A 144,179-nucleotide genomic window follows, 5' to 3' on the forward strand; every position below is an offset into this window, starting at 1 on the left:
ACAGCTAACAAAAAACCCATCAGAAGGTGAAATCTAATAGATCTCGCAGTTACTAAACGCTAGTTCACAGCCGATTCTAACTATATACTGGATAAACTATTTTTCCTTCCGTCATGCGGTTTGGATGGGGTTCGTGTACATACGTAGCTAAATCATAAGTCTTGTGGTCATGCAGTTGTTTCGACGTTTTTCATTGTTTTTCTTATATCGATGAAATCGCCTGTTTTTCTTCGGACTCTATGTTTGGTGATTCTCCATTGGTGTAACCCCCTTTTTATTTTTCTGTATTTCATTTTGTTTCTCATCCCTATCAATCAGTTTACAATACAGTTTACAGCTGATAGCTTTCCGATTATTTGCTGCGCTGAAAGAAAACGAATCTGAAGACCATAATTTTATTCCTTCTCTCTGGTTAAACATTTTCTCATTTGAATATTCCGGTTGATTGGATTTTCAAATAGTTTCAAAAAGACTTCTATTAAATTACTGTTTATTTTGCTTCTTGTTTTTTTTTATCCCCATTTAGTAATACAAGATATAGTTGGAAATGTTTGCAGTATACGACACGTAGAAGATAGCCATGATATCCTTACCATGGAGATGGTTTTACTTTCATATATAATTTCTTGGTTTGATCATAATCACTCTGTACTTGAGACTATTTTTAAAAACCGAAGTCAGTTCCAATACAATATAATATATTTTTTGTATGATATCATAGTTTAGAAGGAAACGAGCAAATAAACTCATCATAGATACCAGGACTAACTTTAGTATATACGCCAGACGCGCGCCTGGTCCACAAAAGAGTTAGACCCCTCAGTGACGCTCGAATTCAAAAAAGTGAAAAAGGCCAAACAAAGTGCGAAGCTGAAGAGCAATGAGAACCAAAATTCCCGGCAAAAGTTATGCCAAACACAGCTAAGGCAAACTATGCCTAAGGCAGAAAAGCCTTAGTATTTCAAAAAATCCAAAAATCTGTAAACAGTAAACTTATAAATATAGCCATATCAATGACAATTCGCAAAGCAATTAGTTTTTGTTTTGTTTTAGTATCCCTAATTTTGAATTAATTTGATACTGTTTCTGAATCTTAATGTATTTGAGTTTAAAAAAAGTGCCAAATATGTTATAACCATTAAGTAAAATGGTCTTGATTGTGTGATCAAATACTATAATAGTATTGTGGATTCTTTTATGAAAAAAAAAATCTGTCAAGATTTTAATCTAAATAGTGATTGAAGAAGGTACGATATAGTGTATCCAATACTAGGATATCAAGTTTGAGCCATAGACGCTTTGCAGAAAAAGATAACAGAATCAGCATTAGCGGAATGTTAACCATTTTATAACACAGATTATGACATTTCGTCTTCTGACATTGTCATTGTTTCCGTTTTATATTCTAGATTTTCCATTCAATTGAGGTGATTTTCAAAAGTATTTATTGTTTTAAAATTTTAAGCATTATCAAATTATCTTCATATATGAGTACTTAATAATTCAATTGAAATGAAATATACTCTGGACTAATGCCGCTAAGCTTACGTTAGAAACGTCTCGGACCCAATTCGCTCTTTAATTAGGCCGAATTAAAAAAGGGGCGAGTTTATTCATTCTTATTTTTGTACAACTTAGTTTCGAATATAATTGTTAAAAGATCAGACCATAGCATATACAATTGTTTTAAATGTTGTTATGAATTTAATTTTATGTTTTGACCTCAATATTCTAATCTAAACTGAAAATCCTTTATTTTGTGATCAAAATTCGAAACTATTCGAATAGTGAAAATAGAAAAATTGAAAGTGGTGGTGAAACAAAAATATCAATCAAGTATGGTTCTGCGTTTGTAATTAATTTTGTGTTGACATAACGATTACTTAGTTGTCTCTCTTCTAGGGAAAAAATCTTGTTCAGCAAAGTTCCCCAAAAACTATTTAGTGTTTTTTCTATACAGAACTTCAGAAGAAAATGTAAATCCTGCACGTTTTTTTATGCTGATAATTTAACTTATAGTTAGTTAATGGCCTTAAACACATGTCCCAGTAATTTTTACAGCCCAATCTTATCCCTTTCATCCCTCCAGAACTACTGAACTAAAAAGAAAGGGTTATATGTATGACTTTCTTTTTTAAAACATCTAAATGAGGCAGGTAATAATAATATGAGGCAGGCATTACCTGTAAATGGGGACGAAGTCTGTATGAATTATTTTTTTGTAACTTAAATATTTGTAAAAAAAAAGAAACAGAAATACTGTAATGTTTCGGATTTTGATTCTGTTACTATGGATTTTTTGTTGTGACGTTATTTGAGTTATGACGTCATATGCAATGTAAACAAAGAAACGCTGTCATCAGGTAACGGTTTTGATATCAAGGAATTATTGAAATTGGTATTGCATTCCTTCCTATTTGTACTAGACTGATAAATGTATATTTTGCTCAAAGATTCATACAAACGAGACCGGAAAAAGGAAGTATATTGTAGATTTCTGCGCAGGTCCCGTATTTCAAAACAAGACAAAAAAAATTGACAATTTGAGTTCATTTTTACAATGAAAAATTTGGGAAATTTTCCCGAATTTTTTTTTTATTGAATTTTCTACTGTTATTGGGGACTTCGTCCCCATATAACCTGTGGAAAGGGGGGAAGTCAGTTTAAATTATTTTTAATTCAGACAAATCATAACTTCAAAATCAGAAAGGGAAATACTGTAATGGTTGTCTTGTTAGGGATTTAGTTTATGACATCATTTTCAATCATTTTGTCAATTTAAACAAAGAAACGGTATCATCAGGTAACATTTTTTTATGTCAAAGAAATAATAAAAATGTAATTGTTATTGTGCTCCTTCAACTATTTTACTAGACTGATAAATATGTACTTTACCATGTTTAAATACTCAAAGTCCAATGAAAATTGAGACTGATAGATAGAAAGAGATTTCTTTGCAAATGTTGGAAAATAAAAAATTCTGAATATGAAACGTTAATAATTTTGAGTGCACAAGTACATTGATTTTTAGCTCACCTGGCCCTTGGCCAAGTGAGCTTTTCTCATCACTTGGCGTCTGTCGTCCGTCGTCGTTAACTTTTACAAAAATCTTCTCCTCTGAAACTACTGGGCGAAATCAAACCACACTTGGCCACAATCATCATTAGGGTATCTAGTTTAAAAAATGTGTGGCGTGACCCGGTCAACCAACCAAGATGGCCGCCACGGCTAAAAGTAGAACATAGGGGTAAAATGCAGTTTTTGGCTTATAACTCAAAAACCAAAGCATTTAGAGCAAATTTGACATGGGGTAAAAATGTTTATCAGGTCAAGATCTATCTGCCCTGAAATTTTCAGATGAATCGGTCAATCGGTTATTGGGTTGCTGCCCCTGAATTGGTAAATTTGAAGAAATTTTGCTGTTTTTGGTTATTATCTTGAATATTATTAAAGTTAGAGATAAACTGTAAACAGCAATAATGTTCAGCAAAGTAAGATCTACAAATAAGTCAACATGACCAAAATTGTCAGTTGACCCCTTTAGGAGTTATTGCCCTTTATAGTCAATTTTTAACCATTTTTCGTAAATTAAAGTAATCTTTTACAAAAATCTTCTCCTCTGAAACTACTGGGCCAAATTAATCCAAACTTGGCCACAATCATCTTTGGGGTATCTAGTTTAAAAAATGTGTGGCGTGACCTGGTCAACCAACCAAGATGGCTGCCACCGCTAAAAATAGAACATAGGGGTAAAATGCAGTTTTTTGCTTATAACTATGAAACCAAAGCATCTAGAGCAAATCTGACAAGAAGTTAAATTGTTAATCAAGTCAATATCTATCTGCCCTGAATTTTTCAGATGAATAGACCACTTTCGAGTTCATCCGTCACTGGCAAAAACTCATCAATTATACACGCCTTTATGACGTCATTTACCAGATCGAGGGGCTCGCCTGTATCCCTGCACTATTTACGTTCATCAAGCGTCTTAGTGATCATCTTTGTGCAGGATAAACTAGAAATAATGGTTGCTCTGTAGGTACTTACTGACATTTCCCTAATGACAGCAGTGTTGATTGTCAGTTTTGAGAATTCAATTTGCCGAATAATTCGTACAATATAGAATTATAGTTTTCCAACCACTCGCTCAACATTGGAAGGAAGTGACGACGCCCCTAAACGCACAAATGACGATGATAAAGGCGCGTATAATTGACGAGTTTTTTCCGGTGACGGATGAACTCGAAAGTGGTCTATTGGACAACTGGTTGTTCGGTTGCTGCCCTCCAATTGGTAATTTTTAAAGAAATTTTGCCGTTTTTGGTTATCTTGAATACTATTATAGATAGCGATAAACTGTAAACAGCAAAAATGTTCAGCAAAGTAAGATCTACAAATAAGTCAACATGACCCAAATCGTCAATTGACCCCGTAAGGAGTTATTGCCCTTTATAGTCAATTTTTAACAATTTTCATTAATTTGGTAAATTTATGTAAATTTTTACCAAATATAGTTCTCTGTTACTAATGTGCAAAGTTCATGATAGATATAATTGTAAGAAGCAAAATCGTTCAGTAAAGTAAGAACTTCAAACACATCACCATCACCAAAATACAATTTTGTCATGAATCCATTTGTGTCCTTTGTTAGCTCACCTGGCCCGAAGGGCCAAGTGAGCTTTTCCCATCACTTTGCGTCCGTCGTCGTCCGGCGTCCGTCGTCCGTCGTCGTTAACTTTTACAAAAATCTTCTCCTCTGAAACTACTGGGCCAAATTGAACCAAACTTGGCCACAATCATCATTGGGGTATCTAGTTTAAAAAATGTGTGGCGTGACCCGGTCAACCAACCAAGATGGCCGCCACAGCTAAAAATAGAACATAGGGGTAAAATGCAGTTTTCGGCTTATAACTCAAAAACCAAAGCATTTAGAGGAAATCTGACATGGGGTAAAAATGTTTATCAGGTCAAGATCTATCTGCCCTGAAATTTTCAGACGAATCAGACAATTCGTTGTTGGGTTGCTGCCCCTGAATTTGTAATTTTGAGAAAATTTTGCTGTTTTTGGTTATTATCTTGAATATTATTATAGATAGAGATAAACTGTAAACAGCAATTATGTTCAGCGAAGTAAGATTTACAAATAAGTCAACATGACCGAAATGGTCAGTTGACCCCTTTAGGAGTTATTGCCCTTTATAGTCAATTTTTAACCATTTTTCGTAAATCTTAGTTATCTTTTACAAAAATCTTCTCCTCTGAAACTACTTGGCCAAATTAATCCAATCTTGGCCACAATCATCTTTGGGGTATCTAGTTTAAAAAATGTGTGGCGTGACCCGGTCAACCAACCAAGATGGCCGCCACGGCTAAAAATAGAACATAGGGGTAAAATGCAATTTTTGGCTTATAACTCAAAAACCAAAGCATTTAGTGGAAATCTTACATGGGGTAAAAATGTTTATCAGGTCAAGATCTATCTGCCCTGAAATTTTCAGACGAATCGGACAACCCGTTGTTGGGTTGCTGCCCCTGAATTAGTAATTTTGAGGAAATTTTGCTGTTTTTGGTTATTATCTTGAATATTATTATAGATAGAGATAAACTGTAAACAGCAATTATGTTCAGCAAAGTAAGATTTACAAATAAGTCAACATGAACGAAATGGTCAGTTGACCCCTTTAGGAGTTATTGCCCTTTATAGTCAATTTTTAACCATTTTTCGTAAATCTTAGTTATCTTTTACAAAAATCTTCTCCCCTGAAACTACTTGGCCAAATGAATCCAAACTTGGCCACAATCATCTTTTTGGGTATCTAGTTTAAAAAATGTGTGGCGTGACCCGGTCAACCAACCAATATGGCTGCCAAGGCTAAAAATAGAATATGGGGGTAAAATGCAGTTTTTGGCTTATAACTCAAAAAACAAAGCAATTAGAGCAAATCTGAAAATGGTCAATTGACCCACTAAGGAGTAATTGTCCTTTATAGTCAATTTTTAACAATTTTCATAAAATTTGTAAATTTTTATTAACATTTTCCACTGAAACTACTGGGCCAAGTTCATTATAGATAGAGATAATTGTAAGCAGCAAGACTGTTTAGTAAAGTAAGATTTACAAACACATCACCATCACCAAAACACAATTTTGTCATGAATCCATCTGCTTCCTTTGTTTAATATTCACATAGACCAAGGTGAGCGACACAGGCTCTTTAGAGCCTCTAGTTTAATATGCACATAGACCAAGGTGAGCGACACAGGCTCTTTAGAGCCTCTAGTTTTACTGTAATTTGGGACTTCATCTCCATATTATGTATATTTTATATGCAGCTGTTTTTATGTTTAAATGGTGCTTTCCTTAAAGTTTATAGTGACAACCTGTCAAAATGGGGAATAATTCCCCAAAATATTATACAATCCCTTAAGTGTTAGTATTTATTTTATCAATTTAACTTTCAAACTTAAAATGGCACCTTTGTACAACGAATACTGTACCATTGTCAAAATATGAAATGATAAATGTTGACTGAAACACTCACAGTTAAGTCAGACAACCAGGAGAAAATTAAGCTCACACTATGTTACAGTCAGTGCAATTTTGGGAAACTTTGAACTGTATTCTCAATTCTCAATTTTATGTATTATGTTTTCTTTTAATGACAAAATCATTGGAAAACAGTTAATTTTACCCCCTAATTATGCTGATTGTAAACTTGATTTACTTCAGTTCCTTAAGTTGCTTCTACATGCAGGATATGACAAAGTGCCAGAATGTCTAACCACATAGTAAATAACCTGTTGAAAAAATATAAACTCTGGAGACAAAAGTTGATTTTATAAAAGAAGTCTATGGTTTTATTGGCTTATGAATGTAAAATTTATGATTTGATGCAGGTTTGTGTAATATCAAACAATAATTCTTTTTAATGTATTTCAGAATGGCAGATTTAGACTGGGGTGCATCTGTAGATGAACAAGAACAGAAATTAACAGCTAAGGTAAACAGATCTAGATTTTTCTGATCTCAAACATGCAAGAGGTGCTATTGATACTAAGAAAAAACATTTTATTTTAGGTCGAAATTTTAATGGGAGGTGAATTGTACTGACAGTGTGCCATGAGCTTCAAATGTCAAGTTTTCCTTTTTTAAACAGTCATATGTACTGATATACATGTATAAGTTATAGATGTAAAATTGTAATTGAAACAAATAAATCCTAACTGGCACTGCAGTCATGACAGTAAATTGATTTATAAATACTGTAAACATAAAGTTGTTGGTTAGATAATTTTGTCAATCTCTATGTCATTAAAAGGTGGTGCATTTCATATTATTATAAAAATACCAGCAGTTAAGAAAAAAAGGTAAATTTTAGGAAGAATCATTTATGTTACATTGTATGATCATGTGTTTGTTCTAGTTGTGAAAGAGTTACTTTATGATACATGTACATGAAACAATATGCATGGAAGGTATGCAAGGTAACAAATTGATTCTTAACCTTTCTACATGTATACATGATAAAGATAGCCATAATAAATGTTTTTATGATTTGCCAACAATAGAAGACTTGAAATGTGTTTTTCTGGTCTCTGTGTCTGTTTGACCACCTCTAATGTATCAGGTTAAATATATATAGATACATATTCTTGTTTTATTATATATTTTTATGTGACAGTGAGTTTGTATTTTTTCTATCATTTAATATATATTTAATATTAAATACTCAACAGTATATTTGAAATCATGAAAGTTTTGCATATTTAATTTTATTTCAATGGATGATCATGAACTATATTTTTAACATTGTTTAAAGAGTAGTGAAGCAAAAAGCTGGGCTGATCAGGTAGAAGAATTTGACATCAACCAGCAGGTATTCTAGCTGTTTACTGTTGTGCTGTGCGCTACACTTCTATAACTTGTGAACCAGTGCATTAGTGTAAATTCACATCACTTTTTTAAAAGATCTTGAAAATCAGTATGAAACTGCCATGAGAAACTATTTATTTCCTATCCATGCTGTCTGAAACCTTTCAGCATGAACTTTGAAATTCTTCAGTTTATTCTCAATAAAAACATTAAAAAGGATATGTTTGATAACCTTCTGAATGAGTAGATTCCTTAATATAAAAAATTCTGCACCAACTTTAGCTTTTTCAGTATATTCTTTGCATATTATATGCAGGCTTCTTATAGTGATGATATATACACATACATATATATAATAATATAATATACTTTGCTTTTATAAATCTTCAAAGCGAATCATGTTTCCTGGAAAGGTCTTTTTTTTTGTAAAACCTTGAATTTGAGACAATCAAAGATCATGCTTTAATTTTGTTGAAACTTAACTTGACATTTGATTAAATGTTAGAATAAGTTTTTATAAACATGATAAAACCTTTAAATTAAGCCAATAAAAAGTCAAATTTAACTTTTATAAAACCTTCAACTTTAGACGATCAAAGGTCAAAGTCAACTTTTATACAGCCTTGAACTTAAGACAAAGGTCAAAATTATTTTTTTCATAAAAATTTCAGGTTATCAAATTTAAAAATCAACTGATTCTCCAACATTGAGATATTTCACTTCCACAATTTGTTTGTTAATATTTTAAACAAAGAAATGTTAGGTTTCTGTAGACAATATTTTTCTTATAATATGGAGCTTTTAGACTTTACCAATAAACTATTTTCATATTACTGACATTTGATGGTATATAAATCATGTAAATTTTCAACATATGACCCACTCTATAATAGGACATTGATTCTGGTTATAAGACAAGCTTACATTCTGTGCAGTTTTGGCAAAATGTTAACTGTTTTCCAATGATTTTATTGTGTTCAGAAACAAACAAAAAATAATTGTCTCTCCAAATTGCACTGGTCATTCTGGTTGTAAGCTTTGTTTTGCTTTTAAGATGCTATTATTTGATCAAGAACTACACAAAAATATTGAAAAATGGTAGATACTTTGGAGCCAAAAGTCAGTAATATGAAAAAAGGTCTATTACAATTTAATATTGTAGATTTGTAAACACATGGTGTGGTTAAAAGCTTGTTTTGTAATCGGACAACCATTTTAATCTTCACATGGTAGTGTAACTGCACTGCTTTGGATTAAACACTTTTTTATCATCTTAAAACTGTAAACATTAGATTGTGAAGTGTTGTGTTTTCTTCCACTTAACCATTTGGTGTTGTTAATTGCCAGTATCCATGTCAAGGATTAATAAGTAAAGAAAATAAAGAGAAAACTATTATCTTTGTTGAAATATACTACAAATACTGCAAATTCATAATTATTTTTAGGATATCAATTATCACGTTTTTTTTGTTGGTGATAGTAATGTGTATTTATGTGAGTAAGTTATAACTAAATTACAGATTGAACTATTAATAATTAGGAGATGTGTGCATGTTAAATTATAAAGAAATCAAATCTTGGACATAGTCATATTCTGTTCCAACATAGTTTACATACATGTAGTAAAGAATATGCAGTTAAAGTAGTTTGTCACTTGTTTTAAAATTTTAGTCAAAATATGTATGATCCAAGTCAGGAGCCTCTGGCCTTTGTTAGTCTTGTATTATTTTAATTTTAGTTTATTGTGTACAATTTGGAAATAAATATGGCGTTCATTATCACTAGTATACATTTGTGTAGGGGCCAGCTGAAGGATGCCTCTGGATGAAGGAATTTCTCGTTACATTGAAGACCTGTTGGTGACCTTCTGCTGTTGTTTTTTCTATGGTCAGGTTGTTGTCTCTTTGTTACATTCCCCATTTCCATTCTCAATTTTATCATATAGCAGGTTATTTTCGGGTTGTAAAATTTCACAATTTTCATATTATAAGGTGTATATGGTATAGGAAATAGTTATGGTGGTTATTATTTTGTCGATTTTGTTCTATCCGCGAAAAAAAACCTATTCAGTATATGAATTGTAAATGACATTGAATCAGTCGACAGTGAAGGTTAGAACTGACAGATTTACGTTTATCCTGTGTTTTTCTGATTATTTTTATCTTCTTTCTGTTTATGTGTTTATTGTATATTACAATATATGTTAATTTTTGTGACAGATTTGCATTACAATTAAGTCTTTGTATTTGTATTTATAGCTACAGTACAACTTGAACAGCAATTCATAAACAATATGAATTTAGGGCATATGTTTTCCACTCCATATAAATCATTTTTTGTAAAATAAGGAGATGTGGTATGATTGTTAATTAAACAACTATCAACCAGATCTATATCAAGTGTTTTGGATGTAAATTACACTATCATTAGCAGTACAGCCTTTATCTTAGAGCAAAACCCGTACCTTATAACTCACTTATAAATATACAAATGATCAGATATATATATCTATATTACAAAATGTGAAACAAATCAAATGGGGGGAAAAACTCTGTCTGCAAGGTAAATGTACTGATTTCAACGGGTTTGGAATAAACTGCCTTGACAGCATTAAAGAAATATATATATATAGCATCAAAACAGAAAAGGTCTTGAACAAAACTGGTAAAATCATTTATTAATAAGTAGGAAATAAGGGGGAATGTTTGCCTGCATATGTTCAACTGTAAGTCCTTAGTTGCAGTACATTTGTGTCTTTTATAAAACACTGGCCTAGTGGTAGTTATCAAAGTAAACATATTTAGCGTGCACAACCATTGTTTTGGAATAGAACTCTATTGCTGTGTAACTTTATATACATAGAGGGGGGCCTCAGTGGCTGACTGGTCTAATTGGTGCTCTCTTGGGCACAGGACGTTTGCGCTTTTTTACCTGTAAAACGATAGGACATTTGCGCTTTTAGTTTAGAATCACCTGTATTACATAGACTGGACATTTGTGCTTTTTACCTACATTCGACTACCTGTAATCTTAATGAGAAGTTATAATCACATTAATACATTTAACTTATATTTGTCATTAGTTAGTTCACATTTACACAGTCTTGAACATGGAGTTTAAAGTTATAGAGACTAATAAAGGAAAAAAATGTATATGTCTTAATGGATTTTTATATAGTTTTAACCATAAAAAACAGCGCTATATGCGGTACTATTCATATTTAAAAATGGGAACTATATTCCCCTTATATTTATTCTGTTGACTGGGATTTCTGATGAAAAATATCAATAAAAATTGCAAAAGCGCAAATGTCCATTTTTCAAAAGCGCAAATGTCCTATGTTTTGAAGCGCAAGTGTCCACAAAAAATAGCGCAAATGTCCTATGAAAAAGCGCAAGCGTCCCGTGCCGGCTCACTTACAGTAGATAAATTATTTATAATTGAGTCTAATTTTTGTTGAATTTGCTTGTTCAACATATTCAAATGAACCACTAATTTGAATGAGAAGCAAAAGTCAAATTTCTTTAAGGTTGAAGACAAAACCACGAAATCAAATATCGTGGAAAATTAAAATTGTCTTCAATCAACACAATAATTAAATAAATGAATCGACAGTAAACCTGTCAACACAGAGGTGAGTGAAACACTGTGGCTAACTGGGTTTGCTTCCAATCTTAATATTATTTTTATGCCCCACCTACGATAGTAGAGGGGCATAATGTTTTCTGGTCTGTGCGTCGATCGTTCATCTGTCTGTCTGTTCGTTCGTCCCTCTGTTCCACTTCAGATTAAAGTTTTTGGTCAAGGTAGTTTTTGATGAAGTTGAAGTCAAATCAACTTGAAACTTGGTATACATGTACCCTATGATATGATCTTTCTAATTTGAATGCCAAATTATAGTTTTGACCCCAACTTCATGGTTATGCTGAACATAGAAAATGATAGTGCGAAGTTCAGGTTAAAGTTTTTGGTCAAGGTAGTTTTTGATGAAGTTGAAGTCCAATCAACTTGAAACTTAGTATACATGTTCCCTTTGATAGGATCATTCTAATTTTAATGCCAAATTAGAGAATTTATTCCAATTTCACAGTCCACTAAACATATAAAATGATAGTGCGAGTGAGGCATCCATGTACTGTGGACACATTCTTGTTTATTAATCAAATACTAAGTTGTGCTTGAAATATTAAATGGTCATTGAATTGTATGTAAATTGAAATTTATATTGAATTTAAATAACAAATAATTTTCTTACAGTTTTAGCCTGTTATCTATGTTCTGCATGAAGTGTTATTTCTTGTATAACACTGAATGGAAACTTTCACTAAAAGATGATGGTTACCTAAAGAGAAATTGATATCAATAGTTATTATCTAAGTTTAATAATCACCAAATGCTTGATTATTATGATGGTGATAAATAAATATCAATTTTCATTATATAATCGCAATAATCACCAAATGCTTGATTATTATGATGGTGATAAATAAATATCTTGATATCAGATTCTCCCTTGTTTTGAAACACAAGTTTTTATAAGTGTTGGAAAAACAATGATAGATTAATTAATTTACTGTATACTATAGGTTGACAATCTGAAAATAACCAAACCAACCAATGCAGAGACAGTAAACGGTGCAGGGTCAGCGGCTAGTGGAGAACCAAAATCTACTCCTGACCCTGGAGGCGCTGCAGAAGGTGGCCCAGAAGATGACGGTAAGTGATATCCTAAAAAATATTGATAATTAAAAGAAGTTTTGAAAAAATTATCAATAAACACTACATCTGTTCACTTATATTTTTTTTCTGTACCATATTAATTTCAAAACCCATTCACATTCACATACATTTCGCACTGTATGTGACCTGTAACATGTTGAAATTACATTTATGAATTATAAGCATGATAAGGCAACTATATTGGATGTGACTGTTATAGATTAGGCTTACCTTGTCACACACAATCAATACAGACAAATGATGATGGGTCTCATTTGAGACTAAGCGTGGCACGGGATTGGCCAATTCTTAAGGCATCGGCCTAACCGGATAAGAGACAGACACACTTACTTTAGGAAGTGTGTCCTACTTCTAGATAATGTAGTACTGGTGTTTGAAAACTAATAATAGAAAGATGCTTTTGAAATTTTGAGCTCTTCTATTTTAATAGTATACAGCTTGAATAAAAATGTACTGAATTTTCATCGATAAATCAAATAATTCAACTTCATTTGAAAGATGAACAAACACTACTTCGGGGATCTGCGCTACGCAGAAAGTAAAATCAATACACACACGAGACCGAGCAGTTTCTAAGTAATGATTTTATTGGTATTCTTCAGACATGCATCAGATCCATATATATGTGTGCCTCCAATCGGGAGTACTACAATCCCGGTTTCAAAGGTTTCCTACCTTCCTCCGGTTGAAGAGAAAATTAATAGTGGTTTAAAATATTTCATGAATGAACATTTTTCGTTGCTTACTACGATTTTTTACAAATTTCTATTCATTAGGTAAAAGCCCGAGAGTATCAGAAGTATCTGGTATCTCATCTGATCTCGGCCCACAACAAACTCGGACTATAATAAACTCGTCCTTTTACATATTCGGCATTAGAAATCGGACTATAACAAAAATCGTAATTATACTAATTGCTATTTTAAAAGACTCCTAAACAAAGTTCTTGCTCAGTTCTTAATATTTTTATACGACCGCAAATTTTGAAAAAAATTTCGTCGTATATTGCTATCACGTTGGAGTCGTCGTCGTCGTCGTCGTCGTCGTCGTCGTCCGAATACTTTTAGTTTTCGCACTCTAACTTTAGTAAAAGTGAATAGAAATCTATGAAATTTTAACACAAGGTTTATGACCATAAAAGGAAGGCTGGTATTGATTTTGGGAGTTTTGGTCCCAACATTTTAGGAATTAGGGGCCAAAAAGGGCCCAAATAAGCAATTTCTTGGTTTTCGCACTATAACTTTAGTTTAAGTTAATAGAAATCTATGAAATTTTGACACAAGGTTTATGACCACAAAAGAAAGGTTGGGATTGATTTTGGGAGTTTTGGTTTCAACAGTTTAGGAATTAGGGGCCAAAAAAGGGCCCAAATAAGCATTATTCTTGGTTTTCGCACAATAACTTTAGTTAAAGTAAATAGAAATCAATGAAATTTTAACACAAGGTTTATGACCACAAAAGGAAGGTTGGTATTGATTTTGGGAGTTTTGGTCCCAACAGTTTAGGAATTAGGGGCCAAAAAGGGACCCAAATAAGCATTTTTCTTGGTTTTCGCACCATAGCGTTAGTATAAGTAAATAGAAATCTATGAAATTTAAACACAAGGTTTATGACTATAAAAGGAAGGTTGGTATTGATTTGGGAGTTTTGGTCCCAACAGTTAAGGAAAAAGGGGCCCAAAGGGTCCAAAATTAAACTTTGTTTGATTTCATCAAAATTGAATAATTGGGGTTCTTTAATATGCCGAATCTAACTGTGTATGTAGATTCTTAATTTTTGGTCCCGTTTTCAAATTGGTCTACATTAAGGTCCAAAGGGTCCAAAATTAAACTTAGTTTGATTTTAACAAAAATTGAAACCTTGGGGTTCTTTGATATGCTGAATCTAAAAATGTACTTAGATTTTTGATTATTGGCCCAGTTTTCAAGTTGGCCCAAATTGAGGTCCAAAATTAAACATTGTTTGATTTCATCAAAAATTGAATAATTGGGGTTCTTTGATATGACAAATCTAACTGTGTATGTAGATTCTTAATTTTTGGTCCAGTTTTAAAATTGGTCTAAATTAAAGTGCAAAGGGTCCAAAATTAAACAAAGTTTGATTTTAACAAAAATTAATTTCTTGGGCCTCTTTGATATGCTGAATCTAAACATGTACTTAGATTTTTGATTATGGGCCCAGTTTTCAAGTTGGTCCAAATCAGGATCTAAAATTATTATATTAAGTATTGTGCAATAGCAAGTCTTTTCAATTGCACAGTATTGTGCAATGGCAAGAAATATCTAATTTCACAATATTGTGAAATAGCAAATTTTTTTTTAATTAAGAGTTATCTTTCTTTGTCCAGTATAGTAAGCAAGAAATATCTGCATGAATTTTTTTTAATTGGAGTTATCTTTCTTTGTCCAGAATCAACTTAAATCTTTGTTATATACAATATACAATGTATAATTATTCACTTTTTACTACCAACTGATAAATTTAAATAATCTTTACCATTCAGTGATAACAAGCAGTTTTTTTACATCTTAATATTTTATGATGTATTTAAATGAGTAGTAATTGTTGCAAACTCCATTAGAATATTTTAATTGAAATTAGTTTTGGAATAAGGGAAAGGGGGATGTGAATAAAAAATTGGGTTCAATTTTTCTCATTTGAAATTTCATAAATAAAAAGAAAATTTCTTCAAACATTTTTTTGAGAGGATTAATATTCAAAAGCATAGTGAATTGCTCTAAGAGAAAACAAAAATTTTAAGTTCATTTGAATACATTCATTCTGTGTCATAAACCTATGCTGTGTCAACTATTTAATCACAATCCAAATTTAGAGCAGAATCCAGCTTGAATGTTGTGTCCATACTTGCCCCAACCGTTCAGGGTTCAACCTCTGCGGTCGTATAAAGCTACGCCCTGCGGAGCATCTGGTTCTTCTTGGGGTCTATTTAGTTGTATTTTGAGGGGCCAACAGAAGGGAGGAATTTACTATAGAACCCTAAGGGATTTTTTTTTAATTTTCAATAACAATAATAAATTATAAACTTGAAGAAAACAGTAAGTGACAGACACACATGGTTTTCAGTAATGATCACAGGACCATAAAACAAATCAAATTAATTAAATTTAGGTTGAGTCCATGGTGTCACCCCACCTAACTCCTCATGTTTGAATACTTAAAAACAGTCAGATCCCCACTCCTAAACATTATATGTTCTTATACGTTACAATAAAACAAATCAAATGAAATAAAAGGCTCACCCCCTAGTTTTTTGAGAACTTATTAACAGTTGAGATCTCCACCCATATACCATATATATTATTGTATGGGACAATGAAATAAATCAAATGAAATATAGAGGAACTCCAGCAGAGGGGTCAGTCACCCCACCCCTTTCTTTTGAGATCTTCACCCATAAACCATATATATTTTTTTATGTGGGAACAAAACAAATCAAATGAAATAAAGTGGGTGTCCCTTTGGGTCAGCCCCACCCCCTCATGTCTGAGAACTTGTAAACGGTCGAGATCCCTACCCCTAAACCATATATATTTGTGTATAGGGCAACAAAACAAATTCAATGAATTAAAGTGGGAGTCCCTTTGGTTCAGCCCCACCCCCTGTTGTTTGACAACTTGGAAATGGTCAAGATCCCCACCCCTTAACCATATATATTCTTGTACTGAACAATAAAACAAATCAAATTCAAAAGAAGGCGAGTCCCTAGGGGTCACTCCCATCCCCTTGTTGTTTGAGAACTTGTAAACGGCTGATACCGTATAGCGGGTTATTTTCGCGGGGTGTAAATTTTCGCTTATTTTCGCGGAAAGAACAAAATCGCCAAAATAAATTCCGCCAATTTAAAAGTGAACATGCAAAGGTAATGTTAAAAATGTTGAATCCGCCAAAATAATAACCGCCAAAATTTTTCGTATACCTTATTCAATGAAAATCGTGAAATTTTACACCCGCGAAAATAACCCGCTATACGGTATCCCCACCCACAACCATATATATTTTTGTATGAGAAAATAAAATAAATCAAAATGAAATATAGAAGAAGTCCACAGGGGTGACCCCACCAACTTCTTTTTGAAAACTTATACGGTCGGGATGATAACCCCTAAACCATATATATTCTTTTATGGGGCAACACAACAAAACCAATGAAATATAGTGGGAGTACCTCTGAGTCATCCCCAACCCCTCATGTTTGAGAACTTGTAAAGGTTGAGATCCCCAACCCTTAATCATAAATATTCTTGTATTGGACAATAAAACGAATAAAGTGAAATATAAGGAAGTCCCTCGGTGTAACCCCACCCCATCCTGTTTTGAGAACTTGTAAACATTCAAGATTTTCGAAAACTTGAAAACTGATGAAATCCCCACACTGAAACAACATATATTCTTGTACGGAATAATAAAGCAAATCAGATGAAATAAAAGGCCAGTCCCCTAGGGCCACTCTTACCCTACCTCCTGCCTGTTTGAGAACTTGTAAACTGTCTAGATCCCCACCCCAAAATCATGAATATCACTTTATACTGCAATCAGCTAGTTTACTGTACAGATAAAGCTATACGTATAAACATTAACTTTATACGTCAATGACCCCAACTGACCTATAAGCCCCGCCTCCTTATTGTATTTCATCAACAACATCACGTCACGACCATGACAACGCAAAGTAAAAATGGTCAAACTTTTTTCAATTTAAACTTTTATGTCTTTAAATTGGTTATTTATATATCATGTTTATCAAATGTTATTAATTAAGTTCATTTTCCCTTTCTAATTCCTTAATATGCCAATGTCTTACCACCTGGACTACGCTCATAGGGAAATATCCCAAAATGGTACCTCAAGAGGGAAATTCCAAACACTTTTTTTAACAATTTTTGTTACATGATTTTTCATTTTTCATTTTTTTTTTCGATTTCAGTATAAAAACAATATACGTATAGTGTCTTGAAATGTGAAATTTATTTGTATTGGGCACGAAACGGGAAAATGCTCGGTAGAACCTCGCATTTTCCCGTTTCTAAGCCTCATACAAATAAATTTCATATTTCAAGACACTATACGTATATTGTCTAATTACTAGACCAGACCAATTTGTATTGGACTTTGCTTAATGTCAGGCGACCTTGGGAATGACTAATTTTGAGAGCTTTGTTTGAGATACTTCATAGCAGCATCCTGTTACAACTATTTCTTGATAAAGTTTTTTCTTTTTTAAGTAGGAAAAAAAAGTTAACCATGCAATCTACACACAATCTATTTGAAATATTACAATCTACCTTTGCAAACTTTCCACAGGTGCTATCCAGCACTTTGATTTGAACAGGTGACAGTAAATGTCGAATAATTAAGCGTGAAACATGAAAGTCAAATAATTAAGCGTGAATACAAGAAAAAGAAGTCTAGCGCAACACGGGAAATTCCATGTGCTATTATGGCAATGAGAAGCGGGATATGGGATACCTCCATGACGGATGACCTAAAAAGACACAAAATATGATAATAATTTGCACTATAATTTTCACATGCACAAAGATAGGTTTCCTGACTTGGAACAGACAAATTTACATCAACTTACAGGGCTCACGCTACCAGGCGACTTGGGCGAAGAAGTTGCTTTCCCGACCGTCACTTCGCTCTCTCCAACCCCCAAAAGTGAAGACAAGTCGCCCTGTTGTTTACGATACTTGCTTTCAGTCGCTTCCGTCATCGGACATTTTCAATTTTTACCAAGTTGATGAAACATCAACTTTTTATTGATAATTAAAGAAATTTAGACATAATCGATTCATTATCTTATGAAAAGAGGATGAAGCATTGATTTTGCAATATGTAGCAAGTTATTTAATAAAAATACAACTTTTTATCACTTCGTGCACTTCCGAAAGTTCGGGTGCTTGTCCCTCAAAAACGTACATCAACCTAACTTTCGGCTGCTTCATTTAAACGTGATAACAGTTGCCTCCAGTAAATTTTCAATCCATTTATTGCATTAAAAATGTCATAATCCTTTCCAAATAACTTGTCAAACATCGTTTATTTTTGTAAATTTTCTTGCAATTGTCCACCATTGACCGATTTCTAAACTACGGATCAGAAACGGACCAGCTATGACAGAAATCCGTATTTTACAAAAATTACTACGGATGCACGGATGGAACAGCTTACAGAAGAATATTGATCCCAAAAGGGAAAATTGCGCATTCCACACGCATTAAAAGATTTTGGTTACATCTAAATAAACTCATCATTGATTGGTGTATATCATTCCCTATAATTTAAATAGATTGTTGTAAGCTATTGTAAAGTTGCTTAACTTAGACTATAACACTAATGTCAATATATTATGGCCGGCTTACCTTTATATATATATCTTTTGATGAGAAACACTGAATTTCATACACAAGCTAGTTTTTAATTAAATTGTAATTGTTATTTTATAATTTCTTTACCTTTTTAGAAAATTTTTTTTTTTTTAGTGCTTGATATTTAGTTGGTAGTTTCTCACAAGGCCCTTAGTAAAATTTAAACAACTTTTAATTTGAAAAATGGAATTTAGAGTTAAATTATAAGAAATGTCTGTAATATTTTTTCTCTTTTCTACATAGGGAATACTAAAGAAGATGAATCATTGCTGAGGAAATTGATCCACTCAAAGTTGATATCTTCAAAAGCAAATTTAGAAGTTTTGCAGAAAGATCCTAATTCTCCATTGTATTCTGTAAAAACATTTGAAGCTTTAAATTTGTAAGTACATTAGATTAGAAAATTAAGGAGATGTGGAATAATTGCCAATGAGTCAACTATCTTTCAAAGTTCAAATAAAGAGGATATAAGGCCAGGACTTTTTTAATTTGTTGTTTAACGGATCCACGGACCCGATTTTGCCGATTTGCAGAATAAAAATAAAATTGACTTTTCATACTCCCAAACAAAAACAAATCTCTAAAAAAATTAAACACCAACGGAATTGATAACACTTTCTGTTGTGGAAACTAAATCCTCCAATTAACGTATCTATAAATAGACAAATCAATCATAATTTACCTTGAATTGTCGTTTGCGCAAATAAATTTGCAGAACGAAACCTGCTTAAAACCCATTACACATTAAGTTTGTTTCTCATATTTGTCATCATTCCGTATGATAGAAAAATGGAAAAATGCCTTCAACAATGAAATAAAAACCATACCATATACTAGTAGTCAGCTATAAACATGATAAAAGGCCTTTACATGAAAAGTACGAAACAATTCAATTGAGAAAACTAACGGCCTAATTTATATAAAAAAACTATAAACCAAAAACAAATATGACAGTCATGAACTACAGGCTCCTAACTTGGGAGGTTTTTTTTCATCAACAAAAGAAAAAATATTTTTTAAGGATATCTGATTCATGGTTTTACACAAGTCTGCATTAACCCTATATTGACATTGTTCTGTGTTGAACTTTATATTTGAGACTCACATCATGACATGAGCCCTCAAAGTCCACAGAAAATTTGTATCACTTGAAAAACAACTAATTCACAATATTGTAATTAAGATTTTAAAGTTTATATCACTAAAACCTTTTTTTTTATCTGTTTTTAGGAAAAAAGAATTATTAGAAGGTGTTTACAAGATGGGATTCACAGCTCCTTCAAAGATCCAAGAAACAGCATTGCCAACTCTCTTAGCAGACCCGTAAGTTTTGATGACCTATCATCTAACTATAGATTTTACAGTAAAAAGTATTTTTGTTTTCCCCTGGCTCAAAAATATCTTGACCAATTAGTACCATTTAGCCATTCCATCAGTCCTCCTTCTGTTTGAAACCAATGGATTTAATGGTCATATCTTGTTTGATATAATTCATGGTTGTTTCTACAATTCAAGAAATAATAGGAAATCAATAGAATTGATGAATTCCGCACGATAACTTTACTTTTAATACATGTCTTGACAATCTAGATAAAAAAATAGTCACCATAAAATTATTACTGTAGATTCATTTATTTTCGTGGGTAGCAATTTTCGTGGATTGCTGAAAACTTTCATATTAGTGGATATTTGATTTCGTGGTTTTGCCAATCTCTTTTTACAAAGCCTATTGAAAATAAGTTATTTGTTGCACATTTGAATTCGTGGTTCACCTGTATCCACGTGGGAAAACTATGAAAGTTGGTATGCAACGATTGAATAATGAATCCACAGTATGTTATGAGAAGATGTGATATGATTGCCAAGGAGATACATTTCCGATGTAGTCCAAAAACTGAGTTTTTAAGAACTATAAGGTCACTGTACAGCCTTCAATAATGAGAGGGAAAAAACACATGCCTCCCTGCAAGTAATAAAATGCCCAGTGATAACAAATCGTGAACAATCCAAGATGAAAAATAACAGTCTATACATCAACCACTGAATTACAGACTTCTGCTTAAGTTAGATATGCACATACAGAATGTGGCTGGATAGAACCTCTTTTTGGGCTGCCAATCTCCTGCATACCATCACATTTTAGACATGCACATACAGAACGAGGCTGGATAGAAAATCTTTTTGGGCTGCCAATCTCCTGCATACCATCACATTATAGACATGCACATACAGAATGTGGCTGGATAGAACATCTTTTTGGGCTGCCAATCTCCTGCATACCATCACATTATAGATATGCACATACAGAATGTGGCTGGATAGAACATCTTTTGGGGCTGCCAATCTCCTGCATACCATCACATTATATCATTACAAATTCAAGCAGCTCATAAGCAGATTAAGATAGAAATGTTTGACCATTGAAAAACAACTTCAATGGCAAGCCAAATGAACGACCTCAAAGGAATAATAGTATAGCCTCTCAATGTAAGGAATGTAAGTATGTTTTGGTGATTTCTACCTTTGTGGAGGGAAGTGGATTTTAACAGGATGAGACATTTTTACAGTTTATTTATATTTGCTGATCAATATTCAGTATCCCAAAATGTTTTGATTTTTTAGACCAGTAAATATGATAGCACAGAGTCAGAGTGGAACAGGGAAAACAGCAGCTTTTGTCTTAACAATGTTAAGTAGAGTTGATATCAGCAAAGATTATCCTCAGGTTTGTATTGGCCATTATTTATTTTTATAAGATCTCATTAAGTTAGGTGTAGGTTTGAATTAAAATAGTAAATTAATATGAAAGTGTGGGTCACAGAAATATTAATCCATACTTCAGGTTGTACAAAATTTTAGAGTTAACATTGAAAAAACACTTGTATGCAGAGAAAGAAAACTTCACAATTTTTTTAAATGGACTATGAAGTTAAGGTAATAGAAAATGCTTTCAAAAAATAAAATGAAAACTTTGGGTCACTGTAATCACTTCCTTGCGACATAATGAAATATGTGATTTTTTTCTTTCATGAAATCCTTAAAAAAATATTTTATTTGCCCGAGTTATCTCCACCTATATGGCAAAGTAAAATAAAAATGGCAACCACATCAGAAAAATGAAATAATGTTAGAATTTCGATTTTTCATTTTAGTGTCTCTGTTTAGCCCCAACATATGAATTAGCTTTACAGATCGGACAAAATGTTGAACAGATGGGACAGAAAATGACAGGACTAAGAATTAGTTACGCTGTCAGAGGAGAAAGAGGTATTTCAGTTGTTCTGTCTAGTAGTGAACCAATAATCAAGTACATCAAGTATATTTATAATGCCAGTGATATTGTTAGCTTTTTTCAAAACTACCTCTACCCTTTTTTATTGGGAAAATATGCGTCATTTTCATTAAATTGGAAAATTTACGATAAACCATGAATTTGACTGAAACTTCAATTTACAGACCCATTTTCAAGAGTCAATTCTGCTTTAAAATAAAACCCCATTTTGTCAGTGATGATACATGAATAGACCCTCAAATGTGCACATATAGTCCTTGTAGGCAAGAAAATTGTTTCAATGAGTGTTTTTCAGTTAATATTCATGCACAATTACTACTGAGACTGCACTGTTTGGGAAAAAAATTGTCTTTTTGGGAATAATTTTAAGCCATTTTTTAGCTCACCTGGCCCGAAGGGCCAAGTGAGCTTATGCCATCACTTGGTGTCCGTCTTCTGTCGTCGTCGTCGTCGTCTGTCGTCTTTGTTTTCGTAAACTATTTCAAGAATCTTCTTCTCTGAAACTACTAGGTCAAATACTTCCAAACTTTAACTGAATGTTCCTTAGGGTATCTAGTTTATAAATTGTATCCGAAGTTTTGATCTATCAACAAACATGGTCGCCATTGCTAAAAATAGAACATAGGGGTCAAATGCAGTTTTTGGCTTATATCTCAAAAACGAAAGCATTTAGAGCAATCTGACATGGGGTTAAAATGTTCATTAGGTCAAGATCTATCAGCCCTGATATTTTCAGATGAATCAAACAACCCATTGTTGGGTTGCTGCCACTAAATTGGTAATTTTAAGGAAATTTTGCAGTTTTTGGTCATTATCTTGAATATTATTATAGATAAAGATAAACTGTAAACAGCAAAAATGATCAGAAAAGTAAGATCTACAAATAAGTTAATATGACCAAAATTGTCAATTGACACCTTAAGGGGTTATTGTCCTTTAATGACGATTTTTCACAATTTGTTCGTCAATTTTGCTAACTTTAAAAAATCTTCTCCTCTAAAACTACTCAACCAAATTCAACCAAACTTCAACTGAATGATCAGTATAAAATAAAGTTTGTATTTTATTTTCTATTTCGTCAAAAAACATGGCCATCATGGCTTAAAATAGAACACAGGGTAAAATGCAGTTTTTGGCTTATATCTCAAAAACTCCAGCATTTAGAGCAAATAAGACAAGAAGTTAAAGTATTTATTAGGTCAAGGTCTACCTGTCCTGAAATTTTCAGCCGAATTGGGTAACTGGTTTTTCAGGTATAATGCCCCTAATTGATGATTTTAAAGAAATTTTGCAGTTTTTGGTTATTATCTTGAATATTATTATAGATACAGATAAACTGTTCATAGCAAAAATGTTAAGCAAAGTAAGATCTACAAATAAGTCAATTTGACCAAAATTGTCAATTGACCCCTTAAGGAGTTATTGCCCTTTAAAGACTTTTTTCACAATTTGTTCATCATGTTGACTTACTTTAAAAATATCTTCTCCTTTGAAACTTCTGTATCAATTTCAGCCAAACTTAGGCTAAATGAGTTTCAGAGTATCTAGTATAAATTTTATATTTTATTTCCTTGTATGTCAAGAAACATAGCTCCTATGGCTAAAATAGGACATAGGAGAAAATGATTTTTTTTTTTTGCTTTTAAAGAAAATAGGACGATTCAAAGAACATTTAAATAAACTGAAAAGCCAAAATAATCATTGATGAGAGATTTAACCAAAAAAATTAAGGTGAGCGATTCAGGCTCTTGAGAGCCTCTTGTTTTTCAAATTGTGACTTTTCTTCAGGGGAAAAAGCCTTTATTCTTCACTAATTAATGGCAAACAATATCACTGAATGCAAAATTGATTATTTATAGTGAAAAAGAATATACTAACCAGATCTCTCCTCTTATTCATCTATCACTTAAATATATGTACATTGATAAGATACCTTATCATATACTTATAGAAAAGATTACGATTCAATAACATTTAAATTAAAGGCTATTAAAGGATTACTGGAATTATTGACCAGATTCCTTAAAATTTCCTTCAGATAGGCTGATAAAAGAACCTTTATGGTCTGCTTCCAGAATGTTATCACGTGCCTTTCTGTAATTTCCATGACACTTCTGCATTTCCAGAAATTTTTGAAAAATAACAAAGTGCAGAAAATCTCAAGTGATCAAAGACTTTTCAAAAACTGTTTGAAGAACCAAATTGAATTGAAAGACATAAATGAGATGCCAAAAATTGTCCATTACAATTTAAAGGAAAAACTATGCACGTGTTAGGGGGCAACCGTCGGAGGAAAGATGACAATTTTTTTTAAAACTAAGAACATGATAATTGTTTTAACAAGATAAAAATAAATGCTTGTTATTTCAATAAAAAGAAATGCTTGTTATATCAATAAAAAGAAATGCTTGTTATATCAATAAAAAAAAATAAAGTTAAGTTTGTATTTGGTTGTCCGTAAATTATTATGTAAAAGTTAAAAGAAAAACAAGATTTTAATAGTTGTTGTCTGTGTTTCTTCTACTGCAATATATGATAAAAAGATCATTACATGTCATTTTTTTTTATCAGACCCTCTATCGGCCCTTAATTATATCAGCTCTAGAGCCTACAGCTGATAAAGGGTCATATAATAATCTTTACTTGGGTCAATATCCCTATACAGCTCTAAGGCTGATATCATGATTGAGGGCTGATAAAGGGTCTGATATGAAAAATGACATGTAATAATCTATACTTGGGTCAATATCCCTAATGCGCCTCAAAATGGGGAACTCAAAAGTTGTGTGTAAAACAAAAAATCTCTGTGTAGTGATAAGTTTCTATGATAAACAAGTGACTGAGCTTAACCATTTGTGTTGATTGAGAAAGTAAGGGAACATACAATAAATGTGTAAAAACTATGGAGCTATTGAATGTGTTCAAAGTATGTGTTAAAAAAGTGTTTTTTTTTAACAATGAGGAGAGGAGCCCATCACAAAAGGATTCTCAGGGTTTGGTAATTTAAGGAAAAAATAAATCTCACTTTGTACCTCAAAACTTAACCACAAATGTAAAAATGTCTCAGCGTCGAAACGAGCCATCATACATATCTAAGTTAATGATATGGACTGAGCAACAGAAGAAAATGTTACCATTACAGTCTATGGAGAAACAATTTTGAACATTAACCCACTAAACTTGACCTAACTAAATTGGCAGAATATAGCATTATGTAGAAGATGATCAAATATAGCTTTCTTTAGATTTATTATTATATGTGGGAAACAAATTTTCATTGTTTTTCTTTGTGTACAGTTAAACCAATTACCATGAATTTAAATGTTCAATGAATAATTTTTTTGGAGGTTTGTATGCCTTATTTGGACAACCTCAAAATTAAATATACATGAAATACAATGTTTCCTTTATCCATGATAATTGTTGTCTATCAAAATAAATAAATTCTCAGTTTTTGATTGCCATTTGTTATTTTACAGTTTCCAGAGGACAGCAAAAAGATGACCACATCATTATAGGGACACCTGGCACGGTGTGTGATTGGGCAATTAAACATAAATGTTTTGACCCGAAATTATTAAAAGTATTTGTACTGGATGAAGCAGACGTCATGATAGCAACACAAGGTCATCAAGATCAGTCTGTTAGGTTACAAAGGTAAGTAAAGTAGATCAGTCAATACCAATCCATTACATTTTAGAGGTCAAATTATTTCTGTGTGAAATTTTATATGTTATCAGGATTTAAAATGCTCCGTCACAATTTTTTTCTATCAAATTCTTAAAGTTTGTTTATTTTGATAGTACAATATTGTGATAATTTTCTGATGCTATAAGGATAAAAAATGAACACTTTATCATACTAGCATATCAATGCCGGAAATCTGACTTTCATCAATCAAAAATATTTTATTAAAGAAAATTAAAAGATCAAAAGTTGTACAGTTTAGGCTATTAAAGATTAAATGGGTATAATCCTGCATGCAATTATAGTTCTGTGACTGCCATTAAAGTATTCTCAGGTTTGGCATTATTCAAAATTTTCTCTAGATCATATCATATCAGTAGTCAAACCTAACGAATGGGATCTTTTCATGTCTTGATTTGTACAATGGTTGTTTTATTTCGTTGGACACTTAAATTCGTGGATAAAGTCATCCACGAAAACCACGAAAATTGGTACCCGACAAATAAAAGTACTTTCACAGGAAATGTTTTAATTACATTGTAATGTTAAAGGAATATTAAGTTTCTCAATGATCAAAATTAGTGTTTGTCAAACTGCTATATAACCAGTGTATTTTTCTGATAAAATGGTTGTTTTTTTGGAAATTTTTACATTTTTGTCAAAGGGTCAAAGTAAATCATTTGTCAAAACTTTATGAAAATTAAAAGAGCCAAATAAATTTCAGTGAATGTGTTCGGTACCACCTTAAGTAAAATGCATTTTAGAATACAAAAATATTTTTATGCCAGAATTGTTTTTGAACAGTTTATTCACAGAGAGAGCTTCACTAAATTTTCCAAGTGTCAGTGAAGAAGATCCTGCTATTTGGCATATTGTAAAGAACTATACAATTTTTAACAATATGTAAAATAATTCTTTGTTTCAGAATGTTAAACAAACAGTCGTGTCAGATGTTGTTATTCTCCGCTACATACGATGATCAAGTGATGGACTTTGCCCAGGCTGTGATACCCAGGAGTCCAATCGTAATAAAATTACGACGAGAAGAAGAAAGCTTAGACAATATTAAACAATTTTATATAGAATGCACGGATGTGGAAGCTAAATTCCATGCACTCAGTAATATATATGGAACAATATCAATTGGACAGTCTATGATATTTTGTGCAGTAAGTTCTACACTTCAGCTCACAGGGATTTTGTGATAAATGTATTTACACTTTTGGTATTTTGTCACCAAAATATCTGAGATCTGCGTTCTGGTGTGAACATTAATTGTGACATCTCATTTTTATGCCCTATTCATGGGCATTTTGTTTTCTGGTCTGTGCGTCTGTCCATCCCTTTGTTTGTTTGTCCATTCCTTCGTTCGTTCGTTGGCCTGTCTGTCCCGCTTCAGAATAAAGTTTTTGTTTGAGGTAGTTTTTGGTAAAGTTGAAGTCCAATCAACTCGAAACTTAGTACACATGTTCCGTATGATTCTAATTTTAATGATTTATTGAAAATAGTAAATGATGGTGCATCTGTGCACTATGGACACATTCTTGTTTGAAATTGTGTTGTCAAATTTTACAGAAACTTTGTTGATTTTATGTAATGGCGAAGAAATTTGCATACAAGTGTAAATATGTTTTTTTCAACCCGTCAATGTTGGGATTGGGCAAATTTCTAGGTGAACTGCTGGGCCCACCCTTTGTAGCCAGCATGTTATTTTCTTTTCTGTCAAAACACCTAGGTGGTCCAATGGTCCTAAGAAGTTCATGTACATTATTTCTAGCTTATCAGCTGTAAGGTGTGCTTTCAAAAATATGCCAAATGACAGGTAGTTTTGACTCGATCTTACTTGAAGAGAATTGTTAGTTTTCTTGCTGAAGCTTATATAGATATAGGAAGATGTGGCGTGAGTGCCAATGAGACAACTCTCCATTCAAATAACAATTTAAAAAGTAAACCATTATAGATTAAAGTACGGCCTTCAACACGGAGCGTTGGCTTATGTTTTTTTTCTGGGACTCAGCTTTCTCTGCCAATCAAATACTCAAGCTTAAGTCTTTAATTTCTTCCACAAAAAGTATAAGCATATCTCTGAAATTGTCTATATAATTGCTGTTAATGAAACTTTTAATTATCTTCATACAAAGAAGGTATATAATTCTGAGTGAAGAATATGAAGAAAAATAATTTGTCAGATAACTTTAAGGGGAGATAATTAAACAAACATCTTGATAAAAAATTTAAATAGGGAATATCATTATATACCAGTATGTATGAGCCTTGTAATTTTAGATTGATTTATTTGAACATAAGGTTAATTGGACTTAAAAAATACAGACCTTGGTTTATGTCCACTGCAAGTTGGCCTGTTGTACTGTTTCTATTGTGCTCTAGTAGCTATACGGCTAAATGAATATATAGATTGCCTAACAATGTAATTTTAACACACTATTTAGTATGTAAATACTGTGGATTCATTTATTTTCGTGGGTATCAATTTTCGTGGAATGCTGAAAACTTACATATTCGTGGATATTTGATTTCGTGGTTTTGCCAATCTCGGTATACAAGGCCTATTGAAAATATGTTATTCGTTGAGCATTTGAATTCGTGGTTCACCTGTTCCCACGAAACCCACGAAAATTGGTATCCAACGAATATTAATGAATCCACAGTATAAGAATGTTTAAAATATTTACAAAATGATGAAAATTAACGCAATATTTTGCTACACTAACTATATGAATATATATATATATATATATTCATTTATATGGCTCTGTACAGTCTTCACCAATGAGCAAAACTTACTTCCCTGTTATTTTCAGACAAGAAAAACAGCTGCCTGGTTAGCAGAAATGATGACAAAAGATGGCCATGTTGTAGGTTTACTGACGGGAGAGTTAACAATAGAACAAAGAGCCGCCATTATTAACAGATTTAAAGAAGGCAAAGAAAAAGTCCTGATAACAACTAATGTGACAGCAAGAGGTATGTGTTCTGAGGGCTGTTCCAGACCTACCTACCATGAACTGAAAAGTCTCCCGAAATTCTAATAATGTGAAAATCAAGACTAGCATAAAAAATATACCAATATTAGAGACAATGGCATCAATTTTCATCAGAGCTTTTAGCTTTTGGGATTTTATATGACTGCAAACATTTTTGGTCGTATATTGCTATATTTTGGTCTAATCAAGACTTGCATCAAAAATATACCAATATTAGAGACAATGGCATCAATTTTCCTCAGAGCTTACAGCTTTTGGGTTTTTATACGACAGCAAAACTTTTGGTCGCATACATGTGAATCTCCCGACGGGCGTACAATGATCCCGTTTTCAGGGGTGTCCTCCCATCCTCCCGTTTTGAAGAAAAAACTCCTGTGTATGAAAGAATGAAAAATTCAGACGCCATATTTGATAATTTCTTACTACTGTACAGGTGTAATTGACACCTGTGTTATATTTTACCTGTAAATCAAAGGAGATGTATAATTATATGGCTTCACTTGACAGCTTGGGTGTCAAACATACTGGTAATCAAGGATGTTTACCTCTGGCTCACTGCCGTATTTTGGAAATACTTGAATTACATTTTTAGCTCACCTGGTGTAGCCATGTGAGCTTATGCCATCACTTGGCGTCCATCGTCTTCCGTCTTCTGTTGTCGTCTGTCGTCGTAAACTATTTCAAGAATCTTCTCCTCTGAAACTACTAGGCCAAATACTTCCAAACTTTAACTGAATGTTCCTTAGGGTATCTAGTTTATAAATTGTATCTGAAGTTTTGATCCATCAACAAACATGGTCGCCATTGCTAAAAAGAGAACATAGGGGTCAAATGCAGTTTTTGGCTTATATCGCAAAAACGAAAGCATTTAGAGCAAATCTGACATGGGTTAAAAATGTTCATTAGGTGAAGATCTATCAGCCCTGAAATTTTCAGATGAATCAAACAATCCATTGTTGGGTTGCTGCCACTTAATTGGTAATTTTAAGGAAATTTTGCAGTTTTTGGTCATTATCTTGAATATTATAATAGATAAAGATAAACTGTAAACAGCAAAAATTATCAGAAAAGTAAGATCTACAAATAAGTTAATATGACCAAAATTGTCAATTGACCCCTTAAGGGGTTATTGTCCTTTAATGCCAATTTTTCACAATTTGTTCATCATATTTGCTAACTTTAAATAATCTTCTCCTCTAAAACTACTCAACCATATTCAACCAAACTTCAACTGAATGATCAGTAGGGTGTATAAAATAAAGTTTGTGTTTTATTTTCTATTTCGTCAAAAAACATGGCCATCATGGCTAAAAATAGAACACAGGGTAAAATGCAGTTTTTGGCTTATATCTCAAAAACTCCAGCATTTAGAGCAAATAAGACAAGAAGTTAAAGTATTTATTAGGTCAAGGTCAAGGTCTACCTGTCCTGAAACTTTCAGCCGATTTGGGTAACTGGTTTTTCAGGTATAATGCCCCTTGTTGATGATTTTAAAGAAATTTTGCAGTTTTTGGTTATTATCTTGAATATTATTATAGATACAGATAAACTGTTAATAGCAAAAATGTTAAGCAAAGTAAGATCTACAAATAAGTCAATTTGACCAATTTTAGGTTGTATAAAATAAAGTTTGTGTTTTATTTTCTGTTTCGTCAAAAAACATGGCCATCATGGCTAAAAATAGAACACAGGTTAAAATGCAGTTTTTATACGACCGCAAAATTTGAAAAAAAATTTGTCGTATATTCCTATCACGTTGGCGTCGTCGTCGTCGTCATCGTCCAAATACTTTTAGTTTTTGCACTCTAACTTTAGTAAAAGTGAATAGAAATCTATGAAATTTTAACACAAGGTTTATGAGCACAAAAGGAATGTTGGGATTGATTTTGGGAGTTGTTTAGGTCCCAACAGTTTAGGAATAAGGGGCCAAAAAGGGACCCAAATAAGCATTTTTCTTGGTTTTCCCACCATAACTTTAGTATAAGTAAATAGAAATCTCTGAAATTTAAACACAAGGTTTATCACCATAAAAGGAAGGTTGGTATTGATTTTGGAAGTTTTGGTCCCAACAGTTTAGGAATAAGGGACCCAAAGGGTCCAAAATGAAACTTTGTTTGATTTCATCAAAAATTGAATAATTGGGGTTCTTTGATATGTCGAATCTAACTGTGTATGTAGATTCTTAATTTTTGGTCCCGTTTTCAAATTGGTCTACATTAAGGTCCAAAGGGTCCAAAATTAGTTTTGATTTTGACAAAAATTGAATCGGTTGGGTACTTTGATATGCTGAATCTAAAAATGTACTTAGATTTTTGATTATTGGCCCAGTTTTTAAGTTGGTCCAAATCAGGATCCAAAATTATTATATTAAGTATTGTGCAATAGCAAGAAATTTTCAATTGCACAGTTATAAATTCAGCAATAGCAAGAAATCTTCAATTGCACAGTATTGTGCAATAGCAAGAAATCTTCAATTGCACAGTATTGTGCAAAAGCAAATCTTTTCAATTGCACAGTATTGCACAATTGCAAGAAATATCTAATTGCACAATATTGTGCAATAGCAAGAAATTCCAATTGGATTTCAATTGGAGTTATCTTTCTTTGTCCAGAATAGTAGTTGAATCAACTTAAATCATTGTTTTATACAATATACATTGTATATTCACTTTTACTTCCAACTGATAGATTAAAACAATCTTTACCATTCAGTCATTGCCAGTGATAACAAGCACTTTTTTTACATTTTAATATTTTATGATGTATTTAAATGAGTAGTTATTGTTGCAAACTTCATTAGAAATTTGAATTGAGATCAGTTTTGAAATAAGGGAAAGGGGGATTTGAAAAAAAATTGGGGGGGGTCAATTTTTTTCATTTCAGATTTCATAAATAAAAAGAAAATTTTTTCAAACATTTTTTGAGAGGATTAATATTCAACAGAATAGTGAATTGCTCAAAGGCAAATTATTTTTTTTAAGTTCATTAGACCACATTCATTCTGTGTCAGAAACCTATGCTGTGTCAACTATTTAATCACAATCCAAATTTAGAGCTGAATCCAGCTTGAATATTGTGTCCATACTTGCCCCAACTGTTCAGGGTTCAACCTCTGCGGTCGTATAAAGCTGCGCCCTGCAGAGCATCTGGTTGATTATGTCCCAGTTTTCAAGTTGGTCCAAATCGGGCTCCAAAATTAAACTTTGTTTGATTTCAACAAATTCTTCAATACGGTGAAATTAACCATGTATTTAGATTTTTCTACGACCGCAAATTTTGAAAAAATTTTCGTCGTATATTGCTATCACGTTGGCGTCGTCGTCTGCGTCGTCGTTGTCGTCGTCGTCGTCGTCCGAATACATTTAGTTTTCGCACTCTAATTTTAGTAAAAGTGAATAGAAATCTATGAAATTTTAACACAAGGTTTATGACCATAAAATGAAGGCTGGTATTGATTTTGGGAGTTTTGGTTTTAACAGTTTAGGAATTAGGGGCCAAAAAAGGGCCCAAATAAGCATTATTCTGGGTTTTCGCACTATAACTTTAGTTTAAGTAAATAGAAATCAATGAAATTTTAACATAATGTTTATGACCACAAAAGGAAGATTGGTATCGATTTTGGGAGTTTAGGTCCCAACAGTTAAGGAATTAGGGGCCAAAAAGGGACCCAAATAAGCATTTTTCTTGGTTTTCGCACCATAACGTTAGTATAAGTAAATAAAAATCTATGAAATTTAAACACAAGGTTAATGACCATAAAAGGAAAGTTAGTATTGATTTTGGGAGTTTTGGTCCCAACAGTTTAGGAAAAAGGGGCCCAAATCGAGGTCCAAAATTAAACTTTGTTTGATTTCATCAAAATTGAATAATTGGGGTTCTTTGATATGCCGAATCTAACTGTGTATGTAGATTCTTAACTTTTGGTCCCGATTTCAAATTGGTCTACATTAAGGTCCAAAGGGTCCAAAATTAAACTAAGTTTGATTTTAACAAATTGAAACCTTGGGGTTCTTTGATATGCTGAATCTAAAAATGAACTTAGATTTTTTATTATTGGCCCAGTTTTCAAGTTGGCCCAAATCAGGGTCCAGAATTAAACTTTTTGATTTCATCAAAAATTGAATAAATGGGGTTCTTTGATATGCCAAATCTAACTGTGTATGTAGATTCTTCATTTTTGGTCCCGTTTTCAAATTGGCCTACATTAAGGTCCAAAGAGTCCAAAATTAAACTAAGTTTGATTTTAACAAAAATTAAATTCTTGGGCCTCTTTGATATGCTGAATCTAAACATGTACTTAGATTTTTGATTATGGGCCCAGTTTTCAAGTTGGTCCAAATCAGGATCTAAAATTATTATATTAAGTATTGTGGAATAGCAAGTCTTCTCAATTGCACAGTATTGTGCAATAGCAAGAAATATCTAATTTCACAATATTGTGAAATATCATTTTTTTTTTTAATTAGAGTTATCTTTCTTTGTCCAAAATAGTAAGCAAGAAATATCTTATTGCAAGAATTTTTTTTAATTGGAGTTATCTTTCTTTGTCCGGAATCAACTTAAATCTTTGTTATATACAATATACAATGTATATTCACTTTTTACTACCAACTGATAAATTTAAATAATCTTTACCATTCAGTGATAACAAGCAGTTTTTTTACATTTTATTTACAGTTTATTTTATGATGTATTTAAATGAGTAGTTATTGTTGCAAACTCCAGTTTTATAGAATATTTTAATTGAGATTAGTTTTGGAATAAGGGAAAGGGGGATGTGATTAAAAAATTGGGTTCAATTTTTTATACGACCGCAAATTTTGAAAAAATTTTCGTCGTATATTGCTATCACGTTGGCGTCGTCGTCGTCGTCGTCCGAATACTTTTAGTTTTCGCACTCTAACTTTAGTAAAAGTGAATAGAAATCTATGAAATTTTAACACAAGGTTTATGACCATAAAATGAAGGCTGGTATTGATTTTGGAAGTTTTGGTCCCAACATTTTAGGAATTAGGGGCCAAAAAGGGCCCAAATAAGCATATTCTTGGTTTTCGCACTATAACTTTAGTTTAAGTTAATAGAAATCTATGAAATTTTGACACAAGGTTTATGACCACAAAAGAAAGGTTGGGATTGATTTTGGGAGTTTTGGTTTCAACAGTTTAGGAATTAGGGGCCAAAAAAGGGCCCAAATAAGCATTATTCTTGGTTTTCGCAAAATAACTTTATTTAAAGTAAATAGAAATCAATGAAATTTAAACACAATGTTTATGACCACAAAAGGAAGGTTGGTATTGATTTTGGGAGTTTCGGTCCCCACAGTTTAGGAATTAGGGGCCAAAAAGGGACCCAAATAAGCATTTTTCTTGGTTTTCGCACCATAGCGTTAGTATAAGTAAATAGAAATCTATGAAATTTAAACACAAGGTTTATGACTTTAAAAGGAAGGTTGGTATTGATTTTGGGAGTTTTGATCCCAACAGTTAAGGAAAAAGGGGCCCAAAGGGTCCAAAATTAAACTTTGTTTGATTTCATCAAAATTGAATAATTGGGATTCTTTAATATGCCGAATCTAACTGTGTATGTAGATTCTTAATTTTTGGTCCCGTTTTCAAATTGGTCTACATTAAGGTCCAAAGGGTCCAAAATTAAACTTAGTTTGATTTTAACAAAAATTGAAACCTTGGGGTTCTTTGATATGCTGAATCTAAAAATGTACTTAGATTTTTGATTATTGGCCCAGTTTTCAAGTTGGCCCAAATCGAGGTCCAAAATTAAACATTGTTTGATTTCATCAAAAATTGAATAATTGGGGTTCTTTGATATGCCAAATCTAACTGTGTATGTAGATTCTTAATTTTTGGTCCAGTTTTAAAATTGGTCTAAATTAAAATGCAAAGGGTCCAAAATTAAACTAAGTTTGATTTTAACAAAAATTAAATTCTTGGGCCTCTTTGATATGCTGAATCTAAACATGTACTTAGATTTTTGATTATGGGCCCAGTTTTCAAGTTGGTCCAAATCAGGATCTAAAATTATTATATTAAGTATTGTGCAATAGCAAGTCTTTTCAATTGCACAGTATTGTGCAATGGCAAGAAATATCTAATTTCACAATATTGTGAAATAGCAATTTTTTTTTTAATTAAGAGTTATCTTTCTTTGTCCAGTATAGTAAGCAAGAAATATCTGCAAGAATTTTTTTTAATTGGAGTTATCTTTCTTTGTCCAGAATCAACTTAAATCTTTGTTATATACAATATACAATGTATATTCACTTTTTCTACCAACTGATAAATTTAAATAATCTTTACCATTCAGTGATAACAAGCAGTTTTTTTACATCTTAATATTTTATGATGTATTTAAATGAGTAGTAATTGTTGCAAACTTCATTAGAATATTGTAATTGATATTAGTTTTGGAATAAGGGAAAGGGGGATGTGAATAAAAAATTGGGTTCAATTTTTCTCATTTGAAATTTCAAAAAAAAAAATTTCTTCAAACATTTTTTTGAGAGGATTAATATTCAACAGCAGTGAATTGCTCTAAGAGAAAACAAAAATTTTAAGTTCATTTGAATACATTCATTCTGTGTCAGAAACCTATGCTGTGTCAACTATTTAATCACAATCCAAATTTAGAGCGGAATCCAGCTTGAATGTTGTGTCCATACTTGCCCCAACCGTTCAGGGTTCAACCTCTGCGGTCGTATAAAGCTACGCCCTGCGGAGCATCTGGTCTCATTTGAAATTTCATAAATAAAAAGAAAATTTCTTCAAACATTATTTTGAGAGGATTAATATTGAACAGCATAGTGAATTGCTCTAAGAGAAAACAAAAATTTTAAGTTCATTAGAACACATTCATTCTGTGTCAACTATTTAATCACAATCCAAATTAAGAGCTGAATCCAGCTTGAATGTTGTGTCCATACTTGCCCCAACCGTTCAGGGTTCAACCTCTGCGGTCGTATAAAGCTACGCCCTGCGAAGCATCTGGTTAATATTTGGCCCTGGTTATCAAATTGGTCCACATTGAGGTCTAAAGGGTCTAAAATTGAACATTATTTGATTATCATCAAAAATTTTATTCTTGGGGTTCTATGATATGCTGAATCTAACCATGTATTTAGATTTTGGATATTGGACCATATTTAGGTAAATGTCCAATTTAAAAATTAATTTATTTCTTCAAACCTTTTTTTTTGAGAGGATTATTATTCATCGGCAAAGTGAATAGCTCAAAAGAAAAAAAAACCAATATGTAAGTTTATTAGACCACATTCATTCTGTGTCAGAAACTTATGTTGTATCAACTATTTAATCACAATCCAAAAAAAAAGATGTGGTATGATTGCCAAAGAGACTACTCTCCACAAGAGACAAAATTAACACAGAAATTAATTAAAAATAAATTACTGTACCGCCTTCAACAATGACTGACCCATTTTGAAATATTTATTTGAAATAAAGAAACCAAAAGATAATTTGAATACATGAATTAAAATTGATTATTATTTTTCAGGCATTGATGTAGAACAGGTTACAGTCGTAGTGAACTTTGACCCTCCTTTGACACAAGATTTCCAACCTGATTACGAGACATATCTTCACAGAATTGGTAGAACAGGGCGATTTGGTAAAAGTGGACTAGCTATAAATATGGTGGATGGACGTCGATCTCTGAGTACCCTCAAATCAATAGAAAAACATTTTGGTATGTTTATATACAATTATTCTAACTTTTAAACGGAAATTATACCCAAAAAAGAATATGTTTTGGACAGTTTTTAAGAGTGATTCTTTTCAAACAAGCAGAAATATTGCGAATTCTATAAAGTCAAACCCTTTTTTACAAAGTTATATCTTCAAGGTTTCGTTATTCTGGTAAGGTCTCCGAACTTCTTTGTATATCAAATTTCCAAGAAGGGTTTATTTTTCGAGATGGAATGATAACAAATATTAGCTGATTGATGGGTTTCTTAGGTTCTAGTCATTCTGTGTGCATTGCAATTCCACACTCGTGATAAATTAGAGCAAAGTTTCATTGAAAGAATGAGTTTCACTGTTCAGCACAATACAAGACCTTTTTAGGCATTTAATAGAACAGAATTTATTAACACCAAGATATCAAATATCCAAGAAATTGGAATTATCTTCAGCCAATTAATATTGTTACCTAATAAAATTGAGAATGGAAATGGGGAATGTGTCAAAGAGACAACAACCCAACCATATAAAAAACAACAGCAGAAGGTCACCAACAGGTCTTCAATGTAGTGAGAAATTCACGCACCCAGAGGCATCTTTCAGCTGGCCCCTAAACAAATATATACTAGTTCAGTGATAATGAACTCCATACTAATTTCCAAATTGTACACAAGAAACTAATATTAAAAAAATACAAGACTAACAAAGGGCTCCAAAAATGCGGCAGGGTTAAACATGTTTATGAGATCTCTACCCTCCCCCTATACCTCTAGCCAATGTAGAAAAATAACTGCATAACAATACGCACATTTAAAATTCAATTCAAGAGATAAACAAAATGACAACAATACATAAATAACAACAGACTACTAGCAGTTAACTGACATGCCAGCTCCAGACTTCAATTAAACTGATTAAAAGATTATGATTTCAATATATGAATATCCAGCACAATCCTTCCCGTTAGGGATTTAGTATCATACTATCATAACATATATGAGAAGAACATAACCCTTGTCATGCCAACAACTGGTTTTTAAATAACCCTATAAGTGAATCAATATTAACGCCAAAATAAGCAATCTTTAATGACCGTACAACAGTATTGTAACTATATCCCTTCTTGAATCAATAGTATTGTGGGTGAATTGTATAGACAGTCATAGTGAAATGTTTGTTTTTCAGGTCGTAAGATAACGAAGTTGGATGCAGATGATATGGATGAAATAGAGAAGATTGCTGTATGAGCAAATGACAGACATCAAATGAACAATGTGAACTGGCATTACTGGACTGTCCATTGACATACTATTGTAAACTATTGTTAAAATTTGAATCACAAAGAAAGTGCTTGACAGCTGCCATACTTAACATACCAAATATACTACAACATTTATAGTAATTAAAAAGTACATAGCTTCTCATTCTGCAGATATCTCATTAAAAATGTAGGTTTTTTTTTAAGCAGAAAAAAAATTGTGATTTTATTTTGACTTTTTGCTATATTAAAGTATTGTATAAATATTTTTTTCAATGTTTTGTACTTTATCTTTTATCATAAATTTATTTCATTATACATTTAATAGTAACATAGTCTTGATCAAAATAAAAAGAAAAAAGAAAAAAGTATCAGTTTTCCACCTTTTTAGTCTCATTTTAAAAGAAGAGGCCCCTTAGGCAAATGATAAAAAACATAATGGACATCAAGATTTCGTTCTCATGTATATTACTGTACATATCAATTACCCCTTAAATCTCGCACAACTTATCAATATTAAGTGTATTGTTACATCTATAATTTTAAGTAGTTTGGTTAATTATATTGATTTGACTCTTGGCAGATAAAATTTTGTTTTATGGGGAAAATGTGGATTTAGATAATTAAAAGGACAAAATGAGTTTGTGTTTTCGACATGAAATACATGATTTTGTTTGTATTTGTGAGAAAATGTATAAAAACCTACAGAATTGAGGTTTCATGGTACAGCAAACTTTTTTTCAAACGAAAAATTATTTCTGGCTCTTTCATCCAAAATTTACCCAAAAAAATGTTTGAATTCTTGTTCTTTTTCACAAATTCTCTATCACTTGTAAATAAGTATTTTCATATTTTACATATAATACTTTCATTATGTAAATAATTTTAATGAGGAGTTTCCTTATACAACACTTTTATATATGTAAATAATGATTTCCATATTTTAATATTCATTTGATAGATATTTGTTAAATTTGACACTAGACTTTGAATTTTAATCTCTTTTCCTTAATGAATTGTAAAGTTTGTTCTTTGTTTAATAATTATTTAAAATAAAAAAAGATATTAATGTGCAATCTGTTTTTGTTCGTTTTTTCTCTTGTACAATAATTCTACCATATTAAAGTGTTGGGTAGCAAAAGTCTATGTCACTATTAGGTGTTTTATACTGAGTTTATTAGTAAATAATAATCTCTTGTAAAGGTGTTTTATACTGAGTTTATTAGTTCTTAATGAAATAAGATTAAATGATTGTTTTACTTTTGTTGATACAGGGATACATTGCTATGTCACATGTTGGTGTTGACTAAAAGAGTGTCACTGCTATGTCACATGGTAGTGTTGACTATAAGAGTGTCACTGCTACGTCACATGTTGGTGTTGAGTATAAGAGTGTCGTTGCTATGTCACATGTTGGTGTTGCCTATAAGAGTGTCACTGCTACGTCACATGTTGGTGTTGACTATACGAGTGTCATTGTTACGTCACATGTTGGTGTTGACTATCAAAGTGTCATTGCTATGTCAAAAGTTGTTCAATAGACATGTTAAATGAATGAGTAAATTTGACTGAGTAAGAATTGTTTACTATATATTCAATTATTAATGTTAATACTGTTATTAAACATATAAAACTGAAACTAGGTTACACATAATTAACATCTAGACTTTTGATTCTTTTGATCATACTTTTTATCCTGTTTACAAAACTTTAGATTTTCGAAAAACTAAGGAGTTTCTTATCCCAGGCATAGATTACCTTAGCCGTATTTGGCACAACTTTTTGGAATTTTGGATCCCCAATGCTCTTCAATTTTGTACTTGTTTGGCTTTATAAATATTTTGATCTGAGCGTCACTTATGAGTCTTATGTAGACGAAACGTGCGTCTGGCGTATTAAATTATAATCCTGGTACTTTTGATAACTATTATAGGAAACATTCCATAGCAATGACAAATCTTTCACATTGACATTTAAATTTTGCATTACTTTGTGTATGTTTTATTTTCTTTTATTTATTGAGGGTAAAAATATGATGAGGCCAATTTATAAATACTGTGAAATCATTTAAAAATGAAAGGCAAATGCTTGGTAATGTCATCGAAAATGGGAAATCATGAGTTAAGATACTCATTAAAATACAATATTCAAATTCAATATTTTAATTGGAGCAATTAAAGTTATCCCTAGTATACAGGTATACATTCTCCACATTTAGAAAAAAAAATGTTATAAAGTGTTAAGATTTTGAAGTTACTGTGAATTCATTTTATTTTGGGTAGATTTAGAAAATATTGTTGATATTGGATTTTAAGGTTTTGCCAAAGTCTGTAAATAGATTGTACTCTGTTGAACATTTAAATAGTAAACCTATACTCACAAAAAAAACCGAATTTCCACGAATAGTAATGAATCAACAGTACTAGGTACTCAGAAGCTTATTTTGTATTTATAACTAAAACTACTGTACATTTTGCAAGTACTTGTACCTTGTTCTAGCTTGTCAATAATAATTGTATTTAAATATATTTTACATTGTAAGTTATCTCCCATTCTTGTAAAATTTATGTTTCATTGTGAATTTATTGATGATGAAGAGAAATGAATCACTTTTATAAATTTATGTTCTTACAATTTTATGCCTTTGTTTGTATGGTTAAACTGTGAATTGCCCTTGTAAATCTCAAGTATCTATAGAAATATAATTATACCCCCGCTTGAAAATAGTTGGTGCAGTATACTGTTTTACCTCTGTCTGTCAGTCAATCCATCTATTGTACTGTCCATCCTTCCCAGGAATATTTTTCGTGCATCTTTCTCAGGAACTACATCATAGGAATTTCTGAAATTTGGTTTAGGGGTTTATATTTATAAGCCAGCTATACTGTATGATGGGTTTTCAAATTCATCTCTCAACAACTTGTACTTTCTGTTTACACTATTAAAATTATCCAGTTGCGGCGGTGGTATCATCGTTGAGATCAGACGAGCTTGCTGTTTTACTTGTTTGTGCTATGTTTCATATGTCAGTTTGTAAGTCAAACAAATATTCCTGTTAATTTGGTATTGCTGAACAAATGACTTTATGCAGATCTACAGTGATAAGGCTTTTAATGTGTGAGCATTTTTTAGACCGGTCAGACCAGTAATTTCTATTTTGAATATTTCAAAATGTAAACTGAACAGTTACACATTTCACCAGTACTAGGTACTACTGAATGAATACTTTTGGTATTTGTTAAAAACAATTCAGGTGTGCTGATACTTTGAATTTTTCAATATGTTGAAAAAAATCTTTGTCATACAATTCTCCAATTTGATTAAAGAGAATGCATTCATGTTTGATCAGCAGTTTGAAAGTGATGAGTTGTAATCAGTGAGTGCTTTTTAGATCATTCAAACAGGGAATTTCCTTATAACGTTCCAAGTGATATAACTTTGATACCAATTTGTCAACAAACAAGACTGCTTTTTTTCACACAAAATGATAAAATTGAATATAAAAAAGAAGATATGGTTTGATTGCCAATAAGACAACTCTCCACAAGACTTCAAAATGACACAGAAATTAACAATTATAGGTCACCGTACGGCCTTCAACACTGAGCAAAGCCCATACTGCATAGTCAGCTATAAAAGGCCCCGAAATCACAATGTAAAGTAATTCAAACAAGAAAACTAACGGCCTAATTCATGAAAAACAAATGTGTAACACATTAACATAGGACAACCACTTAATTACAGGCTCCCAACTTGGGACAGACACATACATACAGAATGAAGGCTTATTAGTTTGAAAATGAACTTGGGAATTTAAAAATAGAGAAATGAAGAGACCTGTTATTTGTCAGAAACTATTAACAAGAGTGCACATACTGAAATGTCTTGCCTTCTTTACTAATCATTAATATTATGTTGATAGTCCTAAATATAAAGCTTATTACAACTGTCACATAAACTTAATCAAGAAAAATAAACATTAATAATTGAACCATGAAAATGAGGTCAAGGTCAGATGAACCATGCCAGGCAGGCATGTACAGCTAACAATTCTTCCATACAACAAATATAGTGCACCTGTTGCTTATAATTTAATAAAAACAGACCAAAAAACAAAAACTTAACTATAACCACTGAACCATGAAAATGAGGTCAAGGTCAGATGACACTTGCCAGTTGGACATGTATACCTTACAGTCCTTCCATACACTGAATATACTAGACCTGTTGCTTATTGTATCTGAGATATGGACTTGACCACCAAAACTTAACCTTGTTCACTGATCCATGAAATGCGGTCAAGGTCAAGTGAAAACTGTCTGACGGGCATGAGGACCTTGCAATGTACGCACATACCAAATAAAGTTATCCTATTACTTATAATAAGTTATAATAAGAGAGAATTTAACATTACAAAAAAAAAAAAATTTCAAGTAGCTCACTGAACCATGAAAATGAGGTCAAGGACATTGGACATGTGACTGATTGAAACTTAATTTCCCTATCCAAGACATTACCCCTACTCCAAGCCCAAACATTTTTGTAGAGCATGCGACTTAAGATGCAGAAAGCTTGACATAGAGAGAGTGATCTGGCAGTGGCGGCTTCAACTTACTTCTTTTAGCTTTATATTTTAGAAAGTAGAAGACCTGGATGCTTCATACTTTGTACATAGATGCCTTATATTATGAAGTGTTTTTTTTACCTCATTTCATGGTTCAGTAACTACTTGAAAAACAAGCTCAAGACTTCTTGTAATGTTAATTTCTCTCTTATTATGAAAAACAGAATAACTGTATTATGGTATGTGTTTACCTTGCAAGGTACCCATGCCTGTTAGACAGTTTTCATTAGACCTAGACCTCATTTCATGGACCAATGAACAAAAAGGTTAAATTTTGGTGGTCATGTCCATATTTCAGATACTATAAGCAATATGTCTAGTATATTTGGTGTATGGAAGGATTGTAAGGTGTACATGTCCAAAAAGCAGGTGTCATCTGATCTTGACCTTGTTTTCATGGTTCAGTGGTTATAGTTAAGTTTTTGTGTTTTGGTCTGTTTTTCTAATACTTTATGCAATAGGTCTACTATATTTGGTGTATGAAATGATTGTAAGGTATTCATGTCTAGCTGACAGGTGTCATCTGACCTTGACCTTATTTTCATGGTCCAGTGGTCAAAGTTAAGTTTTTAAGATTTGCTCTTTTTTTCTAAAACTTTAGGCAATAGGTCAACTATATTTGATGTATTGAAATGTTTTATGATGTACATGTTGACAACTGCAGTTTTTTTTTTAATCTTAACCTCATTTTCACAGTTCATTGCTTAATGTTTAGTTTGTGTTTTGGTCTGTTTTTCTTGAACTATAGGTCAACTATATTTGTTGTATGGAAGGATTATAAGCTGTACATGTCGGTCTGGCAGATATCATCTAACCTTGACCTCATTTTGGTGGTTCATTGGTCAATGTTATGTTTTCATGGTTAAGTTTGTTTCTTAGATACTTTTAAGCAATAGATCAACTATATTAAAATGCATGATGCCATCAATTGATTGTAAAGTGTACATGTCTGACCTACATGGTTCATCTGACTTCCTTATTTTCATGGTTCATTGGTCAATGTTTAGTTTACTTAGCTATGTCTGTTTCTTAGAAACTATAAGTAGTTGATTACTATATTAAGTGTATTGAATGATTGTAAGATGTACCTGTATTGAATGATTGTAAGATGTACCTGTATTTCCTGTTAGGTTTATCTAACCTTGACAGCATTTTCTTGGATCATGTTAAGTTTATGTGACAGTTGTAACAAAGCTTTATATTTAGAACTATCAACAGAATGTCAATGGTTAGTAAAGAAGCAAAACATTTCAGCATGTGTACTCTTGTTTGCTCACACTTGTCATTCAGTAAATATCAAGTTAGAAAAGCAGGAAAAGCAGTTAATATTGACTTTGGATTGAACCAAGGATCTCTCGTTCACAATTGGAGCACACAACCACAAGACAACTTTTTTTTAACTCTCTTCACCTTAAAGGTTAAGCCATAATTTTGACGTCAATGTGTTTTGTGTACCGTTGATAATCTTTTAGTCATTTTGTTTGTACAGATGTTTTATTTTTTTGTTATTTGCCATAGAGTTGTCAGTTTGTAATCCTCTTGAGTTGAATAACCATTTGGTATCTTCCACTTTCTTCAAAATACTTTTCAGGCAACTATAAATAGAACTGATTTATCTTTTCAGTTTATTTCAAGCTTTTCAGGCAACTATAAATAGAACTGATTTATCTTTTCAGTTTATTTAAAGCTTTGTGATCTATCAAAATTAACTAGTGAATCACTTCAATAACAAAAATATGGCACGACTAACAATCAATGTAGAAACAACCATTAGACTTTAAGGAGACTTAATATTTATCGAAAATCTAATGCCCATTATCGAACACGTTCACATAAAAATGGAATATTTATAGCTTTAAGTTACTTAAAAATTGAGATTTTCTCCACCCTAGAAGTCATATCACTTTATATTATAATGCCACTTTTTAATGAGGGGGGATAGGAGGGGTCCTGATTCCGAAATCCCGGGTTTAAAAACACGATATCCCGAAATCCAGGACATAAAAACACTATATCCAAAGGTCCCGAAATTCGAAAAAAGAATTCCGGGACCCCGAAAGGGTCAATCCCGAAATCCCGAGCTTAAACACACAATCCTGGAGTCCCGATAATGGTCCTTAATCCCCCCTCTTTAATTTAGAAGGTAAACCTTGGAAAAGAAATTATTTTTTTATACTTGTATATGGAAGAGGGACGAAAGATACCAAAGAGACAGTCAAACTATTTCAAAATTTTATCAGTTAAATTAAAAAACATAGTCCAAGAAATTTTTATTTTCAGTGACTGTACATTTAACTTTTTGTTGGGTTGAAAATCTTGCATGGTGAAAAGTTTCCTTTCTTCCTTAAAAGGTCAAATGGTTATTACTTTAGATTGCTGTTAATTATATAGAGTATCACATACCACATATACAAACAATTTGACCTTTGTTTATACACACATACAATTTGACCTTTGTGTATAAACACATACAATTTGACCTTTGAGTATACACATATACAAACAATTTGACATTTGTGTTATGAAAATAATGCTATAAATTTACAAATGATAATTATACACATAATTTGATAAATATGCAGTAACATACTATAAATGGGAGATCCTGTATTCCAGTTTTAATAAGGGACAAAACTGGCTTCACAATTTCTTTTGGAATGAATGTTAACATATTTTTTATCTGGAAACAATATATATTATTTTTCAAAAATTCTAAAGCTGCTATTAATTTAGTTTTAAGGCAGGAACCATTTGATTTTCTGGGGGGGGGGGGGGGGGGGGGGGGGGGGCTATGGTTTTTTTCTGTACAAACTTTTTTTTTCGCCTTTGGCGAAGAACAATCCATTTTTTTAGCGACAAATCGAAAACAATTTTTTTCTTTCAATTTTAGCATTATATATAGTGGCAGCTGAGGGTGAAACAAACACTTTTTTTTCTCAGGGTCCAACACAAATTATTTTTTTCACCAAAAATGGAAACAAATTTTTTTTTCCAAAAAAAACAATAGCCCCCCCCCCCCCCCCCCCCAGAAAATCAAATGGTTGCTGCCTAACCTCATTACCTTTAATAATAGTGTTTTTTTTTCTACTGGAAGAGCTTAAGAGCTAACAACAACTGTTTATTAGTGTATATTAACTCAAAATCTGGGATGACAACTTCAAATTTCGTCAAATAAAATTTACATAGTTCTACAAACGTTTTAAACATAAAAAAAAACAATGCTATTAATAACTGACTAGTCAGCAAATAAAATTATGACAGAAATCATCAAAGGAATGTCCGATAAGGGCCTATTTTTGCCTCAAAGGAGTAAGTTCGGTTAGGGCCATATTTGGTCCCAATTATAAAGTCCATAGTAATAAATGTTTAAAGTTGCCATAAAGACATAAGAGAAAGTTGAACAGAACTGTTTTTGTCAAAGTTTAATTCTAACAGGTTGATGTTTACATCCCCAAAAGGTCAACATAAGGGATTTTGGTGAAATTTGACAAAATCACCTGAATTTTAACCAAATAAAGGACCAGGAAACATAGAGCGCAGGCATCGACAAGCTTAATATTCAAACAAGACATGTGAAATGTCTTCACAAACTTTATTTTAAAAGACCTTTTTTGTCGACGTATGCGCTCTACACATTTTTTAAACTAGATACCCCAAAGAGGATTGTGGTCAAGTTTGGATCAATTTGGCCCAGTTGTTTCAGAGGAGAAGATTTTTGTAAAAGATTGTTAAGATTTACGAAAAATGGTTTAAAACTGACTGTAAAGGGCAATAACTACTGACTTATTTGTAAATCTTACTTTGCTGAACATTATTGCTGTTTACAGTTTATCTCTATCTATAATAATATTCAAGATAATAACCAAAAACAGCAAAATTTCCCAAAAATTACAAATTCAGGGGCAGCAACCCCAACAACGGGTTGTCCGATTCATCTGAAAATTTCAGGGCAGATAGATCTTGACCTGATAAACAATATTACCCTATGTCAGATTGCTCTAAATGCTTTGGTTTTAAAGTTATAAGCCAAAAACTGCATTTTACCCCTATGTTCTATTTTTAGCCATGGCGGCCATCTTGGTTGGTTGGCCGGGTCACGTCACACATTTTTTAAACTAGATACCCCAATGATGATTGTGGCCAAGTTTGGTTTAATTTGGCCCAGTAATTTCAGAGGAGAAGATTTTTGTAAAAGTTAACGACGACAGACGCCAAGTGATGAGAAAAGCTCACTTGGCCTTTTAGGCCAGGTGAGCTAAAAAGGGGGCCATTTTAGGACCTTATCTAATATCCTCCTTTCAGGTTCATCTAACGAAACATTTTGGACACTTTTTAAACACTGATGTGTCTATTTCAATTGATTCAATTAGTTAATGTGAAAGATTTTAATTGATTTAGTCATTAAAAAGGCTCCGATTCAAGCTTAGTATGAAAAATCTATCAAATATGCCAAAAAGTGTCACTTTTCAGATGGTTTTTGTCAAAAACGAAAGTGGACGCAACTGTGTTCATCCTCAACCTTTATATATGTTATTCATTATCAGCAAATACAACTTATATTTCAATATTATGAATGAACACAAATGCAGCCACTTTCATTTAAGATGGAAACTGTCTAAAAATTAACTAAAATGCTAAAATTGTGAAGATATCCGTAATTTAGCATGACTTAATGATGCTAGTACCCGATATATGTGCATTGTTTTGTCAAAAACAGCCCATATTTATGTAGCAGAAGCATTCTACTTTTAAATTTCCAGTAAATAGATAAAAGATTACATTATCACAATTTTGTAAAACAGCTATATTTTTGGGCAAAAAAGGGGTCTTACTGATTACTGAACCTTCTCCTTCATTTCTTAAATTGTTTTTTTTTTGTCGAAAATCCAAAAATTTAGTTAACTGGTACACAGGAGTCTCCTTTGAAAATTACTTTAACAATGCACAAGTAAAAATGAATAATGGCAAAAAAGAACCTTAAAAATAAATCATACAAAAGTAAATCGACAACAATATCACAGATAAACATATAATCACATTTCATTGTATCACATAATCATATAAAAATATATGATGATGACAGATGACTGTTAAATGTATAAAAAAATACTGCCGACATGAATAAGTTTACAGTATATTGACTACAAGATGTTGTTTTCAGATCTTGTTCTGCTCTTTCTTTGACCTCTATCCCACAACTTCTTTTAGCTGAAGGTCAGAAGCTCTAATTAAGGGTGCTATAAACAGTTTCGTATAAAAAACTAGGGGTTATTCCCTGACTAAAAATAACCATGGAGGGAAACCCCTGTTTATTAACTCAATTGGTGCAAAAGTATCATGTTTTTTGTGTTTGATTGTAAAAAATAGTTAATTAGCTTTCAATTAAAACAGGTTGAATGATAGAAATATTTTTAAAAATTAAATTAACTTTACATGCTTTGAGGGGAGACAACTTTGTAAACATCCTGTTTTTTTGGCAGTGAAAATTGAAAACTTATTTGCAGCCACTGTAGCTCTTTTCGGAGCAGGAAACCGTACCCTGAAACAAGATTTTTTTGAAAGGCCAGGTAAAAACCTACAAATTTCATACAGTTTTGATTATGAAAAATGTGCATGGATCATGTCTTCATGTCTGTGCACATGACCTGGTTTCAAGTTTTTTCTGTCAAAATTAGAGCTTTTTTCCCCCATGTTCATTGGATGGAATGTTTTTAATATATTAAAAGTACACATTATTTTTATTTCATTATAAACTAGAGAACATTCTGATTCCAGTGATATCAAGTTTTATACAAGTATCTTTATTAATCAGTCCACCACTAAGGGTCACTTATGCATGGTCCCTAAAAATGTGACGTCATAGAAAAAAACTGTTGATTGCACCCATAGGCCTCCAAGTATGCTGAAAGTGGTTTTAAACACCAGCAATAAATCAATCACAACTCATTTAAGGTGGTACCTAACACTACAGGGAGATAACTCTGTAAAATCAGTAGAACTTTAATGACGTTGTGTTCATAAGGGAATATTAAGCTTCTCAATGATCAAAATAAGTGTTTGTCAAACTGCTAAATAACCAGTGTAATTTTTCTGATAAAACTCTTGGTTCAATTTTTTTGAAATTTTTATATTTTTGTCAAAGGGTCAAAGTAAATACTTTTTACCAGGCAAAACTTGTGGTTCTCTTCAAGCTTTCAGCTTCCTCCACCAATTAAAATGTGTTTAATTTTTATTGGTGGAGGAAGCTGAACAAAAGTAGATGTGGGGTATAGGTCAATTTATTAGACAGCAACCCATGACAAAAAAAAAGACACAAAAGACATATAATAGTCAAGATATAGTCTTAAACAATAGACAGTTGTCTACAAAAATAAATATGGCAAGCATTGAATCACCAAAAGTCTTAGTTAAAAGACTTTTATGATGGGGTATTACATGAGATTTTTTTAAATGTTTAATCTTTTACACAATTTATAAACAATATGTACCAAAAAGTATTTGTCAAAGTGTTAAATAAATCGAAAAAAAATATACAAAATTCTAATTTTACAAGTAGTAAAACAAAAAACACAATATACTGTCACAGTGTGTATAAATTTCCCCCCAAAAAAGAAAAAAATATATATAAGCATGATAAGTGCCAATGTCTATACATGCTGTGTCTTTGGTAAAGCAAGATACTATTGTCAAATGCAAATAAATTTAAAAAAAAACCCAGTCTGTTGAAACTGAAAGAGTGTAAACAAACTCAAATGTTTAGCCTGTGTTATTGATCCTGATAATTGTTAATATTAAAAGTCTTTAAAATCTAAGTTTTACAAAAGATATCACAATAACTTAATACTATCAAATTATGTCCATGAAAACAAGGTCAATGTCTGAACAACCATGAAAGATGGATTTGTACACCTTACAATCATTCTATATACAACACATTCTTGACCTATTGCTTTTAAAATATCAGAAACAGACCTAATCATGACAACTTAACATTTATCAATGAATTATGAATCATGAAAATTTTGTCAATGTCTTGCATTCTTTGAGTACAGCATTTTCAAATATACTCAAAAATAGTTTCAAAATCATGTAAGGGTTCAATTGAAAAGCAACTAAACAGCTTTAAATATTTCAAATTTTTAACTGATCATAATAACAGATTATTTTCATTTATAATATATACTTTATCAAAGATAGTTCTTTATATGGATAAAGTGAAATTCTCATTCACTTTAAAATTTCTGCATTATATCAAAAATTATTGAAATTATATTTACGTATTATTGAAGAATTCTAACATGATCATAGACGTGTATTTTTGACAACATAGGCATTCTCTTTATTGAACATGTTATTTAAAATTTTTGCATTTTCTTATAGTTTATATAAATAATTATTTTGACATCATAGGGTAGAACTGTTATCTAATGCCAATAAAATTGATGAATTCAAGATTTCATGAACAATCCTTAATAAGATGTAATTTACTAACTGTTACAAAATCAAAATATTTTAACAGGCAATAAACAAAAAAATGAGATTCAAAATCCTTATAAACAACTAAATTTTGACCCCCATTTAAATATTTTGTTCTAAAAATAACTCAAGTCTTATCTTTCCACCAATAAAAGTAAAGTTCTATCTTGCAACCCTGCTTCACCAATGAGCTGGGACAAGTCCGTAAAAACAGCTCTTGGTGCATTACAAGATAAAGTATACTGTGACAAATCTGAACATAGAACATTTTCAGCGTATTGTTTCACTGACTCTAACTTTTCAGTGATGCGGAAATGCCGCTGGACCCGTTTACCATCTGGAAGTTTAACAGCCAATAACAGTCTTTCTTCATTATCTCCCGGTTCGTCTGACAATCTATGAGGTCTGAAATGTTGAAATTCTTGGTCTTCGTTAGCACCTGAATCCTCCTGATCTGTTGTATTCTGCAAATTATCCGGCCCACTGTTTAATATGTCTTTTGCTGACGAAAATGGCTGTTGAGTAAATGATCCTGAGCCTTTACTAGCAGCTGATCCTGATCTCTGCTGCTCGTGTAAATGCAATTGTTTTGTTTGTTCAGCAAGTTCATCAGCTCTTTCCTGATTGGACATTGTTTCATTAGCTCCTATTGCAGGAAGTGGTTTGTATCGTAAGAAGGAAGAATGAGGTCGTACCATTGTTGAGTCTAAAAGAGAAAAGCATAATAGTTATGAAAACATATATCAAGCCAAAGCTCACAATACAAATCATACCTCTTGCAAAGTCCATGATTTGATAAAGGAAAACCCTAAAATCATTTACTGAATTAGTGGAAGAAATAAAATGGGAGATGCAAAGGTATATGTAATTATGACTTTGTGAAAGTTTGACAAATATTCAAAACAACCTGGGACTCTGTTCAAATACTGTAAATTATAAGCAGTCTGAAAATTTATTTTTTCAAAATTTATAGTTCATATTCAAGTTTAAATCTGAAGCTTCTTTTTTTAATGTAATTTGGTTGTAAAGGAGTAGAATCAAGTATACTTTGTCATGTTTGTATAAAGTTATGAAAATGCTTCCACTCTATAAAACAAATATGTGTAGACCATATCAACAGTGATTCGAGTGAAATAAAAACAATTTTTTTTTAGTTTGTATTCTGTATGTTGTAATTGTTATGGAAAACAATGATACATGTCTTTTATTTGGATATTAAATAAGGTTTTTAAATATAAAAGAACAATTGTTGTCTGCAAATGAAAATTGAAAGGAATCGTAAAAATCATCCATCTTGATGTCAAACAGTACAAGTGTAATAGGGGATCTAATTGGGGGGTTCCGATCCCGAGTCCAGCTTACTGTTTTGTCAGATTCCTGTATCCCGCTTTAAAACACTCTGTACGTTAGCAATTCTCATTTTTTTGTCATTTCCTGGGTCCCGCAAGACCTCATTTCACGCCACAATAATCTGACTTTCACGTGTCATGCTTACAAAAATTTGGCAATCCCACGTCACGCTTAGACCCCAATGAGTTCCACAGTGTAATATTGTCAACAGATAACCAGTGCAATTTATTGATTATAATTCCAGAGATTTCAAACTTATGTCTTCTTTATATGTTACTGTAAATTCAGAAATTATTGCGAGGTTTTTATTATTGCGAATAATGCAACTGAGTTGTAAACGCAATCTCGCATTTTGTAATATTTTAACTGAATTAAGCATAACTTTTTTCAAAATCGTAAAAATTAAAATCGCATTCAAGTGTAAAATGACAAAATTGCAATAATAAATGCACGCAATAATTTCTGAATTTACAGTATACATGTATTCATCTTACCAGCAGCCTGGCTATAAGCATCATCATTTACATATTGCTCTTCCTGCCGTTTTCTACCACTTTGTGGTCTCTTTCTTGCAGACTTTGGTCGTGATGACCGTGGTCTAGAAGATGGGGGTCTAGGAGTTTGAGGCTCTTCATGAACAGGCATGACATCTGACTGATATGTATCTGAATTATCCACATTCTGATAATGTCCATATTTATATCTATTTTTACCACTTAAAATTGGGGCATACCCATCTGGTGGATTTTCTGAGGATACCCCATAATCACCATATGATTGGCTATCCTGATGTTGAGTATCAGTGTACTGATATTGTTCATTTCCTGTATAAGACAGGGGATTCTCATATCTTTTGTCGTATGAATTGCCATCAAAGTCAAAAACTTGTTCCTCATTAGGATAATCAGGCTGTTGTTGTTGTTGTCGTCTAGGTGATCGATGACTGTGGTAAGGACTTCCCAGGGGGCTTTTCTGAATTCCAGGATCTCCTTGATAAGGTGGACTACTTAATGGACTCCTTTGATTTGTTTGTGTTTGGTATGGACTTCCAAGAGGACTTCTCTGTAATATAAGTTTTGTATCTTATGTTAAATCAAGTCATTTCTTTAATTGAACATTGATTTAAATATTAAACCAAAAGTTTAGACTCTTTAAGACTTATAATAAATTTTTTGATGTAGTTGCAGATTTTATCAAACAGATTTATAAATAAGACAATTTAGTTCTTGAAAGTCTGGTTTTCATATGATGCTAAACAAGAATGTGTCCTAAGTACACAAATGCCCCACTGGAACTATCATTTTCCATGTTCCATGAAACGAGAAATTGGGTCAAAACTCTAATTTGGCTTTTAAATTAAAAAGGTCATATCATAAGCATCAAGTGAACTAAGTTTCAAGACAATTGGACTTCAGCTTCATCAAAAACTACCTTGACCAAAAACTTTAACCTGAAATTCCCACTTTCATTTTCTATGTTCAGTGGACCGTGAAATTGGGGTCAAAAGTCTAATTTGGCATTAAAATGAGAAAGATCATATCATAAGCAACAAGTGTACTAAGTTTCAAGTTGATTCAGGACTTCAGCTTCATCAAAAACTACCTTGACCAAAAACTTTAACATGCGGAGGAACAAACGAACGGATCCACAAACCAGAAAACATAATGCCCCTCTTCTATCGTAGGTGGGGCATAAAAAAAAAAAAGAGAATGCGTCCATGGGACACAGATTCCATATCATAAGTATGTTTTACTGTATTTTTATTATAATACCTGGTTTCCATGCGACACAGATTTCATATTATAAGTAGGTTTTACTGTATTTTTATTATAATACCTGGTTAACAGTTTCTCTAGATAATAATCTAAATGCAGAGGGTGACTGAGCAGACAAATATCCCTCAGCTGGTGATACAGACATTTGTGATGGTGACATCTTTTGCGAGGGACTGTTTCCAATTGGAGAGTTATTACCTCCCCCTGGCGAAGAATTTTCTGAATCACTACTCTCAGAGACAACTCTTGGTTCTTGTCTTGAAAATTCATCATAGTCATGTCTATAAAACAAAGTTTATGTAGGAAATAAAAATATCATTGGATAAGAAAAAAATTCTATTCAAATTCTGAACAAGTTTTAAAAAAAAAAGTCTTTATCATGATGTTATTTTAGCAACTTTGGGTTCATTAATTTTCATGGGTACAGTTTAATTTTGATGTAATGAGAAAAATATAGTATTTTGATTTTAAATGATTTCTGATTTCATGGTTTTACCATTTCAATTCTTCATACAAATGTACATACATATATACATAATTTAAATTTTAGGTTCACTTTAACCCTCGAAATCCACAAAATTGGCCATGGTATCCCATAAATAATTATGAATCCCCAGTAGTCTAATTTATAAATAGTGTAAAAACAATCTTTTCAATAAATATATATGTGAGTATATTTGAGGCTAGCCAAGCGTCGTTCAAAATACATAAAATTCAACTCTCAAGAGAGCAAAAATATCCTACTTGGTACATTTGGAAATTTCACATTTCACAGGGCTTCCTCAGTAATGAATCGGTACTTTATTATTTCTAGGTCTTATATTTTTACTAGATTAATACTCCATTTTATACAGGTTTCAATTTGTGACTGATTCAAACCTAGTCAATAGAAATTTACAAAATAGTTACTATGCATACCTGGAACTTGGTAAATAATTAAAATATTTGTGTGATCTTGGATACATGTATATAAAAGGATTTGAATCATCCTTGCATTGTAAAAACCATATTGAAAGTTTCTTTTGAATAATATATAACTTATATCTAAAATTTAAAGATCAAGATAAAATTGAGAACGGAATGGGGAATGTTTCAAAGAGACAATAACCCGACCATAGAGCAGGCAACAGCTGAACGCCACCAATGGATCTTCAAGAGCATATTTGGCCTGTTGGTCAGATCAGAGGTACCTGGTTTTGAACTACCTAGTACTGTACAAAACATCAGGGAACCAGTGTGGTCTAATATGCAATATTCAAGTTTTTTAAAACCACAAGATTTTCATACCTATCAAATGTATCAGGTCTAAATCCAACTCTTGAAGTAGGTCTTCCAGTTTTTGTTTCATCAAAAATTTCTTCTCTGCCTCCACGAGATTGCGGTCGAATTCGTCTATAGCCTCGTCCAGTTCTTGGACGTTCCATTGTTCTTTCCATTAGGACAGGACTGTGGTTTTGTCTATACATTTCTGAAATTAAAAATCTATGTTAAAAAGAAAACATTTGTTGTTGGCTAGCTCAACACATTTTACATAATATGTATCATCTGGATCCCTGTTTAAACAAAAGTCATGGATAACAGTATAGAATATGCAGGACAAAATTTTTTTTTTGCTGGCTTGATTTATAGCTGCCACAGAAAAGTCACTCCCCACAAGGGGGAATTCTATTGGATCTGGACTCTCCAAATGCGATTCTTACTGGCATTTGGCGGGTTGGCGAGCAGAGGTTTTAAACCCTGTTGCTGTTGTGCTTTTCATAATTACCTAGTCAGACTTTAAATTTCAAAATCATGCATGTCCAGTTTGTAGAGTCTGTATTAGTTATAATTCTGTTACTTTGGTAAATTGTTTATATCTATTGTTGTAAGATCCCTTTTGATTTTTATAAATTTTAGATTTTACATTCCCGAGTTAAGATTTTATTCATTAAGCATTTTTAAGTTATTGCTCAAAAACTGGAAAACCCCCGGCCCCTTAATGAAATGAATAAAACTACACAAATTGGAAACAAGTAGTCTAAAATAAATAAAATTCAATAGGGAGCTCAAGTCAATAGAATTAAACAATTAACCAAAGTTTCTTGCAAATTGGCCAAATTGTTTTCGAGGTACAAGTATCAACCGAAAACTGGAAAATGACCCCTTTTTTAATGAATAAAACTCCAAAACATGGAAATGGTAAATCCGAAATTTATCAAAAATGAAAGGGATCTTACAAGTCAGGTCAATAAATATAAACTAATCACCAGTATCATGCATATTGGTTTTAGAGTTTTTGAGTTAATATTATAGACTAGAAGAATAGCTCTGGTAGCATGGATGGAGGCGGTTACAAATGTATATACTTACATGTACACATTAAAACACATCTGCTTCCATTTCTACATTTTTATATATCAATCAAAGATGTTGTTTCAAACAAAAATAAAATTACTGACAAAAGGGGAACAACTCTCTCTTACACACAGAAACATACTCTGACCACACTATAAGTTATATGGTTCGCTATCGACCCCCTACGGATCCATAGAGGGTTAGAAAAATCCATAGGGGATTCAGCCTCCGGCCTCACCCCATATAAATTTTATTTACCCTCTATGGATCTGTAGGGGTCAGTAGTTAACTGTATAACGAATTTATCAGACACTGAACTTTTTCTGCAGTGTTTTGTTGAAAAATAAAAAATTAAACACATCAACATAAACATGATTAATAGATGAGGTTGCCATTAATGCGTCATGAACCCCATATGAAACTTACTAACACCATACAGTCTCATAGGGGGTCACCACGTGACGGCGTTTAACCAATCACAACGTGATAATTCATCTGTGGTCCGATAAATACTGATATGTAACATTAATGTCCGACATGTTGACAGTATACCTACATACTACCCGAAACAGGGGTATAAAAAGGACTTTTGACAATATTATTAATATTATTATGAACCTGCATAAGATTAAGAAATTACTAGGAATCGATGAAGAAAACATTAATAGAGACAATCGTAATGAGATATTGTGCCATCTGGAAAATTATTTAACGAAGTCTGGTAGATTCAAAAAGGTAAACGGACAGAAAGTCACAGGACATAAAGTTACAAATTTGATAGGACGAAAAGTCACAGGACAAAAAGTCACAATTATTTTTTTGACAATTGTTTGAATATATAAGAGAAAGATCTTGAAATATTTTCTTTTTATTACATCTATTTATTTTTCAGTGTATGACATTGAACATAAGCTTTGTTAAATGAAAAGTTATCAAATTTTAATCATGCAAAGGGGACATTTCTTGGCACCATGAAGCCATTTAAGTACAAAGTCACTTTGACATTTTGTTTTCAGAACAATTATTTGTTCATCATTGATATTTATTGAATAAATTTTTATTACAAAGTTGCTTTATATATAAGAGTTCAAGAAAAAACCAAAACTTTGTTTTTAAAACTATTTTTTCTTGTTTAAAGAAAAATACTCTAAAAACTGAATTAAGACTTTTTATCCTGTGACTTTTTGACCGTGACTTTTTGTCCGAGACTTTTTGTCCTGTGACTTTCTGTCCTACATTCTTCAAAAACACTATACAGCAAAAAACACTATAAATCTAAATCAAAATTAAGTCAAAATTTTTAAAGCAGCAGCCACCATTTCAATTAAGTACATGAGTGAACATTACATATGTGAAGAAACTACAAAAGAGGAAATGTACACAAGTATAAATTTACAGTGTCATTTGGGACACTTATCCTACCGTAGTCTAAGATCGTTCATCTTGTCAGTTCGTTAGGTATTTGTGTTTGAACTTAACACACGGGGAAACTCCGCATTGATGTCACTACGGTACTTCTGGCGTAGAAAAACAGTGCAAAATACGTTTTTTCTGCACTTTTGAATAAAAAAACATTTCTAAAGGTAAGTTTTCATTGTTGTTCTCAATTATTGCCAAAAAATGCCAATTTTCTAATGCCCGTTTCAATCCCAACTTCCGAATATTTAAAAACATTCTAGAACTTCAAAAAATCCCATTTCCGGCCTCCATTGCTTTGAGTACATTCCATTCAGCGTCATCAATCTTGTGGCAGGCAATATAGGTCAAGCAAAACGTATTTTTAGGAATTTAGAAATGACATGCTCCTTACCTCTTTCTCGATTTTCCCGCGAAAAAAGCTCAACCAAAATGAAAGGAAAACTATATGAAAAAACGATGCCCATGCCATAATTTTGAACAGGCATATAGAGTTGGTTAATAAGAAACCATTTACATTTATTTTTCATAGAATTTTCTTTTTATTCATTATATAAAGATCGATATTCTGACCATCATGACTGTATGTAAATATTCATACAAAATTCCCTTGATGTCAAAAGGGATGGCAAAAAAAGAGTTTTCCTGTTGAATAAAACCCAGAACTATTGCAAACTATTTTGAAGCAATATCCCAGAAAGAAATAACGTAATTGCTGTAGACTGAAAAATCCCCTAATTGACAGTAGAGCAATTTGATTGGATATAACGAACTGACATCACGTGATTTTGACGCCATTGAAATTTTAATGTAAACAAACAAGGTCAGAAGGTTCCGTATGGGACATCATTGTACATTTAGTTACTGACAAACAATTACGAGTTATCAAGCTTGCCAATGCATGGTTATAAAAAATTAAAGCTAAGTCTACAGAAAAAAAAAGCCTTAGTATAACGACTTATCATTTCATCTGGATACTAAAGACTAAAGAATTTTATCAAATAATTATGAGTCCTGAGTGATGCCCTGACGAACAAAAATCTAACCAAAAGCTTCAAATAGGCCATGTTAATATTTTAAACATATTATCTTAAAACATTGTCAGTCCATATGTTTCCTCTGCATCTAACATGTCCTAAATTGCCTTGAACTTGACGTAATAACAAGGTCAGTTTATGAAAAATGCAATGTAAAAGGTTGTGATAAGGTTCTAAGCACCGTCAACATTTCTGTATTCCACTGTAGAGTAAGACGGAAGATTGTCAGAGTACTGGACGTCTGCATGGTCATGATTTGCGCTGTACCTCCCTCCATGACGACTAGCAGGACGACAAGAATCCGCCATGTTGTTTACATCATTCGTTAACAAATATTTTCGACCTCATTGGTCAAAAATAAAAATGACAAAAATATTGAATAACTATATTACTATTTCTTATACATAAATCGTTAAAAATTTATCGTACAAATTATTTTATAAAATGACATAAAAAATCATTTGTATTTACTGCGATTCTTAAAGATGTCTGCGCCCATAGAAGTCAATATTCCAAGTTTTTAGTAAAGTTCTACAGATTGCTATCCGTTGATTCAGAAATTCTTATCGATATGATTGGTGATTTGGCCAAGGGGCAAGAAAAATCCAACATTGTTCTGATCGAAGGCAAGTTTTAGAAAGAAACGATATCAAATGGGTTTGGCATTGTTTTCAAGATGAGTCGGCAACACTAGCAGTTCTTCAGCTGGACGTTCGGCCCTTCGTTTTATTCATTTTTAAAACTTTGCGATAAGTAATTGTTCAAATTCTTTTTCGTTGATTTAGCATTGTACAACTTTATGGTTTATTTGTTAATCATGTTTATAATGAGGGGGGATAGGACCTTTCGAATCCGGGTCCGTTCGCGCCCATTCACGTTCGCACCCACTCATGTTCGCCCCCTTCCACTTTCGCACCCCACATGTTCGCACCCAAAGTCCGTTCGCACCCTACATGTTCGCGCCCAATTTTAATTGGTTTTGTGTTTAATAACTTTGTAATCAAGTTTTGGCAAGTAGTATTTTTAAAAGTATAATTGATTTTATTGTCTCAAAATAAAGCGAGACAGCATTTTTTATGTGTTTAAAGAATCTTAATCATGTTTTTGAGAGTGTATTGTTAAAAAAAATAATATTCCTTTCTAATTAAAGTGTGATTCTGTCAACGTTTTATTTTGTGTTGAATAACACTTTATCATGTTTTGTTTAGTGTATATATACCTATAACTTTGTTTCATTGACTTGTTTCAAAATGAAGAGAAATTCTGACTACGTTTTTTCAAGTTAACTATACAAATCCTTGGGTTTTTTTTTGCGTTCAATAAATTTTATCATGTTTTGGTTTATATAAAAGTGTATTGCTATATTTCATTATTTCATTTTTTCAGATCAAAGGGACCAAGCTGTTAAAAAAAATTATCCTTTGTGTTTTTCATTTAAAATATTTAATCTTTTACTCATACCAAGCTATAAATACATTCAGTATTTACCTCAAAGCAATTAAAAACAACAATCATGATTTTCCAATTATTCAACTGGAATTTGAAATAAAATTGGGCGCGAACGTGTAGAGTGCGAACGGACCTTGGGTGCGAACGTGCGAGGTGCGAACGTGTAGGGTGCGAAAGTATATTGGGCGCGAACGGACCTGATACCGGACCTTTCAGTGGTGATCCAGGAATTTTCATAAGTGGGGGCCCACTGACTGACCTAAGAGGGGCCCGCTCCAGTCATGCTTCAGTGATTCCCTATATAAGCAACCAATTTTTTTCCGAAAAAAGGGGGGCCCAGGACCCCTTGGCCCCCCCTTAATCCGCCTCTGCCTTTATCGGCACATTTGGATCGGGTGTTTTTAAGCTCGGGATTTCAGGATTGACCCTTTCAGGATCCAGGAATTCTTTATTCAAATTTTGGGACTTTGGGATTTCGTGTTTTTAAGTCCGAAATTTCGGGATTTAATGTTTTTAAGCCTTGGATTTTGGGATCAGGACCCCTCCTATCCCCCCTCTATTATACTTTAGTCTTTAGTCTTTGGAAGTGTCAACTTGACACTAAAATGTGTCAGGAATTATCTGTGAATGGGGACGAAGTCTATGATGATTTTTTTTAAATCAACAATGTTAAAAAAAGAAACGTAAATTCTGTAACGTTCCCGATTTTGGTTCTGTTGTTAGGGATTTTAGTTGTGACATTATTTAAGTTATGACGTCATATTTTTAAATGTAAACAAAGAAACACTGTCATCAGGTAACATTTTTTTTTAAAACAAACATTTTCCTGGGTTTTTTTTGTTTTTTTTTTATTAAATTTTTTACTGTAATAGGGGACTTCGTCCTCATATAATATCACTGTTATTGCGATCACGCTGGTAATTTTATGTCGCTATTGTATAAAACTCAATAGTACATTTGTTTTTATGATGTGGCACTGCAGTCAGAGAAAATAAATAAATAAATAAATAATTAATTAACAAACAATTTGTCGATGAGTGCTGGGCATATCATTGATTCGTACGAGTTTAAATTACAATATCCTGTTCTTAAACTAGTAATTATTCGATATATTTCAGTTGATGGCTTGTCTTTTGGAAGTGTATTTTTCACATTTTGTTGAAAGGCATAATATCTTCTTCCTTTATCACTGGTGTCCCATCAGTTTGGCCATTTTAACATAACACTGTCTTTGCTCCTTTTTGTATATCTTGTTAGCTAGTTGGTCTGCTAGTTCATTACCTTGTATGTCAGCATGTCCAGGGGTCCATTCAATGGAAACAATGATTCCTTCAGATTTTAGTGCCAATATACCGATTTTAATGACGGTCCCGTTTTGTTTTACACCTAATCGCTATTTAAATCTCTCTTCCATATGTTAAGGGATCAAACTTTTGTGGTGTCCAGTTATGATGGACAAATAGCGATAAGGTGTATTGTTACATTTGATAAAATTATCATTAATATGAGGCAGGCATTACCTGTGAATGGGGACGAAGTCTGTATGAATTATCTTTTTTAGTTCAAATATATTATCAAAAGAAACGGAAATACCGTAACGTTTCCGATTTTGGTTTTGTTGTTAGGGATTTAGTTGTGACGCTATTTAAGTTATGACGTCATATTCAATGTAAACAAAGAAACTCTTTCATCAGGTACATGGTTTTTTTCATATAAAACAATTATTAAAAATGAATTGGTATTGAGTTCCAATCCTATATTTTACTATACTGATAAATATATATTTTATTCAAAGTCTCATGCATCCAAGACCGGAAAAATAAAGTAGATTTCTGCGCAAATGCGGGGATTTAATAAAGTCTGAAAAAAAAGTTAACGATTTTGAGTTCATTAGTATATATTGAAAAATTCGGGAAAACTTCTCGATTTTTATTTATTTTTTTATTGATTTTTCTACAGTAATAGGGGACTTCATCCCCATATTATTTATTTATTTATTTACAATACTTATTATGTATGATCAATTATGTAATTAATATACCATGAGCCTTAACCATTTATTGTTGATGCTAATTTGTGCTAATAGATATTTGTATTTGTATATGTCTCAATACTGTATGCCATAACCATTTAATGTTAAATGTGTTTGTGCTATTAAATATTGTCTATTGTCTTTAATATTTCAAATTATATGATATTAAAAATACTTATTTTTGTTGTTGCTTAACTTGTTTTACTCAGTACCTAATAGCATAGTCAAGATCAAAAAAGATTTATTATTAGTAAAACTGTTTAGTATTTGTATTTCAGATTCATCAGACTATCCTGGTAGAGGTGTATTGTGTTCTTTTATAACTAGTCTTGCAGAGAGGTATATCATACATGTATATTGTATTCAAATTAAATAATCAGAAATCAAACACAACTTAAAAATTGAATTGCTTCCCATTTTGTTATACATGTACATGCACATCCTTATGGAGTTTTGGAAGGTGTATGGGTAGGTGAATATTTTTAAATTTCCCAGATTCTGCAATTTGTAAATTATAGTTGGGAGTTGGGATTCTTGCGGAAAAAGCAACTAATTGGTTGTGGTGAAACTTAACTGAAGATGAAAAAATATTTCTTGCTACATTGAAGAACCATTGGTGGCCTTCGGTTGTTGTCTGCTCTATGGTCGGGTTGTTGTCGCTTCGACATATTCTCAATTTTACTTAATGAACATTAACTTGATTAACAATGAAGTCCAATTTTAATTGGTTCATGTGGTTAATTGTATGTGATAAGGAAATAAATTATACGTTAAATTTGCAGTAGCAGGTTTGCCAAAGTGGACAGATTCTCTCTGAATAATGACCAAACATTTTTTGAATCTCTTGGAGACTGCAAAAATTATTTGAAATATGCAAAATTTCACAGAATTAAAAAAAAAATGCAAATATAAAAAAGAAGATGTGGTATGATTGCCAATTAGACAACTATCCACAAAAGACCAAAATGACACAAACATTAACAACTATAGGTCACCGTACGGCCTTCGACAATTAGCAAAGCCCATACCCAATAGTCAGCTATAAAAGACCCCGATAAGACAATGTAAAACAATTCAAACGAGAAACCATGCTTTAAAATACATGTAATAATAAATAAAATTAATAATAAAGTAATAATAGTCACAGTGCATAAGAATTTTTTTAATTATCACTAAAAATTAGCTGGATTTATTTTGTTCAAAATATTTAAATTTAACAGACAAAAATTTTCTGTATTGAATTAAAGCAATGCTGTTTGATTACCAATGAGACAATGAAACTAGCTATCCACCAGAGTTAAAATGATAAAAAATATTAACAATAATAGTATAGTTTTATAAAACAAAAAATCATCTTGTATTTATTATCATGCTGATGTTTACCATTGTTTATAATCACACAAGGTATCATGATACTATCATATTACATTTTTAGAGTTGATGAGATACATATTGTCTGTTATGATGGCAGGTCAAGAGATATCAAGTCACACATTGATGTAAGCAGGTATGTTTTCCATAAAACCGAATGTTACAACTTTTGCTATCCTAAATGAATCTATCAATAAATTAAAAAAAAAATCCTGCCATTATATTTTTTCAAATTTTCATGTATTTATACTGTTTCTTATGACATTGTATGATGTTCAATACATCTTTGATCACCCTTAATATAAGTTGTTGTATATGATTCCCAGTCATTTCTCTTCAGAATATTGTACTTCAAGTTTGTTTTTTTTTAAATTGTAAGAAATAGTTTTTTTCCCCAGAAAATGTGAATAATTTCTTTTTTTTGAAAAAAAAATAGTGCTTTTTTTTCCATTCCATCTACGAGATAAAAAAATCTATACTATTGACCTACAAGTTGCTACAAAGCAAAACACAAATAACTATTTTAATATTTTTTAACAGGTGCAAGATATATGATGGACATTCAGACATTTTGAATTGGAATAGCACTGCTAGTCTAAATGTGACAGTGGATCTTATACCTTTCCTAAAAGAAAAAAATAATTTCCATGGCAACAAGAAAATTGCTGTTGTGATTGATTCACTCAGCCAGTTGATTCTGTACAGATCTGCATCATACACATGTCAAATTATTCATAAGTTGGCATATACACAGTGTTTAGGTAAGATATTATGTATGGGGCATCAAAAAGTATTTGTATATAAAAAAGAAGATGTTGTGTGATTGCCAATGAGACCAAATGACACAAAAATGAACAGTAACAAATATATGTAACAGACAAAAAAACCAACAACCATTGAATTACAGACTCCTGACATGGGACAAACACATATATACAGAATGTAGCAGGATTAGATATGTTAGCAGGATCTCAAACCTCGGGCCGGGCTCCCCTAACCTGGGAAAGTGGAGTAACAATACAACATAAAAACAAACTATAACAATAAGTGGAAAAAATCTTTAACTAATCAAATGGATACAAATAGAAATACATCTAACAAAAAACACAGAGTGGACATGGCCAGGTACTTGTTCATCATACATCTAATACTAAATGGGTGTTTATCATATTTAACCATAACCTTATTTTTGGTAAAAAAAATAAAGAAAGTGATATCTTATACAGATTCAGCAAAGGACAGATAAGCAATAGCAAGAAGAACAGTATATGGGGAGATAACTCCAATATGCACAAGAGTAATAATTGTTTGATGACATATTTCAAATTTACTTTCATCATGTTGCGAGATAAAAGTAGCATCACAGAGACAAAAGTAGCAGGAGAAAATTTCTATTTTCAAATCAATTTCAAAAGGTCTTCTACAGAATGGTGGTAGGACCCACGAAAAGAAGAGGGAAACTATGGGTGCAATCAAAAACTAAAGGTCAAAATAAAACAGAAAAAAAGAGTAACAACAGTCCACAGAATACTACATAGAAAAACAAAGATTTCAAGACCAAAACAAACCTTAGAAGTTCCTGCTTGTATTAGCCTCAGGTTTTAGAAGTTACTGCTTCATTAGCCTCAGGTTTTAGAAGTTCCTGCTTGTATTAGCCTCAGGTTTTAGAAGTTCCTGCTTGTATTAGCCTCAGGTTTTAGAAGTTTCTGCTTGTATTAGCCTCAGGTTTTAGAACTTACTGCTTCATTAGCCTCAGGTTTTTGATGTAGGAATGTTTAACATAATTCAAGCATGTGAGGAGACAAACATGTCGCTTGAACATGTTACAATGGCTGCTTGCAATCCTTTCTACACATAAAACATAAAACAAATTTAATTATACAAACACCTTATGAATGCATGACAATTATATTTTATTGCAATGTTTTTACTAATATTTTGTGATAAATTTCTTCAGGTTGTGAAGTGGAACAGGTCGTCTGCTTGCTGCATGAAGATTTACATGATCACATGACCAGTTCACTGGTTGAACATACTGCATCAACAATCATCAAGATGAAAAAGCCCAGTACTGATCAGCATACACACGGGTGTGACATGTTCCATAAAAAGATTTCAGGGAAGATAACTCAGAATGTAATTATTTTTTGTTTAGGAAAAGCATAGGAGAAGTGGAAATATTTCAAATAAGAAAACTATCCACCAGAGTCCAAATAAGGGAAGTTAGTATCTTAATAATAGTAAAATATAATTGTCAAAATTTCACTACCTTTTTTACTATTTCCATATTTTTTTTAACATTTTCTAATTGCTGTGTTGGATTTTTACAATTAAGTTTTACATATTTTGATAGTAAAATTGTGCGAAATATTTTGTTAAATATCATACTTATTTTTCAGAGTGAAAACTTCAGTTTGACATATAACTTTGAAATTAAGGATGTAAAGGAAGTTTCAACAGTGATCAGTCTACAAACTTCAGCAGACGACAGTCAGGTAGGCAGAATCAATGCATGAGGCATAAACTATATGTAACACTTACAAAAGAAAATTAATCTGATTTTGATATTACAATTGAATACTATAAAAGATGGTTCACTGTAGTGCAGAGCAATGGTGAGAAGTAAAATAGAAAACAATGGGTTACATTAACAAGTCCAGCTTTATGATTGAATTTGATAACATGTCAGGCCCGTAGCCAGGAATTTCAAGGGGGGGGGGGGGGGGGGGGGGGGGTTCGTCAGAACCCCCTAACCCCACCTGGCTATAGGTATGCATGTATATTGAAAGATAAAAGACCATTAAATACTTATATATAAACCAATGTTATCTTTCAATAGAAAAGGCATTGATTCTCTATTGAACTTTTTTACAGTTAATCAGTTTCACTTCATAACAAGGGAAATAACCTACTTGAAATTATGAGTTAAGAGTTATTCTGATTCCAAAATAAGTTTATGGAAAGGGATATAAACTCTAATCAAGTGATGAAGGGTAATTATTGTAATTTAATAAATTTTATTTAATTCAAATTTATTTTTTATTCTGCATGTAAATTTTACAATTGTATGTAGTATTAAAATCACAACTTTTTTGTAGGTCAATATATTCAAAAGTTTAATCAGATAAATTTCTCATTTTTGGGAAAATTTTGCTCAATTCTTTTTAAAACTTGTGTCTCAAATGCACTCCATGTACTAATGAAATATTTTGAAATTCTTGTTATTTTGAAATTTTTTGAAATTTTTATATAAATTTCTTGCTATACACTTCATTTAAGATAAGGTAGCACTCCACAGTTAGGTGTGTAGTTTCGCATTTTGGCCCCTGTGGATTTTTAAAATATGAGAGCTAGTGTGAAATAAAATTCATTTTTGGATAGCTGAGTATTAAAATAGCCTTTGTATTTGGTTTATATGAACATCAAGATTATGTACCTAATGCATATAAAATAAGCTGTTTTCTGTATGACAGTCCGTATTTGCATGCCCATACCATACAGTTTTTGTCGAGCCATGACTTTTGTCGAAAAAGCGAGACTAAGCGATCCTTCATTCCGTCGTCGACGTTGTCGGCGGCGTCCACAAATATTCACTCTGTGGTTAAAGTTTTTTAAAATTTTAATAACTTTCTTAAACTATACTGGATTACTTCCAAACCTGGACAGAAGCTTGTTTATGATCACAAGATAGTATCCAGAAGTTAATTTTGTAAAAATGAAATTCCATTTTTTCCGTATTTTACTTATAAATGGACTTAGTTTTTCCGCGAGAAAACATTACATTCACTCTGTGGTTAAAGTTTTTAAAATTTCAATAACTTTCTTAAATTATCCTGTGTTTGTACCAAATATGGACAGAAGCTTGTTTATGATCATAAGATAATATACAGAAGTAAATTTTGTAAAAAAATAAATCTGTTTTTTCTGTATTTTACTTTTAAATGGACTTTGATTTTCTGCCAAGAAACAACACATTCACTCTGGTTAATTTAAAAAAAAAATTAATAACTTTCTTATACTACTTTTAATTTGTACCAAAGTTAGATAGAAACTTGTTTATGACCAAAAGCTAGTATTAAGAAGGAAATTTTGTTAATATTTTGTACCTGTGTATGTGTATTGTACTTATAAATGGATTTAGTTTTTCTTCCAGTTAACATTACATACAGTCTGCATTTAAAGTTTTTAAACATTTATTTGATTCATAAACTATGACCTGAACTTCATTACATTTCTCTGCCTACCGCGCTTGGTTTCGTATTCACTATTTGCCATACAAACTGGAATCTGCTTGTGTTATCATTATTCATGATCATTGTGTAGTAATCAGCCAATGCGGGGAACCAGTTTAGAATTTGTAAACTACAAAACGTAATCGGTTATTGTTCATTCCGTTTTGGTGTTTCATACCGACTTATATGGTTTGAATAAGCTTAAGACCCTTCAAACATTAATTTGATAGGTAAAATAAAGACTGTTTTACAAAAGGATGGAACTGTTTTGCTTTCAAAGTCGTACTATAGTGATATCTGTCATGTACGGATTTCCACTCTCACCGGTTAATTTCTTCTTTTACACGTGCTTTTGAAACTTTCTGTTTAAACATCGCAAGTTTTAAAATTGTTTTTTGAGTGAATTAAACTTATTTTAACAATCATGAAGCGTTTCAGAATCATTTTGAAGCAGTTTTTTCTTCTCTTTGAGGATGGAAAATAGGTTTTCTCAAGAAAATACCGCAAACGATAGCAGAGGAATTGAAAGTTCAAACGTACAAGTCAAGTCGGCACCTGGTTAAATTGGAATCTACCGTAGTCAAATCGGCACCTATTTGACGTCAATTCGGCATCTAATAATATTTGTTATAATATTTTATATTCAATTAATTAATAACTGTTACCAAGTACATAGTGAATATGTTGTTGTGTATTTAGGTAAACAACGAAACCAAAGTGAATATGTTGTTGTGCAGAAAGGTAAACAACGAAGCCCTTACCCAAGCTGTTGTTTTAACAATTAGACAATTACTAAAATAGAATGGAAAACTATGAGTCCCTTTCAATAAATCAAACTTTCATGCCAAATATTAAATTAGCAAATTTAAGGTGTTTTTTTCCATTAAAGTTTAAACAGCATTAAACCAACAATCATGTAAAATACTCAACTGGTTAAAATAATGCATAAAAATATCCAATATCTCATGTATTAGTCCAAACAATAATGACGTCTGGAAAGGCTATTTTTTTTCTGGGACGCCTACCTACGACGTTCGTAGGAAGGCGTCCCAGAAAAAAATTAACATAGCCTTGCTGTCATAGGAAGGTGTCCCAGAATAAAATTAAAAAAGCCTCGCCAGACGTAATAACTATTTGGACTACTCATATATATATATATATATCATTAAAAATACACCAAAAAAGTCATTTAGTTGAGAAAAATAAATATATACAAAATGTGTATGAAGACCCAAAAATGTGAAAGTTAGTATTTAACTCTTTTTGCTTAAATACTGAAAAAAATTCTGGCAACCCCTTTCTTATTTTTACTCTTTTTGCTTAAAATACTGTTAAAAATATATATTTTACATGGGTGACGAATTGACTATATCAGGTGTCGATTTAACCAGGTGCTGATTTGTCCAGGCGCCGGTTTGACTAGAATTCTTTGACAAATGTTTGAAATTACCTGAGTTTCATTAGACCTTTGTTTTACTTAATATTTTGTGGGAGAAGGGGGTTCAGACTATGTGGTATCAGGTCTGTTCGCGCACAATACACTTTTGCACCCTACACGTTCGCACCTAGCACGTTCGCACTCTACTCATTCGTGCCCAATTTTAATTCACATTCAAGTTGAATAATTGGAAAATCATGATTGTTGTTTTAAATTGCTTTGGTGTAAATACTGAATGTATTTATAGCTTGGTACGAGTAAAACATTGAAGATTTTAAAGGAAAAACACAAAAGATAATTGTTTTTAACAGCTTGGTCCCTTTGATCTAAAACAATGAAACAATAAAATATAGGAACAAAAATATGCATGTGGCAATCCACTATTATAACCAAAACATGATAAAATTTATTCAACACACAGAAAAAACATAGTCAGAATCTCACTTCATTTTGAAACAAGTCAATGAAACAAAGTTAAGCAATACACTAACCAAAACATGATAAAGAGTTATTCAACTCAAAATAAAACGTTGACAAAATACCACTTTATTTAGAAAGGATTATTATTATTTTTAACAAAACACTATCCAAAACATGTTTAAGATTTATTCGACACAAAAAAAAATGCTGTCTCACTTTTAATATTTTGAGACAATGACAACAATTATACTTATAAGAAAACACTTGCTTACAGAGTTATTAAACGCTTACAGAGTTATTAAACACAAAACCAATTAAGATTGGGTGCGAACATGTAGGGTGTGACAGTGAAAGGGGGCGAACATGATTGGGCGCAAACGTAAATGGGCGCGAGCGGACCCGGATTCAGACTATGTACCAGTGAGAAATATACAAGCTTTTCTATGGTATTTATTTGTACATGTACAATTCAGGTAGTCTTGACCTATTCATTTGTCTTAAAAAAAAAACCAGCCAGTTGTCACCTTCACTTCACTTCACACACATATACGAATATCAATTATATGCTTACGAGACTTGTTGCATTGTTAAACTAATTACAGTATGTGAAAATCAAGACTTGCATAAAAACTATCCCAATATTTAGAGACTGTGGCGTCATTTTTCTTCAGAGCTTTCAGCTCTTTGATTAATTTTATTTTCTAACTGTGGAGTGCTAGCTTATGGCACATCAGAAAGCACAGAAATGCACTTTTTAAGATAAATTTCACCACAAGTCTCCAGTCTTTTATGTTCTTGTTTTAGTTCTAATGGTAAAAACTCTGCTAGGATTGCAATTCATAATTATTTTATTGTTTACTGTCCTTAGCAACCAAATATACACATTTTGACACTTAGACATGTGCGGTCTTAAATTTGTACTCCATTAGCTTCGCTCTTGTTACCAAATATTACGCTTTATATAATATCCTCAGAATGTATCGCTTGAAATTTTTGAATGCGAATAAGTCAAATATTTTTTTTTAGCAAGATTTAATATTATGAATTAGCATTAATTAAATTTAATGATGCCAGTACTGTTAGAAATTTATACCCTGCTTGAGAGCTTCTAAAACAAGGTTAGGTATGCTATTTACAGCAAAATTGACATATATGTGCATTCAAATACCTAAAAGTTGTATAATTTTTCCTCTTTTAATGTAGTTTTATGATTTTAAACAGAAAAAAGGGAAAAGTTTTTTTAGTTTTACCCCAAAAATGAGACAGACATGAAGTTTTTCACTATGATCCAGCATTTATTTTTGAATCACTTTTTGTCGCGTTTCAACATCAACTGCTAACCTTCATAAAATCTTTATTACTGAACCAATTTTAAAAACTAAGGTACAATTTTAGTCGTAACAGCTAGTAGAACATAGAAAATATACTAAAAATTGAGGCAGGAGGGGGGAAATTTCACCTTAAGGTAGCACTCCACAGTTAGGTGTGTAGTTTCGCATTTTGGCCCCTCAGTGTGGATTTTTAAAATATGAGAGCTAGTGTGAAATAAAATTCATTTTTGGATAGCTGAGTACTAAAATAGCCTTCGTATTTGGTTTATATGAACATCAAGAAAATGTAATGCATGTAATATAGGCTGTTTTCTGTATGACAGTCCGTATTTGCATGCCCATATCATATATTGGTCCGGCAATTACTGTGGATTCATTAATATTCGTTGGATACCAATTTTCGTGGATTTGGTGGATACAGGAGAACCACGAAGTCAAATGTTCGACGAAAAACTAATTTTCTAAAGGAATGAGTGTAGACTTTGCCAAAACCACGAAATTAAATATCCACGAATATGTAAATTTTCCTCAAACCACGAAAATTGGTACCCACGAAAAATAAATGAATCCACAGTATTGTAATGTTTTTTCCAACTTTTTGTCGCATGAACTTTGTGATTAGATTTTACGAAAAAATGAGGCGAAAGACACCAATTTTTTATTTGATCATCAGGAAGATCTATGCAAACAGTTTCTAAAAAGGTATCACTCAAAGGCATTGAAATTCTAGTTTGATTCAATTTTTGGGAGGGATATGTGACATGTTTACCCCCCTTTTTGCAATATTTTATTGTAAATAAATGCAGAATGTTGCCATGGATACACATAAAAGGAATTATTTTTCACCCTTTTAACTTTGAAAAATCAAATCTATGGAAGATACTGATTACACACATATGCACAGTACTGTTAATGTTTTAGAAATCCAGGAATAGGAGATGATGAAACATTTTGTGGTTCATTTTTAATTTTATCTAACTGTGGAGTGCTGCGTAAACCACAGTCATCTTTCATCATGCAAACTATATAGCTAATAACCAGAAAACAAGACTTTTATTCTATAATTCTTTTTATTTGATAATAAATTTCAAAACTGATATCAAATAATAGACCACTTTCGATTTATGTCCTTTGCTAGAAAAGTTTGTCTATTATGCACACCTTGATGATATCATTTACTAGATAGAGGGGATGGCTTTTATCCCTGTACTATTAACGTTCATCAAGCATCTTTGTGATTGTCATTATGAAGGCTAATCAAGAAATAACATTTGTTCAGTAGGAAATTAATACCAATACCCTTAGTGATGACAGAAGTGCTAATTATTAATTAGGAGAATTTAATTTGTTGAATAATACCTGCAATATAGCATCATATTTTTCCAATCACTTTCTCAACATGAGAATGAAGTAGCAAGGCCCATAAATGCATGAATAATGTTCAATCAATTAAAAACCAAATTTTTGACAGCAATGCAATGTCAAATCTCTAAAGCGGTTTATTATAAGGATAACAATTTTCTTGTCCAACTGGTTAACGAACTTTTCTTACTGAAGTGACATTATATTATATTGTACCAGTTTCTATAAGCTGTTCTTTATTTTTTTTTTAGGTTGACCCTGCTGCAAATTTGACCTTTAACTTGACCTTAACAGATAAAGAAAAGAAAGCGAGAAGTCAAGTCAAGTTACCCTATACATACGACCAACAAAGGTGAGCTCATTCATTGCCTAGTGTTCAGTAGTAGCAAAGACTTTCTGTGCAGGTTAAGTTTGGAAGGTTTTAATTTCACCTCCCTTCTGAAACAACTTATAGAATGTATCAAGATGGTCACATTTATTTTAAATTGCCAATTCGAGAGTACAAAATGTTGTGCATGGCTCATTATTTTGAGTATTTTTTAAAGGACTTTACAACTTTAAAACCTATATCCTATCAACCCACCCAACACACACGATGGATTACTTGGGTGTTTAACGTAAAAAGAAGAAAGAATCTTCCATAACATTATCTTTTGATTGATGTTTAATAAATGTGTCAAAAAATGTAATATAACAAAAACACCAAACTTCAAGATAAAAAACTAAGAGAGATCCATAAAAACTGATAAAACCAAATACTTGACTTTTATCTAGAACTGAATGACTTGAAAACAGCTTTGTACAGGCTAAAGAGAAAATATATCACAGTTAAACTGACTTTTTTTTCTAAATGCCTTCAGAAATTGGGCTGATTTTTGTTATGTGAATTAACCATGATGAATTACAGATCAAGTTTTGTTTTATTCTGCTCCGCTATTTTTTGCCGAAATAAAGGGTTTTTGTTGAAAATCACAGTATTAGACTTTTTTTCTAGGCAGTGGCTATTCGTCCGGCTAGCCGGACAAATAGTCAAAAATGTCTATTCATCCGGCAAGCCGGACAAATAGTATTTTGCCGGTTTTTCGCTATTTGTCCGGCCAAATATACATTGATCAAGATATAACATTTTTTTAATAGGTTTTAAATGAAGCACGGGTTGTTATAAAATATATTGTCGAACCTCGTTTTATGAAAAAAAACCTCAATCTTATAAAAAAAAAAAAACTATACATTTGATTCAGATTTTTTTATTCTAATATTCTAAAGGAACTTTGGTAATGGAAAAGGGGGGGTGGCAAAAATGATTCTCTCTTTTTTGTTGTTCTGCCTATGAATTTATTGTAAGGTAAATATATATATATATAGTCGGGGCAATCATTATATTGGCTTCATCTGTGATTTCAAAAGATCCTGAATTTATAGTTTCTGTGAAGTTTGGTTAAAGTAAGGTCCTCATATATATGATTATGCACGATTCTTCATCTAGATCGTTCGCGGCGATTTTTAATTCATATGAAGTTGTAGAAGGGCAGGCACGTTAACCTGTCCCCAACAGTAGGATTGTGTTTTCCATAAGATTTTTTTTTTTGAAAAAAATGTATAGTAGATACAACAGAAACAAGAGGCTCTCAAGAGCCTGATTCGCTCACCTTAATTTTTTGGGTTAAATCTCTCATCAATGATTATTTTGGCTTTTCAATTTATTTAAATGTTCTTTGAATCGTCCTTTTTTCTTCAAAAGCAAAACAAAAATCATTTTCTCCTATGTTCTATTTTGGCCATAGGAGCTATGTTTCTTGACATACAAGGAAATAAAATATAAAATTTATACTAGATACTCTGAAACTCATTTAGCCTAAGTTTGGCTGAAATTGATTCAGCAGTTTCAAAGGAGAAGATTTGTTAAAGTAAGTCAACATGATGAACAAATTGTGAAAAAAGTCTTTAAAGGGCAATAACTCCTTAAGGAGTCAATTGGCAATTTTGGTCAAATTGACATTTTTGTAGATCTTACTTTGCTTAACAATTTTGCTATTAACAGTTTATCTGTATCTATAATAATATTCAAGATAATAACCAAAAACTGAAAAATTTCTTTAAAATCATCAATTCAGGGGCATTATACCTGAAAAACCAGTTACCCAATTGGGCTGAAAATTTGAGGACAGGTAACCCTTGACCTAATAAATACTTTAACTTCTTGTCTTATTTGCTCTAAATGCTGGAGTTATTGAGATATAAGCCAAAAACTGCATTTTACCCTGTGTTCTATTTTTAGCCATGATGGCCATGTTTTTTGACGAAATAGAAAATAAAACACAAACTTTATTTAATACACCCTACTGATCCTTCAGTTGAAGTTTGGTTGAATTTGGTTGAGTAGTTTAAGTGGAGATGATTTTTTAAAGTTAGCAAATATGATGAACTAATTGTGAAAAATTGTCACTAAAGGACAATAACCCCCTAAGGGGTCAATTGACAATTTTGGACATATCAACTTATTTGTAGATCTTACTTTGCTGATCTTTTTTGCTGTTTACAGTTTATCTTTATCTATAATAATATTCAAGATAATGACCAAAAACTGCAAAATTTCCTTAAAATTACCAATTAAGTGGCAGCAACCTAACAATGCGTTGTTTAATTCATCTGAAAATTTCAGGGCTGATAGATCTTGACTTAATGAATATTTTTATCCCATGTCAGATTTGCTCTAAATGCTTTCGTTTTTGAGATATAAGTCAAAAACTGCATTTGACCCCTATGTTCTATTTTAAGTTTCGGCGGCCATTTTTTTTGACGATTCAAAAATCGAAGCACAAACTTTGTGCAGAATAATCTAAGGAACAATTATGCTAAGTTTCATCCAAATCCATTCAGTAGTTTCAGAGGAGAAGATGTTTGAAAAATTGTTAACGACGACAGACGACGACGACGGACGGACGCCAAGTGATGAGAAAAGCTCACATTTCCTTTTAGGAAAGGGGAGCTAAAAAGGAGGGATACCTTATTCTTATGGTGTCTTATTCCCAGTCCAGGCATATCAGTATGTTCATAGATCTCCGTTGTAATATAACTTGAAAATAATGCATCCGAGCAAGTTTGATATAGTATTTTTCCGAATGCATTTTGCCTCCATAAGGTATTAAAATGGGGGTAAATCATCAATTTCACTTTAATTTCAGGCTTATTCCTCACAGTTAACATGTATACGCTATTTTTCGGGAATCACTCCTACAGACATTTGTTTAAAGCAATCTTAAAATATGAATCACGATCTCCAATTCTGAAAACGTCCATTGCATATGCGCGTGTGTAATCCGACACCGCGTGTGTTATCCGACACCTCATCCGGGACACTTTCCGCGTCACATGACACTTTTAATGATATTGACTATTTGCGCATCCGCAAACGGATGGCCGGACGAATAGAGATTTTTAACTATTCGTCCGGCTAGCCGGACAAATAGACACTCCGTTTTTTCTATACGCTTTCAGATTTTGAGCTGATTGTTTATTTGCGAGACTACCAACATGTTTGTGTCCACATATGATGTTGAAATTGCAGATTTTTCAACTTTTTGAGACGGGGCCGTTCATGTAGTTTTGTCACAGTTTCAACCTATTTTTTGTATGTAACCAGGTGTGACATACCATGATTTGGTGGTATTATTCACAAAAAAATCAAATTCTTAGATGTTCTACTGTCATAATTAGTTGTTATTTTTATATATACAATTTGGTTTTTGTCGAGCCTGCAACTTTTGTTGCAGAAAGCTCGACATAGGGATAGTGATCTGGCGGCGGTGGCTACGGTGGCGGCGTTAGCTAACTTCTTAAAAGCTTTATATTTTAGAAGGTGGAAGACCTGGATGCTTCATACTTTGTATAAAGATGCCTCATGTTACGAACTTTCTGTCAGTCACATGACCAATGTCCTTGACCTCATTTTCATGGTTCAGTGACTACTTGAAACTTGTAATGTTAAATTCTCTCTTATTATAAGTAATTGGAAAACTATATTTGGTATGTGCGTACCTTGCAAGGTCCTTGCAGTTTTTACTTGACCTCGACCTCAATTCATGGATTAGTGAACAAGGTTAAGTTTTGGTGGTCAAGTCCATATCTCAGATACTATAAGCAATATGTCTAGTATATTCGGTATATGGAGGGACTGTAAGGTGTACATGTCCAACTGGTAGGTGTCATCTGACCTTGACCTCATTTTCATGGTTCAGTGGTTATAGTTAAGTTTTTGTGTTTTGATCTGTTTTTCTTATACTATATGCAATAGGTCTACTATATTTGGTGTATGGAACCGTTGTAAGGTTTACATATCTAGCAGACAGGTGTCATTTGACCTTGACCTCATTTTCATGGTTCAGTGGTTATAGTTAAGTTTTTGGGTTTTGGTCTGTTTTCTTATACTATATGCAATAGGTCTACTATATTTGGTGTATGGAATGATTGTAAGGTTTACATATCTAGCAGACAGGTGTCATCTGACCTTGACCTCATTTTCATGGTTCAGTGGTTATAGTTAAGTTTTTGTGTTTTGGTCTGTTTTTCTTATACTATATGCAATAGGTCTTCTATATTTGGTGTATGAAATTATTGTAAGGTGAACATGTCTAGTGGGTAGATGTCATCTGACCTTGACCTCATTTTCATGGTTCAGTGGTTATAGTTAAGTTTTTGTGTTTTGGTCTGTTTTTCTTATACTATATGCAATAGGTCTTTTATATTTGGTGTATGAAATGATTGTAAGGTGTACATGTCTAGTGGGTAGATGTCATCTGACCTTGACCTCATTTTCATGGTTCAGTGGTCAAAGTTAAGTTTTTGAGTTTTGGTCTATTTTTCTAATACTTTATGCATTCGGTCAATTATATTTGGTGTATGGAAATATTTTATGATCTATATGTCTGTTACGCAGGTTTTTTTTTACCTTTACCTCATTTTCATGGCTTATTGCTCAGTGTTAAGTTCTTGTGTTTTGGTCTGTTTATCTGAATTTATAAGCAATAAGTCAACTATATTTGTTGTATTGAAGAATTGTTAGCTATACATGTCAGCCGTCCATGGTTCATGATGAACTTCATCTGACCTTGACCTCATTTTCATGGCTCATTGATCAATGTTTTGTTTTCTTGGTTAATGTTGAGTTTATGTGACAGTTGTTAAAAAGCTTTATTTGGTTTATCAACATAATATCTATGATAAGTAAAGAAGGCGAGACATTTCAGCATGTGCACTCTTGTCTTGCAAGAAAAAAGATGAATATTTTCCATGTTTATGTTATTAATAACTATAAAATATTGTACTTACAGACAAGAAGACACTTTGAGCAAGTCTGTTGGAGAAGGAAAGATATTTTACCAGCCTGATGAAATAGATGATTTTGACGAGGAAGACCCTGATGATGACCTTGACATTTGACCCTAGCATCTATTAAATTCATCAAATTCTTGTAGAATATTATTTTGTTTTGAATAAATCAAGTGCAATCAAAATCAAATTTAGTGAAAGATTGGCAAAAGATTCAAAACTCATTAGACTAAAAATGCACTGACATTGCCATGGCAAAAAATCAAATGCCACCAAAAGACAGACTACAGTAAACAAAACACAACATAAAACTAAGCAGCATAAACTCTCCCAATTATGGAGGGTGATTTCACATGGTCCTGAAGGGTAGTAGATCCTGCTCCACATGTGGCACCTGTCATGTTGCTCATGCAGGTATAAACTGGTAAATCTAAACTTTCAAGGATTAGTCAGTCACCTTAAAGGGAAAGGGGACACTAGTGTGGCTATAACAATAGGAACATATCCATTGTCAACAGTTCCCAAACTTTCGATGGCATACACATTTTTTTGAAAAGATGATTTTAACTTCACTGTTAGCTTGGTTTAAATGCTTCCATGTAAGATTAACTGGGATTCAATAAGCAGGCACTACTAGAATTTTGCCAGATATGAGGCAGACTAAACTGTATCTGTTGTATCATTTCTTTCAAGTTCATTGGGATGATATTTTCGACATAGTCACCAAACTTTAAATTATTAAGTGAAAGGACATCATTTAAAAAGTGAAACTTGAAATTATGCTAGCTTCTTTTCATTCGGCAGAAGAATTTTTGACTACAGGATATGTTAGGTAAATTTCAATGACACTTCAACCCAACAACAATCAAACAAAACAGGTTTAATAAAAGTGAACATCATTTTCTATGATAGATCATAATAGACTAGCTTATTTACCAGACTAAAAATCTAAATACTCCAAGATATCAAAATGGTCTTTATAACATGTATAAGATACTGAACTTGATGCTTCGAAAGTACCAACTAGACAATTGTCAAACAGACTTATAATTAAATTTTTATCAAGTCTGTGACTTTTGTCACAGAAAGCTCAACATAGGGATAGTGATCCAGTAGCTTTAGCTGTCTTCTTTATTTCTGATTCAGTGACTACTTGAAGAAAAAGTTCAGATTTTTGTAATGTTAATTTTTTTCTTTTTATGAGTACCGGGGTAATAGGATTACTAAATTAAGTAACTGTGTACCTTGCAAGATCCTCATGATTGCTAGACAGTTTTTAATTGACCTAAACCTCATTTCATGGATCAGTGAACAAGGTTTAGTCCATATATCAGATACTATAAGCAATAGGTCTACTTTATTAGGTGTAAGGAATGATTTTAAGATGAACATGTATAACTGGCAGGTGTCATCAAATGGGACATAAATAAGGTCATTACTTTTATCGTTTGAATTATTTTACATTGTCATTTCGGGGCCTTTTATAGCCGACTATGCTGTATGGGCTTTTGCTCATTGTTGAAGACCAAACAATTACCTGTAGTTGTTTATTTCTGTGTCATTTTGGTTTCCTGTGAAGAGAAGTCTCATTGGCAGTCATACGGTTTCATACCACATCTTCTTATTTCATATTGACCTCATTTTCATGGTGCAGTAGTCAAAGATGTATTGGGTGCTATAAACAGTTTCGTATAAAAAACTAGGGGTTATTCCCTGACTAAAAATAACCATGGAGGGAAACCCCTGTTTATTAACTCAATTGGTGCAAAAGTTTCATGTTTTTTGTGTTTGATTGTAAAAAATAGTTAATTAGCTTTCAATTAAAACATTGAATGATTGAAATATTTTAAAAAATTAAATTAACTTTACATGTTTTGAGGGGAGACAACTTTGTAAACATCCTGTTTTTTTGGCAGTGAAAATTGAAAACTTATTTGCAGCCACTGTAGCTCTTTTCGGAGCAGGAAACCGTACCCTGAAACAAGATTTTTTTGAAAGGCCAGGTAAAAACCTACAAATTTCATACAGTTTTGATTATGAAAAATGTGCATGGATCATGTCTTCATGTCTGTGCACATGACCTGGTTTCAAGTTTTTTCTGTCAAAATTAGAGCTTTTTTTCCCCCATGTTCATTGGATGGAATGTTTTTAATATATTAAAAGTACACATTATTTTTATTTCATTATAAACTAGAGAACATTCTGATTCCAGTGATATCAAGTTTTATACAAGTATCTTTATTAATCAGTCCACCACTAAGGGTCACTTATGCATGGTCCCTAAAAATGTGACGTCATAGAAAAAAACTGTTGATTGCACCCATTGTTGTTTTTTATTAATACTATATGCAATAGGTCAACTATATTTGGTGTATTGACATATTTTATGATGTACTGGTACATGTCAGGCTGCAGGTTTTATTTGAACTTGACTTCATTTTCACAGATGGTTGCTTAATGTTGAGTTTTTGTGTTTTGGTCTTTTTTCAACTAAATTTGTTGTATGGAAGGATTATTAGGTCAATACATCCGTGTCGCAGGTATCCATCTGACCTTGACCTCATTTTCATGGTTCATTGTTCACCTCCATGGTTAAGTTTGTTTCTTAGATACTACACTGAATAAGCAATTGGTCAGCTATATTTAATGCACAGATTGATTGTAAGACGGGTCCTGATCCCGAAATCCCTGGCTTAAAAACACGAAATCCCGAGGTCCTGAATTTAAATAAAGTTGAATCCCGGATCCCGAAATTTGAAAAAAAGAATTCCCGGCTCCCAAAGGGGTAAATCCCAAAATCCCGAGCTTAAAAACACCCGATCCTGGGTCCCGATAAAGGTCCTATCCCCCCTCTAAGGTGTAAATGTCTGTCTGGCATTGTTCATCTGACCTTTTCATGGTTAATTGTTCAATGTTTGTTTTTCTTGGTTAAGTCTGTTTCTTAGAAACTATAAGCAATATATTTGGTGTATTGAATGATTGAAAGGTGCATATGTGTTATTTGTTTGGTTTATTTGACCTTGACCTCATTTTCTTTCATGTTAAAGATTATGTGGTACTTGAAGTAAAGCTTTATATTTAGGGCAAACAACATAAAATCAATGGGAAGTAATGAAGGCTAGACCTTTCAGTGTTTGCACTCTTGTTATATTTTTATCAATTTTGTTTATGCTGTGGACTTACTATACAATATATGATTTAATTATCATCGAAGACTCATTGAAAGCTATACAATTACCCATATTTGGTTACATCCTGGTTCTTTAGTCTCTGTTTATTATTTGTTGCCCTAGTAAAAATATCACATCTCATTTATTTTTGTATATTCACTAACATTCAACAAAAAATATAATAAATTTATTGATTTTAATAAATAACAATAGCTAGATACAAGCTTGTAACCTTCAAATCACAGGAACTATACATAATCAAATAAATAATCAATAAAACTATTTCCTCAGATCATAACCTATATTTCATATAATTCTTAGTATATTCCGTTCCAATTTTAAAACCAGTTATAATATTATATATATGATCTGAAGGCCCTCACTTTTATTCATAATTGTTAAGTTTATTTTATTCTATTTTCACATTTTGGGTTGCATCTGTTTGTACTAGATATATCTACGTTTTAAAACATTTTCTTCACTGATATTTATTGAACAATCTTTAAAAAAAAATAATGCCTATTTTAAATTGGTAAAGATCAGTATCATCTATGCCTAAGTTTAAAATGATAAAGTTCAGGAACTATAAGTCCTAACAGTTGGTGTACAAAAATAGCTGTAAGCCCCCAAATTCTGTGTTGACCTCCAGTATAGACAGGTAAAGTATATCCTTCAACTGACTTAATGTCTCTTCTAAACTGTGTACTGTGGACACTGTTACACAGGGAATCTATTGATCTGGTAAAAACAGATGTAGCCTAAAGAGAAAATAAAAACATATGCAAATGTACTTCAATAACTGCTATGAAAAATAAGAATGTATCTACCTAATCTATTGAAATTAAAAGTGAACACTGAGATATATTGCATATTTTTTTCTAATTTAATAGTTATAATTTTATTAGTATTAAGAACTTTGTATTTTGCGTCATGTCTGGTCTGATTTTGTTCGATGTTTTTCTGCTTGATATTAATCTGATAATTTCACCCTATTCAACTTATTTCTTTAGTTCATTCTTTTGAATTTGTACTGTTACACCACTGTCCAGGTTAGGAGAGGGTTGGTGCCTTCAAACATGCTTAACGCTGCCACATTCTTTATGAACCTGTCCCAAGTAAGTAGTTATCATTAGATCATGTCTGTCATATTTGGTTTTCCTTAGTTGTTTTGATAAAAAGTACAAGCTTTTAGTTATCTCAATTAAATTGCTTTATATTTTGCAAGTTGTGGCCTTTTATAGCCAAATTCACAAAATGAGTTTTATCATTGTTGAAGATATAACGATTGCCTTTCATTGCTTACATCCACTTCATTTAAACTTTGGTGGATAGTTTTCTCATTGTCAATCTTACTACATCTCCTTATTTTTATATAAAGTATACTAACTTCATCTTTGTTTAGGTGAAGTGAACTAAGATCTATTTCTCCACAGTGACCAATAATAGGTACCACATTCAATGAACCATCCCGCTGAAAAAAATTTTTTTTTTGAAAAAATACACCTTAAATCTAAACATGAATAGGAAGATAGCATTGGACAATGAAGAGGTCATTCAAATAACAAGCAAATAAGCATATATCCATCACAAAAATTTGAATTATAAGAAAGGTTCAGTTATTTATATAGGTTCTTTGTACATGTTGTACCTCCTTTTTAAAGTCCGGTATTTCAAGACAAAAAGGTTTTTTTTAAAGTCAATAGATATAGGAAGATGTGGTGTGAGTGCCAATGAGACAACTCTCCATCCAAATAACAATTTAACCAGATGCTCCGCAGGGCGTAGCTTTATACGACCGCAGAGGTTGAACCCTGAACAGTTGGGGCAAGTATGGACACAACATTCAAGCTGGATTCCGCTCTAAATTTGGATTGTGATTAAATAGTTGACACAGCATAGGTTTCTGACACAGAATGAATGTATTCAAATGAACTTAAAATTTTTGTTTTCTCTTAGAGCAATTCACTATGCTGTTGAATATTAATCCTCTCAAAAAAAATTTTGAAGAAATTTTCTTTTTATTTATGAAATTTCAAATGAGAAAAATTGAACCCAATTTTTTAATCACATCCCCCTTTCCCTTATTCCAAAACTAATTTCAATTAAAATATTCTAATGGAGTTTGCAACAATTACTACTCATTTAAATACATCATAAAATATTAAGATGTAAAAAAAACTGCTTGTTATCACTGAATGGTAAAGATTATTTAAATTTATCAGTTGGTAGTAAAAAGTGAATATACATTGTATATAACAAAGATTTAAGTTGATTCTGGACAAAGAAAGATAACTCCAATTAAAAAAAATTCTTGCAGATATTTCTTGCCTATTATACTGGACAAAGAAAGATAACTCTTAATTATCAAAAAATTTGCTATTTCACAATATTGTGAAATTAGATATTTCTTGCCATTGCACAATACTGTGAAAAGACTTGCTATTGCACAATACTTAATATAATAATTTTAGATCCTGATTTAGACCAACTTGAAAATTGGGCCCATAATCAAAAATCTAAGTACATGTTTAGATTCAGCATATCAAAGAGGCCCAAGAATTTAATTTTTGTTAAAATCAAACTTAGTTTAATTTTGGACCCTTTGCACTTTAATTTAGACCAATTTTAAAACTGGACCAAAAATTAAGAATCTACATACACAGTTAGATTTGGCATATCAAAGAACCCCAGTTATTCATTTTTTGATGAAATCAAACAATGTTTAATTTTGGACCTGGATTTGGGCCAACTTGAAAACTGGGCCAATAATCAAAAATCTAAGTACATTTTTAGATTCAGCATATCAAAGAACCCCAAGGTTTCAATTTTTGTTAAAATCAAACTAAGTTTAATTTTGGACCCTTTGGACCTTAATGTAGACCAATTTGAAAACGGGACCAAAAATTAAGAATCTACATGATCCGGCATATTAAAGAACCCCAATTATTCAATTTTGATGAAATCAAATAAAGTTTAATTTTGGACCCTTTGGGCCCCTTTTTCCTTAACTGTTGGGACCAAAACTCCCAAAATCAATACCAACCTTCCTTTTTTAGTCATAAACCTTGTGTTTAAATTTCATAGATTTCTATTTACTTATACTAACGCTATGGTGCGAAAACCAAGAAAAATGCTTATTTGAGTCCCTTTTTGGCCCCTAATTCCTAAACTGTTGGGACCGAAACTCCCAAAATCAATACCAACCTTCCTTTTGTGGTCATAAACATTGTGTTTAAATTTCATTGATTTCTATTTACTTTAACTAAAGTAATTGTGCGAAAACCAAGAATAATGCTTATTTGGGCCCTTTTTTGGCCCCTAATTCCTAAACTGTTCAAACCAAAACTCCCAAAATCAATCCCAACCTTTCTTTTGTGGTCATAAACCTTGTGTCAAAATTTCATAGATTTCTATTAAACTTACACTAAAGTTATAGTGCGAAAACCAAGAAAATGCTTTTTTGGGCCCTTTTTGGCCCCTTATTCCTAAAATGTTGGGACCAAAACTCCCAAAATCAATACCAGCCTTCCTTTTATGGTCATAAACCTTGTGTTAAAATTTCATAGATTTCTATTCACTTTTACTAAAGTTAGAGTGCGAAAACTAAAAGTATTCGGACGACGACGACGATGCCAACGTGATAGCAATATACGACGAAATTTTTTTCAAAATTTGCGGTCGTATAAAAATTAAACCATTATAGGTTAAAGTACGGCCTTCAACACGGAGCCTTGACTCACACCGAACAACAAGCTATAAAGGGCCCCAAAATTACTAGTGTAAAACCATTCAAACGGGAAAACCAACGGTCTAATTCACACCTGACTAGTTACCAATTTACAGTATAATTGTAGTCCCCATTATTATTTCACCTATATATAATAAACTATACATAAAGGCCTCAAGAAGAAAAACATGTGCCCTTTATGAGAAGTTATTTGATGCATTAACAGAATAGAGAAAAACTTTGGGATAAGTATATATTTACAGTTCCCTAACAGTACTCAATTTCTACCAACTTACATTACTTGGTATATGCATCATTTGTCCCCATATGTCTATATTATCTTCTAGTAGTCCCAACTTACATTACTTGGTACATGCATCATTTGTCCCCATATGTCTAAATTATCTTCTAGTAGTCCTATCTTACATTACTTGGTGCAGGCATCATTTGTCCCCATATGTCTATATTAACTTACATTACTTGGTGCAGGCATCATTTGTCCCCATATGTCTATATTAACTTACATTACTTGGTGCAGGCATCATTTGTCCCCATATGTCTATATTAACTTACATTACTTGGTGCAGGCATCATTTGTCCCCATATGTCTATATTAACTTACATTACTTGGTACATGCATCATTTGTCCCCATATGTCTATATTATCTTCTAGTAGTCCTAACTTACATTACTTGGTGCAGGCATCATTTGTCCCCATATGTCTATATTAACTTACATTACTTGGTGCAGGCATCATTTGTCCCCATATGTCTATATTAACTTACATTACTTGGTGCAGGCATCATTTGTCCCCATATGTCTATATTAACTTACATTACTTGGTGCAGGCATCATTTGTCCCCATATGTCTATATTATCTTCTAGTAGTCCTATCTCTTCATGGGATTCTCTTAAAGCTGTGTGTATCAAATCCCTATCACCATCATCTTCTTTGCCACCTGGAAAACTTTGAAATTTTATAATTATGTCCCTTTTCCTATCCTTAAAATAAATTAAGAAAGTGTTCATGGGACACAAATGATGGCCCTGATTTAGCCGTGACAATAATGTTATTAACTAGAGAAATGTAAAAGTGATGACACACAAATTTGAATTTGATTTGTTTTTTTCTTTTTTTTACGGTAATGAGCATTGTGACTAAGTTTCATAACTTTTAGTTTAGGCAAACTAAAGTTAGAGAATGAAAACAAAAAAATCAGCAACTTTTTTCATTTATAAAGGGGAATAACTCAAGAACAGTAAAAAGGAGCACATCAAATTCGTCTTGATCTGTGTTTTTTTTATGACAAGCAATGAGTATATAAGTTACATCACATTTGTTTGCAGTGAACTAAAGTTAGAGAATGGAAACTACTGTACAAGAGTAACACTTAATGACCTCTCAACAGGCATGACAGGGCCGACAGGGCCATTAAAAAAAAAGATTTTTTAACAAAAGTGGAAACACTGAAATTTCTCATATATCAGTCACAGAGCTCAGACATAAACAAGTCGATTTTTGTTTTTGACTTAAATAAGTCGAAACATGTATTTATTATAAAATGTAGTTTCAATTTTAGACTTATCTAAGTCAGAAAATGACAGACTTGTTTAGGTCTATTTATGTTGGTGAAAAAAACTTAATGTTACTTTGTGGCCAAACTACACCCCTATGACAGCAAAAACCTGTATGAGAGTTCACAAGGACTTGAGCTATCTATATTTAATTATCTAATTGAACATCCTTACTAAACACAGATATTTTACCTCATTAAGTGTGATTCCAGGTGGTTGCATTGTAAGGTTAATTAACATTATCTCCGATTTTTTAGACTCTCATTCATATTTTTCTATAGAAGACAAAGTATTGGCTTTCAATGTTGTCATTATTTGATTTAGATGCATGACCTCCTTATAGATATGCGTGGGTCTTGAAGTTAACCAATTTTGATCACTCATCGACTTGTATGAGTTGATATCAATTATTTGCATCTTTTTGATTCTGGTCAATTATTTCTTGTTTAACAATATTGGACTTATTCAAGTCGTATTTTGTCTCACAATAAAGGGAGACAAATCCTAAAACTTACAACTTTAGACCTCTATGAGTCAAAAGCAGATTCAGACTTATTTATGTCTGAGCTCTGACTGTATATGCTAAATACTGACGACTGAGTTTATGTTAAAAGTTAGATAAAGATTTTACTACAAATATCACATAAACATTATGAGTGACCATGACAAAGTAAAATACATTTTTTCCTGTCTGTATTCACAAAACTAGAGGCTCTAAAGAGCCTGTGTCGCTCACCTTGGTCTATGTGCATATTAAACAAAGGACACAAATGGATTCATGACAAAATTGTATTTTGGTGATGGTGATGTGTTTGAAGTTCTTACTTTACTGAACGATTTTGCTTCTTACAATTATATCTATCATGAACTTTGCCCATTAGTAACAGAGAACTATATTTGGTAAAAATTTACATAAATTTACCAAATTAATGAAAATTGTTAAAAATTGACTATAAAGGGCAATAACTCCTTAAGGGGTCAATTGACCATTTTGGTCATGTTGACTTATTTGTAGATCTTACTTTGCTGAACATTATTGCTGTAAACAGTTTATCGCTATCTATAATAGTATTCAAGATAACCAAAAACGGCAAAATTTCTTTAAAAATTACCAATTGGAGGGCAGCAACCCAACAACCAGTTGTCCAATTCATCTGAAAAATTCAGGGCAGATAGATATTGACTTGATTAACAATTTAACTTCTTGTCAGATTTGCTCTAGATGCTTTGGTTTCATAGTTATAATAAAAAAACTGCATTTTACCCCTATGTTCTATTTTTAGCCGTGGCGGCCATCTTGGTTGAATGGCCAGGTCATCGGACACATTTTTCAAACTAGATACCCCAAAGATGATTGTGGCCTAGTAGTTTCAGTGGAGATTTTGTAAAAGATTACTTAGATTTATGAAAAATGGTTAAAGATTGACTATAAAGGGCAATAACTCCTAAAGGGGTCAACTGACCATTTTGGTAATGTTGACTTATTTGTAGATCTTACTTTGCTGAACATTATTGCTGTTTACAATTTATCTCTATCTATAATAATATTCAAGATAATAACCAAAAACAGCAAAATTTCCTCAAAATTACCAATTCAGGGGCAGCAACCCAACAACCGATTGACCGATTCATCTGAAAATTTCAGGGCAGATAGTTCTTGACCTGATAAACATTTTTATCCCATGTCAGATTTCCTCAAAATGCTTTGGTTTTTGAGTTATAAGCCAAAAACTGCATTTTACCCCTATGTTCTATTTTTAGCGGTGGCGGCCATTTTGGTTGGTTGACCAGGTCATGCCACACATTTTTTAAACTACATACCCCAAAGATGATTGTGGCCAAGTTTGGATTAATTTGGCCAAGTAGTTTCAGAGGAGAAGATTTTTCTAAAAGATTACTTTAATTTACGAAAAATGGTTAAAAATTGACTATAAAGGGCAATAACTCCTAAACGGGTCAACTGACCATTTTGGTCATGTTGACTTATTTGTAGATCTTACTTTGCTGAACATTATTGCTGTTAACAGTTTATCTCTATCTATAATAATATTCAAGATATTAACCAAAAACAGCAAAATTTCCTCAAAATTACCAATTCAGGGGCAGCAACCCAACAACCGATTGACCGATTCATCTGAAAATTTTGGGGCAGATAGATCTTGACCTGATAAACATTTTTATCCCATGTCAGATTTCCTCAAAATGCTTTGGTTTTTGAGTTATAAGCCAAAAACTGCATTTTACCCCTTTGTTCTATTTTTAGCCATGGCGGCCATCTTGGTTGGTTGACCAGGTCACGCCACACATTTTTTAAACTAGATACCCCAAAGATGATTGTGGCCAAGTTTGGATTAATTTGGCCAAGTAGTTTCAGAGGAGAAGATTTTTGTAAAAGATTACTTTAATTAACGAAAAATGGTTAAAAATTGACTAAAAAAGGGCATTAACTCCTAAACGGGTCAACTGACCATTTTGGTCATGTTGACTTATTTGTAGATCTTACTTTGCTGAACATTATTGCTGTCTACAGTTTATCTCTTACTATAATAATATTCAAGATAATAACCAAAAACAGCAAAATTTCTTCAAAATTACCAATTCAGGGGCAGCAACCCAACAACCGATTGACCGATTCATCTGAAAATTTCAGGGCAGATAGATCTTGACCTGATAAATATTTTTACCCCAGGTCAGATTTGCTCTAAATGCTTTGGTTTTTGAGTTATAAGCCAAAAACTGCATTTTACCCCTATGTTCTATTTTTAGCCGTGGCGGCCATCTTGGTTGGTTGACCGGGTCACGCCACACATTTTTTAAACTAGATACCCCAATGATGATTGTGGCCAAGTTTGGTTTGATTTGGCCCAGTAGTTTCAGAGGAGAAGATTTTTGTAAAAGTTAACGATGACGGACGACGACGACGGACGACGACGGACGACGCATGCCAAGTGATGAGAAAAGCTCACTTGGCCCTTCGGGCCAGGTGAGCTAAAAATACTTACTTAAATAAATAAACTCAAAGAAACCAAAAAGTCTCTTACCATACTTCTCCTCTGTGTTGTGCCATTGTCATAGGGCGTACCATAAATAGCAATGAGGGCTCTCCATTCACTGTACATAATGGAATTAATACTGAGGCATTCCTTGCCCCTTTCTTTTTGAATTTCTCTGGAATTTTATTAGTGTATGTTGATAACTTCTTTTGTACTGCAGTTTTATTATCATCGCTGAAAACATTTTTCAAACTGACATTTGCAGAACTTGAAATGTGTCTAGCTGGTAAATTTTCGCTTATAAAAGAAGAGCATTGACACAGAGCACATGTCCATTTATGAGTTAGTAGTCTCATTTCAGAAGTCCAAAAGATTTAAAATGAACAAGTATCCTACAAGTCTGATTTCGCTTTAAACCATTTTCAGCAAGTATACAAGCATATATACAAGTGGTTTAACTCTTTTAGACTCTGACAATTTCTTTAATTATGCTGGCTTTTAAAATAATCCTGAAAAATATAAAAGCAAAATTCAGATGGTATCAACTAAATCATGAGTAAATAAAACAGAACAAAATTTTCAACCTGCTGAAATATTATAGTCTTTTGTTTTCTTGGTTTGCATCTACCATAACCATTTTCTGTGTGTTTTTTTTTTTGTTAATAGCAGGGCTGCCAAGTCTCACGCATGTTCATGCTTTTTTGGCAGCATTTAACTATGATCTATTGTTTTTTCTCTTTGTACTTTTAATTTTGGCCAAATCTCACCTATTTGCTTCATGAAAAGTTGGCAGAACTGTAATAGGTGTTATCTTTTAAATTTAATCATATCTCTGTCTCAGTGTCTCATTAATTTAACTTTGAACCTTTTATAACTTATAAAGTCTGTTTTCTGTCCTTTGGTTGGGTTGTTGTCTCTTTGACACATTCCCTGTTTCCATTCTCAATATCACATCATATAGTAATTAGTATGGGTTTTAATAATGATTAATAGTCATGATAGTAGAAAAACCACTTGAAGCCAAATGGGATTAATATAACCTTAAAGTTCAGACTTACCAAAATGAAAAAATGTGTTACTTATCGTGACAAAAAGAATACAAATACATGTATATATATGGCATCAAGAATATTTTTATACTACTAAATCAAAAATAATTTTAAAGAAAATTAGTAAATAAATTAATTCATAGTAAACTGACAGCGCCAGTGCAAAATTTGATAAATGAAAATTCACAAAAAATACATATGATAGAAAGCTAAAGATTGAGCAACATGAACCACACCATACAAAAACCAGGGGTGAACTCATGCTCTCCTAGTCTAGAAGAGTAAGCAATGATGGCACAATATTAGAAAAACCAGGGGTGAACTCATGCTCTCCTAGTCTAGAAGAGTAAGCAATGATGGCACAATATTAAGAAAACCAGACAGGATTAAATGGTTACGACAATTGAACAATATCTGTCGGCACCTAACACTCAGCCCATGAAAACATTCAACCCACTTTACTCGTAGTGGTGTTCATCATGTTCATCAAACTTTTGAAGGAATGCATTCATGAATTTGAACCTTTGGTTCCAAAAATTCCTTGTGACTAGTAACCATCTACATGTATCAAAGAAATCATAAAAGGAAATGCAAGCTCTGTTACATATCATTTCAACTTAGAGATCTATACTCCATATGCAGACGTCATTAACAGTCGAACAAAGTTGAAAGCAGGTTCCATTGCACTATATATTAACCTGATTGAATGCGGATAAAATGAGAATAAATTTGTAAGTATATTTTTGGTTGAATTTGTTAATAGTGGTTGGTATACTTTCATGACAAAATAAGTAATAATGGTAAAAATTCTTGTAATTTTTTATGAATGACGATAAAATATACACTTTCATATAGACTGATCTTGACAAATCAAATTAATTTTACTCCAAAATAGAGGAAACTCCCAATGATATTAAGGTTTATGTACCCTACTGTCATGACTGTAGCCATTTTTGTACAAATTTTTAAAACCTCAATGTATCAAAACTACATATATAATGAATAATAGAGATAGACCATTTAGTACATATTCCGAGGGGAAACTTGATGCAAAGCATTATTTTTTACTGTTTCATTGCATTTGATAGAAAAAGAGTACTTTGTGGCAAATAAATCAAGATTTTTATAGAAAATCCACAGCCTTTTATACAGAGATTTATGTTATTCAATTTGAAACATAAATTACTCACTTGATTTTCTATGATGTGCTAGTGTCTATTTTTTACTCTATAACAAATTTACATGTGCGATAACGACAGTTTAAATTAACAAATCACGGTAAAATTTTAATCAATTTGATAGCCGAAATATCCATTTGACGCCTGACGGTACATGGCATTACTACGTTATATCTGAACTCTTGTTTTGCTGTCTAATTTAGTGATTATAAAAATCAGATCTTTTTCCATTCAATTTTAAAATTTTCTTGTTAAGTATGACATTGACAATGTATGATATATTCGTACATTTATCCAACGGTCTACTGACATTACATATTAAAATTTTCATAGAGATTCATCATAGAAAAATGCTTCTCACTTGCTATCAGAACAATTTGCAACAACTACTGGCTCAAAGGTCGTCTGTTTTGAGAGAAAATACAATTTACTGAATTATACAAAAAACGAAACTTTCTTATATAGGCATATTTTTTTTGAAATTAAAACGAACGAATTATTATGTCAAACAAAATTTCTTTGAATCTTTTTATTGAAAGTCAAAAACTTTAATAAAATAACTATAAGTTACTTCAAATATAAAAGTATTATGTCTAATTTTGTTTCGTTTTTTTTTTATCTTAATTTTGAATTTTTAAATTAAAGATGGCTGCGCCCATGAAGAAAACTGTGGAATTGTTTTACGATGTTGTTTCGCCGTATTCTTGGATAGCATTTGAAGTATGTAGATTTTATATTTGTTATTTAATAAAATAACACTTTAGAATATTCCATAAATCATTCAGAACACGTTGACATTGTATATTTACATTCTTTCAGGTCTAAATAAATTATAATGTTTTTTAACAAATAGATCCCAGCGAGTTAGACTTAATAATACATACTCTACTAGAGCTGAAGTGATAAGTGGCGTACCCCAGGGTAGCGTACTGGGGCCCGTACTATTTTTGGCGTTTATTAATGATATGCCGGATGCAGTTGCTGGGTTGATTAAGGTTTTTGCAGACGACACAAAAATTTATTCATCTGTAGATAATGAGCAACAACACCAGGACTTGCAAGCCGATTTAGATAGACTATGTGATTGGTCTAGAAAATGGAAATTATCGTTTAATGCAAGTAAATGTAAAGTTATGCATTTTGGTCAAAATAATAACTTGTCTAGATACACCATGTTAGATAATGAGGATGATTATGTCCAGGTTAATCCTGTTTCTCAAGAAAAGGACTTAGGAATAACTTTTGAGCCTAACCTAAAGTTTGATAAACATATTACTAACTGTGTGAATAAAGCCCAGAGAGTCTTGGCATTAATCCGTATTTCCTTCGACTATTTGGAAAAAGATATGTTTATTATTTTATACAAGTCAATTATACGTCCTTTGTTGGAATACTCCACTACAGTGTGGTCACCATATTTGAAGAAAGATATAAGGAGAATTGAAAAGATCCAGCGTCGAGCTACCAAATTAGTGCCTAGTATAAAAATGTTAAGTTAAGTTGAAAGATTGAGAGCCTTGGGCCTTCCAACACTTGAATACAGAAGAGATCGTTATGATATGATACAAGTTTATAAAGCTTTACATGGGATAGATGATATTAAATGGCAAAATATGTTTGAGTTATCTACAAATTCTACTAGAGGACATCCTTGGAAATTAAGTAAAAAGAGGTGTAATTCAACTCAGCGTCTCCATTCATTTTCTCAAAGGATCATTGATCAATGGAATAGTCTTTCAACCGTAACAGTTTGTGCAGAATCTGTCAATATTTTTAAAAATCATATTAATGATGAACATTGGAATAGGAAGAAGTTTAATCCTACATAATGGAATAGTCTTAATATTATATAGATTTCAACAGTAAAAGTTTGTGCAGAATCTGTCAATATTTAAAAAAATCATATTAATGATGAACATTTTGGAATGGGAAGAAGTTTAATCCTACATAATGGAATAGTCTTAATATTATATAGCTTTCAACAGTAAAAGTTTGTGCAGAATCTGTCAATATTTAAAAAAAAATCATATTAATGATGAACATTGGAATGGGAAGAAGTTAAATCCTACATAACATTTTAATATAAATGCAGCAGTTTATAAATGTATGCGACAAGTATTTAAAATATTGTGGAAACCATCGTACAACATGTATAGAAGTACAGGAAAATTATTCGTTCTATTTATGCGCACAGCTCACAGTTAAAATAAGTAATTTAATATCAAGTAAATTATGAGGCGGCAAAAGAAGTTTTCAACTTAATGATCGCCGCAATAATCCAGGTAGAATCCAGGTAGGTAGAATATATCAGATCAAGATCAATAATTTGACAGGTTGGAAACAACCCACCAAATGGGGAGCTGTTCCCCAAATGAGTAACAATCCCTCATTTGAGTAATCATTTTATAGTGCTAAAAAGCAAAATTTTCATAACTGAGTCTTTTTTCTTAAAATGGCACATATTCATGAGCAGGGGTAGGAGGGGTCCTGATCCCAAAATAAACGTATTTACACTTTTGATATTCAGCTGAATCTTGCCTCCGAATGACCTTAGATCTACTCCGAATCACCTTTTGACGTCAAGCAACAATCACTTTTGAATTGTGACGTCATATATTTTGAATTATGATATCAAAGTTTACGGGAACCTGTGTGATTTTACGTAATGGCGGACAAATTTGCATACAAGTGTAAATACGTCTATCCTGGGCTTAAAAACATAAAATCCCGAAACCCTGACCTTAAAAATACGAAATCCTGAGGTCCCGAAATTTAAAATAAAGAATTCCCAAATCCTGAAATGGTCAATCCCAAAATCCAGAGCTTAAAAACACCCGATCCCAGAGTCCTGATAACGTCCATGAAAAATGCAGAAATTTTTTCAAAAGATGATTTAGGTCTTTATAAGCATTAAAAAGGGGTCTCCAGAAAACCTTGAGTATATCCAAATTTAGTTATATTCCAAATGTATTGTTTGTTTTCTTCAGAAGAGCAATCAAAGTAAATTGAAAGTTTTTTTTTGTTGGAGAGTATCTGATCATGCTGATATCTTTAACTAGATGTTAACCTTCTTTTTTTCAAGGTCCATTAAAATATTTAGAATGATGCAATTAATCTCTATTAATATTATTGTGTCTGAACAATATCAATTTAGCTTGAATATACATGTATGTAACAAAAAATTTGTTCCGGCGTGACATTTGTTCCGTCGGAACAAATTTCATATGAAATATGTTCCATCGGAACTTATATCACAGAAAATTTGTTCCAGCACTATAAAATTTGTTCCGGAACATATTTTTTAAACAAATGTAAAATAAGTTCCGGAACAAAAATCACAGTTCCATGAGTTTTGTTTCAATATCAAAATTTGAAAAAAAAGTTAAATGAGTTCCTGTGATATTAGTTTTGAACGAAATTATTTTTCATGAATCAATGAAAATGTTCTGCTCGGACCTATTTCACAGAAAACAAGTACCTTTAACCTATTGCACAGGGAAATATTTTCTTGTTACACTTAAAAATTATAATGCAAGCTGGATGCTGTACTATGCTTGCTTGGGGTATACATTTGCAAATAAGGCAAGACTGTAGGATGAAGATAAGAAATAAAAGCGATGATAATATATAATTTTTTGTATCTACAATGTATGTTTCATCATTTATGTAGTATTCAACCTCCTTGTTTCCTGCTGATCTGTCATGGGTGTTCTTATCATACATGTACCTAGCTATGGTCATTGCAGTTTTAAAAGAGTATCTTTTGTCTCTTTATGCCTTTAAAATAATTGATCAGTTACATTGTCCTTTTCAAATTAATGGTACAAATGTTCAAGTTTAACTATAAAACTTTTTTTCGAAATTACTTTAATTATTATTTCTTATTCTACTCTTTCCTGGTTCATAAGTGTAATTTTTAGTCTTATTAATAGACAATATTTTAGACAATATTTTATTAGCACAAACACATTTACATAAATGGTTATATTAATTGAGAGCGTTATTAGACTTTTGATTTACTCAGAAGGATCAAAATTGAATTTTTACACTTATAATTTATAAGATTATCAATATAATACATGCTTTAAATAATGACTTTAAACTCACTGATGACAAGTGCTCAGTATATAAGATAACTGGTTTAACCAGTGGAACATATTTCACAGAAGAGGAACTTATTTCACCAGGCGAGGAACAAATCTCACAAATCCAGAATTTATTTCACCAGGTAAGGAACAAATCTCACAAACATGGAACTTATTTAACTAGGTAAGGAACAAATTTCACTAACCCAGAACTTATTTCACCAGGTAAAGTATGGAACTTATTTCATAGAGATGGAACAAATTATATGGAAATTGTCTGTGAAAAAAGTTCTCCAAGAACATATTTCATGTGAAATTAGTACCACTGGAACTTTTTTCACAGGAACAAATTTTGGCTCACATGTACACTACATGTAATATCCCAAGGTTTTTACTATTGGGAGTCTTTGATGCATTCTTAAACAACAATGTACTTTAATAGAAAAAGGTGAAGGGTCATTCAACATTTGATGATTCTTGTTAAAATATTATTAAAAGAAATACAAATAACACTGGCATAACAATGGAATCAACTTGATCAAAGAGCAACGAAAACTGAATTTTTCATTCAAATGGTACCCATAAAATAAAAAAAATCCTTAGTAACCCTGGTAACCTTAATCAATTAACTTTTGAATTGAGGCTTAAACCTAATTATTTAAAAAAAATAACTGCTTATATATGGATGGTCTTGACTGGTAAGAAAAATATGGTTTATATTTTCAGGTGCTAACCAGATATAAGTCAGTATGGGGCAACATGGATTTGAAACTTAGGCCTTTTTTTCTTGGAGGTGTCATGAATGAATCCTGTAAGTATTCTTTAATTAACATGATTAGTTTGGTTTTTAAAAATCAGTCATTTAAAACAAACATTGATGTTTAGACTGACAGCTTAACGACAGAAAGGGAAGTTAAAACTTCAGGGTTGTTTTGTGTTCATGAATGCCTCTTTAAGCTCCTTTGGATGCAACAAAAACAGAGAATATAGAAAATGGTCTAAAAAATTAAGAATTCAAATATGTCACATCATATCAGAAAAGGAGCAATTTAAGGATTAAAAAAATAGTTGGTTTAAGATACACCTTAAGACATTGACTGGAACCACCAAGTTTAGGATATGATTTTAATTTGATTGATCTAGACCTGGTCTGGATTTCAAAAATATAGTGAACTTGAAAGTTTCATATGATGCTTAAGGTGGTACCTAACACTACAGGGAGAAAACTCTGTAAAGTCATCTTAACTTTTTAATTACGTTGTGTTGTAAGGGGAATAATAAGCTTCTAAATGATCAAAATTGGTGTTTGTCAAACTGCTATATAAGGGTAAACCAGTGTAATTTTTCTGACAAAACTGTTGGTTCAAAATCTTTGAAATTTTTATATTTTTATTAAAGGCTCAAAGTTAATACGTTGTCAAAATTTTATGAAAATTAAACGAGCCAATTTAATTTTAGTGAAAGTGTTGGGTACCGCCTTAAAGAAAAGAAAAAAAGAATTAATATCACTGTGTTAATTGTATGTATTTTTTCCATATTCAGCAAATCGTCCACCAGCTATGGTACCTGCTAAAGGAGCTTACATGATGAAATATGACATTCCCAGACTAGGAACATATTATCAAGTGCCTATCAAAATTCCAAAGGTAAGTTTTAGATGTGTTTAATTGACAGAAACTCCAGGACGATCTGAAACATCTATTGTATCCTCTGAAATCTGTACATACTACCAAAAATTTCGTTCTTATTAGTTTGCCTCAACCAAATCTTATAAAACTTATACACTTCTTATAACCACAAAACTTAGATTAAGTTTGAATTTGTGTGGTGTCACGTTTACCTTTCTTCAGTTATGCCCTTTTGGACTCATGAACTCTTCTTTAACAGTCAAAATTTGAACAGAACATTGACTTTAACAGTGCTTATTTGGTTTCAAAAGGGGGAGGGGGGGGGGGTTCGTCTGAACACACACACCCCAAAAAAAAACACAAAAAAAACTGGCTATGGGTATGCTGAGACCACTGATGGGGCTAAGATTTTAGGATGGTTTTGCTCTTTGATGAAGAACATACAGTGACCTATGGTTGATCAATTCTTTATCAATTGGTCTTGAGTGGATAGGTATCTAATTTACAATCATGCCACATCTCATTATTGATACTGGTAAACACCTGACATACCCGTAGCCAGGGGGTTCGGGGGGTTCAGACGACCCCCCCCCTTGAAAACAAATAAGCCTTGTTAAAGTCAATGTTCTGTTCGAAATGTGACTGTTAAAGTCGAGTTTGTGAGTCCAACGAATCCCCCCTTGGAAGTTCCTGGCTACGGGCCTGTCTGACATCGCAGAATGTAGAACTATTTAAAATAGAAAACAAACAGCCTGATATACTACAAGAAAATAAAAGCAAAACGATTATGACAGAAAAAAACAAACTGCAACCACTCAATAAAAGGGTCCTGACTTAGGTCTGACATATACATTATAATGCTTATTTAGGGTAAAATGTCTTTTAATATTTTCCACATTTTGTAATGCATTTACATTATGTTTTCCCAGAATCCAGCTGAAGTAATGTTCGAGAAAGGATCTCTGACAGCCATGAGATTTATTACAGCAGTAGATATTGACCACCCAGAATGTACAGAAAACCTGTCACGAGAATTATGGATGAGAGCTTGGTGCAGGGTAAGGCTAAACAAATTATATATTTGTGTGTTAAGAAAAGATTAATTATTCAGAGATTTATTGGTTAACAAAAAGGATGGCTGAAATATTTTTTGAAAAAATTGTTTCTATATTCTCAATTCCAATTGCTGATAAAAAAAAAATTGGTTCACTTAACCAACAGCCAAATTCAATATTAAGTATGATTTACACTTTCAAAAAGTTAACACGTGTTAACTTCGGTGTTGACATGAATATCAATTATGTGGTAACTTTTATAAATTTCCTGATTACAAAACTTTGAATTTTCAAAAAACTAATGATTTTCTTATCCCAGGCATAGATTACGGTAGCCGTATTTGGCACATATTTTTGGAATTTTGGATCCTTAATGCTCTTCAACTTTGTATTTGTTTGTCTTGATAACCATTTTGATATGAGCGGCATTGATGAGTCTTATGTAGACGAAACGCGCGTCTGACGTACTAAATTATAATCCTGGTAACTTTGATAATGAATTAAACTATAAATAATCTTTTATTATTTCACATAATAGAGTGTTAAAATAAAGAAAAGAAAATATATTTACTATATCGATTAAAGAACTATGAACTGATTGGTTTATGCTGAATACATTTTAGAAGCATAGCAAACACTATTGCAGTTTTTGGAAAGATTAGAACTTGTTCTAAATCTTTACTTAGGCACCAGCCTCCCTAACAACATGACAGGTTAGCTACAGTTACTAAATGTATTAACACTGAAATATAGTTCCCTATGGTTCTCATCTATGTGCACATAATACACATATAAACTGAAATATGGGTATGTTATTGGAGCAGTTTATTCAAGAATGTATGTTGTTAAGGTGTTTTTATGTGCAGACTTTTTTTTAGTTAGTTTTGAGTATTAATACAATAATAATATGATTGACAGCTGTCATTATAACTAAACAATCAGAGACAAGGTGGACCTGAAATTTCAATGCCCCACCTCCTAAGCTGTCAATCAAATTGACCACATTACCTATCAACCTAAGTCTTACATAATTATACAGACCCAATACAATATACAATGTACAATATACATCTCAATAAACAAATATTTGACCTCATAATTGAATACACAAATGTATATATTAGATTTTTGATAGGATGATTTATTTATTGTCTATTACTTTTGATCTACATTACTTAAAGTGATTCTGTAAATTATATCTGAAAGATAAATGATAAATTAAGGATTAACAAGATCTTATAAAAAAAAATGAAATATGAATATAAATATGAATTCATATAAAAGGAATTCAAGTAAGGCCTTTAATTTACTTGATTAATTTCCAATAATCATCTGTAATTAATCAACAATTAGATTAGTTCACTTTTTTTTTAGCTCATTTTATCCTCATACTGGAAAAACATTCCTTCTAAAGACCTGCAGTTAATGCAATTTTCAGCAATAGTGCTTTATAAATGTTCATCCCCCCCCCCCACCATACCTTGATATGAAATTATTCAAACTACTCTAAGTCTTCTAATCTTTCCTTGAGTGATTTCCATCACTTTGATTACATAAAGATTTGTTTTTGACAGGATGAAGGAATCTTTAACCAGAATGATTTCCTAGAGGTAAGACTATATCATATTTTTAGATCCTATAAGTTTGCATGAAAATAACCTGGAGTACCATTCCATAGAAATAAAGTATAAAAATTAGTTTGAAAAGATCTACAAAATAAAAAGACAAAAGAGAAATGAGAATCATTCCAAGACATTCACAGTTTACAATGCTAATCACAACTAAAGAATAAATAATTTTTTCCTGGAATAAAATATCAATCAGGAAACCCCGAAAACAGATTTAGTGTAAAGACATCACAATGTGCAAAGAAGTGATTTGAATATATTTGTATACATGTTATAGAGACAAAACACTGATATATAAGCAAAGACAGCAATGCCAATAATAAAGTTCCTGATTTAAAAGGGGTATAATTACATGTCATGTGATTGATTAAACAAGTGCTTCCCACTCCACTTCCCCTGTTGTAATTCAGTTGAATTTTATTTAAACAGGCAGCCAAGAAAGTTGGAGTAAGTGAAGAGATTGCTAAGAATGCTTTAGCTAGAATAAAAGATGATGATGTCAAAAACAGATTGAAGAAAAATACAACAGAAGCTTTAAATTATGGGGTATGTTTTTTATGATCAGTGCATCCGTTTTGTTCATTCGTTCGTCCGTCTACAATGATTTTTATACCCCTGCTTTAAACAAGGGGGTATACTGTTTTACCTCTGTCTGTCCCTCAGTTCGTTCGTCCCATGAATATTTTTCGTTGCATTTTTCTCAGGAACTACAATACAAGGATTTCTGAAATTTGGTTTCAGGGTTTATCTAAGTCAGCTATACCGTGTGATGCATTTTCAGATTGATCACTTGACAACTTCCTGTTTACCAAACACTTGTATGATGTTACACATGATAGCCAAGATGAAAATTTTCGTCACATTTTTACACTATTAATATTATCCACTTGCGGCGGGGGTATCATCAGTGAGCAGTAGCTCGCAGTTTCACTTGTTCAATATTAAATGAACACATGAATTCCAGTATTTAGTGAAAAGTTAGTTATATTTTCTGCTTCCACTTTAATAATACATAAATGTATTGACTAAACATTGATAAATTTAACTTTCAGAACAGATATTTTTGGTAAAACCGAAAGATGAATACTTGTATTCTCTACATGATTAATAACAAACATTTCTAAAATTCCCGTTTATAAATTTTGAAATTTTAAAGAAGCTGAAGTATCAACTCCCTCAGGCATAGTTGACCTAAAATGAATTGCATTCAATGAAATATTCATGTCAAATTATACTGAAAAAAAACCCACACATTTTAAATGCAACATGAAACGTTTAGGTTGATCGAAAAACATTTTTAGTATGTCATATCTTGATTTCGAAATTAAAAATTGTCACATATAAAAATCAAAGATGAATTGGATCAGATTAACATGTACAAATTAAATGTTGTTGTATTTTCAGACATTTGGTGCACCAACAATAATAGCCCACGTAAATAACAAACCAGAGTTAGTGTTTGGATCAGACAGGTTCCCTATTCTTGCCATGTTATTAGGTAATATATGTTCTGTAATTCATATACCCGGTAGTAATATATTTTAGATTATAGAAAAAGATTTCTGGGTAGTCTTCATTTTATTTGAATGTATAATAAAACCTCTGCTGGGAATGAGTGGTTATGCTATTTTACCCATGTCTGTCTATGAGTAAGGTTTGAACTCACAACTCAATGTTGATAGGCCAGTAATCATTGAACTACTCAAACCAATCAAATTTGTTAACAAAAAACTTGAAATATGTGTAAAATTTACCAAAAATTTTCATAGGTTAGAATTCTGTGTCAATCTAATATTCTATTGTCAGAATTTTGTTCAACAACAAAACTACATGTACTTTGTTTATAGTTTTACATTTATATTTATATTGGTCTAATACAATAGGTAGTTACTAAAGGAGTAGATTCAGTAAGACCCCTTTTTGGCCCCAAAATATAGCAGTTTAAGAAAATTGTGAATTTTTTATCTCTAAGCTATATTTTGGAAAGTAAAATGCTTCTGCTTCATAAATATGAGCTGTTTTTGACAATACAATGCACAAATATCGCGTTCTAGCATCATAAAGTCATGCTAAATTACTGAAATCTTCCAAATTTTGGCATTTTGGTTAATTTTTAGACGGTTTCCGTCTTAAATGAAAGTGGCCGCATTTTTGTTCATTCATAATATTAAAATGTAAGTTGTATTTGATGATAATACAAGACATATATAAAGGTTGAGGATGAACAAGGATGCGGCCACTTTCATTTTTGACAAAAACCATCTGAAAAGTGACGTTTTTTTGCATATTTGATAGATTTTTCATATTTAAGCTTGAATCAGAGCGTTAATAATGACTAAATCAGTTTAAATCTTTCACATAAACTAATCGAATCAATTAGAATAGACAATCAAATGTTTAAAAAGTGTCCAAAAACTTTCGTTAGATGAACCTGAAATTTGAGGCCAAAATCAGCTCTTACCGGACCTACTCCTTTGTTGTGATTAAAAAAAACAATTAATTGAATTTTAAAAACAGAAACTAACAAAAAACTGCAATCAACACCAAAGTTTCTGAATACCAAAAAAAATGTAGATACAAAATATGACAACCACTAACAAGATATGTTCAACCAATCTGTGTATTGTACATTGCCTTTTTCTCCAGAATTAAAATTGCCAGGCAGGTGTGTGAATTATAGAGTACTATAAGTAAGAAATATGAGAAATGCTATGTTTGTATATGTGTCACCATGTTTAACTTTGTAACTGTAGAGGGGGTCTCATTGGGGGGTTCCAATCCCGGGTCCCGCTTACTGTTTTGTAAGATTCCTGTATCCCGCTTACATTATGTACGTAAGCAATTCTCATTTTTTTGTCATTTCCCGGGTCCCCCTAGACCTCATTTCCCGTTTTCACGACACAATAATTTGATTTTCACATGTCACACTTACAAAAAATTGGCAATCCCGCATCACACTAAGACCCCAATGAGACCCACTGTAGAGAGCACCCATATTTTTTTTATAGATACAAAAAAAATATCACATGTATTGATTTATATTTCAGATGAAGAATGGAAAGGACCACAAGCAGAGCTGTCAAAATGTAAATTGTAGTGTAGGGAAAACTACCTACAAGTGTGAAGATTTTCAGAGATAATTTGAACAAATTTGATAATCATAAAGTGTGTAGAAGTGACAGTCAAGTGAAGGTACAATTTGTCATTCTGGTTGTTTATATCTGTGATAGAAATCAAATGTGTAACCAAGATATGGTGGACTAATTGTTAAATCTATGTTAAGGTATGGATGGGATGGGCTTTGTTCATTGTTGAAGAATGTACTGTGACCTATAGCTGTTAATTTCTGTGTCATTTTGTTCCTTGTGAGCAGTTGTCTTATTGGCAATCACACCCCATTTTCTTTTTATAAGGAGATTTAACAAGGTTTGTAATTTTTCAACTATTTCACCTTTATAAAAATCTGGGAAATTGGTACCATTCCCAAAAATTATCCTTGAAAATAAGTACTTCACTCAGGACTTACAATGAATCCACAGTAAATGGCATTTTATCATATATCAACTTTACAATCTACCCATTTTTTCTTTACCAATTATATATATATTATTCACTCAGGGTTTCATCGATCATGTAAAGGTATTTGTAAGAAAGTTGACTACAAGGTTTTTAAAAAAGACAAAAATGGAATTACAAAATCTTTGGTAATTTTTGAAAACAACATGAAATTTACGTAGGGTAGAATACTAATCATGCTTTTGTAACTTGTAAGTTGTATTATTTTGGCATTTTAATTATTCCAACATCCATGATATTGTCCAATTTTACCAGAATTCCAAATTTGCTTTTGTTACCTTAAAACTTAAAATACAAAATGTTACCACATATAGTGTTAGATTGTGAATGCTATGCAAGAATTTTAGTAAAGAAGTATGCAAAAAGTATTAAGAAATTTATAAGATGTATACTAATTGTTAATTTTATAATAAATGTAAATAAAAGATTAAACTAATAGATGTTCTTTAATTTGAATTCTTTGCTGGGACAGATTTATTTACTTTTGTACATCCAATGTATGTTAGTTGTATACTAATTGTAATTGTTAAGAATTTCGGAGAGTAAAGATTGAATTCATGCAATCAGGACCCTTGTTTGACTGGGTTGTCAATATAATGGAATTGTATGTGACTGGCATACAAGCGAGAGGTTTAGCTAGCTATAAAACCAAGTTTAGTCCACGATTTTCTACTTAAGAAAATGTCTGTAGCAACTACCAAGTCAGGAATATGACAGTTGTTATTCATTCATTTGATGTGTTTAAGCTTTCAATTTTTCCAATTGATTAGGTACTATCTGCTTTGAATATAGATATATATCACTTCCAGACAACTGGTAGACAAAATAATAGGAGAGTTTGTGTACCTCAGTCTTTAGTTTTCTATTTTGTGTGCCGTTGTTTGTTGGTCTTTTCTTTTTCTTTTTTTAAACATGGCATCGTAAAGTTTATTTTTCGACTTATGAGTTTGAATGTCCCTCTGGTATCTTTCTCCTCTCTTTTAGCACAACGATGTTATCTATTATTATTCTATCAATGAACATTCCAAGAAGTAAATCAATGAAATATGTACTCAGATATATATATTCAAGGTAAAAGATGATGTCTAGAAGCAAGAATTTAGTATCTATGAGAATAAGCGCTGACCCCACATGTTTAAAATTGTAAACACCATGATACTAAAATAACGAGGTCCAATTTGTTAGTCGGCATGATGAATAAAAGAAAGATCAAAGAATTCAACTTTATATATCACTTATAAAGGACATAGGGGATTAATAAATATTGCACCAATCCAGGCCCATTTGTTTTCCATATACTAGTAAACATAACCAATAGTCAAAAGGTTCTTCATACCTGCCAACTTTACAAAATGCCCATGGGGTTTTGCGTGAAAGATGGCTGTCATAGTCCTAAAATAAACTTAAAGGGGGCCTGCAAATACATTTTAATGTTGTTTTTTGGCTTCTCCATACTTTTACAAGCCTAAAGTCATTGTAAAATTAAATGTTTTGTTAAAATTGTGGACAAAATTGCTCTTTAAAAATTTCAATTTGGGAGCCTCCATGGGGGAAATCCACCGCAAATAGGGACAGTTGGCAGGTATGGTTCTTGTCAAATCAATTCATGTTGGCCCTAGCTAACTTTAAAAATGTAGATATCAGTGAAAAAGCTCCAAATTATCTTCCTTTTGTGCAAAAATGCCATTTTTACACCAATAAAATGATTTCATTTGATTTGAATTGTGTTGATAATGTTTTTTGTTTGTTGTCAGTCTGATTAAAATTAAATCTCTCAGTGCTCCCATTTCTGATATGTCGCCGCTGTGATACCAATATACAACCAAAATTTTATTTAAATTTTTGCGGTCATGTAAACAAGAGTGCACACGCTAAAATGACTCGCCTTCTTTACTAATCATTGATATTATGTTGATAGACCTAAATATAAAGCTTTATTACAACTGTCACATAAACTCAACATTAACCAAGAAAACAAAACATTGATCAATAAACCATGAAAATAAGGTCAGACGAACCATGCCAGGCAGACATGTACAGCTAACAATTCTTCAATACAACAAATAAAGTTAACTTATTGCTTATAAATTAAGCAAAATTTGTAAGGGTTCCGCGGAACCCAGTGTCTTGCCTACTTTTGCTGTAACTCCCAGGCTCAACAAAAATGAGGAAAACAATCAATAAAAATATTCCTCTTGATACTATCTTTTGATTGTAAGAAGCTTCTGTCAAAGTTTGGTAAAAATTTCAGGAAAGTTTATTAATTGAAAAAATGTTTTAAAACTGTAACTGCAGCCTGTATGTAATGTTAACTGGAAGAAAAACTAGGTCCATTTATAAGTAAAATACAGATACACAGGTACCAAATATAAACAAAATTTCCTTTCTACATACTAGCTTTTGATCATAAACAGGTTTCTGACCAAGTTTGATAAAAATTTAAAATAGTATAAGAAAGTTATTAAATCTAAAAAAAAACACAGAGTGAATGTGTTGTTTCCTGGCAGAAAACCTAAGTCCGTTTTAAAGTATAATACAGAAAAAATGGATTTATTTTTTTACAAAATTTACTTCTGGATACTATCTTATGATCATAAACAAGCTTCTGTCCAATTTTGGTACAAACCCAGGATAGTTAAAGAAAGTTATTAAAATTTAAAAAACTTTAAACACAGAGTGAATGAAATGTTTCCCCGCAGAAAAACTAAGTCCATTTATAAGTCAAAAAACAGAAAAAATGGAATTTTATTTTTGCAAACTTTACTTCTGGATACTATCTTATGATCATAAACAAGCTTCTGTCCAAGTTTGGTAGAAATCCAGTATAGTTTAAGAAAGATATTAAAATTTTAGAATCTTTAACCACAGAGTGAATGTAATGTTACCCTGCAGAAAAACTAAGTCCATTTATAAGTAAAAAAACAAAAAAATGGAATTTATTTTTGCAAACTTTACTTCTGGATACTATCTTATGATCATAAACAAGCTTCTGTCCAAGTTTGGTAGAAATCCAGTATAGTTTAAGAAAGTTATTAAATTTTCAAAAACTTTAACCAAAGGGGGAATATTTGTGGACGCCGCCGCCGACACTTAGTCTCGCTTTATTGACTAAAGTCGAAGGCTCGACAAAAAGAGATCAAAACACAAACACTTAACACTTAGCAATGGAATGTGAAAATGAGGTCAAGGTCAAATAAAACCTGCGCATTAGACATAAAGATCACCAAATATTTCCATGCATAAAGTATTAGAAAAACAGATCAAAACTCAAAAACTTAACTTTGACCACTGAACCATGAAAATGAGGTGCAGGTCAGATGACACCTGTCAGCTTACCATGTACACATTACAATCATTCCATACACCAAATATAGTAGACCTATTGCATATATAGTATAAGAAAAACAGACCAAAACACTGAAACTTAACTATAACCACTGAACCATGAAAATGAGGTCAAGGTGAGATGACACCTGCCAGTTGGACATGTACTCCTTACAGTCCTTCCATACACCGAATATACTAGCCCTATTGCTTATAGTATCTGAGATATGGACTTGACCACCAAAACTTAACCTTGTTCACTGATCCATGAAATGAGGTCAAGGTCAAGTGATCACTGTCTGATGGGCATGAGGACCTTGCAAGGTACGCACATACCAAAAATAGTTATCCAATTACTTATAATAAGAGAGAATTTAACATTACAAAAAATCTTAACTTTTTTCTCAAGTAGTCACTGAACCATGAAAATGAGGTCAAGGACATTGGACTAACTGAAAGTTCGTAACATGAGGCATCTGTATACAAAGTATGAAACATCCAGGTCTTCTACCTTCTAAAATATAAAGCTTTTAAGAAGTTAGCTAACGCGGCCACTGCTGCCAGATCACTTTCCCTATGTCGAGCTTTCTGCAACAAAAGTTGCAGGCTCGACAAAAACTGGATGGGTCCATAAAAGATTTTGAAAGCAGAGAAAATTTTTCATCTTAAAATCAACATGAATATATCAGATGATAATAAGAATACTCAAAATCCAGTTTTAAAATGAGGCATAGGTACTTTAATTCAGTCACAGATCTTTGTGTGTTCTAGTCTGTTCTTAAAATGTAAATGATGGCATTTGAAAGTACTATTCGAAATTGGAGTTATCTTCCTTTGTCCATAAATGTAGTTGAAACAACAGACTGTCAAGTTGTAGATGAAACAAGTTTTGGTATGTCACCCCTTTCTTGCCTTTCTTTGCAGATGAGACAAAAATCAACAAAAACAAAACAACCAACTTTATCACAGTTTTTTATTTGAAGTATCACAGAGTGCTAATGTAAATATGATCATAAAATTCTCAAACTTAACAACACGCAGCTTTTAAAAAGTTCTTAAAACATGAAATCTTTCTAACATACAATAGTATCAATTCAACATTTTCTACAGCTAAAAAGGAAAAATACTTTAAATGAAATTAAACACTGACCATTTTTTCTAACACTTACAGTTCTGCATTTGTATGGTTAATTAAGAAAATGTTGTATTTCAGTCAATTTATAAAATATGTTGGGACTGAATATTATTTAAAGAGCCATTTTTTTTTGTTTTTACAAAAAAATAAACTTGAATTTGAATGTAAATACAACCTATCAGAATAAACTTACAAAATACTGGTTTCCTATATATGTATGCACTTCAATAAACATCAAATTGTTCAAATATAAAACAATGATTAAAGCTATAAGGTAAGATTAAAAGTAAGGCAAGTATAATAATGATTATAAACACAGCATATGTGTAGTTACAATTACTATGATAAATGCTATTTAATAATAAACTCATGATTCATATGAAAAAGATAAGAATATTGATTTTCAACATTGCTTAAGTTGGCTCTGTTGATGAGCAATATATAATATGAAGAGTTATCTCCACTTAGAGCAACATATTTTTGTAAGAATTAAACTGACCTGAAGAATTTTTAAAAACTTAACTTCAGTTTCTTTCTTTTAATACTTTCAGTAAAACATGTGTTTATGATTTTCAAACTTTTCTTTAAAAAAAGTTATTTAAAAACTGTTATAGTATGTATGTACTGAGCAAAATTTTAATACTTATTTCTAGTGATGTATATAATATATTAAATTCAAGATTGATACCTCCAAACATATAAATATGTTGAAATACTTAGTTGATAATACTGATAATGGAAATGTATATATAAATATATGCATACATATAAAATTGAGCAAAAAGAGAAAATAACTAAGAAAACAGCAACAAGCATAACAAAAAAGTGTAAAGATAAAAACCACACACCTATATAATTGGTGCAATAATACTTTATAATAAATACTATACATCTATCAAGATTCCACAACTGTGGTAACAACATTCTCTTTGTGTCATATAATTCGTCTATATAAAAAAACATATATTTCAAGTCATGGACATAAGGTGACAATAAGGGGTATATTTTTAAAAAATCATCCAAAAAACAAATGTTCAATAAATATTGTTTGGGCGGTTAAAAGAAAAGCTGTTTGAAGGCGAAATTAAAAAAATGATTCAGTTCAATTTCTTATTTATGTTTCTTATAAATTTTACAATTATATAAAGATTTCAATTCTTATGTATTTTGTACCAATTTCAAGGGTACTGTCCCCTTTATTTCATAAAAATTGAAAGGTGTTAAAAAATGTAAAGACTTACAAACAGACAATGATTGCACTCAGATTAACACACAACATGAAAAAAGGTAATATATCAACAATGCTCAAGTTCAAATTATCAAAGGAATAAATTTTTTATTTCTTATTCTGCGATTGTAAAAAAAAATTAAAATTTGATTTTTTTTCTCAATATGTTCAAATTTTTCAGATTGCATCCCAAATCTAAAAAAAATTATGTGCAGATAATATTTATATAATTGTAATCTATAATTTATAATTTTTATTGTCATTATCAAAATAGTATAAAAAATCAAATTTCCCTTTGTGTAACACTTTTCTAATATTAAATGCATAAAGCTAAGACATAACATAATAAATATTTTTCAGTTGAAAAAGCTATAAAAAGCAAAAGATACATACATCATAAAAATAAAATATATATACATTTTATAAAGAAATAAATATACACACTAATGACCCAACTATGAATAATTGGTCACTCTAATGACCCAACTATGAATAATTGGTCTTTCATAATAATTTACCATTCATCCATGAACTATAAAATATGTAGTAATACTGAAAATGAACACACTAATGCAATTTATAAGTACATGATAACAAAAACAAGTTTTTCTAAGAAAAGAAAATGATAATCTAAAGTAAATTCTATAATGCCAATGGCCCATAATAAAGGGCTTTTCCCTTAAAATGGACAAGGGGATAGGGACTTTCAAAATCCTCATTCAATCAACAACCTTTTTGAGTAATTTTGTTTACAAAAAATGGACATAAAATCATAAATGTTCAAACAACACATGTCTAAATATGAAATGTCCATGCCTACCTACCAACATCCTTTCTAATGAAATAGCGCAAAAGAAATAATATCTTTAAAAAAATATAGTTTACCCCTTTATATCAAAGTAGGTTCGAATTTCCATTTTTACCAAAAATTTTGAAACTCCTTTATTTGCTTTAACGTTTACTAGTAGATTTCATTTTTATAATCAACAACCAACTAATATTTTTTTTTAAATATAAAAAGAAAATGTTTCATACAAAAGAGATGTCACATATACATAATAACAGTTTCTAACATAAAGTAACGCCACAAGGACTAGAAATGCAATATTTTGATTATAAAAAAGCAGTTATAAATGACAATCTTATTTAATATTCGCCTTTTCAGAATCTTACAAGCAATTGGGGTTATATTTTCAACAGACTACACCAATATTATTTGATCACTTACACCTTCTAAACAGTGGCTATTCATCTAATGGGTTAATTTTACTTTCTTTTTTGGTGTACACATTAACAAATGTCCCACAATCCTTTAGAATTTGAAAAGTTGAATTAAATATGTAAGTATTAATCTAGAAAGCACTGAATTTTCATTCAAGAAGTTAGAAAAAAAATAACAGAATTATCTCCCCTTTATAAAGATAAACAAGGGGATACATCTAAATGATGTTTCTCATCTCCAACTAACAATATAAAAAATATCACATGTTTCTATGAATGTACATAATTTTCATAACAAATATTGAAATGAATACAATATAAATGGGAACTTCAAGTTCAAATTATTATTTATAAATGTATAAATAGGATTAGGCGGTAACTGGAGTAATTTCTGGTAGTCTTTCAGGTGACTTGAAGGAGGTACCTCCACGTAACTTTAAATCTTTGTTTACACTGTTGTATGGGTGGAGAGACGTGGATTGTGCTTTAGGTATTGCATAGCGGACGGATGTGAACGCTTCTCCTGATGGTTTGATGAATGAATTCTGGTATGTGGATAAATAATCTCCCTTTGTTTCATCAGCGATCTGATCTGCCCATTTCTGTTTCATGGTATCTAATAAACCATAGTTTGTTGGTTTACCTAAAACAGAAAAAATATTTTTTTTTACTATTCTATAAACTTACAAATTTGGGCTATTCTATCTAAATTGAAGTGAGAAGACAGGAAGGGTATCCCCAACCATGTGAGGGATGTAGATCCAGTCAAGGTTGGTAAACACTTCCATCATCAGATGGCAGGGGCTGATCCAGCCATTTTAAAAGGGGGTTCCCAATCCATGACAAAGAGGGGGGGGGTCCAACTATATTTCCCCATTCAAATGCATTGATCGGCCATAAAAACAGGGGGGTTCCAAGTTCCAACCCCCGGACCCCCCCTCCCATGGATCTGCCAATGGATGGGTATCCTAAATTATTATGCAAACATCAATACTAAAAGTATTAAAAAAGTAATATGAGATGTGGTAGGATTGCCTAAGAGTCTATTACCTATCAGAGAAGAAATTCTGAGAATATAAACAAATATTATTCACCATATAGCAATTCCTGTACTGATATTTACATAAACCAAGTAAAAGGTCCATGTATGAATTGTAAAAGAAGTCCATTAAACCATTCATAGATCTATATATATTTATTTGTCTTTAACAGAGAGAAATGGACCATGTCACATAAAACTGGTATTTCTTATTCCTTTTTGTGCTTCATTGAGGATTTTTAAAAGAATAAAAAGTATATAACATTGAAGTAATATTTTATATAAATTTACTAAAGAATGTATGATGTACATTCAATAAAATTAATTCAATGGATTTCATGTTTTCATTCATGACTGAACACGAATTTTGTGTTTATGTAAAATTAGTCCTAATTAGTTTTTTTGTGACTTATCTAAATTTAACCATGTAACTATCACAAATATTATCAATGGTTTAATTAGAACAATAATCCTAAATAACACAGATGTTACTCCATTTAATCAATAATATATATTGCTGATTCCTAAAAATTTCCCCAAAAATAACTACTTTTGATTCTTTATTATCTGTAGAATTAAAATATTATATTGGATTTCTTGGGTTAATTAGGTTACTGAAAGGAAAATTCACATGTCCTTTATTTTATGTTTATATGCATATATGCTGCATTTGTGTATTAAAATTTTTGCCTGAATCCACAAAGAATGGTACCAGTACTTGCACGATAAACCTTCCTGCAATTATTTTCATTTCATTTTCAACAACTTGTTCAAAAAACCTTCTGAAAATTTTAGGAGTTCTACAAATTTATATTATCACATGAAAAGTTAAATATATATGTTCCAGACCCTATGAGTATTTGGACTGTACGCGTAAGGTCTGGGCTGTATGCGTACTTTTTCAAAATACTCATACGGTCGGACACGCGTACGGTCTGACTAATATTAAAAAGTTGGTCAAGTTTATAAGATACAAATGCATATATAGCAGAGCAACATAACTTAACTATCAAATTAATGTAAAAAAGTTCAATTGTAATTGTAATTGAAACAAAAACTTTATATTTTAACTATTTTTTTATTCACGCTAATTAAATATGTTAATCTCTTGTATTAAGCATGGTGATCGGTAATACATTAATTGCATTATGAATTGAAGATATGGGAAGTAAACATTAAATATTTACCAAAAAATTCAAATGCAAAAGAACATGACTGAACTGCATACATGAAAATGCTAAAAATATTACGTTACTTGAATTGTGTCACCTGGGTGAGCGTACCAAAATAAGATTATATTTAAACAAACACCTAATTTCAGTTGTTCGTTTGTTCATTTTATCTATCTAATTGTAATAAATTATCAATAACAATTGTAAAACTAAAAATAAAGATTGTTTCAATGATACCAATATTATCAAATAACATGTATGGTCAGCTCGTACTGGACCGTACGCGTATGGACAGACCGTATGAGTATACGTATAGGACTGTACGTGTACGGTCCAAATACTCATATGGTCTGGAACATATATACCACAAATCAGATTTTTCCTCAATCTACATTTTTTTTTATAAATCTACAATATAAATTTTATTCAATTATCATTTCATTTTTACCTTGTAAGGGATAGTCTGACTTTTCTGGGGCCCATGCCAGTTGGTGACCATTCCAGTCACGTAGGTCAGGTAATGCATTGTCCTTCCATCTTCCGTTAAAGTTCTCGTCATACCAAGAAACCATATTATTTGAGTACCTGTTACCATGGTGATGGAAGAGAGCTTCTGGTCCTATTCCATCATTCTTCATCAAAGCTTTCCTCCTAACAAGCACATCTGGTCTATGTCCAGCAAAATTTCTGAAGTCAGTTCTGTGAGTGCTATTGTGTTTCTGGTCACCTCTTAAAAACTAAATCGATAAATGAAAATATGTATGGCTTATTCATTTAAATTCTATTCTTTTTCTAATATTTTAACTAAAATGTATATTTTTTTCCTTTCATTACTTATAAATCTTTATTTTAAATTAATCCATATAAAGAGAAAAACTTACCATGGACATGTCAGAGATAAAGAGAAAATAGAAGGAATAAATTAGAACATATATACTGTATATTCCTTATTTTTCATGGGATGTCAATTTCATGGATTTTCTTGAGACCTGTAGGTTAACCATGAAATGAAATGTTATTAGTTAAAATTATGTACACTCTTTAGATTGGTAAACTTTGTATTCAAACTTTGGAAACCACAGGCATCAAATATCCATAAGAATGTAAGTTTTCCTCAATCTATGAAAAATTAGTACGACACAACAGATAATGGCTCAACAAATTTCAATCATAAATCATTAACCCTTTCCTCCATTGAAATTTTTTTTTTGCATACTTGATTCGCATAGGACTTTTTTGATAAAATGCTGAACTTATGATTTGAAGTATTAAAGCATTGTGAAAAACAACTATTTCATCAAATAAATTTAAGTCAGATATTCCTATGATATTCCTTTTCATATTGGATACAAACTTTATTAAGTCAACTGCAGACACTTTGTAGTCGAAGTGTTTCAACTGAGGTACTACACAGGCGTCAAAAGGCGTCATTATGGAGTAAAGGGGGTGGCGTCAAAAGGGTTAATGAGGGAGTTGAATAATTCATTTATATCCTTATTTTAAATTTCTTTTCTTTATCAAAGTCATATTCCATGTGGTTAAAATTTAGCAAGTTTAGCAAGTTGTTAATGTTGTTTCGGGCCAGGTTCATTTTAATTAACAAGTTTTTCAAAATAAAAGTCTGTATGCAATGCGCCAACTACATGTACATGTACCATCATAGTCATCAATGTGATGATGGATCGTGTGTGGTTGTTCTATGATGTAGATGTGAAAAAACCCAAACTTTGATATCATATATATATATATATATAGTCATTTAATTACATTGCATTTTGTTATCATTTTCTCTTGAAATGTGTGTGTGTGTGCACGTGTGTGTAATAGTGTGATAAAGTTTGTGTTTAATATTAAAACCATTGCATGAATAAAATAATTTACCAGTTCTTTAAGGTATGTTTTCATTCTTTTTCTTATGATATTCAGTTAAGCTCTAGATTTTCTATGATGACTTAAGAACTAAAATCAGTCATAACCCCAGAAATTTTATCTTATTCACAATTACAGGACACACAGAACTACATTTTTTTTTATTGATTTGAACAAAATTTAGTATAATTTTGACAATTAACCAATTTTATGAGAGATCATGAATTGTCATTTCAACAATTTCCAGGTGGAAAAAAAATAAACACTAATGTGTTAAAACATTGGTCTTATTATTTTTAAAATATCATTTATAAATATTTGAAAGACAACAATGTTAGAAAATTGATTGGAAAGGTGTCAATGCAACAGAAGTACGAGAAAAATGTTGCTGAACTAAAATGTAATGGAATAATGTTTAATTCTAGTGCAGTACATCACCAAAATTCCACAACAAATGGAAGTTTTTAACGACCTTGACTGGCTATACAGCCCTTGCACGGTCGGTCCAAAATTCCTATAGGATTTTGATAAACAAAAAGGGAAATAACCACAGATGCACAGTGCAAAAAGGGTATTTTTTTGGTACACTGTCAAAAGGTTTTTATTTATTTCAAAAGAGGGATAGAAGTCTTTAAAACAGCCTAGTTGATGTTTCAAATTATGATAAATGTTTTGACAAATCATAATATCAAAAGCATACCGATTCTAACGACAAAATGTTGATTGACCTCCCGTCCTAAAAGTGAAAGCTAAATTTCCAAGGGTTTACTCACTGTGTATCTGTCCTCTCCCCAGTTTCCGATCAGTACTCCGGGTGCAAACTTCTGTTCGATCCTCCATCCTGGCATACCCCATTTCATTGGGTCTCCCTGTGCCATCTTTCCAAATAATAATAACGAAAACCACGAAAATTCAGTCCTGTTCACAGAGCCTAACAACACCCGAAATAAACTTTAAAATTAGTCCGCGTTGCAGTTCTAAACTTTCCCCATCTTTTGATGCGCTAGTTATCATATATTGAATTATTAGTTTTTGTATACTAAATATTTATTTTATTATAATTTGTGCATTCTAAGGAAATATCACACGGTTAATTATATGAACAACGTAATAGTAGGTCGGAATATATTTTTGGTGTAGACGTTAGTTGCTATGAGGAATAATAATTTTCGGTTTTAAACGGATTAGCACCGAAATTACGTTTTTGCTCTGCCTGTAGATAACTTTGTGTTACAATATTTATGCTTTTTATGTTGCATTAACAGCCTGCGTTGCAACTGAAATTTTTGTTTTTTACCTTTTAAAATTTGAAATATTTGAAATTTTTACTTTATAAATCATAAATTAGTTAAAAATTAATTTTTAAACAGAAAATTTTTAAAAATTTTAGTGCTTCATATATATGTTTTTGTATTTTGCAAGATACATGTATATGCTATTTGCTTAGAGTTAATTTTTGGTACTGCTTCTTATTATTTATTGCATGCTGCATGCCTTGTTTTATTTGTTATTGCATATGTTTTTATATTCGGTGAAAAGCTCATTAGAGCTTATGTTTGTATTGTTTGTCAATATGCCGAATCCAAATAAAGTTTTACTTACTTACTTACTTACTTTATTTTCAAGATAATGATGTGAAAATTAGTACAATGATAAACAATTAGTTATAACAATAACGTAATCTCTACTAGAAAAACAACAAAACCTTATCTATGAATATAACATGAAATAATTATATGAATACAAAATATCAGTTCAGAATCGGTATGAGCTATTCAATGTAAAAAAATATATCGTTACAGTAACGCATAATGAATCATTAAATACCGTCATGATGCAAATTTATTTCATATCTGTATTCTTTGATTTTAAATCATTTTTTGCTCATTATTTCCTATTCATTACATTTAAGCGACCCATTCTCTTATTTTCCAGTTTTGTTTTGTCTATTCAGTGGTCTCCGGCTCTCTGTTTGTTCTTTTCACGATGCTCTTTAATCTGCACTTTTGTCCATTATTATCTATTCTGTTAACAGGTAAAGCCTAACCAGAACTCGGCTATGCTTAAGAAAATGTACCAGCAACACAGATTTTATTCAATAATTTGTACAGTTCTGGTAAAGTATTAGAAACTTGTCGTTTATAATCAGAGACATAATATATAAACCGAATAATCTGTGTGGCTACATTTGTCATTCACATTTTCTTTTCATCATTTGACTATTTTATTTTTGTATGCCCCACCTACGATAGTAGAGGGGCATTATTTTTCTGGTCTGTGCGTCCGTCCGTCCGTCCGTCTGTCCGTCCGTCTGTCTGTCCCGCCTCAGGTTAACATGTTTGGTCAAGGTAGTTTTTGATGAAGCTGAAGACCAATCCACATGAAATTTAGTACACATGTTCCTTATGATAGGATCTTTCTTAATGTATAGCAAAGTAGACCTTTGAGCCCAATTTCGCGGTCCACTGAACAAAGAAAATGAAAGTGCGAGTTTCAGGTTAAAGTTTTTGGTCAAGGTAGTTTTTGATGAAGTCGAAGTCCAATCAACTTGAAACTTAGTACACCTGTTCCCTATGGTTTGATCTTTCTAATTGTAATGCCAAATTAGATTTTTTTAACCAATTTCACGGTCCATTGAACTTAGAAAATGATAGTGCGAGTGGGGCATCCTTGTACTTTGGACACATTCTTGTTTTGTTGTGTGTGTATCTACACGGACACAAAAAAAATGAATAAAAAAATAAATAGCCAAATGATGAAAAGAAAATATGAAATAACAAATGTAGCCACACAAGAGACAGATTATTCGGTCTAAGACATATATAGCAATTGTATCTTGATAATTTATTTATAATTCATTAATATTTTTTATCATATTTTCCTCACAGATTAACATTTTTTTATATTGATTACTATACAATTCTTTTGAAAATTCTTTAGACCAAATTTAGTAAAGACGAAATTGAGGGGGGAACACGGTGTTGGAAAATGTTGGTTGATTATATAGGGAATCACGTAAGCATGACTGTAGTGGGCTCCCTCTTTCCCTTATTGGCAGTCAGCCCCCCTTAATGAACAGTTTGGGATCAAACACTGAGTTTTCCTTCAAAAGCCTTACTTTTTCCGTTGAAATGTTAGTAGATGAGAAACAAGCATAAAGACCGTTTTTCCTTTTCCATAATTTATGTGTATTCAGTATACCTGTGACATGAACTATTCCCAGATTATAAATTATCTACAAAAAGATTTCAGTATGAAAAAATATCGTGTTATTGTTTTGAAAATTAGCGACGCACATTATCGTCATTTGTTTTGATGTCCTTATATTATAAATATTATTCCGTGAGGGCATGACCGTTAAATGATCATTTATATATCAAGTAGTGTTGACTTGTATTTTTCAAAATATAATGAATTATAGTAGTGTAGTACTGGCCAAAGGTCAGTTTTATCCGGCCACTCGCTCACCGCCACGCAACCTTTTATTCAATATCGCATAATACGACACAATACAGTTACCTCCCGACACATACTATTTGTCTTCTTAATGAGGGTCTTGTTGGAGTCATTCATGCATTTCTGTATTCTTTAGCCATTAAGTCATATAATCTATTCAATATATCTGTATCCAATAGTATATCTCTTTTCTTTATATTGTAGCACCCCATCATTCTCAGTTCTTTATTTTTTTACCCATTTTTCTCTAAATTGTTTTTATCCCACCCCTATTTTTCACTATTCTGAAGAAAAAAAATCTAGACTTTTTTTTTATAGAAACCCAGTATACTGAATTAATAAAATAAATAGTAATGCTCGTTGATGTTGTTGATTCCATGTTGATAGATTTGCAGAAGAAAGTATCTAGTGTGGAGAGTTGTCTCATTGGCACTCATACCACATCTTCCTATATCTATTTGAACCTTCAAATTATCACTAAACAGTTGTTTTTATGCTCTTCAACTTCATATGAGAGTATGCCTTCAAACTGTTTTGATTCGAGTGTCTGGTCTTGCTTTCAGATTTCTATTTATAGACATCAAGTCTTTTCTTATACCGTGACACCATGCTAAATACGAGATGAAATAACACTAATATATTTATATGCGTGTGTCAGAAAAGTTAGTCTCCACTTTCTTAGCCATTACATGGTTTATTGTCCTATTTTGTAAATACCGACTCGTCATATTATGACAAGAATGATTGGTACTGCTGTAAAAAGTATGTAGGGAGTGTTTTTATTACTATATTTATTGTAGTTGTCAATCTAGTTGTGTATTAAGACAAGTAGACAGCGACTGAGCTCGTTCACATTTTGGACCGTTGCACGATGCGGCCGGTACCATGCACTATTCTAGCAATAGTGCTTTTTGCTGCACTAAGTGCAGCCCAGATGGGTGAATTTCACGGTGAGTTTTGTTTTACCATTTTCTTATCTGTAAACTGAAGCTTTTTTGTATTTTAAAAACGGTAAACATCTGGCCTAAAAATTTAAGAAACTGCGTAGTTGGAAAAAAGTTATTGTTCAGTATGACTGCTGCAAAATATAAATATATCTCACTCAGAAGAGAATAGTTATGCAGATGTCTATTTGATTAATCCAGATACTTTTTGCCAACTGTATTTTTTTCTTTTATCTTTTTATTGTGGAATAGGAAATACGTTGTTTTAAATTAAATGTGAATTTTCTTGTATAACCTTTAACGAAATAGTAAAACATCCTTTGTGGTAATGCGCAAAAAAAAGTAGAAAGAAGGAAGAAAGAAAAAATCGGAATTTTGCATTGTTTTAAAGGTAAAATATAGATTTCCAACTTTTAGTCAACAATAAGCAGACGAGACTCGATGCAATTTTGAAAAAAAAATGTTCCGAAGTTATAACTTATTGAGGGTAATATCTTCCGCATCATATTTTGTAATTTAACGTGATTAAAAAAAAAAGATGAAAGAAGAGAGTTTTGACCCATTAAGTTGCTTCTACTTGATCCAACGGTTGAACAAAAATTATTCGGACACTCTGTCTTTAGAAACACACAAATACATATGTGTATGAAATTTGCCTTCATCTTCTTTTTCATATTCATCGGAATATTTCAGATTTTATTTTCAGGATTTTCAAATTTATGTAACATAAAATAAAAAGGAAGAGATAATCACGGATAATCTTTTTTTAAATTAACATTCCGTCATTGTAAATTACATTGCTCATGAATTTTGGAACTGAGGGGGCGATGCGATTTGCAATAAAACGGAACAACTAGCGACGAGCGTAGCGATCCATTCTTTTTTTACAATGATATATTTAACAATAAAAGGGGCGTACGCGCTCTACGCTCCTTGATTATAATCAATGATATATTTTACAATAAAAGGGGCGTACGCGCTATACGCTCCTTGATTATGTCGAAATGATATGATTCTTTTATGAAGAGTTGTCTCATTGGCACTGATACCACATCCTCTGGCTATATCTTCTTAGGATCGTCTTGATTCTAACTGACTATAAGAATGCGGCCAAGTTAACGTGACGTTAAACTCCAAACAATCAATCAATCACTTTGTCATTGACCCTTGTTACAGACCGTTTAAAGATAAGACATTCGGTCTCTTTTTTTCTATAGTGTAGTCGTGAGTCATTATTTCAATCTTTTAGTTTTATCGTATCCTTTTGAAATTTGATGGCTGCACTGCCGTTGGCAAAGTCTTTATTTTTATATTTTATTCTTTTATCCAACTATTTATTTTGATATATAATATGTATGCATTAATTTTTTTTACCTTTAAGTCTTTTTTTTATATATCTTCTATAAATGACCATATGTTTTGGCCCTGGGCACTAATAAATGTAAAGTTCATTCGACCGTCTTTGACAGTTTTATGCTGTAATATTATTTTTATGCTTAACAAGTACGACGTGATGTGTATTTACAGTGACGATAATGCAATTAAAAAGAAAAAAATATAGTCATCTACGAAGCTCACAGAAGTTCTTAGATATTATGACAGGAATAGCACAATCGAAAAAAAGAAAAACGATCGGTCCCTTTCTTTCTTATAAAATATTCGAAACTTAAACGAAATTGTATCACGACAGTACATATATAGTTTATGTCTGAGATTTTGAAAATGGAGGGGACGGGGCGGTGATGTGGGACATAGGGAGTTAAAAGTGGGGTGGGTTATAGAGGTGTAAAAAGATGAATCTAGTTGGATATAGCGGGTTAACAAAGTGCATGGGAAATGGAAGATATAATTTAAAGCGGGATTCGGGATGCGGAGCACCCTTCTGTCATCTCCACAATTATTCTTTTTCATGTGCCAAATTTTATACAGCAACAAGCACATCTCCTATACTTAGAGGGGAGGGTTGAGATCTCACAAACATGTTTAACCCCGCCGCATTTTTGCGCCTTTCCCAAGTCAGGAGGCTCTGGCCTTTGTTAGTCTTGTATTATTTTAATTTTAGTTTCTTGTGTACAATTTGGAAATTAGTATGGCGTTCATTGTCACTGAACTAGTATATATTTATTAAGGGGCCAGCTGAGGGACGCCTCCGGGTGCGGGAATTTCTCGCTACATTAAAGACCTGTTGGTGACCTTCTGCTGTTGTTTTTTCTTTTTCTTTGGTCGGGTTGTTGTCTCTTCGACACATTCCCCATTTCAATTCTCAATTTTACATCTCCTGTTGTCGCTATTTTCTTAAAATAGTAACAAAGTAATATTTCATTCAATTTCGATTTCAATTCACAACTATAATTGTAGTCATCAGTTTAAGCTGGAATTTTGAAAAAACAATATAAGACATGTTCGGTCACTATACATTATACTATACTCAAATGTCCCCGACTTTTATCCCGAACGGCCTCTAAAACTGGACCTATACCTTTTGTATTTAATGTTGATTGGTTCTCATCCTGAACATGCATGAAACACTTGCAACTGGACTCAAGTTTAAGGAACCACCATTAGATCATCAATCAATCATTTTCTCATATATTTTGTACTATATTTGTAGACATGATGAGAGGATGCGTTGCCGAACGTGGTTTCTGCATTGATGTAAATAAAGTAGCAGCCCAGGGTACTCCCCCAGGAGAAGCCGCCGAGGCAGCCGAGGCAGCAGCTGGAGCGGCACCAACACAACCCCCACCACCTGCACCTCGTGGTAGAAGACGTGGCCGTGGGCCTAACCCTCTAGGGAGAGCACATCAACCAAGACAACCTCCACAACTGGACTTTTTTGGACAAATGAACATACTGAATACCCACTGTGCAAGCTATGACTTCGAACCAGCATGCATGAATACGGGTGGCTATTGTTGTTTCCCACACCCGTAAACGATTCTGTAAGTAATTAATATCTATAAAGATAAAAAGATGTGGTATAGATGCCAATGAGACAACTCTCCACCCATAACCAAATGACATAAACCCTAATAACTATAGGTCAGTGTACGGCCTTCAACAATGAGCAATACTACTAGTATACATGCTAATAAATTCTTTGTGTGAGTAATCTACTACTAAAAAAATTACCATTTTCTGCTTTACAAATGAAGTTAATGAGTTTAATTTAGTAGTCCTAGGTAGGATGTCAATGCCTAGGAAAATGTTTGTTTCTTGATATAAATTGTTAGTTTGCAGACAAATTGAAAGCATACAATTAACCTCAAATGCAGTAGCGATTTCATGAATATTATTTTCTTTGTGGTCAACTATGCAGGGACTTAGATACTAAAAAAATAATTTGTGAGTACTATTATAACAGTTTTTTTCCCTTGTAGTCAGGTCTGAGACCTTCACAAAATATTTACAGCATGCAGCTTCTTAAAATTAAACGTAACAGACAACACGCTAACACTTTGTATGAAATTTTCAAACGAACACAAAAAAATAACACACAAAAAAAAACCCCGCTGTGATACCAAGCCCACCAAAGAAAAAACCAATTCAACATCAATGTTTAGGCTTTTTACCGAATGTTAGTTTAAAAAAATTGGTGATTGCATCATAATCACAAAATTAACGTGAATTAACATAGATAAAACTAGTGATACTCATCTTCTTTAGCAAATGATTATATTCATTGTACCTATTTCTATTACAGGATTTATAGACAACAAACAGCCATAACTTATTAGCAGCAACTAAAATGTTTTTGTATGGGTACAAGGGATTATCATCATGTATTGTATTATTATCACCAACTTTTGTTTTTTATAAATAAAATATGAAAAACGTCAATGGTTAATTTTCATTTAAACGATATTTGAAAGACTTCTGAATATGCTCAACATGCGAAAAAATCATTGTAATTTTATCTACCGGCAATTATCATGGTTTTTTATACGGACGGTGCCCAAATGTCCAACAGACCAAGTCAGGTTGCATAACAAACCAGCCGATTACTACTGAAGATGAAATTTTAAAGTGTGTAAAAAAACCTGAAAAACAACAAAGCCTGTTCAGATGATAAAATTATCAACGAATACATAAAAACCTCCCTTGGTCAGTATATGGAACATTATAAATGTCAAATTGTTCAATCTTATCTTTGAATCGGGAACAATTCCTGAATCATGGGTAACTGAGACCATTAAACCATTTTACAAAAATAAAGGTGATAAATACAACCCAAAAATTATCGCCCGATTACAAAGTTTGGAAAACTATTTACTTCAATCTTAAATGCAAGACAAATAAAATTTTCTGAAGAAACATTGTTGATGTAGGAAAATCAAGTTGGTGTTCGTGAAGGTTATTCGACAACTGATTGCATTTTCGTTCTGAATTCATTTTTTGAAATTCTAAGAAATAATAAAAAAAAAAAAAAAAGAAGCTCTTTTGTGCATTTGTTGATTTTCAGAAGAATATTAAAAGGCAAACAAGAAAAACTATGCTACATTTTGTTTAAACTACTGCTGAAATTAGAAAATAATTCCACTTTAAGATCTTCATGGCTTAATTATATATTGCCAACAGTTTTAATGAATGTTGTCTCTCCTTCATATGGACTTTTACAACTATGATTGGCTAAAACACACGATTAGAACTAGTCTCCGAGACCAATTTATCCAAACTTGGAGTTAATATTAACAGTCCTAAAACGGTTAACTATTGCATTTATAAAGAAAGTTTTGCTTTCGATAACTATTTCAACAAGCTAGACGATTTAGACGTTTTCACTCTTTGTAGATTCAGAACCGTAAATCACAAGCTCCCAATTGAATCTGGTAGATGGAAAACATACTCAGAGAAAATCGAACATGTAACTTGTGTAATAGAAATGAAATTGGAGATGAATTTCACTATATTTTAGAATGTACATAATTTTTCCGAAGAAAGGAAAGAACGTATAGATAAAAAATTCTGTACCAACATCACTTTTAAAAAAAAATCTTTTTAATATTTTGTAATACCAAAAAACATGAAAAAGTTTGAGTTAATTCTGTTTTTAACGGCTAAAATTACTTTTAAATTAACTTACTTAGTATACTAAATTTGAAGATCTGTCAGATCAATGTATATTCATACGTGTAATATTAGAAAGATAATTAGGAAGCGAATTTATATGAAGAATAAATCACCATATATGCATAAATTCCCGAGTTTACTTATTGCGTAAAATTATGTTCGGCAATATAGGATGAATTATCATCATCAAATTTCAGGAAATAACCTTAATGCCTAGGATTTAAGCTTAATGCCTAATTTCACTTATTGCCGCTTACATGTATATAAGAGGGACGAAAGATACCAAAGGGACAGTCAAACTCATAAATCCAAAAGCAAACCGACAACGCCATGGCTAAGAAACAAACAGAAAAACAATAGTACACAACATAGAACATGACACAGCATAGAAAACTAACGAATAAACAACACGAACCCCACCAAAAACTAGGGGTGATCTCCAGTGTTCCGGAGGGGTAAGCAGATATCCTGCTCCACATGTGACAACCGTCGTGTTGCTTATGTGATTACAAATCCAGTAAATAGTCTAATTCGGTAGGTCACATTCATGAAAGGGAAGGGGATTGTAGTTACGACGTAAGGAACATATCCGATATCATTTGTGAAACGGTTATTCCATAACGGTCAATCAACTCGTGATGGCGTCCGTAAATTTTACGAAGGGATGATTTCAACTCCACCATTTGGAACTCTTGGGTTAATAGCTTCCTTGTGAGCAGCAACCCTCTATCAAGAAAATCATGATAGGAAATGCAAGCACGGGAATATCGTATCAATTTGGAGATATATACCCCGTATGCAGGTGCTGCTGGAATGTTGCTACTTAGAAATGGAAAGTTCACAATTGGAAAGCTGAAATCATCTCTTTTGTCGTAAAGTTTTGTTTTCAACCGACCCTCATTGTCAACTTCTAGATGTAATTCAAGATATGAAGCCGATTTAACTGTATCTGTAGTATCCTTTATCTCTAGTTCGATGGGATAGAGGCGTTCCACATAGTCACCAAATTTTGAATTGTTTAGTGAAAGAACATCATCTATATAGCGGAAAGTAGAGTTAAAGGATATTGCTAACTTCTGATCTTTCTTCATAAGAAGTTCCTGCATGAAGTCAGCCTCATAATGATAAAGAAACAAGTCGGCAACCAGAGGGGCACAGTTTGTTCCCATTGGAATTCCGACAGTCTGTTGAAAAACTCGTCCTCCGAACGTAACAAATATGTTGTCAATCAAGAAATCAAGCATCTTGATAATATCAGTTTCAGAGAATTTCATGTTTGAATCAGTGTGATTCTTTACAAAGTAGGATTTATCCCTCTCTAAGACAAGATACTTGTATCTACGTTGGCCATTCTTTTTTATGAAGCAAAGTAATACCAACTCTTTCAATTTGTCTTTTAGTTTGGAATGTAGAATACTTGTGTAACGAGTAGAAAAGTCAAATGTTTTAATACTGTTACTAGATGAAAGAGAGTTAGATAGTATGTACTCTAAAAGATCTTTGGAATTTTTAAGTATCCACATCTGATTCACGCCACCTCTAGAATATGCAGTTTCACAATAACTTTGAAGCCCGTCTTTGATTGATGAAAAAATAGATGTAAATAATTTAGAAAGAGGTTTCGTGGAGCACTTGGAAGACCCAGCAATATACCGTTGTTTGTAAGGACATTTATGTAGTTTAGGTATCCAATACAGTGATGGAATATCTAGTTCTTCATTTTTGGTTGAAATTCCAAAGGAACATAGAACAGACCTATGATTATCCAGGATTTCCTCTTTGGTAAGTGTCGTGAGGGTATATGTTGAGTTTCCAAGTGAATTGTCATTACCTAATTCGTTAATCAAGCAGTTAATGTAATGACTTTTACACACAAAAACGATGTTATTTGGGGCTTTATCTGCGGGGACAACAGCATATTTGTCATGGAGGTCGGATAGGTCTTTTGCAACATTTGGGTCTTTAAAGATTGACGTAGCATGGGCATTGATGGACCCATTCAGTTTCTTAATTCTGGTTTGTATCAACGACATCACTGCCTTAATCCATTCGGAAAGAGTGTCTACGTCTTCCTTCTCGCGCTTAGCCCATTGCCTGGCATAATCCTCGACTGAATCCAACAAAATTTTAAAGATGTATTTCCAATTGATGCATGGATTTAGGTTCACGATATTTCGGACCTTTCTATAACACATTTCGTAGAGAAGTGTTATTAACAATGTTAAGGTCACCGGTAATAACGTGGCCAGCAGGATTATATGTGAATTGGGAACTAGCATAGGTTCAACACCAATTAGATAATAGATATGTGAAAATGTTGCTGATTATATCATTTATAAGTACTAAAGTGGCTGATTGAGAGCCTGATGATATATGTTAAGTTTTTATAAAGATGCAATTAAAACAAGTCATAAATGTATTTCAAATATTTGATAAATCAAGGATTTGTATAGTTAGACTAACTATACAAATCCTTGGATAAATCTAGTACACGTAATGCTTGTACTAGGGTACTACATGTACAGCTGTGTATTAGGGAGAGATCCGTTTGCGCCACAACTTTTTTCCTCCAATGCTACGTTTGCGCCACCTGTTTTAAGATTACATGGTATCATTTGCGCCCCCCCCCCCCCCCCCAAAAAAAAATACGTTTGCGCCAACAAAAAGACAAATGACTTCCGCCTCTTCCTTTATTCGGACTTGGAACCGGCTATTTCCACGACAAATGTTTCTGTTTATGAAACATATCTTCTTCTTACGGTGCTGCTGCATGGGTTTTATGCTGCTGCATGGGTTTGATTTATGTAGTAGTAGCTTGTAACTTCACTTTCTTGTTCAAAAACTCAAAAATTGAAGGACGAAATGCAAAAAAAACAGTTCATTATTATTTCTGTCGAATGCTTCTGCCCCATAACTGGTATGTCTTTCGGAAGATAAGTGCAGTGTTAGCCCATACGCATAGTGGGAACAAAGCACTTTGTCATCAACATATGTGGCAAAAATATAATTACCAAAAGCTTCTATATTATTATCTTTTAGCATATATCTTTTTTTAAGTATTCAGCAAAGCAATAAGTTTTTTTTCCTCTCTGTACAATGACTGACTAATGCATTTTAGGTCATTTCTCTCCAGATGCTCATCTTCTTGGTGAAATATCTCCGAACAAATGATACTTTTTAAGCCAAAATTAAGAATAAATATTTATTAATCATTAATATTTATGATAGATATGTGTACACTCAGGAAAATTGGCGCAAATGAGTTCTGATTATTGGCGCAATTGATACATTTGGAAAACAGAATTTGGCGCAAATGATACCCCTGAAAAACATGCAGTAATTGGCGCAAAGGGACTGCTGCCGTGTATTATATATGTTTGGTTTGCAGGATAAACGATTTTTTTAAGACGGAGGTCATTGACGGTGAGTCATGTGCAGTAAATTTTATTTCAATTTCTAGGGTTTCAAAGTACTGTACGTGTTCCGGGGTCAGTGAACTGTATTTTCTAGAAGCAGACTGTGGCTTTTTATTTTTGAATTACAAAAGTCAAGGACCTTTATTGTACCATTCTTTACACTGGTGCTTAATTATACACATTGACAATCATTGATTTCTTTTGGAGAACCTTTCACTTAAAATTTCAAGTGGACTTGTCATTATATCAATTGTCATTATATCAAGCAAATTTGAACACCTTGCTGATTTCGATATAGCACTATAGGATTAGCCTATCCGCCAAAACAAACACGTATACGTAGGACTAAAGACATAATCTTTCTATCAATTTAATTAAGTTCTTGGGCTGGTAGCTCAGCAGTTCTTTTTTCTTTTTTTATTATTATCATTGTCATTTTGCTTAGTAGTTTCTTTTGTTACCTATTCAGACATAGGACTCGGGTTTCAGTTTAAGGCTGAGTTTTATTGTGCGTATTGCTTAGTTTTCCTTTATTTTTCAGTTAATTGGGTATATGCGTATAGGTATTATATATAGGGGTCGAGATTTTACAAAACTATCTGCTCTCGTCCGGGGTTATTGTCTCTTTTAAAGAGTCTTCGACGTATATATTCCCATAGAGATTTTTCATAAAAGTATCATGCCAAAAACAAACAACTGAATAATATACTAGGAATGCATGAATCGATAGAATACCAATTTTTTAAAATGTATATCAAGTTTATAAATTGTCATGTTGAGCTATTCGAAAAAAAATACGGAAAAATCCTAGGTATAGAATAGAATAGAATAGACTATATAGAATAGAATATTTTTATTTCACAAATTACAGGGCCCATACACAAAGCGCATAACAGTAATTGGTAACAACAACAATAATAGAGGCATATGCATATATATATATTTGGAAGCATTGGTCAGAATCAAGCTAAAAAGCACAGTATACATTGTGAATTAAAGATTAATAAAATTACATTATATATGTATTTTAATATTCTCAAATTATTTACTTGACTTTATAATAGTGTCAGTGTTTAATTCAAAACATTCACAACAGCCGGTATCATATATTTTTATTAGTGATCATTAGTCCAAATAATTATGATGACGTCTGGCAAGTGGCTATTTTATTTTTTTCAGTCTGGGACTAGGAAGGCGTCCGAGAAAAATAAAATAAAATAGCCTTGCCAGACGTCTTATCGGACTAATATTTTATATCATAGCAGATTAAGTAAATTGTATAAGTGCACATGTACATGATTGCAAGACTTGAAGTGATCATTGATCCCAACGTTAGAAACCGGATAATAATGTAATAAAATAGATAGGAAATACGAAAAAAAACTTGAAAACATTGATAATCATATTAAACAACATACATGATCATACATTTCCAACCTAAAATCAAAATTAAAATTATCCGTATAAAAATGTTAGAAAACTGAACTGAACACTCGACTATTTCCCCGAAAAATTTGAAAAGGAAGAAACAAAATACTTGAAAATTTGACTTATATTTCATTCATGTAGGTTACGCAATGGCAACATGTTGCAATCACGTGGGAGATAAATTTCTACACATTTGTTTCATTCATAAAATTCCACAGGTGTCGAATTACACACATGACGTCATCCCATCAGCATGAATGAAAAAGGGAAGCTGAGAATTTTAACCGGAAGTTGTAATGAGTAAATAAGATTTTTTTTGTAAACAAGTGAAACGTCTTAAGATTTAACTAAAATGTTATTTTGTCGTTATTTAACAAATGAAGATGTTTTGATATGAAGATTTGGTAAGTAATTAAGTAATAACTATTTTTGAAATTTAACCTATGAATCATACAAGCACTGCATCAATGCAGTATCGAATATTGGCAAAGTGCTCAGTGAAATAAAAATATGACTCATCCCTCGACATTTTGTTTGAAGAATGTGTTAAGTTCCTAGAATAACTTATTGTATTACACATCATCAGTCATTTTCTTGATTACGGATATATGTAGATTGTTTGTTAAAAATGTAAGTATTAAAGAACATAAATTATATATTGGACAAACTAATTGTAAAAAAAGGGGGGTTAAAATCATTTTTTTAATTCTCTGTAGCTTTAGGTTGTTACATTTAAAAGCACTAAATTAAGGTTTCTTGTGTATTATCTTGCCATCAAAAAATAGATATTGTCAATATTGGCTTGAAGGCTTGCAGGAAAAACTTTAATTTTAATTTTAGACCAAAATGAGACACATGCACATTACTCAGTTTCATTATATGGAGATTTGTTTCTTAACAGAACAGATGGACAGAAAAAAAACCTTGAATAACATTACATAATTTCATTATATATTGAGACAATAAGCTAGTAACTAAGTTTAACATTTAAAAAAATGATGAATTTAAAATGTGTAAAGAAATAATTTTAGAATTAAAGCATTAAAGATAATTGCTCTTTTTTATGTTTGTCTGTTGAAAAAAAAAACACAGAGAGAGTACAGTGTAAATTAAAACTGACTGCAAGGTTAAGGGAAACAAACATGCTTTATTGCTTGGATTAGTGCAAAAAAAAAACCAACAATGAAATTAAAATAGCTCTTTTTTTTTTTAATAGATTTATACTACCATTAGTGTCAACTTTTTTTTTAAGATTAGTTTTTCAACTCAGGTCAAACCTAAATTGATAACTACTCTAACAGTGTACATGTAAATAATAAAAATAATAACAAGAATAATCAAATCAAGTCTGGCATGTCATTAATTGCAATTCTTACAGACGAAAAATGGCCAACAAACATGAAAACAGGATTTCCTACTGATTAATATTGGTTTGTTTCCATAGTAATGATAATTTTGGTGTTACACAAAAGCAGGAACATATATATACTGTTCCCAGACAAAAGTTATAAAACAAAACAAACAAAAAAGATTATTATTTAATACATGTATACTATTATTATTTTTGCTTGTACATGGCAAATAGGGTCTGATATTAAAGTATGTACTTTGTACATGAAATAGGTAAATTATAAACAGTTATATCAGTCGAGAGAATGTTAAATTTTGCGAGCTGGAAGGCGAGAGACATTCATTCTCAAGACTGGTATTTTTTAGGAAATACCCCTCAAGAACAAGCTATATCTGTTTTATTACACAGAATGATAACGTTAAAAAACACATTGATGATCATGATGTTACAAGCGTCCTGTCAGATAGAGTATTTTTTGGCAAATACCACGACAGAAAGGGTTAAAAAGGCATTTCCTTTGTGCATATACCCTGCTGGCGTTAAAAAATTAAAGAAATTCATTTGATAACAGTAAATAGGTGAAAAATACACTGGTTATCAACCAATCAAAATCCAGGATTCTTACATAAGGTGTAATTACATTAAAAAAAGTAGTGTATACTTGTGTCCCCTTTCATTGATATTTGAATTGTATTGTTTATTATACATGCCTTCAACTCCTTGGAGAAAAATGTGCATTTCATTAATAAATCAATAATAATAATAAAAAATGGGATACATGTACATCTTTATAGCAAGTTTTGTCTAAAACAAATTGAAAAGATCATATAGTGTTGGATTAATAACAAACTATACACAATTCACAGATGACTATGAAATTATTTCATTAAATATATATCACTGGCGGATCCAGAAATTTTCATAAGTGGGGGCCCACTGTCTGCCTATGAGGGGGCCCACTCCAGTCACGCTTCAGTGATTCCCTATACATTCTATATAAGCAACCCAATTTTTCCCAAAAAAGGGGGCCTGGGCCCCAAGCTAAATCCGCCTCTGTATATTCAGATATCATACAAATGTAGCTGTCTTAAGGTTTAAGGGTGATGGTAGCTGAGTGGTCTATCATCTATGTAGTTCATTTACTGTTTAATTTGCTGGACAAAACTCAGGTCACTGATATAACTTGTATTTGCTACATGTATTTACTATCTTTGTTATATTTTATAAGTGACTGCTGTGGATAGTAAACTTTGAATTGATAGTAAATAGCAAATAAAAGTTATCTCTATTATATTTATGTTCATTTGATACAGAAATATGGGAAAATAATTGAATTTAAAAAAGTAGTGTATAGTTATGTCCCTTTTCATTGAATTGTATTGTTTTTCATGTTTATAAATGTATGCCTTCAAAAAAAATATTGTTTTTTTGAAAAAATTTCCTGGCCCCAAGTACATATGTACCATTGCCAAAAGTAGGTCAACTGAATCACAATGCAAATTCAATTTGTTAGTCATTATGTACATTTTGTATAGGTATATTTGAAATATACAAATGTTTTGTTTTCACAAACTTCATCAGACACAACAACAAAAAAAATCCTTATAAACTAAAATGTTTAAATTCCAAAGAGTTACAGATATAAAGTATCACTATAAAACACTTAGAGGAAAGTGCAATATGCCATACATAAATTATTGTGAAGTGAAAGATCACCATTAAGAAAGTCAAGGGTTATATATACATGTATAAGTCATCACTGTAAGGGATGGGAGGTCCTGGACTTTTGTAATTGAAAAGTCAATGATGCCATTTCAGAAACAAAAAGTTCCCAGACCTTAAAATAGATATAAGAAGATGTGGTATGAGTACCAATGAGACAACTCTTCATCCAAGTAACAATTTATAAAAATAAACTATTATAGCAGAATGTAATGTTTCCCCGCAGAAAAAACTAAGTCCATTTATAATTAAAATACGGAAAAATGGCATTTTATTTTTACAAAATTTACTTCTGTATAGGTCAAAGTACAGTCTTCAACACAGAGCCTTGGCTCAGCTACAAAGGGCCCCAAAAATGACTAGTGTAAAACCTTTTAAACAGGAAAACCAACTGTCTAATCTGTACTAATGAAAAAACTTAAGAGAATCTAATAATTTTTTATTTTTCTTGCAGTGGGTGCTATCCTAGAATGAAGATGAATGACTGGTAAAAGATTATGCATGTGATGGAAGGTACCATGATGTAAGTATACTGCCATTTCTTTACAACTGGTAAAAGATTATGCATGTGATGGAAGGTACCATGATGTAAGTAAATATACTGCCATTTCTTTACAACTGGTGAACACATATTAAAGTATGTACTTTGTACATGAAATAGGTAAATTATAAACAGATATATCATGTTAATTGTTAAGGAGGGATATTTGCGAAAAATACCAGTCGAGAGAATGTTAAATTTTGGTTTGCCCAATTAGACCGTTGGTTTTCCCGTTTGAATGGTTTTACACTAGTAATTTTGGGGCCCTTTATAGCTTGTTGTTTGGTGTGAGCCAAGGCTCCGTGTTGAAGGCCATACTTTAACCTATAATGGTTTAATTTTTAAATTGTTATTTGGATGGAGAGTTGTCTCATTGGCACTCACACCACATCTTCCTATATCTATTTACAAATAATCGGCAGCTACACTAACAGTGTTATGATATACAAATATGTAACTACAGCAAAATGACAGTTTTAATGCAACTTTATAAAATAGCAAATATTAAACATGATAACAAATACACATCCAAATAAGAAACTGAATTGCAAACATATACATTTTGTACAATGTAGTGTAAACATAGAGAATAATACATGGCAAAATCGGTATCGGATGCTGTATCACCACGAGAAACCAATATCAGTCCCAAGGTCCTGAGGGCTGATATTGGTCGAGTGGTGATACAGCATGCGATACAGATTTTGCCATGTATTATTCTGTTTATCATAATATTTTAATAAAATCAGATTCATGGGATATTCATTTTTAAATCGTCTGAAATTATATTAGCTAGAAAAGAACATTATAATTTTCCTGTTTTTTCCAGCCGACTTCATTTTTTTTATAGACTTCCTTATTTGCTTAATATCCACATCGTAATGTCCAATATAACCTTATAACGTTCTCAATATACATTTTAAACCATGTATATGTACTAAATGCATCCACTTACGATACTGTCCTATGATTTCAAGTTAAATTAATATTTATCAAAGATGTAGACATGTTTAAAGTTTTACTGTTTACTTGACTATATTATTCATGATCATTTTAATTTTCTGTTGAGGTGAACAAACAGCAAGAAAAATATTCCTTGAATAATTTGCTAACTATTTCTAACCAAAGCAAAATAAAATTTGCATTTGTATTTAATCCATCAGGTAATGAAAACAGACTTCACTAAAATTAGAACTTCAGATATTTCTACATCTTATTGTTTTTATAAAAGTCGCTCGTAAAGTTACTGGGAAATATTTTTTGGAAAAATATCGATATTAGTTGAAATGATAGGACATTTGTTTTAGTGGGAACTGATTTTTTTCCTATGCAAGGATTGCAAATACAGCAACTGGGCGTCATAGGTCAAACGTTGACGTCATTCGAAATTATGACATGACACCAGGTATGCGATACAGGTTTTACCATGCGATATGGGGTATGTGATACAGGTTTAGCTATGCGATACAGGGTAGGTGATACAGACTGGAAAAACGAAATTTTATTAGATATTCAAAATAGCTGTATTTTATACTAAATATATGATAGTATCAGATTATTACATGGCATTTTTTATATCGCATGTATTATCAAACATATGCATTAAAAGTAGTGACTATAAATAATAGTATGAATGTGTATTTTTTTTTTAGTTAAACAATGGGACATGTACACTCAAAAAAGAAAAGACACAAGTACAACAAAGAACTAGCCGATTATATCAATAGAAATGTGCCTGACTACCATGACAACCAACACACAGTAGATCCTGTTGACATTGATCGGATATCTCATTATAGTGAACCTTTTCTACAGAGTTCATCGACCATTCAACAAAACAGTACAAAAAAGTGGTTGACAATGCCTATTACCCATGATTCTCGAGAAGGATCACCGCTACTTAAAGCTGCACATATTTCATACAAAGACATTAAAGTTGATGACCATCCCGCACTTACGAAACTGCAGAACGAACAAAATACCCGTCTGGAAAAAATGGAGGAAAGAATGAACCAGATTCGACTGCATGCTATGCAAGAAGCAGACAGACGCAAATATGCATATTTATTTAGAGCAAAATCTCGACAAAGTCCAACTAAAGACTTGATAAAAGTACGAAAGTGTCAGACAGACAATTATTTATTGAAAACACGACAAAGTCCTACAAATGACCTCTTACTGAAAGCCAAAGATAAAATAATACTAAATTCTATAAATATCTGTGATGAAAAAGATAATCAAAATCTTCAGTCCAGCATTGATGACAAAGGGGAGGTAATCCCTGTCACTGTTGTGACCGAAACCAAGAAATCCACGACAGGAATTGAGAAGTCCAAAAAGCAACAGATAGTACCTGCATTTGATACTATTAATCTAAGTAAGTTATTTAGATCTATGCAAAGGCCTGGACTTTTTTTATACACCTGCACAATTTTAGTCATAACCAATGAGTCACTGACCTGTATAAAACAAAGCAAACTAGAGTTTTCAATCTTGATTGGTTAAAAAGAAATAAATTGCTTGTATCAATTGAATCAAGACAAGATTAAAAAAAAACAAATGGAAAATAAAACATGGACAAAAAAGTTTGGTTCATGAAAATTTTCAAATTTAAATTTTGCTAAATATGAATCCTCACAGATATAATTAGCAATTTTATTAACTGCATGCAATAAAAATGTATATAATAAGCATGATAAGGTAAATTCAATTCAAAGAAAACAATAATTCTCATAAAACATAGTTTATTGTTTATCTATTGCTTTCAAGGGTCTATTTTATTTGCAACTTCTCTCTATATGAGGCTAGCTAATTCCTTTAAAAAGAACACTGTGGATAAAACCAAGTAGAAAATATATACATGTTTGAATACCATAAGACTGTTACTGTTCTATAAAAGTTCATATCTAGTTTATACTAAATACACATTTGAAAAAAAATATGTTAAGCAATCAACAATCAACAATCCATCAATTATATTCATTATGTTTACAACATTACTACAATTATTCATGGACAAAAATTTCACAACACATGGAATTTTTAACGACCTTGACTGGCTATACAGCCCATGCATGGTCACAAAAGTTATGCACAGATAAATTTAAAGACAAAACAAACAAATTCTGACATGATTAATTTTTTTTTAAAACATTCTTGTTTGAATAATTTTTTTTTTTTTTTCAGGTGATCCAAAGTCTGTTTTACTCCTGCCATTTTTGTTGCCTATATTTTTACTGTTATTCATGGTTAGAAGTTTTGCACAGTCAGAAAAATGGAAGAAAGACAAATCCAAATAAAACTAAGGGCAGATAATTCTGTAAATTCAGAAATTACTAAGTTTTGATAAATGGAAATTCATTTATATTGGTGGACATTAACTTTTATAAACAGGATTAAAACAATATTGTTTTGGAAACTTGATATTTTGGTTTTGACAAGATGTACATACATGTACAAGCCAATAGGAATTTTGAAGTTTATTCAACACTTAAATTCATGGTTCACCTTTTACACAGAAATCCATGAAAATTGGTGCCTCACAAAAAAAAGAGATCTACAGTATAAGTTATACAACATGAAGATATTAAGTCAAATTATGCACAAATCAATTTTAAAAGTAAAAAGCACTTATGGATTTCAGAAATTACAGTTCTTCATTGACAATAATTTAAAGGCGGGTATTTTATTAGAAGCAAAAAATGACAGACAAAAATAGGGCAAACTAAATTGGAAGAACAGAACAGCATCTTGGTAATGTGCAATCGATTTTGATCACAGGTGCTTAAATTTTTCAGTTTTTGTGTACAAACTTGTTGCATATATGTCCTACGTTTATTTTGGTATAGTGCTTTATTATATTAATGCATCAGTTTTTAGATACAATTTAATTGTGAATTTATTGAAACAGTGTAAACATGTACAGTGTTCTAGCTAGTCAAAAATAAGGGGTTTAGTGCCCCTCAGTTCTTTTTGTGCCCCCTGACATCCCTTTCTCTGTCCCTCTGCCCTATGAGTTAATGTTTTCTAAAAATCAATACTTTTCAATGCAAAAAATATGTATCGCTGGGAAAATAGCTTTCTACAACACCAAAGTACTATAAAACCTATAAGAAATACATTATTTTTTAAAAACCTTTAAAAATGATTTTGTGGCCCATTTCAAACAAGAGGAGGCCCACTCCAGTCATGCTTCATTTCCCAAAAATCGGCCCCCTCCTAAATCAGCCTCTGTCCTGAGACTCCTCTGACCTTCAATCCTAGCTACAACACAACTGTATATTTTATCCAAGATTGTGATTTACACATATATGTTGTATGATATAATTTAATTTTAGTAATCATTTTTCAGGTGTACTAGTTTTCGCTTATTTCGTGGTGTCTATTTAAGAATGTTTAGAAGGTCTATAAATGAAGCATGTAAAGAAATTACCTTAGAAGGTTTAATAAAGCTGGTATTGAAAGTACTCTAGAAGGTCTTATAATACATTTTTAGAAGGTACCCTAGATGGTATAATGATGAATCTTATTCTAAAAAAAAAGAAAAGTTTCCAAAACTGGCACCAAGGAAATAGATAATATCAGGAATGAAAATTAGCAAATTGACCTGCCACACTATATGACAATTTATTGATTCAGAAGAAACATGTTTTCATTATTTGTTATTTGAATTTGCCTAAAATGTGTCAATTTGAATTTATTTTGAAAAATGGGCCGTCAAAGGTTACATTGGGAAATGGACTTATAGTATGTATAACCAATAACCATATTTGTAGCTCAATAAGCCTCCCCCTTTTTCCACCTCAATAGAATGCTCAGAACATGTCAGTTCTAGATTTTTTCTGAAATACAGCAAAAAATGTTTGTATTTAAATGTCTTTTGATTGGTTTGTAACCATCTTATTAATTTTGTATTATATTTGTTTCAAACACACCCATTTAGGTTGCAGCAGCATACATGTACAAGTAATTTAAATAAATTTATATACAAATTTGGAAAAAACTTTTTCCAATGGACCAATATAATATATCCCATGCGTGTATTAAATTGAAAGTTTTTACTTTTGCTAGAACTGACTTCAGCTCTCAAGGTCATAACAATAAATGAATAATTTTATTAATTATTATAAGAATTGTCGCAAAAGTGGGCTTGTTTTATGCAATTTTGTATTTTTATTGTATTTAAAGACTATATAACTGTACATTGTATGTATAGCCATAAAGTCATGTTTTTTTATGGTCAGAAAGATGTGCAATATTTTATTTTGGATATACTCAGCATTTTGTGCAATTAACTTTACATTTATTGTGTGTTCATACCTCATTGTGTATTTTGTGTAATTTTAAAAGGAGTTGTTTTTATAACCACACAGAAAGGCCACTCTTAATAAATTCTGTTTGGTGTTGCCCATCCATACCTTGAGGGGTGGGTCACAGAAAGGCCACTCTTAATAAATTCTGTTTGGTGTTGCCCATCCATACCTTGTAGGGTGGGTCACAGAAAGGCCACTCTTAATAAATTCTGTTTGGTGTTGCCCATCCATACGTTGTAGGGTGGGTCACAGAAAGGCCACTCTTAACTAATTCTGTGTTTGATGTTGCCCATATGCATCCATACGTTGTAGGGTGGGTAGGTTGGTAGGGTTAATTTGCCAAAGATGAGTAAAGTGTTTTAGACAAAAAACAATCGTTGGAGCACTAAAATGACAAATTGTCATCAAAATATTTTGAGTAGGCTGCTGCTATTGTCTGTTAAGATTGGTAGGTAGGCAACATTGAACAATTTGAATTTTATTTTTGGCCCGACTCTTAAGGAATAGACTATTTTCATATTAATGACTTTTGAAACTATTATTGACTTATTATCCTCCATTGGTGTCTCTGTGGTAGGATATTCTGGTTTTTAGTCGAGTAAGATTATTTTGTTGAAAATAGAAAATTGAAACTGCTTATGTTCATCACACACCAAATGTAAGCTTTATTTTACTTCTATGAGGCTCCCCATACTGTGGCTAGATCATGATTAATTTATTAAATTATTTTCATTTTGTAGGTAAATTTTTTTGAAATATTTAACAAAAATTTTCAAATTAAAGTTTTGAGCCACTTTTAAAGTTCACTGTTTGTTTTCATCATAAGAAATTTGACATAATGTTGTACAAAATATATTAAATACTCACAGTTAACTATATTATTGCATAGCAAAATAATATTTCCCACAGATAGTAACCAAAAGTTAGCGTGCAATAAATTCTAATATTGCACTAGTGCAATAAATCTTCAAAATTCATGACGTCATCAACAACAAAATCTTAGTTTAATCCAAGTTTTACTTTCAAATACTATATTGGTATGCAATAAAAGGGTTATTGCATGAATATTGGGGGAAATTCATGCAATTACCCTATGATATTGCAAATTTTAGTAAAAATTTAAATACCATCTAACTAGGAAAAGATAAAGGACTTTTTCAAAATGACAAACAGTGAGAAAGGACCTACCTCGCGAATTTCAGTTGTTTGCCGTTTCTTTTATATTTTTATCGTTCACTTTTTGGTTTTAAGCAGGAAATTAATTTTTGAAATGCACAATTGATACATTAGAAATTTCACCCCTCACACATTTTAAAATCACAAATTAATTATTTGATAGATTTTTCCAAGTTCTGACACCTTATTAATGTGAACATCAATATTGCTGTGTAAATTAGAATCTCATCAATGTGTACAATGTATTTTCATATAATTTAATTTTGGATGTAACACGTCTTCTGATTGGCTGACGTTATTTTGTTATGAGCCCATAGACATAATTTAGTCATGTGAACGTGACGTCATCAACGTTTTTTCATGGTTTTCTACGGTTTAAAATGGAATTTAGAATTAAATTATAAGAAATGACTGTAATATTTTTTCTGTCTTTTCAAAATAACATAAAAAATGTGGTGCACACTGTTAAATAACCCGCAACACGCGTTATTCAGTGTGCACCACATTTTTTATGATATTTCTTCATAGACAGAAAAAATATTACTGTCATTTCTTAAATGTGTTCTAAAATGTCATAACATTATAGGTATGATAAGTGTGTTCATGATTTTTTTTAATTGATTTTTCTGGTCTACTCTATAGTTAAAACTAAAATTATGGGGGATCGATCTCTTTGGAAAACAAATGTTTTACCATATTATCTTTCAGAAATGTTGGTACAACACACTTAATCCACATTTGAAAAGAAAGTATAAAAAGAAAAATACTGCACTCCAAGGCAAATGCAAAAAGGGGAAGTCCTAAAATTATTAACATGTATTTCAAAGTAAAAACATGATTTATATACAACTTAAGCAATATATGTATCATTTCTTCGTTTATAAATATGTTATAATAAATATGACACTATAAGGACTTTTGGGTAGGTTGTTTACTTTTGAGAAAAAATGTGAAAGTCACAAAACTCTATTCACAATATATTATTTATTGTGAGTACTAATCCACCTATTACATACACTTCATATTGGTTATGGTAATTTTACCAGTGCATGATGGAAGTTATCATAAAGAAGTCAAAATGTCGTCCTCTTTAGAATATTATGTGTTAGACTGTATATATGAGGGTCTGGAGTGGTCTTTATCTCTGTATCTAATTTTAAAGCTATATCCCCCCCCCTAAATCTGCCTCTGCTCTCTTCATTTTAATTGCTCATTATTCTCTTCTCTGAAATTGTTTGCTCACTTTTCTCTATTATATATATCCCTTCCTCCCATTATTCTCTATTTTGTAAAAGCCATCCAGACCCTTATGTTTCATACAGGATTAAATATTTTTAAAAATGGTGGGGTAAAAAATCCTTTTTAACTTACAAGTATATTGAATAGAAATCTTTTTGAAATCCAAATATTTTTTTTTAGAAATTCTCAATTAATTTTTAATAACATGTAATATGAACTTTTACTTAGGAAGAAAATATCTCACTTATTTTATTCAGCAAATGTTCAGGAAGAGCATTTCTTCTCCATTTTACGGGATATCTTTTCAGTTGTGAAAATTACATGTATTTTGTTTTCTTGTTTTGTATTATTAGGAAAAATGGCACATTGTAATTATAACGATTTTTATCTCCCTTTTATTTCTTTACCTGTACTTTTAAGTGTAAAGTAAACTTTTTAAATGTCATTTATTGCATAACAGGGGTATGTGCATATAGTTTATAATAAAAATATCCTATATTTTTAAATCTATTTGGTGTTTTTAGAATTTATTTATATAATTTTAAATCGTCTTGAATATGTATGAAATATATGCCACTGAACGTAAAGCAAACAACATCCAAAATAACCCGAATAATGTCAGTCGTTATATTCCGCTGATCTCCGTCTAATCTCCGATTGCTACATTAACCTCGATAGGCTATAGGCCGCTAGAGGGCGCAGAATTATTCGAGTTACATCCAAAAGAATTAGATGTAGTATGAGTGCCAATAAAACAATTATTCCTCATAGTCACAATATATTAAAAGTAAACAATGATAGGTCAAAGTGTCCTTAAACATGACAATTTTAAATTAATTCAAACAGGAAAAATTGAACCATCTACATATTTAACATACGGTATATAAAAAATGAGAGAAACAAAAAAGACTTATGAACCACATCAACAAATGACAACCACTGAACAGGCTCCTTTATTATTAAACAGATATATCATGTTAAGGAGGGGTATTTGCGAAAAAACCCAGTCGAGAGAATGTTAAATTTCACAAGCTGTAAGGCAAGAGAAATTCATTCTCAAGACTGTATTTTTCGCAAATACCCCTCAAGAACATGCTATATCGGTTTAATTACACCGAATGTTAATGTTCAAAAACGCATTGAAGATCGTGACATTACAAGCGTCCAGACGGATAGAGTATTTTTTGGCAATTACCATGGCAGAGAGGGTAAAAATGGCATATCCTTTTGGCAAATACCCAGCGGCGTTAAAAATGAACGATATTCATTTGAAAACAGTAAATTGGTAAAAAATACACTAGCTATCAACCAATCAAAATCCAGGATTCTTACATAAGGTGTAATTAGTTATAAAATAGTATGTGATACAGATTGTTCTAAGTTCACCAATGACATAGCAACTAAAAAACACAACTAGCAGACAGCAGACAATCTTTAACAGTGAAAAAGTGGGGAGGGGCTTGGCATGATTTTTGTCTCGCCTTGACAGAGTTTGCTGTTTCCAGCGACGGCGTCAACAATGTATTAGTTTGTGATTAGGTCTAGTTTATGGTGAAAGGCAAGTTGTAGGTCAATGATATTTGGTATGCAGTTATATAAGCATTGTCATATCTCGTTTCCATGGAGATATTTTGACTCCGCACCCTTAGTCATGGTCTATTGACGTTGATTTTTTTTCTTATTTTACATGTATAAGTTTGCGATTAGGTCAGTTCAAGGGGATCATTAGTTGTAGGCCAATGTTAATTGGTTTTCAGTTGTATAAGGGTGCTATAAACAGTTTCGTATAAAAAACTAGGGGTTATTCCCCAACTAAAAATAGACTTGGAGGGAAGTCCCTTTTTATCAACATAATTGGTAAAAAAGTATCATGTTTTTTATATTTGATTGTAAAAATAAGTTAATTAGCTTCAATTAAAACAGGTTGAATGATTAAAATATTTTTTAAAAATTAGATTTAATACACATGTTTTAAGGGGAGACAAACTGTAAACATCCTGTTTTTTTGGCAGTGAAAAGTGCAAAACTTATTTGCACCCAATGTAGCTCTTTTCGGAGCAGGCGAACGTAGCTTGAAGCATAAATTTTTAGAAAGACCAGGTAAAAACATCTCATTTCCGTGGAGAATATTTGGCCTCACCCCTCAGTCACAGTCTTATTATTTTGAAACTTATCTTAGTTTACATGTATAAGTTTGTGATAAGATCAGTTTAAGATGAACTGCTTATGTTAAGTCAGAGACATATATTATTGTATTATATGTCTCTGGTTAAGTCAATGATATTTGGTATGCAAATTTATTGTAATTTGCAAGTATTGTTTCCATGGAGATTATATAGCCCCACCCCTCTTTATAGTTCATTGACTTCGAAACTTTTACGTAGTTTACAAGTTAATGTTTATATAGACTTGGGAAAGACTTAAACTAAGTCAATAGTATTTGGTATGCAGTTGTATTAGCATTATATTAGCCATATAACTGTCATGGTTCATTGTCTTTGAATATTTGCATAACTTGTGTATTTTAGAGTATTGCTATTTGGATATCAACATTTACACGAGCATCACTGAAAATGCATGTATTGTCGAAATGCGCATCTGGTGCCGGAAAATTGGTACCGTTATTAGTGTTGCATAATCAAAATTACAAAAAGACGAGACATAATTATCTCTGTGATAACAGTTTATTTTTTCCACTATAAATAATAACAAACAAAGATTCCTTCCAAAACATACACGAACAAGAAATTGTTTTAACTCATTATTTTATATTTCCTGCACTTCGGTTTTCCTATCAATGTATGCCACTTGTCCACATTTATAAATAATGTTTGACCGCCTCAGCTTGCCTTGATTGAGTTGAGAGTGTAGATTCGATACAAGCAAGACCTAACAAAAAAGTGGAAATTGGCCGAATTGCTACTTCTCCCTTAAGCACTAGACATTGACCTTTTGTTTTGTTTTCAGAATAAATCTAAAACACCACAGTGGCGGATCCAGGGCAGTGGCGGATCTAGAAGTGGGGGCCCATTGGCTGGCCTAAGAGGGGGCCCACTCCCGTCACGCTTCAGTGATTCCTAATATAATCAACCATTTTTTTTTTCTCATAAGGGGGGCCCGGGCCCCCTGCCCCCCTAAATCCGCCTCTGCAGGGGGTGTCCTGCGGTGGAACCCCCTTTTTTTGGACGATCAATGTATTTGAATGGGAGCATATAGTTCGAACCCCCTTTTAACTCAGGGTTGGGATACCCCCCTTTTTTTTAAATGGCTGGATCTGCCACTGCGCCAAGTCTTCCTGCAGACGACCTTGTGAACAAGCGTGTTTTAGTAAAATGTGTGCCAGCATGCCTATCTAGTTCAAATCAGGTTTTTCTATCAATTTAACATGTTCTTGTTCCGAGTTGCCTGTAACATTTGCTACTGGATTTTAAATACCGATTCATCATCATCATCTTCGTCGTCGTCGTCGTCGTCCTCCTCCTCCTCCTCCTCCATTCCCTCCTAATATTAAAGAACTCTCTTCCAATTGGAAGATAAAGATTTCAGAAAGTGACAGGTGGAACCACAGCGGCACTTGTCTCAGAAAAAAATTCATCCTATATACCTTATTATAACACGTGTTATAATAAGGTATATAGGAATTTTTTTTCTGAGACAAGTGCCTGTGTTTGTAACACATTTCCTCAATATTGCATGTGGAATGTGGAAAGATTTGGAATGAGACAACATTCCACCAGAGACAAACACACTGAGATGTTATAGTATGGCCTACAACAATGAGAATTAAAAAAAAAAACATATCACGAACTAATCATCTAACCAATCTATAAAAAAAAATCGACGGGAAACTTGAAATTATTTGTGTTACGGTGGAAAATAACTTATGGTGAATATTTGGATGGCATTTTATTATAATTTTAATGATAAACAACAGAAGTTGCATACCTTAACAACAGTTTGTGCCAAATACTAATGACACACTTCATTCTTGATCTGCTTGTAGTCGGAATCATGTGTCCGTGTATGGTAAAATGATTCATGATCTGCTTGTAGTCGGAATAATGTGTCCGTGTATGGTAAAATGAGATACTGACAGTGGTCCTACATTGTGAACTAGCAAGTTAAAATTCCGCCCTGAGTCGAAGCAAGGTTTGTAGTAAATTCATAATATATTCTCATTTTCTCATCCTATTCAAATGTGCATTTCTGAATACTTGCCACTGGACGCTTAACAGTCATCCCTGACCCATCATGGATGATCAAGCGGCATCTCAGTTTCGAAAGCCACTCTGAATATATATGAGTGTACCGGTGTTTATATGATGTTGTGCAAGTAATCGCCTTGAAAACCTTAACGAAGACAAGATATAAGATATAACGAATTCCAATCTGAACTGCAAAAAATGAAATGATCAACTTTCACTTTGTAACCTCGACCGAGGGCCTAATTTTGCAGTTTAGTCTACTTTATTTAGCCTTACAGAAAGGGAATCGCTGTGTCATGAACTACATGCAAATCCCAATTGCTTGCAAGCTGAGATGTGGAGATAACAATTGTATTAATGATATTCGACGGGTAATGAGACAGTAGAAATATGTTTGCTTTCTTTTCTCTATTCTTCGTTTTTTATTAGCCTTTAATTTTCGTTCTCTTATCTTACCAGATCATCATCATACCCTTTCATTTTATTGTATATTGATTTTTGCTGAAAAGTTCCTTTCCAAACAATAGTATTCCGGAAAAAATGATTTTTCCTTATTGCAAATGTGTTCGTGCCTATATATATGAATCGTAAGTTCCCTAGTAGAAATCAACGACTCATTGTTGAAGGCCGTACCAAGAGCGGATAGTCATTTAAAAAAAGGGAGGGGTCCCAACCCAGAGTAGAGATGGGGTTCCAACTATATGTTCCCATTCAGATGCATTGATCGGCCAAAAAA

At 32.0% G+C, this 144,179-nt stretch overlaps 8 protein-coding genes and 1 long non-coding RNA gene across 14 annotated transcripts; 6 read left to right on the forward strand and 3 right to left on the reverse strand.

Moving 5' to 3' along the window:
* The first annotated feature begins 1,647 nt into the window (after nucleotides 1-1,647).
* On the forward strand, nucleotides 1,648-38,227 carry LOC134692061 (ATP-dependent RNA helicase DDX19A-like). Of its 2 annotated transcripts, XM_063552426.1 has the most exons (13): nucleotides 1,648-1,836; nucleotides 6,941-7,001; nucleotides 7,821-7,877; nucleotides 12,460-12,589; nucleotides 19,246-19,384; nucleotides 20,233-20,325; nucleotides 21,625-21,727; nucleotides 22,155-22,269; nucleotides 25,774-25,951; nucleotides 26,907-27,150; nucleotides 28,804-28,966; nucleotides 36,514-36,705; nucleotides 37,884-38,227. In XM_063552426.1, exons 2-13 carry the CDS (start codon nucleotides 6,942-6,944, stop codon nucleotides 37,943-37,945), a joined length of 1,536 nt encoding a protein of 511 aa, XP_063408496.1. In that variant the 5' UTR covers nucleotides 1,648-1,836; nucleotide 6,941; the 3' UTR covers nucleotides 37,946-38,227. The 2 variants fall into 2 exon arrangements, with proteins under 2 accessions (XP_063408496.1, XP_063408497.1); XM_063552427.1 differs by lacking the exon at nucleotides 7,821-7,877 and having other exon boundaries at nucleotides 1,651-1,836.
* A 109-nt stretch (nucleotides 38,228-38,336) lies between these two features.
* LOC134692063 (uncharacterized) lies at nucleotides 38,337-40,595 on the forward strand. The gene is made up of 2 exons (XR_010102214.1): nucleotides 38,337-39,114; nucleotides 39,160-40,595. It is a non-coding gene; the product is annotated as an uncharacterized LOC134692063 (long non-coding RNA).
* Nucleotides 40,596-48,744: 8,149 nt separating this feature from the next.
* LOC134692052 (uncharacterized) lies at nucleotides 48,745-58,281 on the reverse strand. Its single transcript, XM_063552413.1, has 5 exons — nucleotides 58,150-58,281; nucleotides 54,469-54,649; nucleotides 53,243-53,462; nucleotides 51,901-52,468; nucleotides 48,745-50,762 (listed from the first exon to the last, which is right to left on the reverse strand). Exons 1-5 carry the CDS (start codon nucleotides 58,274-58,276, stop codon nucleotides 50,191-50,193), a joined length of 1,668 nt encoding a protein of 555 aa, XP_063408483.1. The 5' UTR covers nucleotides 58,277-58,281; the 3' UTR covers nucleotides 48,745-50,190.
* Nucleotides 58,282-58,425: 144 nt separating this feature from the next.
* Nucleotides 58,426-77,072, forward strand: LOC134692053 (elongator complex protein 5-like). Its single transcript, XM_063552414.1, has 8 exons — nucleotides 58,426-58,594; nucleotides 61,728-61,788; nucleotides 62,885-62,956; nucleotides 63,361-63,581; nucleotides 64,778-64,956; nucleotides 65,220-65,315; nucleotides 71,855-71,955; nucleotides 76,934-77,072. Exons 1-8 carry the CDS (start codon nucleotides 58,540-58,542, stop codon nucleotides 77,040-77,042), a joined length of 894 nt encoding a protein of 297 aa, XP_063408484.1. The 5' UTR covers nucleotides 58,426-58,539; the 3' UTR covers nucleotides 77,043-77,072.
* A 3,194-nt stretch (nucleotides 77,073-80,266) lies between these two features.
* On the reverse strand, nucleotides 80,267-91,043 carry LOC134692055 (mitochondrial coenzyme A diphosphatase NUDT8-like). 3 transcript variants are annotated; one of them, XM_063552417.1, is made up of 5 exons: nucleotides 90,985-91,043; nucleotides 88,445-88,905; nucleotides 84,663-84,795; nucleotides 81,489-81,572; nucleotides 80,267-80,859 (listed from the first exon to the last, which is right to left on the reverse strand). In XM_063552417.1, exons 2-5 carry the CDS (start codon nucleotides 88,750-88,752, stop codon nucleotides 80,647-80,649), a joined length of 738 nt encoding a protein of 245 aa, XP_063408487.1. In that variant the 5' UTR covers nucleotides 88,753-88,905; nucleotides 90,985-91,043; the 3' UTR covers nucleotides 80,267-80,646. The 3 variants fall into 3 exon arrangements, with proteins under 3 accessions (XP_063408487.1, XP_063408486.1, XP_063408485.1); XM_063552416.1 differs by having other exon boundaries at nucleotides 90,912-91,034; XM_063552415.1 differs by lacking the exon at nucleotides 90,985-91,043 and adding an exon at nucleotides 90,934-90,957.
* A 210-nt stretch (nucleotides 91,044-91,253) lies between these two features.
* Nucleotides 91,254-103,033, forward strand: LOC134692056 (glutathione S-transferase kappa 1-like). The gene is made up of 8 exons (XM_063552418.1): nucleotides 91,254-91,343; nucleotides 95,435-95,519; nucleotides 96,251-96,354; nucleotides 97,266-97,394; nucleotides 98,966-99,001; nucleotides 99,449-99,565; nucleotides 100,424-100,517; nucleotides 102,067-103,033. Exons 1-8 carry the CDS (start codon nucleotides 91,269-91,271, stop codon nucleotides 102,114-102,116), a joined length of 690 nt encoding a protein of 229 aa, XP_063408488.1. The 5' UTR covers nucleotides 91,254-91,268; the 3' UTR covers nucleotides 102,117-103,033.
* Nucleotides 103,034-106,878: 3,845 nt separating this feature from the next.
* LOC134692058 (cilia- and flagella-associated protein 107-like) lies at nucleotides 106,879-114,553 on the reverse strand. The gene is made up of 3 exons (XM_063552421.1): nucleotides 114,357-114,553; nucleotides 112,163-112,451; nucleotides 106,879-110,146 (listed from the first exon to the last, which is right to left on the reverse strand). The coding sequence occupies exons 1-3, from the start codon at nucleotides 114,459-114,461 to the stop codon at nucleotides 109,872-109,874; spliced, it is 669 nt and encodes a 222-aa protein (XP_063408491.1). The 5' UTR covers nucleotides 114,462-114,553; the 3' UTR covers nucleotides 106,879-109,871.
* A 3,199-nt stretch (nucleotides 114,554-117,752) lies between these two features.
* Nucleotides 117,753-121,823, forward strand: LOC134693355 (uncharacterized). Its single transcript, XM_063554124.1, has 3 exons — nucleotides 117,753-117,989; nucleotides 120,595-120,925; nucleotides 121,687-121,823. The coding sequence occupies exons 1-2, from the start codon at nucleotides 117,911-117,913 to the stop codon at nucleotides 120,915-120,917; spliced, it is 402 nt and encodes a 133-aa protein (XP_063410194.1). The 5' UTR covers nucleotides 117,753-117,910; the 3' UTR covers nucleotides 120,918-120,925; nucleotides 121,687-121,823.
* A 6,268-nt stretch (nucleotides 121,824-128,091) lies between these two features.
* LOC134692059 (uncharacterized) lies at nucleotides 128,092-139,748 on the forward strand. 3 transcript variants are annotated; one of them, XM_063552422.1, is made up of 4 exons: nucleotides 128,092-128,301; nucleotides 131,425-131,493; nucleotides 133,164-133,888; nucleotides 134,698-139,748. In XM_063552422.1, the coding sequence occupies exons 3-4, from the start codon at nucleotides 133,171-133,173 to the stop codon at nucleotides 134,808-134,810; spliced, it is 831 nt and encodes a 276-aa protein (XP_063408492.1). In that variant the 5' UTR covers nucleotides 128,092-128,301; nucleotides 131,425-131,493; nucleotides 133,164-133,170; the 3' UTR covers nucleotides 134,811-139,748. The 3 variants fall into 3 exon arrangements, with proteins under 3 accessions (XP_063408492.1, XP_063408493.1, XP_063408494.1); XM_063552423.1 differs by lacking the exon at nucleotides 128,092-128,301 and adding an exon at nucleotides 128,358-128,527; XM_063552424.1 differs by lacking the exons at nucleotides 128,092-128,301; nucleotides 131,425-131,493 and adding an exon at nucleotides 131,516-131,558.
* The last annotated feature ends 4,431 nt before the right edge of the window (nucleotides 139,749-144,179 follow it).

Source organism: Mytilus trossulus, chromosome 12, assembly GCF_036588685.1.
Source record: "Mytilus trossulus isolate FHL-02 chromosome 12, PNRI_Mtr1.1.1.hap1, whole genome shotgun sequence".
NCBI lineage: Eukaryota > Metazoa > Mollusca > Bivalvia > Mytilida > Mytilidae > Mytilus > Mytilus trossulus.

Coding starts and splice junctions, on each gene's coding strand:
- LOC134692053 (XM_063552414.1), top strand. CDS start 58,540: ATGATTGGTGATTTGGCCAAGGGGCAAGAAAAATCCAACATTGTTCTG. Junction 63,582..64,777: donor GGCATATACACAGTGTTTAG/GTAAGATATTAT, acceptor AAATTTCTTCAG/GTTGTGAAGTGGAACAGGTC. Junction 65,316..71,854: donor CTTCAGCAGACGACAGTCAG/GTAGGCAGAATC, acceptor TTTTTTTTTTAG/GTTGACCCTGCTGCAAATTT.
- LOC134692055 (XM_063552417.1), bottom strand. CDS start 88,752: ATGAGACTACTAACTCATAAATGGACATGTGCTCTGTGTCAATGCTCT. Junction 84,796..88,444: donor CAACACAGAGGAGAAGTATG/GTAAGAGACTTT, acceptor AAAATTTCAAAG/TTTTCCAGGTGGCAAAGAAG. Junction 80,860..81,488: donor TTCACCTAAACAAAGATGAA/GTTAGTATACTT, acceptor TTTTCTCTTTAG/GCTACATCTGTTTTTACCAG.
- LOC134692052 (XM_063552413.1), bottom strand. CDS start 58,276: ATGGCGGATTCTTGTCGTCCTGCTAGTCGTCATGGAGGGAGGTACAGC. Junction 54,650..58,149: donor GGAATACAGAAATGTTGACG/GTGCTTAGAACC, acceptor TTTTAATTTCAG/AAATGTATAGACAAAACCAC. Junction 52,469..53,242: donor CTAGAGAAACTGTTAACCAG/GTATTATAATAA, acceptor CTTATATTACAG/AGAAGTCCTCTTGGAAGTCC.
- LOC134692061 (XM_063552426.1), top strand. CDS start 6,942: ATGGCAGATTTAGACTGGGGTGCATCTGTAGATGAACAAGAACAGAAA. Junction 7,002..7,820: donor AACAGAAATTAACAGCTAAG/GTAAACAGATCT, acceptor CATTGTTTAAAG/AGTAGTGAAGCAAAAAGCTG. Junction 22,270..25,773: donor CGCTGTCAGAGGAGAAAGAG/GTATTTCAGTTG, acceptor GTTATTTTACAG/TTTCCAGAGGACAGCAAAAA.
- LOC134692059 (XM_063552422.1), top strand. CDS start 133,171: ATGGGACATGTACACTCAAAAAAGAAAAGACACAAGTACAACAAAGAA. Junction 133,889..134,697: donor ATTTGATACTATTAATCTAA/GTAAGTTATTTA, acceptor TTTTTTTTTCAG/GTGATCCAAAGTCTGTTTTA.
- LOC134692056 (XM_063552418.1), top strand. CDS start 91,269: ATGGCTGCGCCCATGAAGAAAACTGTGGAATTGTTTTACGATGTTGTT. Junction 95,520..96,250: donor AGGTGTCATGAATGAATCCT/GTAAGTATTCTT, acceptor TTCCATATTCAG/CAAATCGTCCACCAGCTATG. Junction 96,355..97,265: donor TGCCTATCAAAATTCCAAAG/GTAAGTTTTAGA, acceptor ATGTTTTCCCAG/AATCCAGCTGAAGTAATGTT.
- LOC134693355 (XM_063554124.1), top strand. CDS start 117,911: ATGCGGCCGGTACCATGCACTATTCTAGCAATAGTGCTTTTTGCTGCA. Junction 117,990..120,594: donor CCAGATGGGTGAATTTCACG/GTGAGTTTTGTT, acceptor CTATATTTGTAG/ACATGATGAGAGGATGCGTT.
- LOC134692058 (XM_063552421.1), bottom strand. CDS start 114,461: ATGGCACAGGGAGACCCAATGAAATGGGGTATGCCAGGATGGAGGATC. Junction 112,452..114,356: donor GGGGAGAGGACAGATACACA/GTGAGTAAACCC, acceptor TTATCGATTTAG/TTTTTAAGAGGTGACCAGAA. Junction 110,147..112,162: donor GTCAGACTATCCCTTACAAG/GTAAAAATGAAA, acceptor TTTCTGTTTTAG/GTAAACCAACAAACTATGGT.